This window comes from Epinephelus lanceolatus, chromosome 7 (genome assembly GCF_041903045.1).
Source record: "Epinephelus lanceolatus isolate andai-2023 chromosome 7, ASM4190304v1, whole genome shotgun sequence".
Lineage (NCBI taxonomy): Eukaryota > Metazoa > Chordata > Actinopteri > Perciformes > Serranidae > Epinephelus > Epinephelus lanceolatus.
The window spans coordinates 47039632-47171562 of NC_135740.1; the positions used below are offsets into that span (position 1 = coordinate 47039632).

At 42.9% G+C, this 131931-nt stretch overlaps 5 protein-coding genes across 7 annotated transcripts; 3 read left to right on the forward strand and 2 right to left on the reverse strand.

Annotated features, from left to right (window-relative positions):
• Window positions 1-8021: 8021 nt before the first annotated feature.
• abca1b (ATP-binding cassette, sub-family A (ABC1), member 1B) lies at window positions 8022-51605 on the forward strand. 2 transcript variants are annotated; one of them, XM_078169594.1, is made up of 49 exons: window positions 8022-8109; window positions 10022-10142; window positions 13070-13163; window positions 19473-19614; window positions 20187-20305; window positions 27035-27156; window positions 27366-27569; window positions 30214-30303; window positions 33691-33931; window positions 34064-34203; window positions 34288-34404; window positions 34722-34910; window positions 35212-35417; window positions 35856-36032; window positions 36117-36339; window positions 36531-36752; window positions 36835-37039; window positions 37168-37281; window positions 37457-37631; window positions 37724-37855; window positions 37966-38243; window positions 38325-38545; window positions 38684-38759; window positions 38841-39091; window positions 39950-40001; window positions 40124-40249; window positions 40722-40870; window positions 41005-41129; window positions 41219-41317; window positions 41539-41728; window positions 42187-42281; window positions 42411-42443; window positions 42548-42653; window positions 42765-42839; window positions 42974-43143; window positions 43263-43440; window positions 43541-43656; window positions 43864-44008; window positions 44713-44836; window positions 45092-45221; window positions 45552-45678; window positions 46009-46071; window positions 46197-46303; window positions 47068-47209; window positions 47296-47430; window positions 47865-47968; window positions 49259-49351; window positions 50087-50330; window positions 50606-51605. In XM_078169594.1, the coding sequence occupies exons 2-49, from the start codon at window positions 10077-10079 to the stop codon at window positions 50756-50758; spliced, it is 6885 nt and encodes a 2294-aa protein (XP_078025720.1). In that variant the 5' UTR covers window positions 8022-8109; window positions 10022-10076; the 3' UTR covers window positions 50759-51605. The 2 variants fall into 2 exon arrangements, with proteins under 2 accessions (XP_078025720.1, XP_078025721.1); XM_078169595.1 differs by having other exon boundaries at window positions 38684-38741.
• Window positions 51606-53577: 1972 nt separating this feature from the next.
• Window positions 53578-59152, reverse strand: nipsnap3a (nipsnap homolog 3A (C. elegans)). The gene is made up of 6 exons (XM_033631815.2): window positions 59001-59152; window positions 56597-56804; window positions 56296-56457; window positions 56080-56229; window positions 54694-54780; window positions 53578-54560 (listed from the first exon to the last, which is right to left on the reverse strand). The coding sequence occupies exons 1-6, from the start codon at window positions 59082-59084 to the stop codon at window positions 54484-54486; spliced, it is 768 nt and encodes a 255-aa protein (XP_033487706.2). The 5' UTR covers window positions 59085-59152; the 3' UTR covers window positions 53578-54483.
• Window positions 59153-61970: 2818 nt separating this feature from the next.
• On the forward strand, window positions 61971-69993 carry noa1 (nitric oxide associated 1). Its single transcript, XM_033646827.2, has 9 exons — window positions 61971-62302; window positions 64945-65907; window positions 66066-66230; window positions 66389-66499; window positions 66782-66873; window positions 66981-67112; window positions 67426-67542; window positions 68168-68285; window positions 68509-69993. Exons 1-9 carry the CDS (start codon window positions 62083-62085, stop codon window positions 68748-68750), a joined length of 2160 nt encoding a protein of 719 aa, XP_033502718.2. The 5' UTR covers window positions 61971-62082; the 3' UTR covers window positions 68751-69993.
• Window positions 69994-71736: 1743 nt separating this feature from the next.
• On the reverse strand, window positions 71737-79004 carry rest (RE1-silencing transcription factor). 2 transcript variants are annotated; one of them, XM_033646527.2, is made up of 6 exons: window positions 78865-79004; window positions 76631-76915; window positions 75956-76525; window positions 74438-74598; window positions 74242-74325; window positions 71737-73771 (listed from the first exon to the last, which is right to left on the reverse strand). In XM_033646527.2, the coding sequence occupies exons 2-6, from the start codon at window positions 76876-76878 to the stop codon at window positions 71877-71879; spliced, it is 2958 nt and encodes a 985-aa protein (XP_033502418.1). In that variant the 5' UTR covers window positions 76879-76915; window positions 78865-79004; the 3' UTR covers window positions 71737-71876. The 2 variants fall into 2 exon arrangements, with proteins under 2 accessions (XP_033502418.1, XP_033502590.1); XM_033646699.2 differs by having other exon boundaries at window positions 78748-78885.
• Window positions 79005-84822: 5818 nt separating this feature from the next.
• Window positions 84823-131462, forward strand: b4galt1l (DP-Gal:betaGlcNAc beta 1,4- galactosyltransferase, polypeptide 1, like). Its single transcript, XM_033625812.2, has 6 exons — window positions 84823-85715; window positions 98462-98697; window positions 119800-119987; window positions 125332-125454; window positions 126020-126124; window positions 129150-131462. The coding sequence occupies exons 1-6, from the start codon at window positions 85385-85387 to the stop codon at window positions 129277-129279; spliced, it is 1113 nt and encodes a 370-aa protein (XP_033481703.1). The 5' UTR covers window positions 84823-85384; the 3' UTR covers window positions 129280-131462.
• The last annotated feature ends 469 nt before the right edge of the window (window positions 131463-131931 follow it).

The window sequence follows — 131931 nt, forward strand, 5'->3', positions numbered from 1 at the left end:
ACATGTTCTTAGTTTATGTTCACGTACAGACTGTAATGTGTGTTTAGATCCCGTCTGCATCCAGGCAGGGAAAATGAAAGGCCTGCTAATGTTAGCAATGTAGCTAATGTAGCTAGCGTGCTACCTGATCGCTGACAGGTATAAACAAACAACGATCCACCATCCTTTGAATAATCTAAAAAAAGAACGTGTTCTTGTGGCGTCCTTTGTAAAATGATCAGAGGTGAAAGTTTCCATATTCTGTTGTGATCCAGGAGTTCATAAACAGACAGCGTCAGCTAGCTCGTTTAAAAGTTGTCTTTACTTTTGCATGAAATTATATTATACTGTATGTTAATGTCTCCACAAGTTTTAACCAGGGACAATGAGACAAATCCATGTTTGACAGATGTGAGTTTAACAGTTCCTTATGATGATGAATTATCTTTCAGCACATCAGTTCATGTAACACACACTCCTCTACTGAGCGTCCAGCAGACACTAAATATTCACATTATAATTAACTGCAGACAAAACCTTTTTTGATTGCACGTAGATCATAAACTCATGGATATACAAACTGCAACTGGTTCAGAAATATAAATATTAATGTGCTTTTTACATTTAATTTGGCGCTCACACCAACACCACCACTGTCCCTTTCTGCCACCAATTCAGCTCCGCCCACAAAATACCTCATCACTGTTTACAAACACACACACATATATATATATATATATATATATATATATAGATGTAAGGGAGTGAGTTTATGTTCACCAGCAGAGGGCGGTATTTATGTTTCTGTCCTTTTTGGCCCACTGAAGTTTTGAGTCTTTTTGACCCTCCGCAGCCACCGTAGTTCACAGTTTGTTTTGTGCCTGGTAAGGTAAGGAGGGTTTCCAAACACTGTACTAATGAAACCACTTTATTTAAATCATTAACATAACTGTCTGTTATAATTTTATTAAACACGCCAGTCCCAAGAGTGGATATGTTAAAGATGGGACAATTCCTGTAATTTTTATGTTTAAATGTGTTTATACTGATGCACTAACTGTGTGGAGCTAGTTGTGTTGTAGCTGACTAATCAGTAACTGTAACAAGAGGCAGCTGAAGTTTATTTTATTCTGTATTTGATATTTAGTTTAATTCAAGTGTTAATATGTGCCATGGAAACTGAAGACAGCTTGTTTTGTGTCTGGTAAGGCCAATAAATGAGGGAAGTTTGCTCCGCCTCAACCACCAGTTTGAGTCCTAACTCAACTCAACTCAACTCACATAACACAACGCAGAGACCTCGCTGGGGCTTGCTGCCTGAAAGATAGGGTTACATATATATATATATATATATATATGTCTGTATGTATATGTATAATGAAATAATTTCACAATTTCACACAACACAAATATATATGTTCAGGTCTGAGGCGGAGCGGAGACCCAGCTGATCCTGTCCTCATGTTCTGGATGGATGGACACAGCAGAGGAGGGACAGACTGCGGAGACATGATCTCAGTTTATACACCGACACTGACCTCAACTATGTGTTTATTGACAAATCTGTGTTCAACAGTGGGTCCTGCTGCAACACACAGAACTCCATTTAGAAATCTCTCAATTTAAGGTTTTTCTTGTCAGCATATGTTCACACCTCATACAACAGGATTTTTGGATTTAAATGAAATCATTATTGATCAGTGGTGATTACGGCTTAAAGATAATGTCATCAAGAAACGCTTTGTACCATCAAAGTTAAACTTTATTAATCAGGTCAGCTGTTAATCTATTTCTCCGCCTGCTGAAGAGCTCCGTGATTAACAGCAGCCAGCAGCGGGAATCAGTTCAGAAAAGATCAGATTATTTAGTGATAAAGTTCCGCTGAGTGAACCAGTCACACCCCGAATTACTCAGAAGACTAAACACATTTATAACAGTTATGAGACTTTGTTCTGAAAGTGAAGTCCGTCCAACTAAATTATTTCAAATTCTAAATAGACAAATATTTAAATGGAGCTCAGCACAACCATTATTGATAAGTGTAGTGTTTAATCAAGGATTGGACAGTTTGTTGGAGAAGTGCATGATGTGAGTCTGTCCCTCTGTCCTCAGTCTGTCCCTCTGTCCTCAGTCTGTCCCTCTGTTCTGAATCTGTCCCTCTGTCCTCAGTCTGTCCCTCTGTCCTCAGTCTGTCCCGGCTAAACTTTATGAAACATAATTCTCTCTTTCTTTCAGAAGATAAAGGCCTTCACACAGACAGAGGTGTTTCAGGTCAGAGACAAACACAGGTTAACGTCTCTGTCTGTCCCACACTGCACAGTGAGTAGTTCAGAGATCACTGTTAACACCATGAGCCAAAGGAAAAACTAAAACAGCTGAACAAAGACAGTTACACATGAAGGTTTTACACCAGGGGGAGACAGAGGTCTCTATAAATATATTTAACCCTTTACAGTCTGATGCTTTTTGTGTTTGAGCGTGTTGAATTAAAACAACAGTCTGACCTGTTAAAAACATCAAGTCTTGTTTTTCTACCTGTGAATTTACAGTAATATAATGTGTCGGCTAAACACAATTAAAAATACACATTATGTGATGCTGACTGATGTTTTTATCTAAATGTGTTTGTTTGTTTTGCTTGTTGTTGCTCTTTGTGGACATGCTGATGACACTTTTATTTTTCCAGTGTAGAATAACAATGAAGTTTTGGTCTGATTAAAGTTCTCCTGCTCTCATTAATACAAACATCACTCAGTATTTTACCCTGAAAGATATGATCTGTTATTATATTGATGAGCAACAAGTTTATGACATTTGTTAATGTCTTTATTTATTGGGGGAATTCTTTCTTCATAAACAGAAGTTGTTAGTTTCACAACCCTCCCTCCATCTTGTTTTGATTGAATTTACCTCATTGTTGAACTTTTTATGAACAAACAGAAAAACTGTGAGAATATTACAAAAAAATATTTGATGTAAAATAAACTGTTTCTCTTTTCTTACTTTATTTATTATCTGTTCATCTTTCATCACAATTTGTTTCCGCTCTCGTGTTTGTTTTATACCTGATGTACACCTGTTACTTTATCATGAAACTGAGTTAGCATTTGCACTTTGTTTAGCTAACGTTAGCAGCTTTATCTCTGCTGAGACGTCCAACATTAATCTGAACTGTGAGAGATAGTGAGCAATAATCCTGGTGCAGGTGTAAAGTAACACAGATCTGTGGTGTTGGTGATAACAAAAGTTACAGCCTCTCAAACTTCATCGCTGTCATGATTTATATGTGTGCAGCTAATTAACGTTAGCTAGATAACAAGTGTAAGTCACTGAATCAAACTGAAGGCATAACAGCTCAGGGCCTAATGGGGCAGATATTCAGCAGACTGACAGGTCGTATCATGAAGTCCAGACAGAATAATGATCAGAGCCAGAGGTGTTAATACAGACAGTGCAGGCCCCTGAGCTGGAGGGGCCCACAGAGAGAGAGGGCCCTTGCAAGTGATTCAAATTGCCACCTTGGAAATTTACCTGTGTGCAAACATACATGATAAAAAAAAATAGTTCTTCTAGTTCAGATGTGTTGAGAGCATATACAGCCCTCCCGATCTGAGGTGCCGCCCCCCCCCCAGCCCCCCCCCCCCCCCCCCCCCCCAGTGATGTCCTCCTCATCCTCCATTGTTCAGCAGACGCTCGTCATTCAGCTGCTGATTGATTGATCACTGTAGTTTGCCAAAAAAAAAAACAAGTGTACACAAACATGTAAACAGATGATGTGAAGTTTAAACCTGCAGAGTGTTGATGATGGAAACATGTTGATTCATGCTCTTTTATATTTGTAATAAAACCTGTTGGTGACATGTTGATGATGTTGCTTCATCCTCTGGATCATCTGCTGCTGTGTGACTTGGTTTTGTGGACGTGACTTTTATTGTGAAAGGGGAAATCAGAGCGCTGAGAGGGCAGAAAGTGTTTGTGTGTCAAAGAGCAAAATAACAAAACACCACTTCATGTTTCATCATGGAGACTTTCTTCTTTCAGCCCGCGGCCCTCAGCAACACACACACACACACACAGAGCCCCGATAGGTCTGATTGATTATTGATCCTGTTTGATTCGTCATGACGACATGAAGAAAAGAACAGAACTAAGTTCTCCTGCCAACTGTCACTCCCACTGGACCTTTTCACAAAACAGGAAATGTGTTTTTTTTTTAAGAGTCTGGAACAGTTCATGTTCCTCAAAATCATCAGACAGCCATCAGAGAACCATCAGAGAACCATCAGAGAACCAACAGAGAACCAACAGAGAACCAACAGTCTCAGCAGGAGGACTGATGAAGAGGAAAAAGGCCTGAAGCTGAGACATTAGACTCTGATTAAAAACACATGTTTGTGTTTTACTGGAAGACTCAAGTGTTGTTACGAAATCTGCTTTGTTTATAGAGCTGCTCTCACATCCACACGTCTCATACAAGCATTGTTTTATATGTTTAAATCTCACGACAGTTTTTATACACATCTCTGTAGTTTGTGCTTTGATTTCTGTTTACTATTGCAGTACTATTTCTTTTAGTAAAAACTGTGAAAGTCTTTTCAATAAAATGTATAAAAACAGCTTCAAAGCACAAAGCTCCTCTGTTCCATTCACAACCAGCAGAAGTTCCTCACAGTCTCAGCAGTGCTGACGGTATTCAACAGGATGTAGTTGTAATATTTGTAATATTTGTAATATTTGTCATTCTCATCTGGATTCCTTTAATGTCTCTCGGCTGCTCTCAGATCAGATGAATCACAGTGGAAAGTCTTTTATTATGAAACATCAGCTGGTTGCTCTTTTATTGTGAAACATTAAACCCAGCTGTTCCTTGACCGACAGTAACCCCGCTGTCCTACAACCGCGTTAACTTCCGCTCACTGAGACCGGAAGTGTGGCCAGAGTGTACCTGAAACAATAAAAGCCAGGTCGACAGTGTCGCATACAGTTTGTCAGATGAAATAAATATAAATAAATATACATGTTTTTTTGAATGAAACTCGAGTTTAATCATAAACTGACATATAGGAAATGCTCAGTCACATTTAAACTGAAAAAATCTGTTGTTTCAGTTATTTTAATTTATATAACAGCAGTACAATATTGTGTCAAGTCTGCAGATCTTGCAAAGGTAATTTAAGCTAATTATATGAAAACTGTAGTTATGTGGCTAAATTTTAACATATCTTACTTGACAGCATTGCTACTGTTAGCTATCAACATTAGCTCTGAGGCTAGCTTAGCAATCTAGCTAGCTATCAACATTATCTATGAGGCTAGCTTAGCAATCCAGCTGCTGTTAGCTATCAACATTAGCTATGAGGCTAGCTTAGCAATCCAGCTACTGTTAGCTATCAACATTAGCTATGAGGCTAGCTTAGCAACATAGCTACTGTTAGCTATCTACATTAGCTATGAGGCTAGCTTTTACTATACCTTAGTTAGCGACATAGCTACTGTTAGCTACCAATAGTAGCTATCAGGCTAACTTAGCAATCTTGCTACTGTTAGCTATCAACATTACATTGGTGACATAGATTATTTTTTTCTGTGTTTGCCTTTATTAGACAGGACAGAGTGAAAGGGCGAGCGACGTGGGACAACATACAGCAAAGGGCCGTGGGTTGGAGTTGAACCCATGGCTGCTGTAGCAAGAACAAAGCCTTTTTACAAGAGGAGACCCATCTATTAGGTGAGCTAGTGGGCACCGCTGCTGTTATTATCTCCTCCTTAGCAACATAGCTACCATTAGATATCAACAGTAGCTGTGTGCCTATCTTTTACTTTCTCTTACTTAGTTACAAAGCTACTATAAGCTATCAGGCTAGCTTTTACCATGTCTTACTTAGCAACATAGCTACTGTTAGCTAGTAATGGAAGCTATGTGGGTAGCTTTTACCATGGGTACTTTCAGAATTATTTAGTCTAGAGTAAATTATTATTATTATTATTATTATTATTATTATTATTATTTATTAGAGTGGCTCAGATTGGACCGTTAATGAATTCAGAGCACTGCGCTCTCAAAATGGCAAACACACTCTGGACACTCTGTCTGGGGAGACGGAGCAGCAGAATGCTGAGCAGAATGAATGTGTGATTAACTTTGTTAATTCATGTAATGTAGAAATAGAACGCTCTTTCATTTCCAACAACTGTGCTCTGGTTTGTCAGGTTGGGTTTACAAATGCACCCCATATATTACTTAAAAACAGAGCTATTTAAGCTTTCGACAGTAGCTTCTCTTATGTAGCAACATAGCGACATTAGCTGTCAACAATGGGTTATGCAGTTAGCTTAATTTGTCTTAATTTGTCGCTTACTTAGCGACAAATTAAGTTATCGTAAGCTATCAAGAGTAGTTTATATTATTTTCCATCACACTCTTAGCAACATAGCTGAATAAGCTGACCACAGTAGCTTATGCAGTTAGCTAGTTCCATCTCTTACTTAGCAACATAGCTACTGTTAGCCATCAGTGGCAGCTAAGGGGCTAACCTCTATGTGACCACATAGCTACATAAGCTGTTGACAGTAGTCATGTGGCTAGCTTTTACCATCTCTTACCTAGCTACAAAGCTACCATAAGCTGTCCACAGGAGTGACTGTGTGATTAACTTTGTTAACGTAAAATATCAAGTCTGCAGATCATGAAAAGGTCATTTTAGCTAATGGGTCATTCTATGAAACATTTGATGAGATTCATAAAGCACAAAAATGTGTCAAATTGTATTTCCAAAGTTTAAAGTTATTAATTGAAGTGTTCTTAACCACATAATATATGAGACAGTGCTATTCTAAAAGAATAATACACAATTTTTAATCATTTTTTATTAGTACATGGCCATTTTTGCCATGTCCACAATGGCCAACATGGAATTTGCATGTAAATTATCAACAAAAAAATCGTATTTTTTGATCAAAATTTTATTATTTTTATGATTAAATGCATATCCATGATCCCATAAATTATATTTATACAAAACAGAAATATTATTTTTAGTAAAAAAGTTATGATTTGTGTGTGTCCCTCAATTTGACTTACCACCCCGTCACGAGTTACTACCCCATCACAGTGTAATTTTCTTTAAAAATGATGGAAAGGGAGTGAAATGCTTCATACATTAATGTGCAATAGTGCTCTTATTTTGTTGACTAATTAAATTAGGTCAAATTCATATTTCAAGATTAAGAATCTGAAAATTAAAAAAACTAATTAAATAAAATGGTTTTAATTGGTAGTATCCAAAAAAGGGACATTCTACTGGTAGGAAAACATTAGATTTTTAAAAATGATTTAATGTATTACTACTCATATTGTGTGCATATTGTCCGCGACGGGGTGGTACAAGAATGATTCCCCGGTCTGAATAAAACGTGTAATATTAAAAAATATTTTATGCCTGAGGTGGGAAAATATGTTTACATGGAGGTTTAACATGTCTTTCATATTGTGGATTTCTTAAAAAAAATGTTTGCCCTTTATGAAATTTTTGAAAATTGCAAAGTGGAAATGGCACCCGTTTCATAGAATGAACAGTTGTAACTATTACCATCTCTTAATTAACGACATAGTCACCATAGCCATAAGGCTAGCCTTTTCTATCTCTTACTTAGCGACATAGCTACATGAGCTATTGACAGTAGCTATGTGGGTACTTCTACCATCTCTTAGCTACATATGCTATGTTGCTATCGACAGTAGCTTACGCAGCTAACTTATTCCATCTTGCACTCTTTATTTTTTCCTTAAAGATTGATCTTAAATCAATTTCAAATGGTGAAAGCGATGAATGACGAACCTTTAAGTTTTAAGTTATGTTTATATTTATACAAATCAGATATTATTACAGTGTTACGCATGTACTCTAATAAATTATTCTGCATGATAAGACACAGTCAGACAAGAGAACCCCACAGTGAGATCACTCTCTGTGTCGGAGGGTGTTTTATTTTGAAGTTGAGAGCGGAAGTGGTGTGAAAGCTTGTTGCATTCACTTGACCCCGGTGAGTTTAGGCTTCAGCTGCATCTCGATGAGGAGCAGATGCTCCTGAGTGAGGACGGAGGAGGACCGTCGACACATCAGCGACACGGTATTTCACCTTTAATTCATCTTATTTCACCTTCAGGTCACATTATTAACCTTCACAGATCTCTTTCACACACTTTATTTAAACTTTACTGACTCGGTCTGGACTCTAGTGAAACAAACCTGCAGCTCTGAACTCCTGAAAATCTTTGATGTGAAGTCTGAACATGTTTGATCAGAGGAGAGGAGACACTTCACGCCTTTGTAATTGTCTTCTTCTTCTTCTTGGGATCTAAATGTCTCTGAACAGGCGGCTTCACAAACACAGAAACAGAAGGACGAAACAACTTAAAGCTAAAAGATAAAACTGAAAAACTAAAATAAATCCAGTGAAAAGAATCATAGATGTGTTTCTGTGTCCTCACATCAGATCTGAGCTGCTGCTCTACAGTCACACTCAGCTCTCATCACATCATTCATTTAATCACATATCTGAGGGTGAATATGTTTCTGTGTGTGTGTTTAAAGATCAAATCAAAGTTATAGTTTTATTCATCAGGAGCTGCAGTCTGTGTGTGTGTGTGTGTGTGTGTGTGTGTCTGCAGGGGGCGCTGCAGCAGCTCATCACTGATTTAATCAGTTTATTATTTAAAACACTGAAGAGCTGCAGACAAACTTTATTTAATCCTCATGTAACTGTCTCAGTTTGATCACAGTAAACCTGTAGTAACTGCTGACATCACGAAGGTTACACATTTACAAACTGTTAAGGGATCATTTACTCATTTTCCCTCGGGGATCAATAAAGTATTTCTGATTCTGATAATCTGATCTGTGTGTTTGTATAAAGTGAAAAGGTTAATATTGTCATATTTTTGGTAAGAAAAAAAAGTCAGATTAACTTATGAGAAGCTAAAACAGAATCAGACTTTAAATTGTCCTTGTGAGTCCAGGACAGACGCAGACGTCCGAGCAGCTTCAGTCCTGATTAGAAAAAGAAAATTTAAAGGATTCTGTCTGTGGAGACTTTACATGTGTCTGAGATCAGTCACTCTTTCTGATCAATAATCGATAAATAGACACACAGAGAAACAGAAAAGTCAGATGTGCTCGATAACGTTTGTTCTCTGCTGCTGGTCTCATCTGTTTCTTTTCTTTACAACAAGTTTAATTTAACTTTGTATTTTTGTATTTAAAAAGCACACAGTCAGAATTAACATGAAATCCAACAAAATATGTCCAAGTGTATTCAAACACAAACATGTACATATAAAGAAGACATATTTAAAAATGTATTACACTGTCATTCATCTTTATTGCTACTGTTAATATGTGTGTAAAAAACTTCCTAAAATAATTTAAATGTGATAATGAAGAAAAATCCAAATGAAAAATGAGAAAACAAAGTTCTAAAGTAAAATAATAATCTTAAGGTTTGATTTAACTAAAGTGACTTTTTAAATAAAAAGGATCTGTGTTTGGAGCTGCTGCTGATTGATCAGTCATTGATCAGGAATCAGACCTCAGTACTACGTCACATGGACGTGACACGTGTGTGTGTGTGTGTATGTGTGTGTGTGTGTGTGTAAATGCTCTGGCATCATTATTCAGTGTTTCCTGTGAATGAATGAGGAGCTGCAGCTCAAAGAGTGTAAATGAGTTGGGGGGGGGGGGGGGGGGTCGTCTGATGTCTGAGTGCATTTGCAAGTGTGTAAAACCACTCAGCACCCCACCCCCCCCCCCCCCCCCCCCCCCGACTCATGGTCTTCCTCTCAGCCTCATCACACTGATCAATCAGGATGATATTGATCAGAACAGACTCTGAGGAAGAGAGATCAACAGAGTACTGGAGTCATTGTGTGTGTGTGTGTGTGTGTGTGAGCAGGAGTGGGTGGAGTTTGTAACATCTGCTGTGACCTTTGACCTCTGTACCTGTGTGAGGTTTCTTGGCTCATTCATGTGTGTGTTTGCTGCAGAGCGAGCGACTCACACTGATTGAGGCTGAGCGTTGGCTGAGTGACGGCGGGAGACATGTCTGTCTCGACACAGCTGGGACTGTTGCTGTGGAAGAACTTCACCTACAGACGACGACAGACGGTCAGTCACTTATTCACCTTGTTCACTGCTTCACTTATTCACTGCTTCACTTATTCATTTCTTCATGTCAGTATGAAGGAAGTCACAAGAGACTCCCTCAAAACGTGGTCCTGTGTCACAGTGTGTTGTGTGCCTGATGTGTTTTGCTGGAGTCGGCTCGTGTTGAGTCGTCTGGTCACTTTCTGGATACGCTAGAAAAACGGTCACCTAAAGAACTGTTTATTCACCTGATCTCTGTTTTAGCCCCAAAATCAAAGCTACAGAAGACGTCACGCTGAACTGTGACTTCAAACTCAGATGATATTAATCATTATATTAATGTTTGTCATCACTGATTGAGGGAGAAACCTTTTATTTGCCCTTGTTTCTGCTGACACAGCTGTGACCACGACTAACGTTACACTGCAGGTTTCTAACTGACTAATTCTCAAATTAATCATCATGTTGTGACACTGAAAAATATGAACAGCTAAGCAGAGCTGAAATATATCGACATGCAGATAGATTTTATGTCCAACAACAAAAGTCCTCTCAGACAGAGGGGTCTCTGTGCTGTGATATCAGTGTAACACCAGCAGACTGTTAGTGTCCATCTTTACAGCTGTGAGAGAGAAAATACAAATGATATTAAAATACATTAACGGCACATTCTGCATGGTGTCATTTTTGATTATCAGTCAGTCTAGTTCGTCTAATTTTCAACGGTTGAAAGTTAAATCTTGTTCCCAACTTTAACACTCAGTGCAAAACCACCGGAGGAATACCAAGTTTGAGGGAGTGCTGAGGTCGGGGTCCGATTACATGTGGCTCTGGAGCCATGTGTGGCTCTTCAGCTCCTCTCCAGTGGCTCCCTGTGGCTTTTAACATTGCTATTGTTGTAGAGTCAAAGGAATTATTACTTTCTCCAAATGTAAAAATGTGTCGATTTTACACTGATTAAAAAACACTTAAAACCTGCGTCATTCGTCACAGCCCAGTGTTTCCTCGACATTCTGCTGAGCCTCAGTAGTGGTGGCTCGTCTTGAGTCTCACTGGGCTGGCTGTGGATCCTAAACCCCTGAAAAGTAAAAGTCTTGAAGGAAAACAGAGAATTTGGTAATTCCTGAAGAGCCTCTCAAACTCTGCAGTTAAAGAACCAAATAATAACGAGCAGCCTGCTGCAGAGACACAATAAAACATATTGATGAATCCTCACGTGTTGATCGGCTCATTTATAATTAACAGGTTGTGTTATTTTCATTTAAAGGCTCAAATATGTTTCGTAGCACCAAAACATTTTTTTAAATTATTCTTTTTGGATTAAAATGTCTCTTCGGATCGTAACAGTTGCCGACCCCATCCTTAGGTCAAAGGTCACAGTTTCCTAATAACAGCTTAGTTTCTCTACTGATTTATAATCTTTACAGTTATAATCATGACGGCCATGTTAACCCTGCTACACTGCAGTGTTATAATTCATAATATATGAACACGTGATTGACTTAATAAGTAATGTGATTACATCATGAACCCTGAATTTTCCCCTTCATTACCATCACCACGCTAACGTTAGCATTAGCATAAGTAAGGATATGTAGCCTTCCTGTCACCCTAACATTAACCACATCTCATTTGATACTACATAGCTAGCTAATGGCTAACTTAGCAGTTTCATTGGGACTTTCACTTTCGGACCAAGGAGCAAAGAGGACGGTCGTGCACTGATGTACGGATGGTGGAAGAGTCATGTAGCTGGTGGAGGGCGGGACACTTGCAGCTCCAGCTGCTGTTATATCTACTCAGAGGGTTAACTACTCCGTTAACAACAAGCTTACAAAGCGTACGAGGTAAAAACACTCAGCAGCAACATTCAGCGTCCACTGACCTGCTCCACAGACGGACTCTGTCTCTGTAGAGATGGTTTCATTCAGCTCAGGTCAGTCTGCAGCTGAAGGAGCCGCAGTGATGACATCAGCACCTTTCTGAAAAGTTCAGAGGTTTTCCACTGGAATCAGTCGGTCCATTTATTCGTCAGATGACTGATATAAAATAAAATTTCAGTATAATGAAAACCTTTAATTCAAAGAGGAACTGTAATAATGAACAGAAGACAGGGCATGTTGAGGCGGTGTCTCTATCCAAGATCCTGGTGGCCTGAAGCGCTCGGAGCATTCGCACGAAGAAGCCGGAGCTCTTTGAAGAAAAGACACCGGTGATGAAGACGCCTGAAGACGCCTGAAGACGCTTGAAGATGCCTGAAGACGCCTGAAGACGCTTGAAGATGCCTGAAGACGCTTGAAGATGCCTGAAGACGCCTGAAGACGCTTGAAGATGCCTGAAGACACCTGAAGACGCCTGAAGATGCCTGAAGACACCTGAAGACGCCTGAAGATGCCTGAAGACGCTTGAAGATGCCTGAAGACGCCTGAAGACGCTTGAAGATGCCTGAAGACACCTGAAGACACCTGAAGACGCCTGAAGATGCCTGAAGACACCTGAAGACGCCTGAAGATGCCTGAAGACGCTTGAAGATGCCTGAAGACGCCTGAAGACGCCTGAAGACGCTTGAAGATGCCTGAAGACACCTGAAGACGCCTGAAGATGCCGTGTCCTCACTGGAGACAATTTAAAAAAGACACTGAGACAAATAACGCCATGTGGACACGGTTTAATGTGAAGTTTTTCTGCTGCTCAGAGTCTAAAGACGATCGATCGATGAGTCGTCATTTATTATGAATGACTTCTAATAATAAAGACATGAAGCTGCTGCAGAGTGTGTGTGTGTGTGTGTGTGTGTGTGTGTTGTGGTTAATGGTTTCCTGTCTGTTGTTGCATCTTGCTGACTCATTCAGTTGCTGGTGGAGATTGTGTGTGTTAATGGTGTGTGTGTGTGTGTTTTTGTATTCGTGTGTGTTGCTGATGGTTTCCTGTCACTTCCTGTCTTCCAGCTCCAGCTCCTGGTGGAGATCCTCTGGCCGCTCTTCATCTTCTTCATCCTCATCGCCGTGCGGCTCAACTACCCTCCGTACGAGCAGCATGAGTGTGAGTGTATAAACTTTATTCACACTTTGTATTGAACACAGAAACACTCAGCGTTTGAGTCTGAACAGAAATATGAATATAACAAGATGTAGTTCACACAGCCGTCAGCTGATCGTTGACTCAGTGGGACTGAAAGAGCGCCGTTCACACCTGAGAGTGTGAATCAGTTGTAAAAATGGCCGTCGTCTCAGAGACAGATGAAGAGACAAAACGTCCTTTGATTAAAGTGTGAACGACCGCAGCTCACCTGACGACACGCTCAGCAGGAGCTCCACAGGTCAGCTGTTTTACATCCAGTCTTTCACACACAAAACAATGTGATGAGGTTTTAAATGCAGACACAAAGTGGTCAGATTATTAGGAACCCCTCTGCATTAAACGCACTTGACTACAACACTGCTGTCCTCTGAAACACCAGACTGGAGTTATCATCACGGCTCAGCAGAGGTTCTAATAGAAGTTTTACTTGAACAAAATACAAGTTAGATATTTTTGTTATACCTGTATTCAGCTAGGAAGTCCTTTGAGATTAAATCTCTTCTTTTAGGACGTGGCCAAGATAGCACAACATCACAAGGTTGCAAAAATGTCAGAAACAAAATATTCTAAACAGAGCATGTTAAAGTCTGTCGGGGACAACAGATGCATTAAACAAAAGGAGGTTCTGACCAATCAGGAGCCTCGATACTCGGCCCCCTGCAGAGCAGTGACGGCTGTTATAGCTCTGATCGTTCTGGACTCACATCGTGTCCACTTACTTTTGGCCATGTACCATACTTTGTACCACAGAACAAAAGGCAGATGAATCCTTGTGTCCTCACACTTTTGGCTGAGTTGTTTCTCATGTTTGGTTTTGAAAAGGTGGGTGAGCAGTAGCCAGGTGCATGCTGGGAGTATGGGTGCAGGTAATGAGCTGATTATCAGCAGCATTGTGGGGACCCTTGTACCCGTGAGGACATCAGTGTTCAGATTGATCTGATTGATTCCTGATTATCTGCACTTATTGATGGGTCAGCTGGAGGAAGACTCCGTGCTGAGCGAAGCTGCTGAGTTATTTATCAGAGCAGTTTATGGCGCTTTATCTCAGAGCTGTAACGTTATTATCAAAGCTGTTGAAGGTCACCGAGCTGCGGTCAGGTCGATGGAGTCACGATAGAGTTACACAACCACGACCTGGATATCATCGTCATTTTTCATCTTTTTTATGACACTCAGAACTTTAATACAGCAGCAAACCTCTGTAGTCTCTGCAAAGACATGTCGAGTGATGTCGTCCTGAACAGACAATGAAGTCACCGCCTGTGTGTGTGATGTAATCAGAGCCTCTCTGTGGTTGGTTGTGGTGAGACGACTCGGCTGTGGGTGCAGGTTAAGCCCCGTCTCCTCCAAACCCTTTCAGTGCAGCACCTTTGGAACCAGCAGTAAGCCTTCAGACATGGTACCTAGACCCTCGGTCTGTTCAGACAGTCCTCTTAAATGTGGGCGGGGTTGTTGTCACTCACTGCTCCGTCCAGCACTCGCTGTATTTCCTCATCAGCGGTGACACAGATGGAAGTCTGCACCTGGTTTATCGTCCACAGAACGAGGCTGCACGCCCACATTTTCACAACAAAATAGAACAGGCTGCAGTGAGAGTCTCTCTCCATGGGATATTTAAAAATAGCAGCTTTGTGCATTTAGTCCTTCTCAGGCAAGCTCAGGGGTTTAGTGTTGCTGTAGCCCACAGGAAGTGAGGATTAGAATATATGACCTTCACATAATCCGCTCCAAATTAATCTATATTTTTAAAGTCATTACTAAAAGTGTGTGTCATATAAAAACTAAAGCGATGGTCAAAGTTGTCACAGTGAAATTTAAGGTGTGCTGATGGATTCACGTCATCAACTCATGCATTGAGTAACATTACAAGTTAACGTTCCACCTTAAAAGTTGAAGTGAATGTAGAGAAGTTCTGAATTTCCTTTAGAAGTGTTCACCTCAGCACAAATCTGCAGATTTACAAATAGGTAAAAAAAATTTGCTAAACTGTATTCAGAGTTTGTGACGATGGTGTTTTTATATATTTCATCATATTTTAGTAAAAAGCTCTGAGATTAGACACTGTATGATAAGAACAGGGCTGTACCTCAGAAACTACACAGAGCACCACCAAGAATTTGTTATCTGTGAACTCATAACATCAGAGATATGAACACACACATGCACTGTAAACAAAATGTCTCTTATGGACGACATGTGAGAACATGCCAGTGTTGACTCTCTGTAAAAGTGTTTTCATGTTAAAGTTGTACAGTAAGATACTTTAATGAAGTCTGTGCGCACCAGATTTCAAGATTTCAGATCAAGATACTCAACTTGTCCAGGGGCCGCTGGTGCAAAATGACAGGAGGTCAGGGGCCAGTCAGCGGCCCCGCACATGTACACAGAGGTGTTTCTAGGATTTGAGGACATTAGCCCAGACGTCTGTCAGGTAATGCAGGGAGTTATGAGGCGTTCTCTGCTCTCTGGCATCTGAAGCTGTTCCTCATCGCTGTACGGTAACTGAGAGTCTCGAGTTATTGCAACGAGGGGAAGCGGTTTTAAATGTGGCTGCAGGGGGATGACGCAGTTGCCACCCAGATGAACATGCACAGATTTTGCTGTGACACAGAGTTCACCGTGTTGAACCTCTGGCATTCAGCCGCCTGGCTTTGGACAAACAGAAGAGGGCGGGCATCATGGAAGCAGAAAGGCAACAAGATGATAATGTTGGTGTCTGAACACAGAGTCGTACAGCACAGTGCTTGAGTCTTATAGGACGACCAGAAGACAAACTGGGCCTGTGATCACATTTCCACCAAACTTCAGGTGGTAAATTGTCCAGATATTAAATCTTTGGTCATATCAGTGATTTCTGTCGTCTTGCTGCAGTATGACGGTGTTTACATGGCGCCAAGCCGGCTTACACTTCTGTCAGTGACGTTCACAGACGCACCCGCCGCCATCACAACCTTGGACGCTTTGCTTTTTGGGGAACACTCTTGTGGGGAGACAGCTGTCGAGGTGGTTACAGGAGTGAATCAGTTAATTTTCCCTGTGAATTAAAGATGGTTTGAGAGGCCACGCCCAGATTTGGCCCAGGGGCCGCGCCCCTTTAGACCAATCAGAACAGATGTTGTGGTATTTTTCCTCGTCATACTAAAAAGATTCTTTGGCCACAAGTGAGAGATGACACATTTCTAATTGGACTGTATGATGAATGGCTGACGATGTTGACTTGTTTAACAAAGACGTGATGAAACACTGAGATACGGCGCTCAGGGACCCTTTGAGACCAGCTGCACTTTGAAACTGTCATTATTCTGTGTTCAGTTCAGTTGGAAATAAATTCCTTTCATCTCATCAGGACAGTTTGATATCTGTACATGGAGAGTAATATTGTTATCAAGATATTCAGCAGCTTCATCACATATTTCCTCCCCATCATGTCGCTGTAATTTCCACCCTGACCCCAAGCTGTTAAAAACTGAGACAGAAAACGTTAAATAAAATCAAACAATCAAAAACAACCCAAAGAATGTAACTGCTAAAAAGATGTATAAAGTTCACATAGTTCATGGCTGCAGATAATGATCAGTAGCTGCAGATGAAATAAAGGAGCTTCAGGCGGTGTTTTTTTTCCTGGAGGAACAGAACCTGACGGACCGGAAACACAGAGTTCCAGATTGTTCCAGCTCCTCTGGATCCGTTCAGCGGTCAGGACTCAAACTGAGAGCTCACGCAGGAAGCCGCTCGTCTTCCTGTTTCTCTGAGAAAGCAGAAGCTCTCACAGAGCTTTCAGTTCTTCAGCAGAATATTTGTGCAGTGATTCAGCAGCATGTGAGCTCAGACGTGTTGAAACTCGTCGCTCCGCTGCAGCTCCGAGAGAAAAGTTCACTTCAGACGCTGAGATCAGGTTTTACTCCTGAGCTCCGAGTCTCAAAGTTCAGACTGAAAAAAGACAGATTTTATCTGAAGGCTGTCTTCATGTCTTCATGTCTTCATGTGTTCACGGGAGAGACCTTTGATGTGATTTATAGATAAGTAACATTCAAACTATTCATGTTTTTAATTCACTCTTTTCTTTGGTAAATAACTTTTTATTAACAAACTGAACAAAAATTTAAGCACTTTTGTTCCCATTTTTCACTGGTTTGAGACGAAGGTTTGAGATTTTTTAATTTACTCAGTAGATTTATTTCTTTTTTAAAATCAGTGACAGTGAGCTCCTCTCCTCCTGCACAATGATCCATCCTCCTGACAGGTGTGTGTGATGTCATCAGACGTCACATTTCACTGTGACCATCCAACACACACCTGTGTAGTTATGATGCTGTTTAATCACACACACCTGGCAGGAGGAGGGATCATCTTGGAGAAGGAGAAGAGCTCACCAACTTGATGAAATTTGTCATCAAAATTTAAGGGAAATACATGTATTGAGTGCATAAAGTCTTAGAGCCTGTTTACACCTGTATGAACCTGCACTTTGGTGATCTGAACACCCAAGCAGCTCAAACATCAGTCCACATCAGTCTGCATCTAGTTTGAGAGAGAATGAATAAGTTAGAGATTTATAAAGAGGTATCCACCATAAAGGTCACACTGGCCTCCATGCTGCTGTCCACTGTTTACTCACCTGTTTTCCAGCCTGTCTGTGATGTTGAACGTGACGTACCCAAAAAAAAAACCCAACTCCAACAAATTTAGTGCAGTTTCTCGTGTTTAAAAAACCTGCGTTTATGCACTAATTTAGGTGGAAAGGGAATATCGTACGTCTCCAACTCACACTTGATCTTAGATTTCGTTCCTGCCTGCATCACTTACAGTAGAAGGTCAAAGGGTGTCACACACAGATATTATGTCCACTCTGACGCTCGCGCTTCACGAGCATGCTCGCTGTCACATTAGCGGTTATGTCGGGTGAACGGTCATGCATCACATGATTTAGTTTAGTTTTAGAGCGTTGGTGTGCTGACACCAGAAAACCACCACGTCTGCCACTGATGACGTCACACTAGTGTTTACACAAAAAACAAAAGAGGTTGAATGCGTCCGTCCTCAGTAAGTGGTTTGAGTGATGTGATCACAGTCACAATCTTGGTGGTCGTTTACATGTTTATTTATCACTGTTCACTTATGATCGAATCACCTGAGAGACACGTTACTATCAGCTGAGAACAGGCTCGAAGATCTGAAACTCAGACCTGTTGAAATGGAGCGAAAACAAAGAATTACATTAAAGAAACTGACTGTAAAGGTTGGTTATCATTCATTGTGATTAACTCAAATGATCTGCCAACTACCATCATGACTGACTGATAAATGATAAAGTGAACTTCATAAAACAGTGAAAACATTTTCAGATGACTGCGAGATAAAAACGTGACACACGGACGAGATGCACTGATGAACGACTAATAATGAATCAGTGATTAAAACCGTTTTCTGCTGGTGTAATAACAGATGTAATAACTCATCAGCAGAGTGTTGGTGTGATAAGAGCAGCAGTGAAACATCAGCGGTGAGAGTGAACTGACCCCTGAAGTGAATCTGCCTCTTATCTAATCTGCTGCGATTAAAAAGAGGCCAGTTGGCAGTCTTAAAGGTTCCTCAGTGTCTCTGATAGCAGCGTCTCTTCACTCCGCTGCAGCTTGTCGCGGGGGGTAAAGGTCGCAGCGCCTGCCTCCACCCTCCGCACTGCTGATGCTGCTGCTGCTGCAGATGATAATAAACCAATCACAGGTTATCTACCTGCAGAGTGTCCAGGTGAACTGATGGACGCTTTGTTCCAACGCAGCAGGAAGATAAAACTTCTAAATGTGAGGAGCAGCACGTGTGTCTTCACCAACACCATCGCACGTGGTTATATACACGCTTAAATCACACGTGGTTATCGTAAGTGCTATATCGTAGGCAACTGGACTTGCTTGCGTCCAGTTGCCTACGATATAGCACTTACGATAACCATGACCTGGATGACTGAGAATCTTCACCAACACACGTGTTTATACAGTGTTGAATTACAGATCTTTATTTACAGATGTTAACATTTATTTCTATAATCACGAGGTGTGTAGTCGGAGGATTTTAGACAAACAGCATCACGTGTTTGTGATTTTAAACGTGTATCTGAGCAGTATTCAAAAACTCCATCTCCCATGATCCTCAGCTGCTGCTGGGAGCTGTAGGCATTAAAACCATGACGCGCTCAGATACTGAATGTGTTTCTGTCGTGTTGTTGATTCCTTTACTAAAACAGTCACTTCCTGTTTTGTTTCCTGTCTGCAGGTCATTTTCCAAACAAAGCGATGCCGTCGGCCGGCACGCTGCCCTGGCTTCAGGGGATCCTCTGCAACGCCAACAACCCGTGCTTCAGGAGCCCGACGCCGGGCGAGTCTCCGGGCATCGTAGGCAACTTCAATGACTCCATGTAAGAACACATGTCAGAGACTTTTATTCTGAAACAGTGTCTCATCTTTTATTTAGAAATTTACCTCTCTGGAAATAAGTTAAACAAAATCTGGAAAAATCAGTGACACTACAAACACTTACAGAGCACAGACGTGTCTCCTGCTCTCTGTCTGTTTTTAATTTTTTGTTTTCAGTTTCCTTCAGTGTTTCTGTCTGCAGCTTCTCCCCTCGGTCTTAATTACACACATATTTATCTAACTGGACAGTTTGAAACAGCTCTGGTTCACTCATCATGCTCTCATCACTGTGTACCGTATATATGTATATATGTGCGTTTATATTCATGCAGTATAATTTATATATAAGCCACTTGATTTTGGGTTTTCTAGTGATTTTTGAACAGCTAAGGAGCATTTTTGGCACACCTGATCTTAACATTGAAAACAAAATAGTCACTCGACGCAGTGATGCTGTTTTTAGAGAGTATTTTACAGAGGCTTCAAATGTGGCTCAGCCAATCACAATCAAGAACCAGAACTATCAGTCTTAAAACGGATATTTAACCACAAACTCTCTGATTCTGTGTTTCAGAATTTCTCGCCTGTTTTCGGACGCCAAGAAGATCCTCTTGTACAGTCAGAACGATAAAAACCTGGAGGGGTTCAAGGAACTCTCTCAGGCCCTGCACGTGCTGCAGGAGAGCCAATCAGGTAGGAACCAGGACCACTTAGAACCAGAATCAACCTGAACCAGAACCTGTCAGGACCAGAACCTGTCAGGACCAGAACCTGTCCTACATCAGGCTCAGAAAATTCAAGATAAAGTTGTGACTCCATTAAGTTTATTTTGACTGCAGTTAAACTCACAGTTAGACGTGTACAGAGGCCCATGAGGGTCATATGGAAGGAAAACAGTTTAACAAACAGATGAATATTAACTCTTCATGTCCTGCTGAAGATGTAAACTGTGCAGAGGGAGATTCAGGGGCAGGTTACACAAAACACCTTAAGTTTTTTCCTTAACTATGTCATTTAAGGCTTAATTTATCCTTAGCTGAGAGACTCACACAGCTGCACAGAATCCCTTTAAAGGTTTCCTTAGTTAAGGAAAAACTAATTCACTGCATTAAAAGAGGTTTTACAGCGGTGGAAGTTTCCATGGAGACGGTTTGTTTCATTGGACTCACGCTGTGGCGCCTGTTATCGTCATCTCATAGTTTGATAGTGAAAAAATATCAGAAGAAAAGAAGACAAGAAAACCAAACTGGTCAGAGGAGGAGAGATTAAACTTCTGGAGGAATACAATCAGAGGAAGAACAAACGACAAAGTAAATCTGATCCTTAAATACAGGAAACAGAAAACGACTGTGATGAAAATGAATTCAGTCAAATCTAAAGTGTAAAATCAGAAGTGTCTCCGTCAGGTTCTCCTGCTCTCAGAACACTCTGCTCATTTAGCACCATAAACTCAGTCATGTTGCAGTTAAGATAGATCAGAGGTCCCTTAAGGTTTTTTTCTTTTTGCTTTGGTTGCTAAGGTCTTTTGTGCAACACTTCTTAAGTATAAGACAGATACTAGCAGAAAACCAAAAATACTTAACTGCATTATGAGGAAACCTTAACTAGGACTTTAAGGAAATTCTTAACTTAAGGTATTTTCTGCAGCTTTTAATAGACTCCAAAAACAGTCTGTGTGTACATTAATGTTTATTTTCTACCATCTGAAGACATTATTACTGACAGTGTGATGACAGGATCATTACTGCAGCAGGTCTGAAACAAACAGACAGGAAATAAAGACGAGATGAAACGAACACAACAGAGAAGCTCATTAAAGGGGGATTTTGCAAGAAACTAACTTAGTTTAAGGGACAGGTCGGATCTTTTGACGTGGGGTCGTGTGAGGTTTTTAGGCTTCTCCAAGCTGGAGGGTGCTGACTGACGTCTACTGTAGGACTGTGGATAAACACCTCACACAACTGCACTGTAAAGATTATGATTTATCCCTGAAATAATACTCTTAAATTCTTGAGGTGAAACGTGATCATTTGTCATTATTGTTCGTTTTTTTTGTTCATTACAAACGTAACCATTAAAATAAGAGAGGAACACATAATCAAATGTGTTGAAGTCGTTGAGGTTCTCTTCAGTCAGGACGTTGAATCTTTTCTGCCGCAGTTTGAGCTCCTCAGATTTTCGGTTGTCCTCGTTCTCATGGCAGATTCTTCAGCCTCATTGAACACAAAGAATTTTCCTCCTTTGTGTGTTAATTTGCAGTTTTCTCTCTCTGTGGGGGGCGTTCCTTTCCTCTACCTGCTCCGACCTGCCGCCCCTCCTCCTCCTCCTCCTCCTCCTCCCTCTGATGAAGCTTAATTTCCTTTAATCATGCTGCGATGTGAGCGGGGGCGGGGAGGCGAGCTGCGGCAGGTTTACCTGGTGAAACCTTCTCAGGTGATCTCACTTGGTCAGAGTTCAGTGAAGCCCCGAGCTGCTGCTGCAGAGGAAACACCAGAGTTCAGAGCAGAACCAGAAACCTAAGAGCAGAACCAGAGACGTCAGAGCAGAACCAAAGACCTTAGAGCAGAACCAGAGACGTCAGAGCAGAACCAGAGACCTTAGAGCAGAACCAGAGACATTAGAGCAGAACCAGAGACATTAGAGCAGAACCAGAGACGTCAGAGCAGAACCAGAGACATTAGAGCAGAACCAGAGACATTAGAGCAGAACCAGAGACATTAGAGCAGAACCAGAGACGTCAGAGCAGAACCAGAGACATTAGAGCAGAACCAGAGACGTCAGAGCAGAACCAGAGACATTAGAGCAGAACCAGAGACGTCAGAGCAGAACCAGAGACCTTAGAGCAGAACCAGAGACATTAGAGCAGAACCAGAGACATTAGAGCAGAACCAGAGACGTCAGAGCAGAACCAGAGACATTAGAGCAGAACCAGAGACGTCAGAGCAGAACCAGAGACATTAGAGCAGAACCAGAGACGTCAGAGCAGAACCAGACCTCAGCAGGTGACGGACGCTCAGCGTGTCGTCTCGCTTCACGTAGAGTCTTCACGCTGAGCGTCAGAGTTCAGACGAGTCTCTGTGGATGAAAACAGAGTTTGTTCAGCTGCAGTTTGTCCCACATTCACAGGGTCACAACTTATTAAGGTCTCCTCGTGGAAAAAGTTCATTTGTTCTGTCGGAGGAGTCCTGACCTGTCGATACACGACTGTTCAAACATCCCTCTGAGCAACAGCTGAATGAGAACAGGAGAAATCAGACACTGAAGCTGAGCTGAGTGTGTCGAGATAGAAACAGACACAGGTTCCTGTCCAGTGTGACAGTCTGTCCCTCCAGGACGTCACAGCGTCTCTCAGGACTAAAGTGTCTGCATCACAGCAGCTTTTTACAAAAACAGCGATGCTTGAGATATTTAGAGGTGTTTTTAGCTATGAAACTGTGAGCAGGTGAAATTTGCAAAAATAGTCATTTTTTAAATTAATTCTTAAAGAATGGAGGCGACTTGTTGTGGTCAGAGTAAACCTGAAGATTTATAGTAAACTAATGTTACAGTGCTTTGTGTCACCGACACATTTCAGTCGTTCTGCAGATGTTTGTTTGTGGTTGAAATGTTTCTGTCAGTGAACGTCGTCTGTGTTTCACCACAATAGTGATGAAGAGTTAAACCCTGTGTTAGTGCAGAACATCTGTGGCTTGTCTTCACAGTCTTTAGCAGTTATCTTTGTTGGTAAATGTGAGACGTTTGTGCCGCACACGTCTGCGTCTTCACAACCAGAAACAAGCGGTGAGTTTGGGAACATGAAGAAAGGTCTGCACACTGTGGTTCCTGTGATGTTTGGAGCTGATGCTCCTGATGGATGTTGTTATCCTATTTTAAAGAGACACATCTTCCTCTTCTTCATCATCATCCTCACTCACTATCTGACCTGTTGACAGTAGCTGAGTCATGAGATGATTCTGTGCGTCCCGTTCCTCTGTCTCCTCTCAGCTGTGTCCCGCCGCCACATTTTCTCCACTGATTCAAACGTCTCTAAAGAATCTGACGGAGGTAAAAAACACAGGAAATTGAACCTGTTCTGAAACTTTTATTGACAGGAGAAAGTGTCAGACTCTGTGTGCAACGGCCTTCACACACTGGTGTATATCTAGTGTACATTTATAACATGCATTTGTTTATATTGGTTATAATGTAATTTGCTATTTGTGTGACTATCATGTGACCAGAGCACATGTATCTAAAGATGGCGTCTTTATCTTAACAGCTCAGTCTGAAGAAGAGCGTCGGCTCCAAACTTCACCTGACAATGTGCAAATAAATCACAGTTGAGGGATCGACAGTGTGCAGACCTGTTTCAGGTTTTTTGTTGTCGTCCTGCACCTTAAACAGTTTTTGGATGTTTGTGGTTGCCGTGCTTTTTTATGAATGTTGAAACTAAAAGGAAACGATAAAGATTGGTCAAAAAGAAAAGTCGTGGTGATTGGAGGAAATAGTGAAGTTGAGCAGAACTGACAAGGATTGGTTGAATTTTGGTTCAGTGTTGCAATGGCAGCTTCCTGGATGGTGGAGCAGATGAACAAACTGGAGTTAAGTTCAGCAAAACTCCTCTTCAGACGTCACAGTAGAAACAGAAGGTTAATGGAGGGTTAGCACTGAATCAGTTTAAACCTCTTCAGTCGAACCACCGAGTCGACTGCAGACAGCCTGACAACAAATATTTGATATTTAGAGCCCAGTCACTCTGTTGCTGTTCAGTGATGATCGAAGGTCACCCGGTTCTCTGTCGTGTCCTGAGACACTGTGGAGACGTCGACTCATCGACTCAGCATCAATAAAACATCCGTCTGAATGATTCTGTTTTTATCTGTGTTCAAATCGAAGACAGACGTCGATGTAACAGCTGATTATAAACTCAGACGGTCTCACTGTGACCAAACAGAATGATTTCAGTGACTGTGTGGAAGCAGAGGAGAACATGTGTGTAGTTTAGTCCCGGGCAGGACGGAGCTGACAGCTGATTGGCCGAGAGTCTCCTGGAGTTTAATGAGAAGTAAATTCTCTGAGGAGTTCAGTGATTGAAGCCGACGTGTTGCTCTGTTGGAGCTCTCAGAGGAAACTGTTGCTTATTTGACCAATCACATCAGTCAGAGCTGCTGATGTCAGACAGCTGACCCGTCACTAACACTGTTAGTCTGCTGGGATTGTCCCTGAGAGGCCTCCGTACCTCCAGTCTGTGCTCCAGTCAGTCAGTCTGCACGCTAGTTAATAATTCAGAGATTGCAGTTAATGCGTTTGATAAACATCATTTAATGAAAGACTGTAAGCACAGTTACTGTGAGGAACCAAAGAGACTCTGCAGGTTAAACCTTAACGTTTAAAGACTTTTATTTTTGCTTCCATTTTTCACTGGTTTGAAATAAAGAACTCAAAAGAAATTCTTCTCTTATAAAATCCGTGTCAGTGAGCTCTTCTCCTCCAAGATGATCCATCCACCTGACAGGTGCATCATTGCTACACAGGTGTGTGTAGGATGGTCACAGTAAAATGTGAAGTGTGATCACAGTGACACAGATGGAGGACACACATCCAGCGTCTTCACCTGTGAGACCGTCTGAGACCAGCAGCTGATGCAACAACTGGTTTGAACAACAAGGATTTCTGCACAAACTGTCAAACAAACTTCAGTGGGCACCTGTGTGCTGGCCAGATGGCAGACGGCGTTGATGGCGTCATGCGTGCAAGTCGTTTGCTAATGTCAGCGTTGTCAACAGAGTGTCCCATGGTGGAGGTGGCGTTATGGTACGGCTCTGGAATAGAGATGCATTATATTGATGTCACAGAGGTACAGTGACCAGATCCTGAGACTCTTCGTCGTGCCGTCCATCCACTATCATGACGCCATGTTGCAGCCTGATGATGCACCACGAGGCTCCATGTCACAGGAAGCTGAAACATGCCAGTTGTTTCTCGGCCTGCAGACTCAGCAGACGTCACCCACTGAGCACGTCTGTGACGCTCTGGATGGGCGTGTCCGACAGCGTGTTCCACTTTCTGCCAACATCCAGCAGCTTCACACAGCCTCATGGACTCTGTGTGACGGAGACGTGGCACCCTGCGTGATGTCACAGCAGATACTGACTGATTCAGAGCCTTTCTGTAGAGCTGCTGCTGTCATGTCCTGATAAATGTCTTCACAAGATCAGACGTCACGTTTTACTGAGACCGTCCAACACACACCTGTGTGACATCACACACACCTGTCAGGAGGATGGATCATCTCACTGACACCGATTTTAAAACAGACAAATATCTGTTGAGTCTCAACTCTTTGACTCAAATCAGTAAAAAAGGAAGCAAAAACAAACGTTTACATTTCTGTTCAATGCCTTGAATTGATGTTTTGTTTGATTTAAACACATGAAACTGAGCGTGTTGACTGACGAATACTTTGTCTCAAGTTGCCTGTTTAAACCTGCAGAGGAAGAAGAAAAGACCTGCGGGGGTGATGAGGAGGGGACGGAGGGGGGTTTGTCCAAATGAAATGTGAACAGCCGACATGATGCAGGTTTCTTCCTCTGAGCTCCACCTGAGTGGAAAGTTTGTCCTGCAGACTTGTGACAACACGCAGCTGATGTCTGTTTGTAAAACTTAAACAGAAGCTCTTTACACTGAGATCCTGCTGTAGAGACGCCACGAGGAACATCCATCACACTGCTCAGTGGGGGATTACAGAGAGCATGCAGGCGTTCCAGAATCCAAAGAGGCGTGGCCTGTAACACAACAGCGTCAGCCTCTAGTGTGACATATAACATACGTGTCAGCAGCTCTTTATAAACAATAACAGTGACATAACATGTCAGTAACAATCATTTAGCGTCCCTGTTATATGGCGGCTGATCTCATCCTCTGCTCGGAGGGTAAGGAGCTCCTGGACCTCACTGTTTGAGTTAGCCGCTAACTGCTAACAGCTGCTTTTTAAATCTCCCAGCTGTTTGCCGCACATATACATGTTGTCAAAACGTCACGCTCGTCCTGTCTGTTTGACACAGACGTCAATTCAGTTCTGTTTCTACGTCCACTGTCGGCGTCACGGTGAGACAACTCTGTCGTCCTGTTCCATGATCGTACCTCTTATACAGAACGGTGAGGCGCCATAATGGCGTCACATTTCCACCTTGAGCGGGCAGCGTAAAGGTGAAAAACTTCACTTGCTCATTTATAGATAGATTCGCTCCCAGGATGCCAAATAAGGTCATCACTTCCTCTGACAGTCCCGTAGCGTCAGTTGTGTCTCACGTGTAGCCACAGGTAGGAGGAGAAGCAGGAGGTGAAAGAGGAGCAGGAGGGGGAGTAGTAGTAGGAGAAGCAGGGTGAGGAGGGGGAGGAAGCATCAGGTTTCTGATGTTCTTTGTGTTTTTTGTTTTTCAGGATTCAAGTTGAGGCATTTCCTGCAGGATAACGAGACCCTGTCTACGTTCCTGCAGAGGGACGCCTCACTCTCTGAACACGCCGTCCAACAGATTAAAGATGCCGACGTCAACCTGGAGAAGGTGAGGACACCTTCTGCACGTGCTCAGTGTGAGCACAGAGTCAACATGAGGAAAGCTTGATGCTTCGTGACGACATGAAACAGAAACACTGAGAACATTTAACAGACGTCAGGACGTGAACTCAGACTTCAGAAAAGTTAAACTGAACTTTTATTTTCTAATAATAACTAATGTGACCTTTGACCCTCCTGTCTTGTCGTCTGTTTCAGGTCCTCTTGAAAGGTTTTGGGGTCCACCTGAGGGACATGTGTCCCAGGAAGGCGGGGAGGCGGAGCGTGGAGGACTTTGTGACAATCTCAGACCAACAGGTGTTGACGCAGGTACAGGATGTCATCTGTCAGGCCACGCCCACCTGGCTGAACCACGCTGAGGAGCACTTCCTGAACAACCTGGACTTCCTGAAACCCATCAAGGTAAGAACTCACCTGCTGACGGGCCTCAGGTCACATGACAGAGCTCTGATTGGTGGAGACGTCTGTAAACACAAACAACTCAAGGTCCTCTTACTGGATTCTTCCTGAGCTTTCAGCTGTTTCTGAGTCAGAGTCTGATTCTACTGAAATGTTTTTACTTTCACACATGAAATATTATTATAGAAATTAGAATCATCATAAGATAAACAGGGTCATGGATCTTCCTCCAGTCAGTCAGCCCCCCCCCCCATAAATACAGACCAGTCCCTAAATGAAGGAGACGTGTGTGTGTGTGTGTGTGTGTGTGTGTGTGTGTGCGTGTGTGTGTGTGTATGTGTGTGTAACATTTAAACAAACACTTCAGACACGTTGGAACATCAGTAGTTCTTTTACGTCGTACTTTTTAATTGTATTTGTTGTGTTTAATCTGTTTCTGTAAAAAAACCTGAGCAGTTGTTTGTGTGAAACATTTTCACCTGGTGACACAGTGAAGGTGTGTTAGGTGTGTACTTGGAGTGTGTGTTTTCAGTGTGTGTAGGAGTTGGAGGCGTGTCCCGGCCTGTCTCTCTCTACAGTCTCAGTTTTCGTAGCCCGGAGAAATGTTCTTCTGTCAGGAGGCGTTCAGGGTTTGAAAGCGAGCTGCACGTCAGCGAGGCGTCGTTTCTTTTGTCCGCTGAAATCTACGAGCTGCTGACTGACTGTGTGAAACCAACTCAAACTGTCCTCTGGGTCTCTGTCTCGACTCGGTGTTCCCACGGCAACAGAGAGGGAAATCCTTAAAATCCTCCAGTGGGAGAAAATCCTGCAGTTTGTAGTTTCAGTGAAGTTAAAGGAGGATCAGGTTCAAATGTTCCCAATGTGCCGAGTTTAACCAGCGGTGGAGCCACAGAACAGACTTCAGTGATTATCTGAGTAAAGTGTCTGATAGTTACTGTCCCGAAGAAACAAAAGTTATTTTATGACATTAATTGTAATTAAAAGTAAAAGTAAGTAAATGCTGTTAATAAAAATAATCAGTCAGAATTCTGAAGATTATAAAGTTTATTTAAAATATGGAGCGCACGAGTCACCTGAAGAAACAACAGGTCTTTTCTCTACTTTAAGGATTCAAAGAACAAAATCCTTTTTTCCTTCCCTCCCATTCCTTCATTCATCGGTCCCTCCCTCCTTCCCTCCTTCCCTCCTTCCCTCCTCCCTCTCTCCTTTCCCCCTATTTTATAGGAAGTCACTGATATTTTTATGGTTAATGTGTCAGAGTAAAAGTGAAAGTTAACAGAAAAATATAAACTCAGGTAAAGTACAGAAAATAAAATTCTCAAGCACCATAACAAAGTGTTATTACTTTATTATATTACACCACTCAGAGTAACTGCTGATCGGTAATGATTTATAATATAATATAATATAATATAATATAATATAATTCTACAGTACAATCAGGACTGAACACAAAGTCGTTCACAAACATTAAATCATTTGAATGAATTAAAATAAACTTATGTATGATACAGAACTTACTGAGTACATTCACTCAGGTATTGTGTTTAAATACAAGTTTAAGATACTTTTTCTTGAGTATTTCTATTTTCTGCGACTTTATACTTTAACTCTGAGGCACTGACTTATCAGCTGAACATCGACCGATATTCTCCTTCTCTCAGTGAATAAGGTGACATCACTGATGGAGGTGGACGATGTTTTCTGTGTCTCAGAATAAAAAGCAGGAACCAAAACTAACGTCATCCTGTCGTCCCAGGGACTTTAGAAAACATGTTTAAGACAATCAGAAATCTTCCCTGAGACGCAGTTAACTCACTGTCGATGCATCAGGAGCGCAAAATATTGTTTCCAGGATAATGAAATGTTTGGGATGACAAATCTGTGTTCAGGTCTGCAGCAGGAGAGACAGCGTCGTGTTATGACAGGATTCATCTTTTAAAATAGTTATTTTTTGTAGAGTAGATTTTGTTGTTTCCCTGCCATAAAAGAGGGAATAAATAACAACAAAAACAAAATAAATAATCATATAAACTCATTAGTATTGACCCAGAATTTTAAAATCAATGTGTCCCTACTTTGCACTGCACATTTATCTGACAGATTTATTTGCTTCACAGATTCAGAGTGTTGATACAAAACATGATCAATAATCAATGATGGTGTGTTGTTAGTGATGAAGCTACCCAGCAGGATACAGAGTGGTTAAAATGAGCTCCTTCTTCACAAGCTGCAACATTAAACTGATCAGCACAGTAATGCATCAGTTATTATGATGTAATAATTAAGTTTTTTACTTTTGACACTTTGATGTTTTGTCTTTTGTTCTTTAACTGAAGTGAGATCATGATGCATGACGTACACAGAGTATTTCTGCTTTTAACTTTCTGTTTGACTCCAGTTATGAGACGTCATGTAGTGCAGTCAGGAAATATAAAACATGATGTACAGACGTTGCTCAGATGAGCTGTAATCACGTTCACTTCATCAGGATCAAATGTTTAATCAAGTCTTTGTCAGAGAAATTAAAAATACTTTAAAAATGAAAATAATCTGACTGTGAAATAAAGTGTCTGTTTAATGTTATAGGTCAGTGAATCTTTCACACTGAGGCTGGAAACTAAAAATGTGTCTTTGTGTCTCTCAGAGGGACGTGAGGTCCGACCCCAAGGCTGTCAAACTGGTTGCCATAGCGACCAACAACCTCCTGGACAGCCTGAGTTCACTGGCAGTGGAGGTAAGAAACACACCTTGTCCCCTCTGTGAGGACAGACGTGTCCTGTCTCCAGCAGCAGACTGGGTTCAGTGGGTTTACTTGGCAGGTCCAAGTGTCTCTCAGAGTCTTTGTGTCCAGATAAAAGAGACAGATGAGCTGCAGCTGAACAAAGACTCACAGCAGGTTTTCACTTCACAGTCTGAACAAACAACAAACACTCTGCGTCTCGCTCAGTGTCCTGCTCAGTGTCCCGTTCAGCGTCTCGCTGTCCCGCTCAGTGTCTCACTCAGTGTCCCGCTGAGACGCTGAGGACTGCAGGTGGCTGCTTAGAGCTGATAGCGGCCATGTTGGAGGTCACAGCAACACTGAGGAGACTCGTCATGCTGAACTAAAGCTAGTTCAAGCTAAACCTCAGGTCCTGCAGCTCAACTATTTATAGCTAGTATTTATGTTTGTGTGTTATGTGTATATATATATATGTACATAAACACTTGATACATGGTGTATAGATGAATGGATATATAAAGATATAATTTACACACACATAAATGATCAGCTGAAACATTAAACCACAGATGGCTGAAGTGAAAAACACTAATATTGATCATGTTGTCAGCAGTGTAGAGAATAAAGTAAAGTAAAGTTCAGGCAGAGTGACCCAGTTTGTTCTTTCACCCCAAGGTTATCATGCACACACACACACACCCACACACACACACACACACACACACACACTTTGGGCTAAATTGAAAACATGTGACTGCTGGGTTTTGTTTGGTTTATGTAGATGCTGAGCCAGGAACAGGATGTGTGTGTGTGTGTGTGTGTGTGTGTGTGTGTGTGTGTTATATAAGTTCATAGGCCTTTAATTTACAGGGTGCAGTAACAAACGGTCATATTGGTCTTGAAATCCAAACAGTTTTTTTTTCTTGTCTTTATGAGCTTTATAGTGAAATCCTTGTTTTCATAAAGAAGCGACTGTGACATCTCAGACCTTGTTTGTCCCGCTGAACTGAGTCTCAGGTCAACATGTCAAGTACGAGCTTTTCACATAAACACAGGAACGTAAACACTTTTCATATGATCAGTAATGTTCAATAACACACTGGTAACTGGAGGATGGAGCGCAGAGTGTTCCTGTTTGTTACCTTCATGCAGACTTTGCACATATTTTGGATTTAATAAGTTAATAATTATCATTGTGTGAAAATTTGCACACCGTCACTCTGAGACTGTGACGCCCTCCACCCATCACAGTCAGCATGCATGTCCTAAACACTTCAGCACAGTGATGTCACACTGATGGGAAAACTACACGGTGTGCTCCTTTAAATAAATCACCTTTCCCTCTGATAGGTGACAGTTTCACTTCTGCTGAAGTTTCAGTGTCGACCTACAGTAACCTCGGCCTCTTCCTCTTCCTCCTGAAGCTGACTCATCAGTCTGTGTGAACCTGCACAACCCGTCACTTTTACCCTACTTTGACTTACTGGATATCAGAGGAGCAAAAATACAGAGGTCCCTTACTGCAGGAAAAACACACTGTGGACACACTGTGGACACACTGTGGACACACTGTGGACCAGGAGTCCTGCAGTCAGAAAGTGTCACCAGTTAAATGAAGTTAAAGTTTGGATCATATGACGTGATGGAAAGTCCCCAAATCTGTTAGGATGTTTTACTGTAACGATAAATATGGTAATATTTATTAACTACCTCTTTAATGCAGTGTTACTGGTGACAGTGATACACACAGTGATATACACACAGTGATACACACAGTGATACACACAGTGATACACACAGTGATATACACACAGTGATACACACAGTGATACACACAGTGATATACACAGTGATACACACAGTGATATACACACAGTGATACACACAGTGATATACACACAGTGATACACACAGTACACACACGTGTCTGCTGTTGTATGAAAAACATCTTCTTACAGTTTCAGTTATTCACAGATTCTTGTTTTCTGATAATAAATGTCTCAACACTTGAGAACATGATGAAGAGAAATGAGGTGGAAAAATTCAGTAAACAAAAAGACATGAATTTGTTGAAGTCATCACATTTAAAACAGGAAGTCACGGGAGGCTTCACCTCGCTGTCAGCGGTTATTTAGTCGAGCAGACGTCAGATTTTTTCTAGAATAATGATTCATGTTGATGACAGAGCGTCCTCTTGAAACCGCTGTAAGTTCTTTTCTGTTTGTTCTAACTGTGACATCAGACACTGAACCTGCCGCTGTAAACACTGTAAACACTGTAAACACTGTGAACACTGTGAACACTGTGAACACTGTGAACACTGTAAACACTGTGAACACTGTGAACACTGTGAACACTGTGAACACTGTAAACACTGTGAACACTGTGAACACTGTGAACACTGTAAACACTGTAAACACTGTGAACACTGTGAACACTGTGAACACTGTGAACACTGTAAACACTGTGAACACTGTAAACACTGTGAACACTGTGAACACTGTGAACACTGTGAACACTGTGAACACTGTAAACACTGTGAACACTGTGAACACTGTGAACACTGTGAACACTGTGAACACTGTGAACACTGTGAACACTGTGAACACTGTAAACACTGTAAACACTGTGAACACTGTGAACACTGTGAACACTGTGAACACTGTGAACACTGTGAACACTGTAAACACTGTGAACACTGTGAACACTGTGAACACTGTGAACACTGTGAACACTGTAAACACTGTGAACACTGTGAACACTGTGAACACTGTGAACACTGTAAACACTGTAAACACTGTGAACACTGTGAACACTGTGAACACTGTGAACACTGTGAACACTGTGAACACTGTAAACACTGTGAACACTGTGAACACTGTGAACACTGTAAACACTGTGAACACGAGGTGTTGTCTGGGAGGTGTAGTTACAGTTTGTCACTGAACTGTAACATTGAAAGGAGCTGAGGTGCAAATTAGAGTAAAATCCTCTGGAGGTGTTTGATATTTTAGTCTCATATGTGAAGCTCGTCCTCACCAAAAAGTTCTTTCCCAATCCGAAAGTCCCAGGTGCTCCTCAGGAAACGTCCAGCTGGGAGCGTCAGAGAGCGCCTTTAAGGCATCAATACAGCATCTACCCTAGCAACCACCTGGTAGTGCCTTAGCAACCACCTGGTAGTGCCTTAGCAACCACCTGGTAGTGCCATAGCAACCACCTGGTAGTGCCTTAGCAACCACCTGGTAGTGCCTTAGCAACCACCTGGTAGTGCCATAGCAACCACCTGCCAGTACCCTAGCAACCACCTGGTAGTGCCATAGCAACCACCTGCCAGTACCCTAGCAACCACCTGGTAATGCCATAGCAACCAGTCTAACCGGTGTCACTCTGTGTTCTGTGCAGTTGGCTGGAATGAAGAGCTGGGTCGACCTGAGGAATGAGATCATCTTCCTGACACACAACGCCACGTCGTCACCCAGCACCATGTACCAGGCGGTCTCCAGGATCGTGTGCGGTCACCCTGAAGGCGGCGGCCTGCAGATTAAATCCCTCAACTGGTACGAGGACAGCAACTACAAGGCTCTGTTCGGAAACCACAACAGCAGCGAGGACGAGACCCTGTCGCTCTACGACAACTCCTCCAGTGAGTCCAGCTTCATACTGGGGGTGTTTGTACTGGTGTGATGATGTAACAGGATCTGGAACCAGTGCTGCTGCTGACATCCCATCATAACTTAACGTATCCTCTGTTTCTTTTATCTGTGTGTGTGTTCAGCTCCGTACTGTAACAGCCTGGTGAAGAACATGGACTCGAACCCGATGTCGCGGATGATCTGGCAGGCCCTGAAGCCTCTGCTGATGGGGAAGATCCTGTACACTCCTCACACCCCCGCCACCCAGAGAGTCATCCATGAGGTATGACATCACTTCCTGCCTCCTCACATTCTGCAGGTTTCGCATTCTGCCTCACCTGTATGTCTGTGTCTGTGGTGCGTTCAGATGAACCGGACCTTCCAGGAGCTTGGTGTGTTCAGGGACCTCGGCGGGATGTGGGAGGAGATGAGACCCAAAGTCTGGAACTTCATGGAGAACAGCGAGCAGATGGACCTGATCAGGGTACACGATATTCTTTGGTCTTATTTCTTATTCCTCACTCTTTATTTTGTTCTTCATTCATCTTCACTCTTTAGTCTTCTTTACTTTATTTTTTATATTTATAGTTATAAATAGTTTCATCATGTTGATCAGTGGTCATCTGTCATCTCTATAGTTCATAACATAAACACATAATAATATAAAGTCCATTTCACATCTGTAAATATCTGCAGTGTTAATTTATATTCAGTAGTTTCAGTGTCTCTGAACAATCAAAATGTTTCAGTAACTTTTGTCTTTAGCTGATGAATAAAATCAAATCCTGATCTGTCGTTCAGACTCTGCTGAAGAACAACGTCACTGCCAGCTTCTTCCACGCTCAGCTGGCCGACACCGACTGGACTGTGGCTGACGTCTCCAACTTCCTGTCCAAAAAGGCGGGACAAGCCCGGGACGGCGCCCTTACCTGGAGGGAGGTGTTCAACGAGACTGACCAAGCCATCATGAGTATCTCCCGCTTCATGGAGGTCAGTGTCCACAGCTACAACACAGCTGCAGACATTTTGTTTTATTCATGCACAAAGGTTTGGGTTTGTTTCAGTACTTGTGAGGACACAGACCTGACAGCTCACTACACTGTGGGGACCGTATACGTGCTCCTGTACAGGCAGATTTTTACCTGCTGCTGCTGTAGATTACTTTGATTTAAATGTAATGATGGCTGCGTTATCAGCACCACTGATCAGATGGGCTGTGTGGACCCTGCAGTGACCTGCTGTGACCTGACATCAGTGTGTGTGTGTGTGTGTGTGTGTGTGTGTGTTTTAGTGTGTGAACCTGGACAAACTGGAGCCGGTCTCCACTGAGGAGCGATTGGTCAACCAGTCCATGGTGCTGCTGGAGGACAGGAAGTTCTGGGCAGGGATCGTTTTCCCAGACGTCGACCCCAACTCCACCGAGCTGCCGGCCAAACTCAACTACAAGATCCGCATGGACATCGACAACGTGGAGCGGACCAATAAGATCAAAGACGCGTAAGAACACACACACGCACACAGATGAAAGTGTTCCTGTTCCTGAACGGTGTGAACGTCCTCAGTGGCCCTGAAATTACTCCAATAAAAACAACACACAGTGTGAGAGGTGTGTTTGTTTACAGTCATTGTGGGGACTCATCTCCCATTTAAGGACAAACAACAGGTCCCCACAACGTAGACTGGGTAATTTGAAAAGAACGTATGGTCAACTTTTCAGTAAATCCTCCTCTTCTCTTTCTCTGTACGCTGAATATGAAGCCACAGGCAGAAGCTGGCTGTCTTAGCTTAGCATAAAGACTGGAAACAGGAGGGAAACAGCTAGCGTTGCTCCGTCCAAAAAGGATTTCCCCAGATGTCGTTCCTTTTAAGCTTAAGTACTTTTTTTTGAGCTGCCGGTAATCCCCCTTAACCTTCATCCATCTGTTGTCTCTTCAGGTACTGGGACCCCGGTCCTCGTGCTGACCCCTTTGAGGACATGCGGTACATCTGGGGTGGGTTCACATACCTGCAGGATGTTATTGAGCATGGCATCATCCGAGCCATGACGGGCACCAAGGAGAAGACGGGCGTCTACATCCAGCAGATGCCGTATCCCTGCTACGTAGACGACATGTAAGAATGTTGACGACATGTCGCAGCTCTGCTGGTGTCACCGCTCTGTCTCCTAACATGTCCTCCATATCTGTCCTGTCTCAGCTTCCTGCGTGTGATGAGCCGCTCCATGCCTCTCTTCATGACTCTGGCCTGGATGTACTCGGTGGCGATCATCCTGAAGAGCGTGGTGTATGAGAAGGAGGCGCGGCTGAAGGAGACCATGAGGATTATGGGATTGAATAACGGCATCTTGTGGTTCAGCTGGTTCATCAGCAGCCTGATTCCTCTGCTGGTCAGCGCCGGGCTGCTGGTGCTGCTGCTCAAGGTGACCACGACACACGTCAACACATAATGACATAACATCACTTTCATTTGTCCCAAAGTGGAGCTGCAACACTTTGTCATCATGTTATTTGTCTTCTGTGTTGAACTCTGTGATGTCACAGCTTCCTGTCAGCTGACCTCTGTTATTAATCTAATGTGACTTTGTTCTGAACTCGCTGTGTCCGCCTACAGAAGGGGAACCTGCTGCCCTACAGTGACCCCGGTGTGGTCTTCCTCTTCCTGGGGTCCTTCGCCGTGGTAACCATCATGCAGTGCTTCCTCCTCAGCACTGCGTTCGCCCGTGCTAACCTGGCCGCCGCCTGTGGAGGAATCATCTACTTCACCCTCTACCTGCCCTACGTGCTCTGCGTCGCCTGGCAGGACTACATCGGCTTCGGAGCCAAAGTCTTTGCAGTAAGGCCGCCGCACTGAGACAAGTTTGTTGTTGCTGTGTTGTTACTGGACAGAGTGAGTCACATGTCCTCCCTCTCTGCAGAGCTTCCTGTCCCCCGTGGCGTTCGGGTTCGGCTGTGAGTACTTCGCCTTGTTCGAGGAGCAGGGAGTCGGCATCCAGTGGAAGAACCTGGTGTCGAGTCCTCTGGAGGAGGACGACTTCAGCCTCCGCACCGCCATCATCATGATGTACTTTGACTCCTTCCTGTACGGAGTCCTCACCTGGTACATCGAGGCCGTGTTTCCAGGTGAGAGCTAACACGAGAAGCAGAAGGTGTCTCGCTAAAGCAGCAAGTCTCTTTGATTCAGCCTCTTTTCTCATCAGACAGAGATTACATTTTTAGTTTTACTGAGGTTTGTTCACCGTGTGTCTCAGGTCAGTACGGGATCCCTCGGCCCTGGTATTTCCCCTTCACCAAGTCCTACTGGTTTGGAGAGAAAGACAGGAAGTCCAGCAAAGTCCCTCTGAGCCGGAGAGGAAACTCAGAAGGTGAGACTTCCATAACTGAGAGTAACCACTTGGTGGCGATAGAGCTGCTGTAACAGAAATATTTATATCTGTAATCAGAATGGAAAAAAACAAAATATATATTCTAAATATGATCTACAAGACTTTTACTCTGAAAGAGACTTCCTCAACAGAGAGGTGATGTGTGTTTTTCCAGCTGTGTGTATCGAGGAGGAGCCAACTCACCTGGAGCCTGGCGTCTACATCGAGAACCTGGTGAAGGTTTATCGTCACGGGAAGAAGCTGGCGGTGGACGGACTGACGCTCGGCTTCTATGAGGGACAAATCACGTCCTTCCTGGGACACAACGGAGCCGGAAAAACCACCACCATGTGAGTCAAAGACCAGATCAACCAGGACAGGGACAGGGGTGGGGACTGTTAGTGATACAGGTACAGATTCAGTATGTTTATCTCCCCTGCAGGTCCATCCTGACGGGTCTGTTCCCTCCGACCTCTGGTACCGCCTACATCCTGGGCCGAGACATTCGGACCGAGCTGAGCACCATCAGACAGAGTCTGGGAGTCTGTCCTCAACACAACGTCCTCTTCAGCATGTGAGTCCTCCATCATGACGCTGGACTGTCAGCGGTCTGTCGGTGTGTGTTCGGGCTGGAGGTTTCACCGTGTTTAATGTAATTGTCCCTGTGTTTGGCGCCCCCTGCAGGCTGACGGTGGAGGAGCACATCTGGTTCTACGGCCGGCTCAAAGGTCTGTCAGAGCAGCAGGTCAAAGGTGAGATCGAGCAGATCCTGCAGGACACCGGGCTGCCGCACAAACGCACCTCCAGGACCAGCGCGCTGTCCGGCGGCATGCAGAGGAAACTGTCTGTGGCTCTGGCCTTTGTCGGGGGCTCAAAGGTTGTGATCCTTGACGAGCCCACGGCCGGCGTCGACCCCTACGCCCGCAGAGGGATCTGGGATCTGCTGCTGAAGTACCGACAGGGTGAGTGGTCTTGATTGGTCGGTTTAATCACTGATGTTAAGGTACAGCCAGGCTGTGATTTAACTTCCTGTCTCCTGTCAGGCCGGACCATCATCCTGTCCACACACCACATGGACGAGGCGGACATCCTGGGCGACCGGATCGCCATCATCTCCCATGGGAAGTTGTGCTGCGTGGGCTCGTCTCTGTACCTGAAGAACCAGCTGGGGACCGGCTACTACCTGACACTGGTGAAGAAGGAGCCGGAGCCGTCGCTCAGCTCCTGCAGGAACTCGTCCAGCACCGTGTCCTTCACCAAGAAGGTCTGCGCCTCACAAACACAAAGTTTACATCACTGGACAGTGTCTCACTGTCTCAGTGTCTCAATACAGAGTGACAGAAGATACCAGGTTATCTGCAGCCAGTATCAGTACTCTGAATGTTTGTGCACTGTGTTTCAGGAGGAGGAGTGCGCCTCGGTCAGCAGCAGTGACGCAGGACTCGGCAGCGATCATGAAAGTGAGGCCGCTACCATCGGTGAGCTCTCTGTTCCTGCAGAGCGTTTGATTTGTTCACCTTCAGGTGGATCTGATCTGTGTCTCACGTCTCCGTCCTCAGAGAACGGCCCCGCAGCATCCATCTGCGACGTCCCCTTCGTGCCCCCCGATGTCTCCTTGGTCTCAAGTCTGATCCTGTGTCACGTCCCAGCCGCCCGCCTGGTGGAGGACCTCGGACACGAGCTGACCTACGTCCTGCCGTACAGTGCCGCCAAGGACGGAGCCTTCGTGGAGCTCTTCAAAGACCTGGACCAGAAGCTGCCCGACCTCGGCATCTCCAGCTACGGAGTGTCCGACACCACGCTGGAGGAGGTGACGTGACTCCATCAAACAAACATTATAACCAAGAGAACACAAACACGTTCAGCTGATGATTGTTAACAAATATTAATGATATTAATGAGAAGCAGCTGTTTGTTTGTGACTGTGTCATTATTCTAACATCTGCTTTTATAGGAGAATTAACAGTCAATACATTTTTAATTTATAAGGTAAAACATTTATTTCATTGTGAGTCATTGAAGGTTCAATCAGTAGAGACCAGAGACTGACCTCTAGTGGTGGGAGCTGTGAACTACAAACAATGAGTTCAATACAAAGAGCAGCGTCTGGATTCATGACGGGATTGAAAATCATACCGTTGCGATTTCTAAAAACCCTCACACTGTAATACTGTGATACCGCCCGGGCCTAACTTTCAATATTCACCCTACAGTGGTGGATGGAAAAGTGCATACATCTTCTTTTGCTTTTTTCCCTGAAAATTCAGTTAAATGTTCTCAACATTTTGATGAAAACCAAACTAATATCTGATATCCAAGATACACGATGTTCTGTACAGAAGATAAAAGATAACTCCCATAAAAACATGCTGTGGAGGAATAAACTAGACAATATCCGAACAAATGTCGACCACACATTTCACAAAGAGATAAAAAATACAGGCGTGATTAAATACAGTCGAACAAACAGTCATAAACAAGACAATGTAAATAAAGATTGATAAAATCAATAATACAACATCATATCATTAGTGTATTATGTATGATATATAATATAAAGAAACTGCAGTCGACAGAACTGCAACAAATAAACATCTGAGGGGGAAAATAAACATTAAATAGATCATAAAACAGGTTAATAAAATAATCTGAATGTTTTGTGTTGTAGATTTTCCTGAAGGTGGCTGAAGATAACGGAGTCGACACTGAAGTGCCCTCAGGTGAGTGGTGACCTCTGACCTCTGACTGGTGTCTTTTCAAAATAAGTCGTCTTCACTGCACCATGACGTGTTAAAGATAATGTGAAATGTGTGTGTGTGTGTGTGTGTGTGTGTGTGTTCAGATGGAACGCTTCCTGTGCAGAGGAGGAGGAGGACTCACGCCTTCGGTGGAGGAGACCATCAGAGCTGCCTGAGACCTTTAACAGAGGACGACAACAACGACTGCAACGAGTCTGACGGAGATCCTGGTAAGGACACACACACACACACACACACACACACACACACACACACACACAGGAGGAGACCTCTGTGCTGATGGTGTCAGAGCCGTGGACTATGATTATTCTGAGCAGCACACATGAGAATAAAATACAATATATTTCTCATTATTTTTCCCTGATGGTCCGAAAAGTCGCTAAATCAACTGAGTCAGTTGCCAACTTTACAACACTGGTGCCCGTGTGCAAGCCAAAAATGATGTAATCGTATATTTTTGTAAAGGCTCCGCAAGCTGTCAATCATCATCTCACACACTTAGATAAGCAGCTGTGATTGGCCCGACAGGTCAGCTGGTCTGAACCAGACTCACCTGCAGAGCAAATAAAACATGAGCTGCAGGTTCGTCTGGATCTCAGGGTCCAGTCGATCACACACTCCACATCAGCAACATTTTGATGGTTTATCATGTGACCTGTGTGACATCATGTGACCTCTCAGAGTGCCGGGAGACGGACTGGTTGAACTGTACCGACGGTAAAGGATCGTATCAGGTGAGCGGCTGGACTCTGAAGAGGCAGCAGTTTGTGGCTCTGATGTGGAAACGATTTCTGTACGCTCGACGCTCCAGGAAGGGCTTCTTTGCTCAGGTACGCCGACACCTGCTCAAATATCTCATATACATGGTTATGATTTCATATATCTGTTGGTGTTTCCTATTATTGTTTAGGCTATAATTGTTTTCATCATTATGAACTTCCTGTTGACACCGTTTTTTCTGCAGATCGTTCTTCCTGCCGTGTTCGTGTGCATCGCTCTGGTCTTCAGTCTCATCGTCCCTCCGTTTGGAAAGTATCCCAGTCTGGAGCTGCAGCCGTGGATGTACGAGGACCAGGTCACCTTCGTCAGGTACACACACTGTTACACGCTGCACTAAACCAAGATGTTAATGTGAGTAAATACACAGAGTGTAATGTTAAATGTTGTTTGTGTGTCAGTGACGACGCCCCCGGAGACACCAACATGCAGAAGTTATTGAACTCTCTACTGGACGCTCCGGGCTTTGGGACGCGCTGCATGGACGGACATCCCATCCCGTAAGATTTTGATCTTTTAAAATGTGTTTTTATTCTTGTTAATCATGTTGTGACTCGTTGGAGGGTCCCGACCCTCAGGTTGGGAACCACTGCTCTGTAACTGATCCTGTCAATAATCAATAATAATCTATAAACTGTATTTCATCCGTTGGCTGTGTCAAAGTGATGTTTGATGTATCTCAGTCACATGTGGTCACAGACTCCTCCCTGTGTGTCCTCAGAGAGGCTCCGTGTACGATGGGCGATGAAGAGTGGAAAACTCCTGAGGTCCCTGAAAGCGTCCTGCAGCTGTTCAGCTCGGCTAACTGGACCATGGAGGATCCGTCTCCGGCCTGTTTCTGCAGCTGCGACGGGAAGAAGAAGATGCTGCCGGACTGTCCTGCTGGAGCCGGAGGTCTGCCCCCACCTGAGGTCAGCTCACCTGAACCTGAACGCATCATCAGGCCTGAAGTCACGGCCTCTGTTTGTTAACCACGTCACAAAGATGTTTATGATATTAATACAGACACTGATCAGAGAACAGTCTCCTCATGGAGCTTTTTGTTGCGTCACATGATCTTCATCAGCAGACAGACGGTGTTTCTGAGCACTTTAAGAACTTCTCGTCCATGTTGGGTTTTTAAAACAACATCGACCTTCAGTGTCCAAATTTCAGGAATCATCTAAAAACATTTCAGATTAAAAACTTTTGTTCTTTCTTTCAACAACGTCTGATTCTTTCAGACAGGAACAGTTTTTTGAAGTGAAACTGTGAAAAGTGAAAAACTTGGTTCATTTTTCCTCCTGAGGTGACGTCACTGCAGCCTGTGAAGTTCACTACATATCAAATCATGTTTTAAAGAAATAACTGTGATGTTTTTGTTGCTCAGATGAAGCTGAGCGCCACCGACTCTCTGCAGAACCTGACAGGAAGAAACATCTCAGACTACCTGGTGAAAACGTACGCTCAGATCATCGGAAAGAGGTGACGCACCTGAACAAAATACTGCCGTACATTTACACACAAATACACACAGATACTGCTCACACACAGAAATACACATTAACATACAGAGTAAATACTCTGTGACTAAAAGCTTTTGTTTGTTCACAGTTTGAAGAACAAAGTCTGGGTGAATGAATTCAGGTCAGTCTCTTTTATTCTGCTGTTCTGTTTTAATTTTGAGAATCACAAACTCTCAGTCATCGTTTCCTGTTTGTCTCATGTTGATCTGGTTTTCCTCTCGTCAGGTACGGAGGCTTCTCATTGGGCGCCCGGAGCACTCAGGTCCTCCCAGCAGCCAACGAGGTTGATGACGCCATCGAAAGAGTCAGAAAGATCTTTGAGTTAGAGAAGGTCAGTGAAGGCAACAAAATGTTTATTAAAGATGTCACACGCCTCCTAATTTAGTTATTGATGAACTGATTAAAAGACAAGTTCTGATGAATGAAGTGACGTTTGTTTCAGGGAGCTGCTGCAGATCGATTCCTCGACAGTTTGTCAGGTTTCATCAACGGTTTGGACACAAAGAACAACGTCAAGGTGAGAAACAGCTGATCAGACTCTGTGATGTGTTTAAAGCTCCGGGAAAACACAGACTTCCCTTTATTACGAATCAAAGACAACAGGTTAAGAATGTACAATAATTGATAACGACTTGTGATCCGTCCTCTCAGATCTGGTTCAATAACAAAGGCTGGCACAGCATCGGCGCCTTCGTCAACGTGATGAATAACGGCATCCTGAGAGCGAACCTACCTGAAGGGAAAGACCCGAGCAAGTTCGGCATCAGCGCCTTCAACCATCCTCTGAACCTGACCAAGGAGCAGCTGTCACAGGTGGCACTGTGAGTACACACCTGACAGGAAGTTTACAAACTGGCGTCCCCATCCTCCGTTACCGAGGTCCAGTCTTTTGTTGATCAGGACTCATGTTTAAACTTGTCCTCTTCCCGTCGGTCTCCAGGGTAACAACCTCTGTGGACGTCCTGGTGTCCATCTGCGTGATCTTCGCCATGTCCTTCGTCCCGGCCAGTTTCGTGGTCTTCCTCATCCAGGAGCGCGTCAGTAAAGCCAAACACATGCAGTTCATCAGCGGAGTGCAGCCGCTGCTCTACTGGGTCGCCAACTTCATCTGGGACATGGTGAGACACAAAACAAACGCACCCTCTCTGTATCAGAGTGTGTGTGTGTGTGTGTGTGTGTGTGTCAGTGTTGTTTATGTTGTTGTTTGTGTCTCTGCAGTGTAACTACGTCGTCCCGGCAACACTGGTCGTCCTCATCTTCATCTGCTTCCAGCAAAAAGCCTACGTGTCGTCCACCAACCTGCCGGTCCTCGCGCTGCTGCTGCTGCTCTATGGGTCAGAGACACACTTCTACTACACACTACTACACAATACTACACACTACTACACACTACTAATGCTGCTACCACTTTCTATTTCCAGTCTGACCCTGAGGTCCATTTAGTGCTTCTGTTCTGGAGCTTTCGGTCGTGTCTTCGTGGTGAGGTTGTTTGTTCTCAGAAACACTTTGTAAATAACCCTGTTGTGTTGTTTTGTCCTCAGCTGGTCGATCACTCCTCTGATGTACCCGGCCTCCTTCTTCTTTAAGATCCCCAGCACAGCGTACGTCGTCCTCACCAGCGTCAACATCCTCATCGGCATCAATGGCAGCATCTCAACCTTTGTCATGGAGCTGTTCGGAAACAACGTGAGTCACTGAGGAGACACGCTGCGGCTCTGATGTGAAGATTAGAGACAAACTAAACTGCAGAGTAGAATCAGTTTGTGATGGTGGTTGATCACCAACGATCAGCTGTTGGAAGCAGCGATGACAGACCGCTTCTGTAAGCCGCTCTCTCTGCCTGGTTAGCATGAGCTAACATAGCACAGCGTGACCTCATCACTACTCGTCATATTTTGCTGAAACCTCGCCGCCGCGTTTAGCATCCGACCCTGAGCCATTATCTCTTCGCACAAAATGTCTCTGTCATTAAACCTGTTAATAACCGATGGGTAACCTTAGCAGTGTGATGCTAACAGTTAGCGCTGTCACTGTGTGTGAGTCTGTCCCCGTCACAGACTCACACACAGTGACAGCGCTGTTAGCAGTGTGATGCTAACAGTTAGCGCTGTCACTGTGTGTGAGTCTGTCCCCGTCACAGAGCGCCGTCCTGCAGCCGTCTCATGATAAATAGAGAGAGAATTGTTACGCTGCACGCAGCTCTACAATGAAACAAGATTTTATCTGTCAAATTTGCAGTGATTAAACAAAATTGCAGGGTCACGCAGAATCCAATGGGATTGGCTGAATTTGTGTTAAATGTTTCGATGACATCACAACATCCTGGACGGGCTGATTCATCTGCAGCTGTAATCAAAACACGAGGTTTAACTTCCTGTTGTTGTTTTTAGGAGATCGGAGGAATTAATGACATCCTGAAGAACGTCCTCCTCATCTTCCCTCACTTCTGTCTCGGGCGGGGACTCATCGACATGGTGAAGAACCAGGCGATGGCCGACGCCCTCGAGAGATTTGGTAACACTCACACACACACACACATACACACTCACACACAGTAGATTGCTTTTAAAGATGTCGTCCTGTCGTTTTTCTCTCCTTTAAATCAGATGTTTCCCAACATGTGGGTCTGAACCTGTTAATCACATGTGTTGTTTTATTGTGATAAGTTTGTCCATCTCTTCCTGTGACTTCCTGCCGTGTTCCTGGCAGCTGATTGGTCGCTCAGACAGTGGAGGTGTGGTCTGATGGATGTGTGGACGTGTGTTTCAGGTGAGAACAGGTTCCGTTCTCCTCTGGAGTGGGACATGGTGGGAAAGAACCTGTTCGCCATGGCTGTGGAGGGAGTGGTGTTCTTCATCATCACCGTCCTCATCCAGTACAGATTCTGCATCAAACCCAGGTACACACACACACACACACACACACACACACACACACACACACACACACACACATAAACACACACACAGAAACTCTTCACCCTCCTGTTAAATCTCACCTGTTGGAGGGTTTAAAGCTGCTGTGATGTGTGTGTGTGTCCACTTGGGGGCAGCAGAGTAAACCGTGATTTCACCCTCTGTTAAAACATAAAATATAATGTAACTTTCAAAATAAAAGCCTCAGTCTGATCCAGCCAGGTTTTAAAGGTGTTTTTCTTATTTTTTCATACACAATACTGCACATACACACTCACGCTACATGAGCTCACTGTGTGTCCGTCTGTCTGCAGGTCAACCAGTGCACTCACCAAACTGGGACCACTGGGAGAGGAGGACGAGGACGTGGCCCGAGAGAGACAGAGGATCGTTCACGGTCTCGGACACGGAGACATCCTGGAGCTGCGACAGCTCACCAAGGTACACACACTGCATACACACTGTACACACACTACATACACACTGTACACACACTACATACACTGGGGATGTCAGTGACGAACGCACTTTGACACGTGGTGATGAAGCTCACTGAGTCACTGGAGCGTCAGACTTAAAGTAAAGGCATCATTTTGTTTTTTCTTAAAACTAATGAACTGGATAGTTTTAACAGTTAACGTGTGTGTGAGGAAATCAAAAGCAGAATGAACAAACACTGACGTCCCTAATAAACACATTTCTACACACACACACACACACACACACACATGATGTGTTGTTTTCACTGACCTGTGTGAATGTGTCCTACAGGTGTTTAAGAGGAAACAGAAACCAGCAGTGGATCGACTGTGTGTCGGGATCCCACCTGGAGAGGTTAGACTCATCACACTCATCACACTCATCACACTCATCACTCATCACACTCATCACACTCACTGGACCTGTCACTAATAAACATTGTATTTGTGTGTGTGTGTGTGTGTGTGTGTGTGTCTCAGTGTTTCGGGCTGCTCGGTGTGAATGGAGCTGGAAAGACGACAACCTTTAAGATGCTGACAGGAGACACGTTGGTGACCAGCGGAGAGGCCTTCCTGGCAGGGAAGAGGTGAGGTCAGAGGTCACAGAGTCTGAGTCAGAGTTCAGGACCTGAATCTGACCTCAGATCTGTTGTTGTTGTTGTTGCTGCAGCTGAAAACAGCAGATTTACTCTGAGGATTAACACACACATTTTATTTCTTATAGAAACTCTTCACCTGTTTTTCTGTGCATGTTTCTAAAGGCAGGACTAATTATTTGCTGCAGAAACACTGAAACCTTCAGTGAATATATTCTAAAATAATCATTTCAGTTTGAGTTGTTTGAGCTGACTTATCAGACTTTATTTAGCTGCACTTCTTTACTTAGTCGAGTGACATGTAGTCTGATACAATAATAATTAGAATATTGATAAAAACAACACATATATTAAATGTTTATTAATGATAAACAGTAAATATGACATTAAATATATGATGATGATAATCAGAGTGCAGTGAGTGTAAACAAACTGACCTGACCTGTAAACTAAAGACTGTGACCTCAGCAGCAGGTTTGTTCCTCGTTAATCTCATTAATTAAAATACAGTGAAGTGTTGCTCCATCTGTAAGCTCATGGTGGTTCTCAACCTGTGGCTCGGGGACCCTGCAGGTCCTGCACACACACAGGAAGGGTCACGTGTTAACATCTGAGGTTTTACATTCACACAGGTCATAATGTTCATGTGCTTCAATGGAATGACCTAACTGGGAGAACTGGGAGCTTCCCACAGTGTTCAGTATTAAAGGCTAATGTGTGTGTGTGTGTGTGTGTGTGTGTGTGTGTGTGAGCAGCATCCTGAGGGAGATCGACGAGGTCCATCAGAACATGGGATACTGTCCTCAGTTTGACTCCATCAACGAGCTGCTGACAGGAAGAGAACACCTGGAGCTGTACGCCGTCCTCAGAGGCGTCCCCGAGAAGGAAGTGTGCGACGTGAGTCTGAGCACACAGTGATGATGATGATGGGCATGATAGTCGTGATGATGATGATGATGATGATGATGATGTGTGACTGACAGGTGGCAGAGTGGGGCATCAGGAAGTTGGGTCTGGTGAAGTACGCTGATAAAGCAGCAGGAAGTTACAGTGGAGGAAACATGAGGAAACTGTCCACAGCCATGGCTCTGATCGGAGCGCCGCCCGTCGTCTTCTTGGTAACACACACACACACACACACACACACACACACACACACACACGTCAGATACTGAAGTTTAAAAAGGCAGAGAGTGCAGAATGAATTCAAGTCAGTGGTGAGCATGAACATCTTCAGGCTGTTTCTAAGATCACGTGATCAATAAAAGCTGATCACATTGATCAGATTTGGTTGTTAGTTTTTTACAGTGCAGCTGAGCAGGATTTAGGGAGGTGGGGGGGGGGTGTAACAGAGGGAGGATTATAAAGGAACAGCAGCTGTTTACTGAGCAGAGAAGAAGAAAGACAGAGCAGGTTAGAACTACAAACAGAGAAGAAGAGGCAGCAGTGATGACCCTCCTCCTCCTCCTCCTCCTCCTCCTCCTCACCTTCACTCTCTGCTTCCTGTTCCACCTGTGGGCCAACCTCAACCTGGCTGTCCTCCTCGTTACAGGACGAGCCCACCACTGGCATGGACCCCAAAGCTCGCCGCGCCCTCTGGAACTGCATCCACAGCGTCATCAAGGAGGGACGCTCCATCGTCCTCACCTCACACAGGTAAGAGACACACACTCTGTCCTCACCTCACACAGGTAAGAGACACACACTCTGTCCTCACCTCACACAGGTAAGAGACACACACTCTGGAAAATAATTCATTGTCTCAAGAAATGATAAAAACACACGTTTGCTAAACACGAATTGGTCTTATTGTCCCTAGTTATTACTTCCTCATGTAGTATGATTTAATGTGGAGGTAGTGAACGTATCAAATAGCTTCAAATAGCTAACATGCTAGTTAGCTAACTCTGTTTATTATGAACTCCTTGATCATATCAGAATATAGAAACTGTCATCACTGATCATTTTGCAAAGGACGCCACAAGAACACATGTTCTTTGTTGAGATATTTGTGTCCAGCTGCCAGCTACTATAGCTAGCATGCTAATGTTAGCAAGCCTTCACTTTCCCTTTGTCCTGTTTCTCAAGCACAACACATTTGTCTTGTTTTCTGTGCTTAACACTTGTGGAGACGTCCCTATAGAATAAAATGTCATTTCATTTAAGGACGCCACAAGACAACCTGTTCCTCCTCCAAATGTAACGTGTGTTCAGACTGGTTCTGTCTGCCAGCAGGCGCCATCCTGGGAAAATGAAGGCTCGCTAACATTAGCACACTAGCTACATTAGCTATTGCTAGAGAGCAGAAACACACACTTATGACCCACTGTCTGATAATCTGAACATGTTTTCTTGTGGCGTCCTCTGTTAAATGATCAGTGGTCAAAGTTTCTATATTCTGTTATGGTGAAGGAGTTAATAAGCAGACAGCATTAGCTAGCTAGCATGCTATCTACACAGTTGTCTATGGAGCGCCCCAGTGATGATGTTTCTCTGTAGAAGTTGGCGTCTCTGTAGTTCTCTACAACTTGTGTTAATCACAAACCTTTTTTCAGACATTTAATCTAAAACCCACCGACTGTGAGACAAGTGAACTGGGAGTGCTAACATGCTAACTGTCAGTGTAACACACACTGGGAGCGTATCTATGTTTCCAGGGTTCTATGTTTCCCGCTCAGCCAAGCGGGAAACATAGAACCCTTTTTGCAGGGTTAAGTGGGGAACATAGAACCCTGGAAACATAGGGATGACCCCCACACACTCCTCTACTGAGTGAGATTAGACACTAAATATTCACATTATAATTAACTGGAGACTAAACTTTATTTTTCTGCTACATGTTGATCATAAACCCATGAATGTAAAAACATGTGTCCCAGTTTTTGTTCCTTCACTTCATGTCTCCTGTGTGTATATTAACTGTATGTGTGTGTGTGTGTGTCTCAGTATGGAGGAGTGTGAGGCTCTGTGTACCAGGATGGCCATCATGGTGAACGGCAGGTTCAGATGTCTGGGCAGCGTCCAACACCTGAAGAACAGGTAACACTGACACACAACAGAGATTTAAAAAATAAAACATCTTTCGTCCTCTGACGGGTGAGTCAGCAGTGGTTTTATTAAATAAAAAACGTACAGATTGAATTTCTGAATTCATTGATCAGTTAAAATACAATTCAATAAATAAGCTTCTCCTTAAAATCAGTGAAGAAATGTGATTGTGTATGTTTCTGCTGCGACCACCAGAGGGCGACAGATATGATCCAGTTCTAAGCAGAGTGACATTAAAGGTTCTGTAAGAGACATTCAGAGGATTCAGCTCTAGCTCTCATGCTAACTCATCACTGCTGCTCTGCTCCGCCCTCACACAGCGGTTAACACTGATATCAGGACGGTGTTGATGCTGCAGTGTAGCTCTCGTCCTCCAGTTCCCCTGGTTAACACCGTTAGCTCTGTCAGCACTGTTATCGTTCTTTAACACTGTTTATGGAGTTAGCATTGTTAGCTGCTAGCTGCAGGCTCAGCCTCCATGTTGAGAACCATATACACACAACTCATAGAGCGCCTGTAAACCATTTAAAGGTACAACTTATTTTTTTCAGGATACAAATTACAACAAAATGTTTATTAATGTGAATTATTTATGTAGATAAGAATAAATCCAAATATTTACTGTTCTGAGACCTGAAACTGAAACATCCTGCAGCTGATCGAGTTTATTGATCAGTTTATTGATCAGTTCTATGTGTGTAATAAACATATGATTCTGTCCGTCAGGTTTGGGGACGGGTACACCATCATCCTGCGGGTGGGCGGTCCTGACGCAGACCTGGTGCCTGTGATGAAGTTCATCGAGAGCGAGCTGAGCGGCAGCACGCTGAAGGAGAAACACCGCAACATGCTGCAGTATCAGCTGCCATCTTCTCTCACCTCACTCACACACATCTTCTCCATCCTGGCCAAAAATAAAGAGACGCTGAGGATCGAGGATTACTCCGTCACTCAGACCACACTGGACCAGGTACGCTGTCTGTTCTCAGCTGTTTGTGTCAGACTCTTATCTGTCAGTGTAAAGAGGAGACAGGAAGCTGACGGGGCTGATGGGAAATGTGGTCTTTTATGATGTTCTTTTGTCCTTCAGCTGCCTCAACGACGAAACTTGAAAATGTTTCTTTATGAACTTTTTTCAGGGTTAAAACTACTTTTCAAACTGTGACTCAGACTCAATTTCGTCTGTCTCCAGTTTTCTCTGATCGTCTTCCTGTTGGTTAAACCTGACGGCGTTTGTTGTTTCAGGTGTTTGTGAACTTTGCGAAGGACCAGAGTGACGACTATCACTCCAAAGACAACTCTGTGAGGCGGAGAGACGTCGCCATCGAGGTTCCCACGCTGAGCTGCAGCCTATCAGCCACTGAGGGCGGGGCCACGCTGGGGGAGAGCGTTTTGTGATCACGGGACCACGTGATCGTGTTTAGGACTTACCTCCACAGCAGAGAGGATGGCCTCTCTTCCTCTCGTGATGTCACACTGGGCGGAGTCTCCTGCCGCCTTATGCCAGTCAATGCAAATGATTTCCTGCGGAGGCGCCGAGCCGCCCGCCGCCAGACTGAGTGTTAAAGAAACTTGAAAAAGTGCCTCCAGACTTCCTGCTGAGAGTCGTCTCCTCCTCCTGTGATTGATCCGGTGCCTCCAGTAAACTCTTCAGGGTCTGTTTGTGTTTCCGAACCAACGATGAAGAATCCAAATCATTTCCAACGGCCGAGGGCTCGACTGCAAAAATCAGATTTATAGAAAACGTTTGATTCCGTTTTTACTGTGTCAGTTTTATTTATATGTGTAGCTGTGACAGAGAGAGTAATCTGTGTCTTATTTTAGCAGTGACATCACTGTTTCCTGTAGTGTGTAACAGCCAATCAAAGTGCTCGATGCAAAGTGATGCACAAAGAAGACAAAGACTGATTTTATAGGTTTTTTAAGAAAAGACGATAAAAAGAGCAGATTTGTTGTGTGTTTGGGTGTGAAGCAGTGAAATACCTCGTCAGCTCCTGACAGCACACTACAGTATTGATCAGCTGATCGATCAGTTATCAGATTTAGAATCTGAGCTGTTGTTGAATCAGACTGAAGGAGCGTCACCTCCTCAGCAGCACTTTACGTGTTCACACCATCAGTTTGTCTTTGCACTGAAACCTGTTTGTCTCTGATCATCATGTTGTTTATTTAATGTGACAGAAAAGGCTGATGGGAAGACGAACTGTTACCGACCCTGAACCACACAATAAATGAAACAAATCCACGTCTCTGCTCTCGTTACTCTTCATCCAAAGGTCTTCATCACCACACTGTCTGATGCAGCGCTACAGTCAGTCAGCTGAGTTGAACTCCAGTCAACTAAATCCTGTCATTTCATCTTATAGTTTGTTCTTTCTGCTGCAGTTTATCAGCTCAGTGTCAAATCAGACTTTTATTGTGAAGGTGGAGATAAAGTCACATGACCAGGGGTCAGACTGACATCACAGCGCTGTCTACAAATGATTTTTATACGCAACAGGAAACAGTTTGAATGCAACAAAATGTAACCTGGACCACGTTTCCCGTGAACATGATGATGAAATGTTGTTAAAGGGGACCTGTTCTGCTTGCCATACTTTTGTCATATATACGTAAATAATTTTAGAGTTTCAGATGTTCATATTTAACGAAGCCAAAGATTCAAATAATGAGCTGAACACATGTAACCATCATCCCTGTGAGTAAAAACCTTCAGACTGCTCTGAAAACTGTTTCCAACGAGACAAGCTGATGTCAGCTGGTGACAGATTTCTTTTTATGGCCATCTGCTCCAGGCAGGCTGCTTTACATACGCTGCTACATGTAGCTACATGCTAACGTCAGGGAAACATGTACTCTTGGGTCCCCTTGTTGTAAATTTCTGCCCAATTTTGGATCATATTCCTGCTGGAACATGTCTTGTGGTGAAGATTTTGGTTTAGAAGTTTTTATTGGTTTTCTCTGTATCAGTCATCCCTTGGCTGCAAGTGCACTGCTACATGTAGCCACATGCTAATGTCAGGTCACATGTCAGTGTCAGTGTTGTTGATTGAACATGTTTGGTTGTGTTTAGAAGATTTTATTGGTGATTTTTCAGAGTTGAAAGTGCCGCTATTCTCTTGTACAGTCATTCCTCGGCTGCAAGTACACTGCTACATGTAGCTACATGCTAACATAAAGAAAACGTATCATGGCTGTCAGTGTTGTTGGATCCTGTTCCTGCTGGAACATGTATGGTGGTTAAGATTTTGGTTTAGAAGCTTTTATTGTTGATTTCTCACATAAGAAAGTGTCTCTTTTTTTTCCACTTGATCCCTGACTGCAGGGGTACTGCTACATCTAGCTACATGCTAACATCAGGGATACGTGTAATCTGGGTCCCCTTTTTGTAAATTTCTCCCAAATTTCAAAACAGATAACTGCTGGAACATGTCTGGTGGTGTTTAAAAGATTTTATTGGTGATTTTTCACAGTAAAATTGCAGTTTTTCTTTGATGCTGTGATTCTCCAGCTGCAAGTGCACTGCTACATGTAGCTGCATGCTAATGTCAAGGTAATATGTAATCTGGGTTGCTGTTCTTAATTTCTCCCTGGTTTCGGATCATCTGGTTTTTGGGAGGGGGTCTTAAAGAGACAGGAACTAGAAGAGGCCAAACAGGAACTGTACTGAGCTTTAAAGCAAATTTTCATAGAGGCCAAACAGCTGTTACTCCGTCACCTGATACCAAAAAGACGTTTTAAGCGTAGCACATAGTGTGCCTTGCACAGATGACCATATAAGGACATCGGAACACTTTGACATCACGTCATAAAGCAGGAGTAGAAAGAAACTGTTGGAAACAGTGTTCAGAACGATCTGACACATTGACCTCTGTATGACCTCTGTATGACCTCTGCGCTCATCTTTACACATTTTAAAATGTTTGGTGTTTCAACTCAGCTCCGAGTCGGACTTCTTATTTTAGCTGCCAGGAAATCAAAACAGAGAGAAAATGATACCCGTCAAACTGTACAAATGTGCAGAGTTAAATATTGTTTTGTTTTTATAACATAAACTGATAAAACAAGAGAAATTTAAACTATAATTGTTTATTAACATGTGAAGTGACTCAAACTGTTTTTCATTCAAAGTCTGTAAATAATTCAAAAACATGATGCAAACATATAAATGATATATTATATAGACATGATTAACAGACAGACAAAGAAGACAAATATTCACATCTCAGTTTATTATTTTTTCATTCATAAGTTCACAGCTCAGATTTAACGTTCTGTCAGTTATGTTTAAATCATCAAGAAGCCCCGCCCACTGACTCACAGGATTGGACGCTGCTGTCACTCACACACACTCGCACTGACTGATGGGTTTGTTAATGACCAAATAAGTACTGAATTATTAATGTTAATTTAATGTTAATTATCGCTGAATGTTTCTTCTGATGTTTAATGTTAATTTATATTTTATTTTTCTTCACTGTGTTTATAACGTTCAGCAGGAAGAGCTCAGGTCAGACGCCATGATGACGTCACTCGGGGAAGTTAAAAAATACTTTTCATTAAAAAACTTTATTAACCATGTGATGGTCTCAGAGGCAAAATAACAGGTGAACTCAGTGGCGTGTTGTCTGTGAGAGACTTCACATGATGATGTCACAGTGATGATAAAGGCACGTTTGATTCTGTGTTGGATGAGAATCTGTAATTTGTTGCGACATGTTGTCGACCTGAGTGACATCATGACCTTCACACTGAGTGACATCATGACCTTCACACTGAGTGACATCATGACCTTCACACTGAGTGTGTTTTTATTCTGAGAGACTCCTTCCTGTCTGCACAATAAGAGGTCGACCTTGTTAATGTACTCAAGTAACAGACACACATACACACACACACACACACGCACACACACGCACACACACACAAACAAACACACACATTTATCTGACTGCTGTGACGATGAGAGGATCTGAAGGACGTGTGACCGACAGTGTTAGTTTGGAGTTTTTAATGTGTCCATGCACCACATGCGCAGTGCTGATGGACTCTCTGGTATCAGAACAGTTGTACAGGAAGTAACAGTGTTTGTCTCTGTTGCCATGGAGACACAGGACAGGAAGTTACTTCATCGGAGAGAAGGAGCAGGGAAACATGAGTTTGTTCTCCTGAGAGTCCAGGTGAGCGACACTGTTTCTGACTGAGAGACAGAGACACACTCCTGTTACTGCAGAGTCGATACTGCGTGAATATATCATATATGTATATATGTACAAGGTCAGATGATGTCATCGTGTGTGGTGTCAGATGATGTATTGTGGGTGGAGTCTCACCTGCAGCGACCACTCTGGCGTCAGTGTGAGCTTTGTGTCGAGCTTCAGCCCGCTGGTCGGCGCTCTTGAACCACCAGAGGACGTGAACTGATGAGACACAACACATGACATCATCAACACACACACACACACACACACGGTCTGTGACATCACAGCAGACAGGTGAGCAGCATGTTTTCGGTCACTTCCTGTTGCCTTGTTTCCACTGCATGGTTCAGCTGGGCGGATCCTCAGCTGATCGTCATAGCAACACCACATGAAACTGCTGTGACATCATCTATGTGACACTTGCTGAATCCTTTCATCAGCAACAGAACAGACAGACGTGTGCGCTCCATCAAACATACACCGCAGTGTTGTTGTGCTGTGTGTAGTGTACACAGTGTGTGTGGGGTAGAGTGTGTAATGTACGGTGTCGCTTTGTGAGCTGCCATTTTATCAAATCTGGGTCCAGCAAATAAAACTAGAATCACCACCCCGTGGTTGTATGACTCCGCCCACCAGTCAAGTTTCTCAGACAGTTTCCATCCATGTCTGTGAAAACACGGACGCTTCACACACGTTTGTGCCAAATTTCAATAAATTCCCTCTGGTCACGGCTATCGTCGGCACGGAGACAAAAAAATTCAGTCAATATTGGAAAATACTCGTTTAGGGAGCGATCACACCGAGATGAAACGCTAGAAATGCGACGCCAGTAAAACCATTGTTTTCGTATGATACGGCGCGTCTGACCAGTGTTCAAGCGTCTTTTTAGACAGGCGTTTGAGACGCATGTAGACGCTGAAAAGTTAAAATATTTTCAACTTTTTGAGGGTCAGACGCCAGTAGCTAGCACGCATTGAATAAGCGCTTTCAGTGTTTCAAGCGTCTTTGAAGCGTCTGCGTCTCTAGCATCTCATTTCTGTGTGATCGCCCCCTTAGCCTCTGGGTTCCATAAATACTTGACGAACAGGAAACAGGTCCCAACGGCAAATGAGGCCAGGTCATTGCTCCTGGTGGTCAATAAAGGGGTTCCACAGGGGTCTGTACTGGGCCCTTTATTATTTACTGTTCACAAGGTGCTTGTGACGAGTCTCTCTGACCAATCAGTGGTCTGCAGTGTTTTAACTCCGCCCTCTGATACCGGCTCAGCGCTTGTAGAACCTCAACCAAGGAAGTACCTAAAAGAGGAACCAGGTATTGTCCAAAACTTCTGACAATGGAAAACTGAAACAGAGCGAGTCGGGTCCAGTGAGCAGTGCGGCACCACGGAGCGGAAACAAGGCATCAGTGTCACCTGTTAAAAACCTGACGGACAGGAAGTCAAAGATCAGACAGCAACTGCTTTAACTCATATATAGTTTTACAGTGTACAGTTTGATCAGTGTATTTTTTAAAGCGTACCTCTGTTCATGCGGCCAAACTCGTTGTGGAACGCTCCCACCAGGTTGCCATACCCCGGTGCATCATGGGCGGTGATGGCAGCCTGGAAGGCATGGCCCCAAACCGCCGGACCTCCGGGACGCATCTGATAGGACACCAGCTCGTACACACCTGAAACACACCTGAGGTCAGTGTTTATTCACACAGCTGTTCTTACTGTGAGGGGGCGGGGCTTACCTCCCTCCTGTGGCGGGCTCTGCAGGCGGCTCCAGGGAACCAGGTACGTGACCTCGTTGTCCTGAGACGTCAACATTGGCATCGCCTTGGAGATGTACTCCGAGATCCAGGAGGGGTCCTGAGCCAGGGCTGCCCGAACACCTGTCCGCTGAGAGTAACTGTCTGAAGAGGAGGAGGAGGAGGAGGAGGAGGAGGAGGAGGAGGAGGAGGAGGAGGGGGGAATAGGGGATTTCAGTTACAGTTTGAAACCTCTCTTTCGAAGAAGAAGAAGGTGTGACCAGATGAAGAAGAATGATCTCACCATATTTCCATATATGGAAGACTTTGTTCAGGCCACCGTACTCGACGCTCCAGTAGCCAATCAGCTCGGAGTGGGCAGTGCGCAGGTGGATCTTCTCAGTGGTCAGTTTGAGGAAGGCGGCGTTCTGGTCAGGACGGATGTTGTAGGTACGGAACTCATAGAAGGTCAGGTGTGCCTGTTGGGGGCCGGTGGCGAGGTGCACACGAGGCTGAGCAGAGGAGGGAGATGTTGAGAACCATGTGCAGACAACTCCTGTGTTCTGAGTATCACACAGAGCCTGTTTAAAGCTGGTGAGGCAGAGATTTGAAAACACACCCTCCACTCCTTTCTCTGTTTATCAGACGCCGCTGTGGACTGTTTCACCAGGAGGAGAGCACGGAGCAGCTCAGACACAGACCTTTAGTTGGTGTCCAGCAGCAGTATCAGGTCTAACCTGTGTAACAGCAGCAACAGAAAGTTTGCTGATCAGGCGGTAAGGTGGGGCAGTCTGGCCCCTGAGCTGGGGTTTGATCTGTCTGGATTCAGGATGCTGCAGTCACTGACTGGAGGTCAGTCTCTGGAGCTGCTGCCTGCTCTCCTCCTGGTGAGGTGGTCTGTGGCGGCGGGGAGTGAGGCGGAGGACACTGTGATTTGAGGCTTTAGCTAACGTTAGCTACATAAAGATGAAGCTGCAGCAGCTGTTACCCCTTAGCTCCTGTTAGCAGAAGGCTAAACTGTTGAAATATTCTCTGTTCGTCTCTGAAACTCTTCACTGATACTGACGTGTTTTATTTAGTTTATAGTCAGACTCTGTTTATTAAGGTCTCGCTCTCACAGAAAGCGTTTAAGAAGCTGGAGGCGCCATTTTTTTTAACTTGTGGCATTCGATTAGAAAAGGCAGTGTGGTGCGCATCGTATTTTGTAACCTGCAAAGCACTTCCTGTGTGACTGGGGCCTCAGTCCGTCTTCCTTTGTTGGGTGTCTTTCAGTGTAGTTGTCAACATTTAAACTTTCCCTGCAGGATTCTCCTCCACTGAATCAGACTGTCACCATCTGAAGGGACGTGCACGCTCATCTGTAGAACAACCAATAGGAACGCCACCTCTCTGAAACGTCCTGTGATTGGACAAAATCTCCTGAAAACCAGGTGAGGTGCAGGAGTCCTGTTCTCTCTGAGGACACCTGAATCCCAGTTTGATCTGTACATGACTTCATCAGGTGAATGAACGTCTGTCAATAAGGTTAAAGTTACTTCCTGTCAGCCTTTACTTTGGTGGCCCCCTTTTCCTTTTGATCCTATAGGGCTTCGGTGACATCAAGCTCTTGAAGAACGGAAACAAGGTATTGCGTCATTTAATGTTTCATGATGTTTGTGTGGTGATGTGTGTTTGAATCGACTTGACAGGAAGCGAGTGTTTAAATTTAAATGTATCGCTGTCACAGCAGTCATCAGTGACATCACAGTGATACTGGCTTTACACGTAAATATACATATATACAGTATATACACACACACACACACACACATATATATGTGTGTGTGTGTGTGTATATCTGATATGTATTTATTTACATTTATGAGCTGATTTAATGCATCAGTGTGCTCTGTAGTTCTGACGGTGTTTCGGAGTGAAAAAGTTAACGATGCTGTTCAAATAATTTGGATGAACACAATTAGACTTAAAAACATCAGAGAGTTTCACCATCGTCTGGCCTGGAGGTCTCTACATGATCAAAGGTTATTATGGGATTTTTACCCAATGACACCAAACTAAAACTGCCTACCCCAGCTTTAAACTGAACCATTATCTCTTCACTGATAAACAGGTTAAAGTCTGCAGAGAATTCTGCTTCATGCTGCCACCTGCTGGTCAAAATACATCACTACAGGTGAGTAACAGGGGAAGACATTTTATTTTACATTTTCTATGGAACTAAACACCTAAATAATACTTTAACACTGATAACATCAGTTCTTCAGTAGAAAAAAACAAAGTAAACTAAACTCTGTGTTTAATGTCAGTAACGTTCAGAGGTCATCAGGTGAACCTGACGTTTGTTTTCTCTGCAGCTGCTGGTTAATTTTGAACTTCAGCTTTTGACCTTTTGTCTGACATCAGATCAGATCAGTCCAAAGATCAACGACAACCAGCAAACTTCACAAAATTCAGCAACTTCAGTAACTTCAGCAACTACAAATCTGTGAAGCACAGATCAGACACACACACACACACACACACACACACACACTCAGCTGACTGATCAGAGATCAGCCTGATTGATCCTGGAGGATCCGTCCTGGTGACTTTCAGGCCTGTCACAGTCTGCAGCTGGACTCAGAGCTCTGGTTACATCCGGTTATTGTCTCAGGCGTAGGTGAGGTGTAGTTTAGGTGTAGTTCAGGTGTAGCTGAGGTTAAACTCACCTGAGCAGCAGCAGCAGCAGCAGCAGCTGCAGGTGAGAGCAGTGCCGCAGCTGATCTCAGAGACAAGCTCCTTAATTTCAACATGGTGAAACTGTAGTGACAGGAAGAGAGAGGTGAGCGTAGAGGAAGTTATCAGACAGACAGAGATCCTCTGTGACAGAGAGGTCTCACTACACACAGGAAAAAAAAAGTCCAGCCCAGAATGTGTACAGTGTTACCATAGCAACTGATGTTAAACAGAACTATAAAATAAATTTCAGTAAATTAATTTCCTGTTTTTACAGTTTCTGGCTGATAAATGATGTAATTTAGGCAATTAATAAAACATGCCTTTTTATTTTATTTTTATTCTTTCTTTTTTACTTACTTTATTTTTCTTTATTTTGGACCGCATGTTTTCTATTTTTCTTTTTTCTGTATTTTTTGTCTTTTTCTTTTTTTTCTTGTTGTTTTTTATTTTCCTTTTATTCCTTTTTTAATTTTTGTATTATTTTTTTCCTTTTTCTCTTATTTTCTTTATTTTGGAAGGTGTGTTTTTGTTGCACGTGATGTGTCAAAAATGGACCGTTGGAAATCAAATGATAATTTTCTGTTCTTAAAGTTTTCTTTACAATTCAGTGGTGAAATAAAAACAAAATCTATAATAACAGTTAAAATGTTGAGCTGAGCCAAATAAAAAACAGAAGTCCCTCCCCAGTGCTTTAAGACATTATCTGACACGCCTCCTCCTCCTCCTCCTCGCTCCCCTGTCAAAGGCCAACACACTCATAAAACATAAAAATACTTTCACATTATAAAAGAACTGTTGGTTTACTGAATACTAAGCATGTGACCTCAGTGATGATGAATGAATGAATGAATGAATGAATGAATGAATGGTGTTGGTGGTGGTGATGGTGTTATGGATGTTGAGTCTCTGCAGGTTGTCTGGTGAGAACAGGACAGATGTTGATGGTGATAAATCCAGTTCACACATTTTGTCTCCTGAATAGTTCTGCTGCAGCCTTTGTTTGATTTTATATAATATTTAATTTTGTTTTATTTGTACCAGGTTTATCTTTTGTTAATTATATTCTGTCTTTTAAATCTTTCTAAATACATGTTTGTGTGTGTGTGTGTGTGTGTGTGTGTGTGTGTGTGTGTGTATGCAGCGATCAGCCAAAACATTAACCCACTGACAGGTGAAGTGAACAACATCGATCATCTTGTTACAGTCCAAAGTTCTGTTGGGAAACATTTGGTCCTGGTGTTCATGTAGATGCTACCTGATGTGCTCCACCCACCTGAACACCAGTGCAGACAAAATAAACCAAAATAAACCCCCTCATGGCAGCAGCACTTACTGATGTCAGCACCAGCACGTCCCACAGATCTTTGATCAGATCAGGATTTGGGGACTGTGGAGGTCAGGTCGACACCTTGAGGTCTCGCCACGTTCCTCGGACCATTCCTGAGCAGTTTTTGTGGTGTAGCATGGAGCATTGTCCTGCTGGGGGCCACAGCTCCTGGGGAGTGCTGCTGCCATGATCAGGTGGGTGGAGCCTGTCAGGTGGCGTCCACATGAATGAACATTGGACTGTAACAAGATGATGAGTGTTGTTCACTTCACCTGTCAGTGGTTTAATGTTTTGGCTGATCGCTGTATGTGTGTATGCATTTATATATATATATGTGTTTATTTGTTCCTGTATTTATATTTACACTAAAGGTAATACATAAATGTGCCTTGAAGAGGCCTCAGTCACACAGTAGGTGCACTGTATTCATCCTGTGCAGGTGACTGAAGCTGAGGTGTGATCACAGAGATACTGAGAACCTGTTGTGTGACTGTACTTTGTTTACTCATTATTATTATTATCATTATTATTATTATTGGTAATAGTAATTTTTATTTTTTACTTTTAGTTTATTTTATGTTTATGAATAATGTGTTCTGTAATGAACTTCTTGTGATGTGTCATTATATGTACAGGTGTGTTCAGGTGTGTTCAGGTGTGTACAGGTGTGTTCAGGTGTGGGTCCGTTTTTATCTTTCGTTCTCAAGGAAACAATAAAAACATACTGGTAATTAAAACCCCAGAAGAATCATGACAGATGAAGAGATGAGGAGAATATTTCCCTCATTACTGAAGGAGAGTGTCAACAAGGAGTAAACTGTTGATGATGTAACACTGTTGCTGTGGACTCAGAGGGCTGAGGAGGTGCAGGAGGCTCCCTCAGTGTTCACTGACTAATGAACAGGAATGACGTCACCAGGGTTCACACACACACAATGGTCACAAACAGCATCACCATATAGTGTGACGTCAAACTACCACGAGGCCAGAGCGCTGTCATTACACACGTGACACACGGCAACACCAGCTGTTATAATAATATGATACTGAAATAACACTCACACTGTCATGGAGACATGACGTCACAGGCCAGGTGGATATAACCAGGTGAGACAGAGTCCAGGGACACACAGGAGAGACAGGTGTCCTTCAGGTAAAGACAGGTGTCCTCTGATGCTGCTCAGTTTCACAGACTGATGGAGGAGGCTGTGATTGGTGCAGCAGGTAAATTAACTCTGACACGACCTGTGCACGTGAGCAGAGAGTGAACAGCTGACAGATGAATGTTTCAGACTGTTAGAGACAGGAGGAGCCTCTGAACACACACACACACACACACACACACACACACACCTGTATAGATTATCTTCATGTGTCTGTTTATTTCATCGCAGTAAATCTTTATAAACAGTTTTTGTAGTTTTGTTTTCTGAAGCAGCCGCAGAGTGAGACCTCATGACGTCATCACCTCCTCAGACGGCTTAAACTTTGCGACGTCACGATGTTTAAATTAATTTATTTAATAACTGATCGTGTGTGACCTTCTGACGTCACTTGCGTGTTTGAGACATTTGTTTTAATTGTGAAAATATATTTTTTTAACGGATGTTAAATAAACTACGAGTTTACGTCACATCCGTTCAGGAAGTTGTGTGGCAGCAGCGCATGGAGTGTCAGAGCGGTCTCGTGCGTGTGGAGCTCCAAGGTGAGCGCGGTGTGTTCAGGTGCAGTCGGAGGTGTTAGACATGTGGACGGTGTTCCGGGTCGGTGTCCTCCGGGCCGGGAGGACCGGATGGACCGGATGGACCGGATGGACCGGGCTCCGTCCTCCGGCCCGCCGTGTCCCCGCCGCAGTGTCCGCTCGGTGTCTGACCCGGCAGCTGAGCAGCAGAGCCGGGAGGAGGGAGCCGAGCTGCACCGTGGACCCTCAGCTGGAGGAGAGGTTCGTGTTCGTGGAGTGTACAGGTGAGACACCGGAACTCAGGACAGCTGCAGGGACTACAAATACCACATTGTTTATTAACAACAGTGATGGGTGATTGATTGATCGGCCTTTGATCACTGACAGGAAGCTGACACACTGACCCATCAGTTACAGCTGCTGGTCACACAATAACAATAATTAGTCCACTGAGTGCACAGCTGCCCACGTGCAGTTTCACATGGTGTGTGTTTGGGATACAGGTCATAGAAACTGCAGATTAAATATGAACCCATTAAGAAGAGCAATGTATTCAGACAGAGTGTTTGTGAAGTTGATAGTACGATTGCTTTATTGAAAGTACAGTAGTACCATTGCCAATAGTGGGATAGTTAGTGGGCTAAAACTGTACATTAGTAGTTGAGGCAGCACGTTGAAAGGCAGATAGTTAAAGTGTTTACATGTTGTATTGACTTAAAAGTGGGGCGCACTGGTAGTTCACATGGGAAAGGTGCAGCTAGCCCTTGTTGCAGCAGCATACCATACCATGACTTAGTCATACCAAACATTAGAAAACAACACCAACATTGGTCCACAGGGGGAGCCACAGCGATCGGTCGCATTTTAGCCATTTTGAAGCATTTTTCTGTTGTTATAGCGCCACCCAGTTGCCAATTAGAGTTAAATTTCTCCAGTCACCTTGAGGCGTCCTGTTCTACATATCTACCAAGTTTAGTAAAAATCCATATGGCGGTTAGGCCTAGATAAGAAATGAGCTCTCTAGCGCCCCCATTTTGTTTGATGGGGTCAATAATGGAGGGGTCCCCTCAGATTATGTGTGGTCATATGCCTACAAAGTTGCGTGGTGATGGGTGAAACCCTTGAGATGTTATACACCTTTATGTGATGAGCCACGCCCTCCGCAATATTCATTGCCTTATAGAAGCTCAGTTTTAGTAAGTTTTCCAACTTTTGCCAAGAGGGAACTTTAGATATTGGTCCCTAGATTATGTTCACCCAGTTTCATGCAGATCGCTCAAACTTCCTAGGAAGAGATCCATTTGAAGTGTTTTTCAAAAAATTCAAAATGGTGGAAAATCTATATAAGCGGAAGTTATGGGTTCTTGAGGCAAATGTGTTCCTCATGAGGAGAGGCATCTCTGTGCAAAGTTTCATGTCTCTACGACATACGGGGCATGAGATATGCACATTCACAGTTTGACATTTCAATGGGTTGCTATAGCGCCCCCCTTTGGCCAATTGATGTAATATTGCTTCATTGGCATCCTCCCATGACCCTCTACCACTGTGCCAAATTTCACATGGATTGACCAAGTCAGTGAGGAGAAAAACGTGGAACACACACACAGAGTGTTTGTCATTATACAGTCAGATGATTGTTTCTTTGTTTTGGAGGCAACACGTTGTTCATGCTAAATTGAAAAACTTAAAAAAAAAAAAAAAAGTATATATATATATATATATATATATATATATATATATACTTTAAAAAATCCTGTTTTGACCTTTATTCAGTGTCACACAGTTCAAATACAGGATCTTAATGTTTTAACTGATATTTCACTATATTGTTTATTTTGTAAACACATTAATTCTACAACATGTTATGATCACGTTGAGACAGGAGCAACAAAAGACAGTGAAACACCTGTTTGGAAGATTCTACAGGTGAACTGGTAACTGGTTCACACAGTGTGAGATGTTCATGGTTTAACTGTCTCACAGAATATCACATGATTTATATTGTTATTAGAAATATTGTTGGTTGAACAAATGTTTTATTGCTGAAACTGAAACTTGAAACATTTTGTTAATAAAGTTTGTGTAAAAAGTCAAAACTTAGAAAATAACTCAAATAATTTAAAGGAGCGACTCAACGTCCAGCTGCATTTTTTGTTTCCAGTATCGTACACAAGCAGATGTGAAACCGTCAACTTTCATATCTCAGTACATTAAAACCCGTGTGTCGCTGCAGCTGTCGAGCTGAGTGTTGACTGTGATGATGAGTCGTAGACGTCAGCTGTGTCTCAGTTCAGGCGCCGCAGCCTCTGAAGGTCGCGACCTTCATGGTCGACATCGGCCACGTCCTCTGAAGACGCATCAGCCAAACTGAACAGTGTTTGAAATGTGACAGTCTGGTCAGCGGAGGATTTCCTGGTTGTGTCACCAGTTGTTCTCACCCCGACCCGCTGGCGTTCCTGTTACCTAGCAACCAGCTGTGCTTGATGAAAGAAGGAGTCAGTCAGTCGGTCAGTTAGCCCTGAGTCATGGACCCACAGACTGGTGTTATATATATTTATAATTTAATTCTTGATGTCTGATGTATTTCAGGCTGATGGAGCGTTTTCACGTGAACCTATTAAATTCAGATTAGCTAAGCTGTGTGCTTTGAGCTAATGTTAACAACAGCTAGCCGTTAGCTAGTTAACTTAATATTTAATAATCACCAGAGTGCAGTTCATCCTCCAGATTCTGGGACAGAAGGCTGCATTTCTCTGCTGCACCTGAAGGAGCCTTAGACGTGAGGCGGCCGTGGTCTCGCTGATGTGACGCCGCCTTCAACATCTGCAGCTCTGAACTGAGACTCAGCTGTTCGTCCACCTCTCAGAGGAAGTCTTCTTCTTCTGTGGTTCTGATTCTTCTTCTTCTCTCCTGCTGCGCTCAGATCCAGAGGAGGACCACCATCAGGAGGAGAAAGACTTCCTCCATCAGCTGAGCCTCTCCTCCTCCTCTGCTCCTCCTCCTGGTCCTCCCGCTGCTCCTCCTCCTCCTCAGAGAAACCTGAGGTCTCTGGAGCGGCAGCTGCAGGTGTTGAAGGGCGTGTCCCAGCGGGAGGCGGAGCCTGACTCTCTCATCCAGTTTCACGACGTGGACTTCCCGCTGGACGAGAGTGTAGTCGTAGCAAAGAAGAAGAAGAAGAAGAAGAAGGCGGCAGGTAAAGGTGAGCATAAAGTCTACGGCACCCCGGATGTTGATGAGCCAGTGAGTGACACCTGCTGCTCCGGCTGCGGCGCCATCCTGCACTGCACCGACGCCGCCGTCCCTGGATACCTGCCCAGTGAGAAGTACAAGGTGCTGCTGCAGGAGGAGCGTCTGAGCAGTGCCACGTGTCAGCGCTGCCACCTGCTGACGCACCACCACAAGGCCCTGAACCTCCAGATGTCCTCTGAGCAGTACCGCGCCGTGGTGAAGCAGCTCTGCCCCCTCAAGGCTCTGGTGCTGCTCATTGTCGATCTGCTGGACGTCCCCGACTCCATCGTCCCCGACCTGCCCGAGCTGGTGGGGACCAACAAACACATCGTTGTCCTCGGCAACAAGATCGACCTCCTGCCCGGAGACTCGCCCAACTACCTGCAGCGAATCAAACGCCAGCTCTCCCAGTACTGCCAGGACGCCGGCTTCGGTAGTCAGGTGACCGACGTCCACCTGATCAGCGCCAAGACCGGGTATGGCGTCGAGTATCTGATCTCCAGCCTGCAGCGCTCCTGGAAGTACAAAGGTGACGTGTACCTGGTGGGCAGCGCCAACGCTGGCAAGTCGACGCTCTTCAACACGCTGCTGGAGTCCGACTACTGCAAGTCCAAAGCCTCTGATGTCATCCACAAGGCCACCATATCGCCGTGGCCCGGTGAACACACACACACACACACACGCCATTTATTTCCCATCATGCTCTGGGAGCATGATGGGAAATAAAGTCTGTACACACAGTTATGTAATCATGATGTTTCCTCTTTGGGTCACCTGAACGCCTCTCTGTGGTTTCTCCTGCTGCGGTGCGTTCAGGGACGACTCTGAACCTGCTGAAGTTTCCCATCATCAACCCGACTCCGTACAGGATGTTCAAGAGGCAGGAGCGCCTGAACGCCACGTCGAGACAGACGGAGAGCGAGCTGTCAGAGGACGAGCGGAAGACACTGAGACACTTCAGCAAGCAGGGATACCTCGTGGGTGAGATGGGGGAGACGAAGGGGCGGTTTGATGACATTAATTTGAAACCATCAATGAATCTTAACCTCACCTGTCTCTCTGTCCATCTGTCCATCTGTTCATCTGTCCATCTGTCCACCTGTCCATCTGTTCATCTGTCCATCTGTCCACCTGTCCAGGTCGTGTTGGCAGGACGTTCCGGTCTGACATCAGATCCAGAGACGATGAGATCGAGTTTGATCCCGACAGTTTGGCTTTTGGAGAAAATGATGACGGAGACATGACGACAGGTGAGGACACTGAGAGGGACATCTGATTGGATGAATGATCTCTGATGTCATCAGGGAGATGAGGCTCATTAGCATATTTTTAATTTATTGCTTAAAATATATTTTTATTAGGAAGTTTTTTCTCTTAAAGGGACAGTTCAGATTTATTTGTCCACAGTCAGTGTGTTACAGACAGCAGGTGTTAGTCAGCAGGAAAGAGTCTGACATGGAGCTCAGCGATGTCCTGTTAATGTTTCTGTCTTTGACCTCTGTGTGACCTTTGACCTCTGTGTGACCTTCCAGCTCCTGGCAGGTCAGCTGATGAGTTCACCTTCAACGAGCTGAAAGACGCTCACTGGCTGTTCGACACTCCGGGAATCATCAAGGAACACGATGTGAGACTCTGAGACTGTTACTGTGATGATGTCAGACCACCTCAACGGCCAATCAACTGTCAGCTCTCATGTTTGTCCCTCCCCCCGTCTCTCTGTCTGTCTCTCAGATCCTCGGCCTGTTGACAGAACAGGAAGTGATGTCAGTGGTTCCCTCTCAGGCCGTGGTCCCCCGGACGTTTGTGTTGAAGCCCAGTATGAGTCTGTTTGTGGGAGCTCTGGCCAGGATCGACTTCCTGCAGGTCACTACACTAATGACAACAACAACATAATAATAATAATCATAATACATAATAATACATTATTTATGTTATTTCCTCTTTGTGTTTCTAATCTGTGTCCCAGTGTTTGTCGTCAGCTGTTGTGTCTTTACGACGTATTTAAAATTTATTGTTTTATTATTTAATATTATTTATTAATTTATTTCCAGGCTGAAAAAATTAATGTAATTTTTTATTTATTTAATATTAATATAAATGTAAGTTTGTTTTCTTAAAACACAGCTGTTACTGATCAGCTGTTATTGATCGGTTATCATTGATCTGGTGTCCACAGGGGGGGAAGTCGTGCTGGTTCTCGGTGGTGGCCTCCAGTCGTGTCCCAGTTCACATCACCAGTTTGGAGAAAGCCGACAGCATCTATGAGAAACATGCGGGACACGTCCTGTTGGGGGTGAGACACACCTGTCCTGAGGACGTTTAAAGTTTTACCATCACACTTTAGATGAAACCACGCCCACTTTGCTGAGTGGGCAGGGAGTCAGGATGTTGGTCCGACCACTGAAGGTCCGTCTCTAGGAAAATAACAATACGGATAGTTAAAGGGAAACTTTGCTGATTGTTAACAGCTCTGTGTCGTCACAGTGTGTGCGGGGAAAGTCCTGAGGACGCTCGCCGCGCCTTTCGTCTGCACACACTGCAGTGACGGAGCTGGTTGAAAACTCGAGTTCAACCAGCGACTGTTTGAAACAACAGATAAACAGAGAGGCGTCGAAACCCAAAGTCCTGCCTGTGAGGACGAGAGGGGGGAGAGTTCCTCGGGTTAAAAGCCTCTGATGAGCTCAACCTGCGTCGTTTCACAGAGCGCCAAGTGAGCCAGGTGACCGTTGGGCCTCAACATGTGGCAGCCTGCTTTTGTCATACGGCAGTGGGCGTGGTTTCATCTAAAGTGGGCTGGAGAAACGACAGACAAATCCTGAGGTCACCTGATGACAGTCAGCTGTCTCTATGACATCATGCTGATGTGTGTGTGTGTGTGTGTGTGTGTGTGTGTGTGTGTGTGTGTGTGCTGCGTTCAGGTTCCTCAGGGAGGGTCGGAGCGTATGAAGCAGTTCCCAGCGTTGGTTCCTCAGGAGTTCAGATTGGAGGGTCGAGGTTACCTGGAGGCCGCCGCTGACGTCAAGCTGTCGTCTGCAGGTAAACAACACCTGACATGTATCAGCTGAGTGTCACCGTGACAACAGATGATGTTGCAGAGCTGATGATGCAAACATGACATCACTCATCACAGAATTCTGATGAAACTTCGCATCAATATTTTTATAAACAAACATTATAAATACATAAATAACACAGTCGTCCTGGAACTAACAGGAGCTGCTGTCTGTCTCTCTGTTTCTGTCTGTCTGTCTGTCCTCAGGTTGGGTGGCGGTGACGGCGCCAGCAGATGATCAGGTGGTGTTGAGGGTTCACGGCCCAGCGGCGGCAGGTTTCAGTCTGAGGACGCCGCCTCTTCTTCCTCACATCGTGTCCCTGAAAGGAGAACGCATCAAAAAGTCCGCCGCCTACAAACCCATGAAACCTGAGGGGCTGGTGGACGGAGGACTGTCAGCCCGCAGCGCAGAGAGGCTGCAGGTAAAGAAGAAAAAGAAGAAGAAATGAACTCCAGCACCTGCAGACTGAGGGACGCTGTGGTTTCCATGGTGATGATTGTTCACACTGCAGAGGACGTTCTTCTGCGCTGGAGAAACTTTTAGGGTGCGTTTGGAAATACTCGCCCTGAGTACTGGAGCTTTTTCTGGCTCAAATGGGAGCGTTGTTGGGAGTGTCCTGTTCAGTTATTCAGAGCACCACACACTCAGAGCAGCAGAGCGCCGAGCAGAGTGAACGTGTGATTCATTAATTCACGTAGAAATAAAACGCTCAGTTTCTTCAAACATCAGCGCTCTCATTTCAGCATCAGACTGGATTTATGAACTCAGTCTGCGGCAAAGGACTTAATGGATGTAATAATCGTGATGTCACTCTTGAGGGGTTGTCACTTCCTGTGTTCTGGATCTTTGACTCAGTCGGATCATGATGTCAATAATATTTGGATTGTTTGTGCAGCGCTTCATTATAAATGTGTTTTAGTTTCTTTTGTAAAGACTGGTTTATATGTTTGTACGCTGTGCCACAAGGGGGCAGTACACATCCTGCTGAGAAAACTAATGTGCATGTTTTTGTGCACGTCTACGTCTTCTGTGGTTATATATCAGTCTCTGCTTGTGTTTGTTGTTTTTTAAATTTGAGTTCTGGATTTTTTCAATAACACAGAAACAAAAACAACCTCACTGAGTTTAAAAATCTTTATTTAAAAAAAAGCAGATAAAATATGATGAAGATTAAACTGAATGTGTCGATGAATCAAACCTCAGAGTTAAACAGACAGTTACATTATGAACAGTTATTAATATGAGAGATTCTTATTAATGTTTCCATCAGTTCAGTCAGAGGAAGAATTTTCTCATCCTGTTAATATCGACAACAGGAAGTCTTTTATTCAGCTTATAGGATAAAGATGGTGTTATTTTATCTTCATTAATAACTGACAGCTCCTGTTGTGGAGTTTTAATGTTTATGGAGAGATGATATTTGTTAAATTCAAAGTTGGTTTCGGAGCTGAAATAGTTTGACATGATCAGTAAACTTCGGGATGTTTGAGAACATGATGAATCAATTAATCTTTAACATGATGGATGGATGAGTGAGAATAATGTGATGACAGGAAGTTAACACCAGTTTATCCTTTAATGTGACGGCCATTTACAGAAACATGAATATACAGTTTGATATCACACACAGAGGACAGAGGGCGGCCGCCTCCACGTGTCACTGTGATGAGAATAAAACATTTACAACTGAAGAAGTCTCGTCACGTTAAACTTCATCAGGATCTGAACTAACAATGTTTGTTTCCGTCATTTCAAACTTTCACGTGTTAGAAACAGATCAGAGATCAGTGACGACAGGAAGTTAAACATGTACAGAAGAGCTCGGCGTTGACTTTGGCTTCTCGACTAAAGGAATATTGCACTGAGTTATTTACAGGGGAGCGTCTCTTCAGAGCAGGTTCAGGTGAAGTTCAGACTCAGGATGTTTCTACACGTGGAACACACAACATATAATAATCTCTGATATACGACAATAAGCGGTGTGATTTTCTTTAACCAATCAGAGCTCAGTTTAGTTCAGTGTCCCTGTTTCATAAAAAGATGACAAATATTCACAAGTTAAAGAAAAAACAGTGTGTGGTGAGAAAAAAATCAGACTTGAACCGTCCGTCTAAAAACAGAATACAAAGAAGAAGAAAAGTTCAAAGTGACTGTACAGAGTTGATTGTCAAAGGCACTCCATGTTTTTAAAAATGAAAAAATCCACTTTATCATAGACACAAAACTCAGCTACATACAGAATATTACAGCGAGCCCAGCGGTGTGTAACAGACAGATGTTACCATGGCAACTGTCATCCCAACATCAATCACTGAAAGACAAAAGTCTGATTTCTGAAATGATCCAAACTCATTTGTAGAGACGATGGAAACTAGTGAAGCTGCTGCAGATGAAACATGATCTGATGTCATTAAGAAAATCCTCCACCTCAGGGACTGTTCTTTATTTATGAGGTGAAGGTGCAGTGGTGCAAAAAAAGGGGGCGTGTCAAAGAATTTCAAATAATAATAATAATAATAATAAAAAAAAAACACTGGGGATGGACTTGTTTTAATTTTTGGCTTGGGAGGGGCATCAGCTTTACATGTCTGTATTTTCATTTATTTTTATGATTTTTAAAGAAAACTTGCAAAAAAATGTCTTTCAAAATAAATACAAATAAAGATAAAAAAGAAAAATAAGGAAATAAAACAAAACAGAAAATATGGAAAATATATATATAAAAAAAGAACAATAAGAAAACATGAAAAAATAAAACATGCCTTTCAAAATCTAAAAATAAAAGAAACAAGCATGTTTTCTTTAAAAATCACCAAAATTCCAACATTTATCAGCCAGAAGCCGTTAAAACAGAAATTATTATTGGATTTTTTTGGTCCGAAAATAACCAAACCAAATCTGATCTTAAAATTTTGACGGTTCATCAAAATCCCGTTAGGCTGCGTCTCATTTAAAATTTGGCCAAAAATAAACTGTTTACACAAGAGTGAAAAACTGAGGCCTTTTTTTTTTTAAACTCCTTTTTAACTCATTCATGTTGGAGGCAGCTTCAGGGAGGGTCACACTGCAGTCACACCCCTCTTCTGACAAATACAGAACAGTCCCTAAGCTTAAACAAATACAATGTGTGTAGAATCAAAGTTCATCTTGACATTTAGTGACTCCTCTCTGAGCTCTAATGTCTGTCAGGCGGTACGCAGGGCTCCAATCCCCCGACATGACCCTGCACCGACCTGAGGCCTCTGTGCGAACCGTTCTCTGGATGGACACCAGGTGGCAGCGTGACGACAGACAGTTTTTAAATGTAAAATAGAACTCACCAGAATGTCTCATCAGAGGAGGGTTGACCATGTTAAACAGAGCGCGGCTGCGTAGACTCCTCCCACCAGACCTACAGTGAGTTTATATGAGCAGTCTGTGTGTTAATATTTATAACCATGTGACAAAGGGTTAATAACGTCCAGCTAACTGGGACAAACTGGTGTTTCCTGTCCGCTCAGTTTTGTTTCAGAGCACCAGAATCCAAAGTTTCAAATGATGACACGTCTACGCCTGTTGCCATGGATGCAGAGTCTCACTTATGTGCTTTGGCAATGTTGTCCATGTAATAGACGTTGACGAGGTGGCGGTTCAGGTGGCGCCGGTATTCCACCTCCAGAGGGAACGTACGGTCGCAGAAGATGCACAGGTGACTCTTCAGCTCTGTCGGTGTTGGGATCTCGTCAGTGGGTGTTTCGGGGTCATTGGCCATCTTGCCCGAGCCAGCGCCGTTGCCATTGAGGCCAGAGTCATCGCTGCCCTCAGAGGCGCTGTCGCTGATGTCACTTCCTCCTTCGTGGCTGCTGTGGATGCCCTCATCGTCCTCTGGATCAGCAGATTTGCTTCGCTGGCCTGGGAGCACCAGAGGCGGCGGTGATGTCGGTTTGAGGAACGTCGGAGCGGGGCGGTCTGCGGCTGGAGAGGGCGTTTCCTCACCTGAGCTGCAGGAGGGTGAAACCTCCATCTTCTCTGAGGGTTTGTCCAAAGTCTTGTCTGTTTGAGTGGTTTCATCAGCAGAGGCTTTGCTCGCTGCAAAGCTGTTTCCTGTCGGGTGGTCGTCAGATGGCGTGGTTGGTGTCGTGGTGTCTGGCTGAGCGGATGCTTCCAGAGCATCTGTGGTCGGACAGACGACTGAAGTCTGCTTGTCTTTCTCAGGTTCCACAGTCTGCTGAAGGCCTGAAGCTTTCTTACTGGTGCTCCTGTTCTTCTTCTGCCTCACTGGAGTCGTCCTGTTGGACCTCTGTGGAGTAGGAGGGGCTTCATTAGTCTTCTTCGTGCCTTCTACAACAGGCTTCTCCTGCAGCTTCTCGGCAGCACTGGATTTCAGCCGTCTGGCTTTGGGCGGAGTCTCAGATGAGGACTTTTTGGACAGATCGAGAGCCTCCACAGCTTTCCTCTTCGCAGCCTTTTCTCTGACCACCTTCTCCTTCTGAGTCTTCTCGGGACTGTCCACCTTCTGCGGAGCATCTTTGACATGTTCTGTTGTTTTCTCAGATTTCTTTGACGGGGACCTCTTTGGCTTGTTGAGACTTTTGTTCTCCTTCACACTGCCTTCATTCTTCTGATCTTCTTTCTCCTTGTCAACCTTTAACTTTTCTCCTACCTTCTCCACTTCCTGTCTCACAACTCTCTCCTCCTCAGGTCTCTGATCAGACTTGTCTGTCCTCGTTTGGGATTTTTCTGAGTTCGTCACTGCCTCCTGGTTCTGGGCTGTTTTTTCTGCTGGCAGTTTCCTGACTCGTCTCTTCATCTTGTTGTCTGTGTTTACAGCGACTGTTGTTGGCTCCTTCTCTGGAGGACTCTCATTGACCTTCTCGCTCCTCCTCTGCCTGCTTGTGACCTTTTTCTCTGGCTCCGCCTTCTCCTTTGTTTTTTGTACTTTCTCTTTCTCTGCAGTGATGGTGGATTTCTTCTGCGTCTTGTCAGGTGCTTCACTCTGCACTGGTTGGGCGGCATCAGGCTGGCTGCTCTCTCTGATTGACAGATTGATGGGACTCGAGTTCGCACCCTCATCCTCGTCCGCAGCATCCTCGTCCATGTCAAATTCCTCCTCCATGCTGGATGAGTTGTCAAACTTGGTTGCTCTGGGGTCTGTGTTTTCCTCTGTGCCATCGAGACCGGGCTTCTTGATGCGCAGTTTGACCTTGGAGATGTCCACGGGGACGTTGCAGCCGGCGTGCCTGGACTTGAGGTGGTACTGCAGGTTGCATTTCTTGGAGGCGGCGTACTTGCAGAGAGGGCAGAGAAACTGGCGAGGATTGAGGTGGAGTTCGACATGCTTCTTGAAGTTGCTGCGGTCGGCAGTCTTGTACTCGCAGTAGGGGCAGGACAGAGGTTTGGGGCCATTGTGGACCTGCCGGGCGTGGCGGGTCACCTCATGCTGATTGGCTGCCAGGTAGTTACAACTCTCACACTTGAAGGGGCGCTCACCTGCACACACGAAGGACAGAGTCAATACTGCAGCAATGACAGATGAGACAGGTAAGATGGGTTTCATGCAGCAGGTGGTCTCTTATCAAACAGGACAGGTCATGCAGGAAATTTCACGCCCGCACTGGAACAGATCAGCCTGGAAACACTTCCTGTGTCAAACAGCGTTCACACACTTTGTGTTTCCAGACGGAGCTGCTTCAGTGTCAGACGGGTACAACACAACACAGGAGGGCACATCACAGCTTGTACTTCTACTGCACATCACTTTACCATGTTGATCCGACATCGATGGCTTCAGTGAGAACAAACACAAACATGTTGACAGTCAGAGACACGAGAAGAATAAATCCTGTTTCTACAGACAGTAAAAATACTCTGCTGCTAGTTTACTGTCTGTTGTATCTCCGAGTATCTCAAGTTTTCCTCTGCTAACAGACGTGTGACAGAGTTCAGAGTGGACGACTGACCTGAGTGAGTTCTCATGTGTCGGGTCAGGTGGGTCTTCTGAGAGCTGGAGTAGTCACAGTACGGACACTGGAAAGGACGGACACCTGTACAACATAGGGAACATTATGTAGGTGTCATCATCTGGATCAAGACTTTAAACCCTGTCTAGTTTTAGATTTTTATCGACAGACAGACACAGATTGAAGTTTGTCCCACCTGTGTGTGTCCTGATGTGTTGGATGTAGTTGCTCTTGCGGTCAGAGAAGTAGGAGCACTCGTTGCAAGTGTGCAGTTTGCTGGGGAAGTGATTCCTCAGGTGTTTCCTCCAGTGGTACTGACTGACGGTGGTGTACGGACACAGAGTGCACTTAAACACCCTGCAGAGACACAAAGCAGATCCATCAGGTTACTTCAAACTTTCTCATTGTCATTTTCAGTTTGAAGGACAGGGTCATATAAATTCCATCATAATCTACTATAAACTATCGCTCTAATTTTCAGTTTTTAACGATAATAATAAATATTTAACAGCACTTTATTTTCCTTTTTTTAAATAACTAACATACAGAAGAAGCGTATAGAGATTTTGGCAGGAGTATAGTGCTTTTTGTTTGAGTAACGTGACATATGTGCACACTGAACTTTGACCACGAAATTCAAATTGTTTATTCTTCAGTCCAAGTGAACATTTTTGCCAAATTTGAAGAATTTCCCTCAAGCTGTTCTTGAGATATTGTGATCTCGAGAATAAGATGGACACAAGGTCAAAGCAACGTTGACCTTGTGTCCATCAAAATATAATCAGTTCATCCTCGAGTCCAAGTGAACATTTGTGCCAAATTTGAAGAAATTCCTTCGATGTCTTATTGAGATATCGTAATCACAGGCACGGGATGGAGGACGTACAGATGGATGGACAACCTGAAACGAATGCCTCTGGTCACAGCTGTCGACGGCGCGGAGGCATAAAAATTCAGTCAATAACCCAAAACACTTGTTTAGCCTCTGGGTTCCATAATTACTTGAGGAACAGGAAACGGGTTGTAACGGCATGTGAGATGAGGTCACCCTTCCTGGTGATCAATAAAGGGGTTCCACAGGGGTCTGTACTGGGCCCTTTGTTATTTACTGTTGATAAAAATGATGACGCCAGGAAAATATAAAACTAATGTTAATTTCTATACTGATGACACAATTCTTTACTCCTCAGAACATACGAACAGACATTTTATATTTACAGGATGCTTTTGACATCATGCACAGATCACTGAGCAATACAACTAAGGCGGGAGTTATACTTCTGCATCAAATCGCCGTACATCAGGCTACACTGTAGGCTCTATGTCGACACAGAGCCTATGGCGTAGCCTGACGTGCAGCTCCCCTGCACTTCACAGAAACCTCCGCTACCTACTAGTGTTTGGAGGTGTTACTGCAGGCTGACTCAGACACACCACCACACAAGTATAAATGCTCATAAGTTAGGTGATGATTAATCTTTCACGGCAAGTTACAAATTTGGCCACAAGATTAAACTCAATATTGTCTCCCTTCATAAAAATAAGTCCCGCCTCTCTGTGGACGGCAGGAAGAGGACTGTGCCGACTACGTCACTGATGACATACTTCATACTGCACACCTGTATCGTACAGTTGGTTTTGTCTGGGTTTACAGAGGACACAGCATTATTAACACAGAAAGCTTTACCTGCAGGTTCACCTGTGTGTTTCTCACCTGTGGTCGCTGCCCTCCCTGCTGTGGTGCTTCAGGTGAGCGATGTAATGGTCGTATCTGTTGGTGTTGTAGCCGCACCGTTCACACCTGATCAGCCCTTTGATGTCACCCGTTGCCACTGCTGTGCCTGCGTCCCCACCATTCTCCGCCTCCCCACCTGACGGTGCCTGGGACTCGGTTGTCTCAGCCTCCTTGGCCCTGGTCCTGCTCCTGGCCTCCACCCGGTGCACCACCATCATTTTACTGACGCCATGAGTGCCGAGGTGTTCAACAAACTCCTGCTCGTTCTGAGCCTGGAATTGACATGGCTTACAGTAGAAGGGTTTCTTCTTCTTGGAGCTCTCCAGCACGGCTGCTGGGGCAGGGGCGTGTTTGCGTTGGACCTCCTCCACAGGTGTTTTGGTGGCGGCTGGGGGGCAGGGCTGGAGACAGAGCTCAAGACCTGTCCTATTGCACTCTTCTTCCTCCTGCAGGTGGTTCCCTACGATCACGGCCTGGATGGGCGGGCCGGGCGACTCAGGATACTCGATGATACACACCTCTCTGTGGTTCTGGTTATCATAGCTGTACCTGAACACACACACACAGGTGAGTTAACACACACGTAACACCTTCATTGTAACTGGGAGCAGACTAACTCCTGACCTGACGACTGGGAGCAGACTAACTCCTGACCTGATGATGTTTTCCTCCTCGCTGTCCGAGTAGGTGCATCCCACAGTCTTCAGCTCCATCATCTCCTTCTCGTCTGCAGCGCTGCCGTCTCCGCCGCCGCCCTCTGCTGCTGTAACTGCCGCCACGTTGGCCAGCATCACCAGCTGGGGGGCGGGGAGTGTGTTTCCAGGCATGTCACCCTGTACGTCTTCCATCACAGACACACCGACAGGATACATCCCCACTGAGAACACCGTCTGAGCGGCCATGTTGAGTTCAGCTCTTCACCTCCGCGGGGATGAGAAGCTGAGGATGATCACAGAATAAAAAGGCGATGTAGTGGCAAACGTCTGATTTTAAGTCCTGACATAGTCGTCCAGTCAGTCTGAGGTTTGACCCAGAGAAAACTGTAGTCGTACATATTAAAACATATTAAAATATACCATTATAAACTCTGTGGATCAATGTAAATTCAGGGCTCACACAGAGACGTGCACATCTCTGCTTCTACACATGATATTTTAATGTGACTTGAGCCTAAACATCAGTGTTCTAGGATTTTCTTTCACATATAACCATCAGATATTATCTGTTCTGAGTGTACACGTGCAGTTAGGGGGTTCCTAATCTGGTTGTGTTTTTTTCTGATGGAAACTCATGAAGGTCCAAAGACCAAAATCTGAAATCCAATAATAATTTCTGTTTTTACAGTTTATGGCTGTAATACAGTAAAACACACGTTTTCATTATTTTTTGCATGTTTTTTTCCTTCTTTATTTGATTTATTTGTCTTTATTTTGGAGAGCATGTTTTCTTTATTTATTTTGCACGTTATCTTTTTTTATTTTTCATCATTTCTTCTTTTTTTGCATGTTTTCTATTTTATTTTATGTTTATTTTCTTTGTATCTGTATTCACTTTTAGTTATTTTGGAGGGCATGTTTTCTTCAGTTTTTTTTTTTTTGCATGTTTCTCTTTTATATTCAAAGTAAAACATGCTTTCCAAACCTGGCTGCATGTTTTCTTTAAAAATCTAAAATAATTACAAATTACAACCATCTAAAGTTGCATGCCCCTCCCCTGAGCCAAAAAACCTCCCCAGTGCTTAAAAACTTATTTGACATGCCTCCCTCCTTTTGCACCACGCCCTACCCCCTCATAAATTACGAACAGTCCCTAAACACTCGAGTACAAGTGCATTAAAATTGTACTAAAGTACCTTGTATATGTGTGTGTATGTGTGTGTGTGTAAGTATGTGACAGGACACAGTTTTCAGTGAATGTGTCTGTCGGCCATTTTGAAACAGCACCACAGCTCAGTCGACAGCGCCATAAGGAGGAAAAAAACACGTTCAAAACCTCCTTTGAAAAACACGAGATTTAACTCACTGCGCTGAGGAGGCTGTCAGCGGTCTGACAAAGATTTGTAGTTTTACAGTGGAAACAAAAAGATATGATGATAGTTTCTAAAAGTCAAAAGACACAAAAAGGGACCTGATGTTTCACTGAGAATATAACAAGGTACAAAACCCTCACAGGAGCCAGATCACAACAGCCTATGTGATTAAATCTTAAATATAGTGGAAGTTGAATGGACTTTGGTACGAGGAGACTAAAAGTTAAGATATTGAAAAATAAAGTTGTTTAAATATCTTTTTTAAAAATCCGCTTTATCTCGGAGCAGGTGTTAAAACTTTGAGACTCTTTAAATCTGATGTCAGTTGAAGATTAAAAAGTGAAAGTCTGATAATGAACACGTGGTTTAAAAAAGGATTAAAACATCACTCCGGGACATTTTACTTATAAACTCTGACTCACGGTGACACAGCTGCAGAAACACGTGTTCACATACTCAGAGTTAAATATGTAAATGTAAGTGTGGCTGATAAAGTCTGTATGTGATTTACAGCGACCATTTCAGGCTCAGAAAACTTAGTTTGCGGAAGCGCAGAGCTCCATTTACAAACAGCGACATTTTGATTTAGATATTTAAAGTTAATATAAAGTGTTGGAGGAGTTTTTGAGGCGGTGAAGTTAAAGTAAAGTGAAGGATTGATGTGTTTGGAGACTATCGGCGGTGTCGGAGTGTTAGCCATGGTCCTGATCAGCCCCGGACAGCGCCTTCTTCACCGACTCACCGCCTCCATTTTCCTCCAAACTGCCAACAACTTTCCAGCTGCTCCGCTCCGACTAACCGCCGCCCAGCAGCTCCTCTGCCGGGCCGACACCGAGCACCGAGCAGCGGGGAAACTCACCGGCTCCTCGGGTCCAAACTTTGCGCTACTTTTCTTCACTTGTTTCCAGTTTTTGCGGGTTTTTCTTCGACGATCGGCGCAGAAAGAAAAGTGAACAAGAAGTTTCCGCACATTCCTCCACACTGACGTACAGCTGTGACGTCAGCACGTCGCTCTGGCGGTGAGCTGGAGGTTGAGCAGTGAAATACGTCACCTGGTACATCTGGTCTGTAGAGACTAATACAGCTGTTATTGATATGAATACAGCACTTATTATCACTTTTATTTAAATCATATCTGTTCTAAAGACTATTACAGCTGCTACTGATATTATCACATCACTTATTTAGATTATTATAATGAATGACATCTGTTTACAGCTGCTATTATGACTATATCATTTATTTAGACTTATGCTTAAATTACTTCTGTTATAGAGACTATAACAACTGTTATTAATATCACTACATAATTGATCAAGGTTATACAGACGTATATGTACACATACATCATACATCAATTTCAGTTCAATTTTATTTATAAAGCCCAATATCACAAATCACAATTTGCCTCACAGGGCTTTACAGCATACGACATCCCTCTGTCCTTATGACCCTCACAGCGGATCAGGAAAAACTCCCCAAAAAAACCCTTTAACGGGGAAAAAAACAGTAGAAACCTCAGGAAGAGCAACTGAGGAGGGATCCCTCTTCCAGGACGGACAGACGTGCAATAGATGTCGTACAGAACAGATCAACATAATAAATTAACAGTAATCCATATGACACAATGAGACAGAGAGAGAGAGACAGAGAGAGAGAGAGAGAGAGAGAGATGCAGGTAATGACAGTAGCTTACAACAACATTAATGAAAGTAATAATATTATAGTTATAGTTCTGGCTACTGTGGTACAATATGTTGAAAGTATGTATTAATATCTGACAGTATACATGTGTGACAATAGTCATATGTGTATAATAACAGTAGAAGTATGACTAATGACTAATGACGGCAGCAGCAGCAGGAGGCATCTGGCAGGACCACGGCAGCAGCACAACCACACACGTCACGCTGTCCAGGCACCGCTGTGATATGAGTTAATCTGAGAGACAGTGGAGCATTGACAGTGTAAGGATTCAGACTCTATTTCTTTCATTTTAGATTTAAAAGCAGTCAAAGTAATAAGATTATGAAGTTTTAACACATTCTGCAGTATATATATATCATATATAGAGTAAATAGGATTGGTCCGAGCACAGAACCTTGCGGAACTCCAAAACAAACTTTAGTACGTAAGGATGATTCATTATGAACGTCAACAAACTGAAAACGATCAGATAAATAAGATTTAAACCAGCTTAGTGCTGAACCTTTTAGGCCAATTAAGTGATCCAGTCTCTGCAGTAGAATTTGATGGTCAATTGTGTCAAACGCCGCACTAAGATCTAATAAAACAAGTACAGAGACGAGTCCTTTGTCTGAAGCAATCAGAAGGTCATTTGTAATTTTAACTAGTGCTGTCTCAGTGCTATGATGCACTCTAAATCCTGACTGAAATTCCTCAAATAAATTATTATCATGGAGAAAATCACACAGCTGGTCTGCGACTACTTTCTCAAGGATCTTTGACATAAAGGGAAGATTAGATATTGGTCTATAGTTAACATTAAACATCTGTTTTAAGATTAATACTTATACTTGAATTACATCATCTGTTATTAAGATTATTTCTGTACGAATAATTTAAAGTTTGTCCGTGACTGTTCGTTGTGATCAGTGATGTTTCTTGTGACTGACACTGTTGAAGGAAACTGGTCCAAACAAACAACCAGACTCGTGACAGCTGAAAGACTGATGGCAATTATATGTAAGAACACAGATCTGTTAAGAGAGGAACTTCAGACACTCCTGGAGACGATCTCCATCTAATGACTCTGACGCTTATAATAAGGAACAGCTGTAGGTCACACTGAACACAGTTAGTTAGTTAAATACCTTCCACAGAATCTGGAGACAGACACCTGAAGCAATGTCAGGTCCATGTTTTTGTCCCTACTCTGGTGGATAGATGGTTTAAACTGCACTTTATTTATCCTCATCTCACTATGCTACATGATCCCTTTGTTAAAGTTTATTTTAATTTTTTGTACCTTCCTTTTGGCCCTGTTCCCCTCCTGTAGGAGTCTTTACTGGTTTAAGAGTTACACATGTTTCTGTTTTCTGTCTGTTGAGAAAAGTGATCACATCTGTGTCGGCACCACTTTATGATTTATGAGGACATTTCATTCAATAATTTGACCCATCGATTCATCCTTTCATAAAACATGAAACTAACTTTATCTCCAGTCTCTGACGTGTGACAGACTCAGGCTCCAGTAAACATCAGCTGCGGTCAGACGGGACTGATATAAACTGCTCTCCAGTTTACATCAGAGATCAGAGTGAGATTATCAAACAGGCCTGACAGGCACAGGGGCCCAAAGTATCAGGGCCCCGTGGCCCTCACCTATAAAATGTCACTCAAATAAACAAGTAAGCTGCTGACCAAGAGGCGACTCAAGAGAATCAGAATCAGAATCAGAAATACTTTATTGATCCCAGAGGGGAAATTATTTGCGTTACAGGTGCTCCTTGCAAGAGAGGAAAGATAAGTGAAAATATAAGAAATCTAAAAGGATTATTTACAAATATATAGTTCAAATAAACAGGATTATTAACAGAAAATAAATAAATATATATAGAGGAGACACAAGGAGACACGAGATGATGAGGAAACTACAAAAAAAAAAAAGACTACAAAACGTCAAAGTCTGTGTGTGTTGCTTTTGGGGCCCTCTGCACATTTGTGTCCAGGGGCCCATTGTCTCATAATCTGCACATGCTGACGTGTATGTGTGTGTGTGTGTGTGTGTGTGTGTGTGTGTGTGTTGCATATTTATATATAAGAGTGTTGAGACACAAAACAACCACACCAGATGCAAAATGAATGAAACATACATAAACCTACATAAAACTGTATAAACTCATCAATCTCAGTGGAAACACCACAGACACAGACTGGTTTGGGGGTTGTTTTTGCACTGGGTGGAGCTCACACACACACACACACACACACAATAGAATACAGGTTACTGAAGGTCAAACATGTGACGACACACTTTATTATCTGTGAGATGTTGATCACGGTCGCCCGTGACAACCAGACTTCACCTTGACTTCCTATCATGAACCCTCTGATGCAGAGCAGCTACACACACACCACCAGCTTTACAACAGACAATAAGTTAATGTGTCTCTGAATTAATCAACACCAGATACAAAGTCTTCATCAGAGTCTGATCAGCTCATCTGTCTCATGTCAGCGTCTCCAAACTGCTGAAGACAAAAAAGTTGACGCCTCAGAAACAACAGAACTAAATAAAACAAGAATAAACAGATTAAAGAAATAATAGGAATTAAAACAAACAAACAAAAACGGAAGTTATGAAAAGATGAAAGAAGTTTGTCAGCTGGTTGTAATTACATCTTTATTTTATTTAACCACATGGGGGCGTCTCTGCTTCACTACAGCATCGCCACGCGCGCGCGTGTGTGTGTGTGTGTGTGTGTGTGTGTGTGTGTGTGTGTTTTTCTGACTAACTTTGAGGTTTATCTATTTATTTATTTCTAATACAAAGTTTATTGGCTTTTTTTGTTCATTTTGAATAAAGAGAACAAACACTCCCCAACAACACAACAAACAACTTAATAAACATCAGAGCAATAAAAACTCAAAAAGAAGGAAAGAGAAAGAAAGAAATCACACACAGGCAGAAACATTTCAACAGAGAGAGAGTAATAATAATAATAATAATGATAATAATAACAATAATAATAATGATAATGAGTTTTAATCATCAGAGTGTGACTATGATCCGACCTGATCACAGTACTGTAAGTTTATATTACTTATTCTTACTCCTACTGTACATATTGTGTTGTACATTGCAGCGTTATATACACGTTTTTATATTCATAACTTTACATGCTAGTTTTATACATTATAATGTAAAATAAGGCAGATTTTTATATTTTTTACACATTTTATTCAACACATTACATATTTTATATTTCTAAATAATTTACATACTACTGTTAACAACATTATGACATACTGCAGATATTTTATTTTTACATACTTAGTACTTTATACTACTCTCCATAATTCTCTACATTTTACTGTAGAGGTACTGTTACACTTGATAGAAATCAATGTCATATTTCTGATTTTAATTTATTTATTTTGATTTAATTAAATGTATCTATTTTTAATTTACCTAATTTAATTCAATTTGATTTCATTTTAAATTTTATTTTATTTTATTTTTTGTTGTATTCATTCTTACATTTATTTAACTTATTTTTGAGCCCTATCAGGAGTGACCTGTTGACCTGTGGAAAATCAGAGATGAATAAATGATTAACAAACACTGATCGATGATTCATGAACTTTATGATGTTTGTCGTCACAGATTGACACATGAAGCAGCCACGCCCCTTCCTCGTGCCACTCGAAGCTGTTTCAAACTCACCTTCAAATTGTACGGAAATACACCGGAAGTGCGGTGCGTCTGCCTACAAAATAAAAGCACAGTGAAGCCACAGGACTGTAAGTGAAGAACATTAAAAGGAAGAAGCAGAACTCATCAGATTCAATATGAAGTTATGTGTTTATACTTTCTTTTCGCTGCTACATGCAAAAAACTTTAACTGTTTCACTTCATTTTATTTCATGTTGCTGCACATCACCGTCTCAGTTTAGATTAAATCAACAATTTATAAAAAGAAGAAGTAAAGGAAGGTCAGAATCCAAATTAAAGTTATTAAACTCAATATTCTCATCAATGAAACATGTTTCTTATATTACAGATAAACAGTTTTCTTTTTACAAAAGAATTGGATTTTGTTTCTGAACATTTTATTTGATCTGAAGTGAAACAGATTAATAAAACATGACGCAGCTGTTTGACTGATAATATTGTATAAATATATTCAGGTTCAAGCTCATCGTTGGCCAACAGGAGGAAACAATGATTCTTCTTGTATTTTTAAAGATACCAACTGTAAAACATAGTTTATTATTACTGAAAATTTAAGATTCAAAAACTGTAAATTGTCAAAAACTTTTAGGTCATCGAGACGTTTCACTTTTATTCCATCTGTTTAAACCCTGAAGGTTGTAATGGTTTGTAATGTTTCTCTCTTTCCCCCCACATTTTACTTATTTGTTGTGAAATGTTTGGGGTTTTTTACATTATTTTTATATTATCAAATATGTTTTCTTCAACTTTTATAATGAAAATCTGGAATGTTAAACATACAACAAACAACAAACTGAGCACAACAGCTGCTCAAATAAATTCCTAAAAGAAGCCAAATGGTTTGTTTCTAATAATGTGCAATATGGCCTACCTAAAAAGGTGTAAAAAAAAAAAGTATATAATATGAAGAGTATATACAAAGCATCATATATACATATATATACATACATATATATATATATATATATATATATATATATATATAATGAGGGTGGAAGTTGATCTAACTATTGGACCTACAAATGAAACTCTGCAACTGATTTATGCAGATCTTACAACTTTATATTCAGTTAGGTAAATCCTTGTGTGTGTGTGTGTGTGTGTGTGTGTTTATACTTGTGTCTTTTTTATGTATTTATTTTTTATTTATCATTTTATTATTATTAATAATAATAATAATAATAATAATTGTTTTTTTATGTTGAAGTTTGTGCTTACTTGTCACATCATTTTCATTTATAGTGTATGATCATTACTTTGTGTGCAAACTGAATGAACCACCAGATACACGGTGTGAAACTGTTGGTACAATATAATAAAATAAATAGAAACAAATAAATAAATAAACTCAGCGATCACAGGTTTTATTTTGAAAAGGCACAGCGGAAGTGCACCGGTTGATTTCCTGAGCTCGACACTGTCGGTGTCCTCAGTGGAGTCTCGACTTTCTCGTCCCGTTACTTCTTAACATCTGAGTCAGAAACCAGCAGCGCTCATTAGTTTTAGTTAAAACTTAGTTTATAAGTTATTTTATTTTATCTGGAGACCTTTAATCTTTTAGCAGCCGGTGTTTTACAGACCCAGGTAACGGAGACACGAAGTTCCTGCGCTGCTAACTCCCGGTAGCAGTTAGCGTTAACAGTTAACGTCACTTTAAAAGTGAAGGCACGGAAAGCTAATTGAAGCTAACTGCTATCTGACGGTGACCGAGCTCAGACCGTTAACGTCGCGTTGTTTCGTTATTCGGCTTTTGTTTTAAAGAAACTTCCGGCTGTAGTTTAACGGAATCGCGGTGTTTAAAAGTTTGAAAGTTTCCGGTGAAGTTGAGTGAAAATGGAGCCCGAGAGCTAACAGTCAGTCCGCGGGGAACCAGGACCCGGGGCCGCAGCCTCTCTCTTCCGCCTTCTTCCTCATAGTTTGACACATCATTAATCTCCCGTCGGCGGAGCCGTGAGTCAGGATGGCCGCAGACTCCACCGGGAACTTCTCCCTCCTCCACCGGACCTGTAAGCTGGTGGTCCTGCTCTGTTTCCTCCACATCTCCGTCACTCTCGTCTTCTACGTCCGCTCCCTGGACATCCGGTTCGCCTTCGTCCAGAACCAGCAGTCCCGTAACGGCACCGCGCAGATAACCCAGGTCATAAACCCAGAGCTCAACCACGGACTCGATCTTAAGGAGGCCCAGACCCAGAAGCAGGTGACCGCGGAGGAGAAAGACGAGGCCAAACCCGACGAGCATCCACCGGAGGAGAAGAAGCTGGAGAGGTGCCCGGAGACGTCACCTCTGCTCGGTAAGACCTGCTCAGACCTCCCGCTGCTGCCTGTGGGTCATGAGTCATGTGTCAGAGTCCAACAGAGCCACAACACACTGTGATCTTTCTTTATCAATATGAGTCTAAGTGTTTTCTACAAGAACAATATAAAAGCCAAAAACTAACCAGCTCAGAGCAACAAACAGGAAGTCAGAGGCAACAGGTAAATCACAGGTGAGCTCAGGTTCAGGAAGCTCTCTGTGAAACAATGGCAGAAGAATCAGGTCCAGAATAATTCAGATAAAACCGTCGAGTCAACTTTACTGATGCAACACTTTAAACACAGAGTGCCCTGACAGCTCACAGGAAGTGAAGAACCGAAAGGAAAGAGAGAAACACAAAAGTCTGAGTGATAACGTGTTATTATACAGTTATTATCACACCTGTAGTGAGGTGTTTATTTACACAGCGTGACAGTCACATATGTGCAGTTAAAGCCTACAGAGTAAAAACATGTTTTAAGATGATTCATGAAAGTCTCATTGGTCGGGGAGAATCAGACGGCGGGAGGAAGAGTGGTCCAGAGTTTTGGGGCGGTGAAAGAGAACATCCTGTCCCCGTCACCCTTAGTGCTGGACCTGGGGACAGACAAAACCAGACTTTGTAAACCTGATCTACTGTGTAACGTGTTGGTGTTTTTGCGGATGTGTTTCTTATCTGCAGTATATTTTGTAAGTTTATATTTTCTGTATTTGTGGAAGGTGTTTTGTATCTTTATTGATTACACACCAACACACAGACTGTTCAACTCGATTAAATTTTATTTATAAAGCCCAATATCACAGATCACAGTTTGGCTCTTACAGCACAGGACATCCCTCTGTCTTTGGACCCTCACAGCTGGTCAGGAAAAACTCCCCAAAAAACCTTTAATGGGAAAAATGTCAGAAACCTCAGAGAGACAGTGAGGAGGGATCAGTCGTTCACACAGATGATACTGACACAAGTGTGTCTCCGTACAGATTTAAGGTGTCGTCAGTCTGAGGTGTCGCAGCGAAGCAGCCACATCTGAACTGTGTCCTTTTATAAGTTTGACACTGAGGGCAGAGACACAAATAACATGCGATGACATCATCATCAGGTGTTCACTTCCTGTGTCACAGGTAGCTTTTCCTGGTTGTTCACATACAGCAGAGACCCTCGATCACACGGACAGCAGTGATGAGCTGTCCTGTCTCTGTGGCTATTAAAACCAACCTGATTGGCTCTCAGCTGGTCACATGATGTCAGAGGAAACAGTTTCCAGTTTATTTCCACGGAGACGGCATCCACTGAGAAACAATAGAGTGTTGAGGAGCTGTTATCAGGTGTCACCTGAACACGACAGGTGTACCTGTCCTGTCTGACAACGCTCCCACAGTCAGTCTGTGCTGGAGGAAAACCAGTAAGAGTCACTGGTCTGAGTCAAAGCAGCTGTGGGAGTTTATTCATTTTTTTATTCTTTCCCAAAGTCTGTTTACTGAGATGATTCAAACAGAACAGATAGACAACAGTAATATTTGGTCAGTGCACAGATTCCACCTGAGGAGCACCAAATGTCTGTGTTATTGATCATTAATGTTATTGATGATGTCACAGGGTGAACGATGGAAACATCAATGCTGATCACACACTGACAGAAACAAGCTGTTAGCTGATTGATCATCACAACACTTGTTATTTATTATTAAAACACTTATACTGATGAACAGTCGTCAGTCTGAGGTGATCAGCAGGTCTCAGGACTCTGAGTTTCAGCAGATTTTATGAATCTAGCTACTGCTTGTTAAACTTGTAAAGAATGTGGTCAGTGTCCCCTCCACGTCCTCGTGCATGTGTGTGACAGTCATGTAATCATTTTGCATTAAAATCATACTTAGTGGTGTCGTGACAGGAAATGTCAGAAATCAGATTTACTGGACTATTTGTTCATTAACTCTTTTTATCCCCTTAAATTTACTTTAGTTATTTTCTTATTGTTATTTTATCTCATGTATTTAGTTCTTCTTGTTCTTTATCTCCTCTGTCACTCAAGGCAGTGTGATTTGTACCCATGAGGACATTTGGGACGGTGAGAGGCTGATTTCAGGGTGATTGGTTTCTATCACTGTCAGACGTGTGTTTTGCAGTGAGAACCTGCACTATCTCTTACTTGCTGTGAAGTCAGTTTAATAAACATGCGTGAAAGCAAAAAAATAAATCAGATTTACTGTAAACAGTTAATCTGTTAATGCGTCACATGTCCCACAGTATGTTGGTCGACCCTTCCAACAAATTTTTACTTTTTTAAAAGCTATTTATGATTAATCAAATCTCTGATTCAAAGTTTCTCTTAAAATCTACTATGTCGTTCTTTTAGCTGCCTGAGGTGATTTTAATCTGTCAGCTGGCGGCAGCAAACACGTGACTGTCAGCTGACAAAAGTGTTGGTCTACAGGACAAACTTCATGGTACCTTTACCAGATGACAGATTATTTCCTACGTTCACAGTGTGATTTTCTATAAGCCTGAGTGACATCATCAGCTCTCTGTCTCACCAGTCCTCTCTGACCTGTCTGTGATTGTCAGAGCGGTGTGGTCATGGTGACATGTACACCGCTATCCCTACTGAAATCTAGTGATGGATCTGTCAGGCCTGGTTACAGACTCCACCTACTCGGCGCACCGCAGGTGTATGCCGCCGTGCTAATGGTACGGACCAAGTGTCTAGATATCTGGAGCAATCAGAGCCTCCTCCATCTTTGTCATGGTTTCTGTCAGTGCTGCGCTCTCTGTCATCGCCATCAAGCTCAAATATGTAGACACTGCATTGACAGCATCGGCTTGTTGCTGCAATGTGTCAACATGGCCGCCATGTTGCTCCAGGCAGGACTGTAAACAAATGACAGTAAAAACAGGAGCTGCAGTTTTTCTGGATAAAAAGCAACATAATGTTTATATTTCAAATTGATCTCAGTGAGTTGTTTTTATATTCGTGGGTTTATGATCTATGTGTGGTAGAAAAAAGTTTTGTCTCCAGTTAATAACCCTGTAACACAGAGATCGGCGTTGTGGAAGCAAAAGATGCGTGGCCATGGATGTCATAAGAGACATGGATACAGTGTTGGTCTTCTGCATCATTGGGTCAATAGAGCAGGTGCAGTGTGACTGCTGCCGGCCGCTGACTTGTACGGGGATGAAATGATTCAATCTTCTTGGCTTTCCAAATAGTATCAGACCGAATGGATCAAATCCTGACAGTGGGACGAGTCATATCATGGAGGCTTGAGACGCTCAAAATTTCTCCACTGATTTTCAGACGTCTCTTTCACAATATAAATCATCATTACTTTAAGATAGAAGTCTGACACAGATTATTTTGTACTGAAGCAGCTGATCGACAGTATTTGGTACGATGTTCAGTGTCTTTAAATTTGAACACAAATATTCCTTGTTTGTTTTTCCAGAGAGCTGCATCCTGTACGAGGTGAAAAGCCTCCGAGGCAGCATTTTACATAAAATATCTACTCACTGTTTAACCTGCTCCTGAAACCTGACTCCTCTCAGCCTTCAGTGCATCAATATCAGGTGTGTGCAGAGTCGTGGGCCGGTTGTGTTGTGGCCCACAGGCCGTATGTTTGACACCCCTGATCTAGTGTAACATCTAACATACGTGTCAGCAGGGCTTTATAAAATATGACATCACAGTCGTTTACCGTCTCTGTTAAATGGTGACTGATCTCGTCCTTTTCACCCACTGTCCTCCTTCTTTGAGTTAGCTGCTGACTGCTAACTAGAGCTGTCCCCCTGACTGAGACTGTTCCTAGTGGACCAGCAGTCCTCATCAGGGTCCATCAGTGGACCAACAGTCCTCATCAGGGTCCATCAGTGGACCAGCAGTCCTCATCAGGGTCCATCAGTGGACTGACGGTCCTCATCAGGGTCCATCAGTGGACCAACAGTCCTCATCAGGGTCCATCAGTGGACTAGTCTCCTGCATGTTTCTGATATGAATGTAATGATTAAATGATATATTTTGGTGGTTTGAGTTGAAGGTGTGAGAAAGAATAGTATCAGTAACATTGTTAACACTGTGCTACATTACAGAGAAATACAAACCGTACTAATGAACCTTCATTAATATAGGCCTATATTTTATCTCCAAGTGCACGTCACACACTGAGCGAGCCGCCTGTTAATGACGCTGTGGGCTAATGGGCATGTAGCTACTTCCATGTTTCACATGATACGTCATGTTTGTAGTCGACCAATGAAGATGAGTTTACATATCACCTTGGGTTCGTCCTTCACCTTCTCAAAATGATCCCACACTTTGGATTTCCTGCCCGACATGTTATTAACTAGCCTGTGGAATAACTGCAGGTACCAGCCCTGGAAATTAACCTGACTCCTTAGCGTGGACACTTCCTGTGTCTGTCCTTTCAAAGTAAAGTCACATGTGGTCCAGTCATATAGGTTTGGATTTATTTTGACAAGGTGCAGCTCCTGATAGAGTTTCAGGTTTGTTTTATTCTGTTTGTTTTTTTGTTCTGTGACTAAGCGACCAATGAAATCTTTCTGAATAATGACCTCTCTGGTTGAGTGTGTGTTAGACTGACAGGAACTGAATCACTGTCATGAGGAAAACTGGATTTGTTTTCTGTTCCTTGATTAATACTTATGCACCCTGTACAATATGATCCAATGCTGGAGTCGCCAACTTTCCAGCTGGCTCGTGCACAGACTGGTTGAATAGTTTTGTACTTCCACCTCAGTAATAATGCAGGAGAACCACTGCTCCACCCAACTGAGTCTTGGCACGGAGACATCAGTAGGTCTAAACTGGTTTGGACAGTTTGCACTTTAATAGTAATAAAACAATGATACACTGTGCTGTGCAGTGCCAACTGTTAAGAGTTAAAGCAACTGCAGACACAAGTTTTCCTTTGCACTCCCAGAAGATCACAGACCCATGAATATAAAAACCACTCATTGTGACAGTGCCTGTTGCTTCAATATGGCGGCAGAGTTGAGGTCTGATCAGCAGCCAGCGAGGCCTCTACACTTCTGTATGCTCCTCATCCTCTCATCAGAGTGTGAAGGGTTAATTAATGCTGCAGCCTGAGAGCAGCTGTTGGTGTGAGGAGTCTGTTGGGAGACAGACTGTAGGAAACCAGATGTTTCTGTCAGTGAGACGGTCACATGACTTTAGTAAACCGTCAGTACATATTTGTACAGCGCTGTGTGCAGTTTGTTAAACATATAGACATTTACATCATCGTCAGCTTCATCTCTTCATGTAAACACACAGTTGTAAATGATTTTCTTTCTCTTTTTTTTGAACTTCTTTTTATTTCTTTTTAACAGTTAGTCGTACAACACATAAGCACAGAAGCATGTTACATGACAAGGACATCAATGTCTTTAAGGAGCAGTCCGTGAGTTTTGGCATCCCCTCAATGTCCATACATTGTTTTAATGAGTAGGAGTGAATAGTCCTTTTTGTCCATGCACCCAGAGACAAGAGAAGAAAACAAAACAAAAAAAATAAACAGAAAAAATAGAAAATAATAATAAGTAAATGATTTTCAAACAGTTTCATTATTTATGAAAAGACGACATCAGTCATCAGAGTTCATGTTTTATTTAATACTCACAGATTCACTTTATTATGACGGAAAAAACTTTAAGTTTTACTTGAAATAATTCTTAAATATTTAATTGATATTTCTGTTGATTGATTAATAAAGTGATAGTTGCAGCTCTACAGACATGATGAAAAACAGCAGCGTGCACACACAAACTGTGTAGGTCCAGGGAGGTGATGAACGCCTGCACTCACAGGTTAATCTACTTATTTACTGTAGACTGAATAAACAGGGATGGCAAATAGATCATCAGCTGAGGTTTAAATCAACAGTCAGGACGAAGACATGATGACGTGTGTGATGTGTGAAGAATGAACCAGCGGCCTCTCCCAGGTGTGAGGAGTGTCAGGGGCGGGGATGACGGGTTGATGGTGGGTTGATGGTGGGTTGATGGGGTACAGGTCACCGATGTGTCAGGCCTTGGGTATGATAGTTTATGAAGGATTCAAATTTCAAATAAGTCATCAACCATCTATATGCACTCATCGTTTAATGCCACTGGTATTTTTAAATTAACAATGAGTGAATCCCATAAAAGACACTAAACGAATGGTAAATTCATTCAAATTGAACAAATTATTTATTGAATTCAAAATGTCTGGAAGAAGCAGAGCAGAAAAGAGGAGAGGAGAGAGGGGAGTATTTCTCTTGTCAACACAAATGTGTGCATTAACCCTACACAATTTAAATGTGTACATCTGACACAATTATTATATTATATTTTTGCTTTAAATTGTGTGGAATTAATGTTCATCTTTTAATCATGTTAATCCAAAGACTTCTTTTCCCCCAGTGTGGACATGTCCAGGGTACAAAATAAATACAGGCCTAGACATTTTGGATTAAAGATGCGGTCTGTACTATATGGACTAAATGGACTTGGCTATACAATGAATTTCATTTCTGCTGCTGAGCTACTGTATTTTTGCCTGTATCAAAAGATACAGAAAAAGAATTTGGATAGACAAGACACAGAAAATAATGATGATGAAATATATTAATATAACTAGTAGGGATGCACCGAATATCCGGTAACTGAATATATTCGGCCGAATATTGCAAAAAACACACATTCGGTATTCGGGGGAATAAGTTAAAAGCAAGGCCAAATAATAGCAGTGCGGTTTTGATAACGCAATCAAACAGCGTACCGTGACGGGCGGATTAAAATGTCGGAAGTGTGGCGATCCATCTGTCACCGCACTCGCATTTGCGACTAAAAATAGTTTTGAGCGAGCAAAATAGGCTTAAATCATTCAGCACGCTGTGCGAGCAGCCTACAGATTTCAACCAGCAGCAGAAACGAAAGGCGAATCCCACCGATTGTGGGTTGAACGGGGGTCACAGACACAGACAGTAATGTATTCCTGTCAAATACGGCGGCCATCGGCGGAGAAGTCGGCTCCAATAATATCCTCTTCTTGCCCAGAAGTACCTGAACAGCCGAGCCAGCCGAACACAGGTATGTGACGTGTCAGAGGAGAAACGAGCCGTTCACGGTCCACAAACCTCACCGCACTTTAGGGACTGTTCTTTACTTATGAAGGGACTGTTCTTTACTTGTCAGGGGAGGAGGGTGGCTGGTTGATTCTTATTTTATTTATTTTATTTTATTTATTTTATTTTGATCCCCCCTACGTTAATCACTCATTGGTGCTGTTTTTGAAGTATGAATAAGTCAATAAATAATTTATTCCATTGAAATATCATTGATGTATTATAGAAAAGTGATTTATCTTTTCATAAATGACAAAAGGCACATCTGCCTCATTTTTGCTGTGGTATCGTGATACTACTCAGAACCATGATATTTTCATTGGTATCGTACAGTGGGTCCCAATTTTGGTACAGTGACAACACTAATCTGGAGGGTTCATCTGCAAAAACTCATGAAAAACTAAACAACGATATTCGGTATTCGGTACTCGGTATTCGGCCAAGCGCTTAATATTATTCGGCTTAGGCTTCAGCCACGAATTTTCATTAATTTGAATTTGTGAGGGTTTCATTGCCACAAACATTTTATCTGATCGGATTAATCTGTCTGTTAATTTATTGTCTTGTTAAACTGAGTCGAACTTTGCAGCATCAAAGTCCATATTTCTGACCATAAATCTTTGAAACCTGCCCCTGAACCTCTCAGTGTCTCTTTATACTGTAAGATGAGATTTGATTTCATGAGGACGTGTCCAGTAGATCGTCTTGTTTTTCTCTGTTCATTATTTTGCATCCACGTAATTTAATGTTAACTACATTCATATATTGTTTACATATTTTAGAGTTATGATTAAGTGTGGCAGAGTGATACATGTGTATATATAAGATGTGAGATGCTTCTGTTGTCCTACTTAATTTTTCTGACATTAAAGTGGATCATGTCCCACAGAGAGGCTGTCCCTGTGCTCTCACCTCACCCACTGCCCTCTGATAGTTGATTCAGTAACTAGTAAGTTTACAGGTGAGACATGAGAGAGAAACCTGCCTCCCAACACTCATAATGTAACTGACCTGTGGGCAAAATATAAATGAACCTGACTCATTCTAATAAATATATTCTTACATAAAACCACATATACACTACTGACCGTTGTACTCACCTGCACTGCTTTAATAATGATGATGATAATAACAGTGAACTTTATTTTGTAGTTCTTTTCAAAAACAAAACACAAAGTGTGATTACAAGATGAGAGTTAGTTCAGTGCAGCTGAAAATGGAAACAAATAAAGGAGACAATGACTAAAATAAATAAAAGCATAAAACAAAGAAACACACACACTAAAACAAAAACCCTTTTATCAAAAGCCAGTTTATAAAAACTTAACTTTGTTTAAGAATGATCCTATAAATGGTTGTAAAAAGCAAATTAAATTTAAGTGTCTGATACCTGGAGACAACCTGGAGTGTGTCAACACACCTGTCAGTATTCTCTCATGAACATATATAACATTAGTAGTATTACATTCATTTATACGTATATGAAGGAGTGTAAGAAAATAAACATATCAAGGTGAACGAAAGGACAAACACGTTGGGCTGCTTTTAATCGTACCACTGCGCAGGTGATGGATGTCTGGAGGCATAATGTTTTTGGGTCGTCCGTCCTATTCTCATGAACACAATATAACTCTGCAGCACCGAGGGGGATAAACCAAAATTCACCAAACAAAATAAATATATAAATAAAAGATCACTTCAAAGTCAAATAAGATTTTTCCAATATTTTTGACAATTTTAGTGACATGTCTGAGAGAAACAGTCAGTTGTTTCTTGTCACACATTTCCAAACTATTTCCATCCATCCAGAGGTTGTTGGAGACTCTTCACTCCGCCATTTCCTGGTTATGGTTGGACTTGTAATAAATATCTGTCCTGCTTTGTTTGCCCAGTTGGCACATTTCCCAGACACATTTCACTGACGTTAACAACCAGCTCCAAACTAATTATTGATCTGATCTCTGTAACCACATCTAATCAGTAAGAAGACATTTTTGGACACTGCCAAAAGATATGAAGATGACCAGCAGACATGTTGCCACACATTCTCCAACACTGACCATGTATATGTTGTACTCATTTTAAATAGTAACAAAAAAATATATATAAAAGTCATGTCACAGGTTGAATGAATACTGACGTCCAAATATTTCTCAAGTACTCGTGCCCAATCCTAGCGTACATTTTAAATGTCTTCCAGTAGCCCTGTGCTAGCTGGTGATCAGATCGTGTGCCAATGATTGTTTATTTTCTGTGCGCTGATGTGAAGGTGATTTTTGGCTGAGTTACTGTCAGAACTAAGATGTAATAAGAATAATGTGTGGGATCATTGAGAGATGTTTGTGGTGGAGCAACATGTCCGCCTGCTCGGCTTGTTAATCAGCCTCCACATGTCCGCTCTTCATTTGCCTGCTCACCAACACTTTGCTCTGCGCTCCATCAGAGGAGTTAACGGTACGGAAATTACTTTGATTGTGATAATGATGCTAACTGGCACAGGATGCTGCAGGCACAGACACACAGACTTTATAAAGGGACCTGCTGTATGAATAGAACACACATTGAGATTAAATAGATTTTTTAATGATAAAATAATTTAAGTAAAATGTTCGTTCTCTTTTAAAAATGTTAATTTACATAAACTTTACTGTATTTCTTACAGAAAGCTTCAATGTTTGATTATTTAAAAGCTCCATCGCACACTGAGGCACTCTCTAGGAGATTATTAAAAATCTTTAATCCAAATTAAATTCTAACGTCAAAAATGCTCTAAAAAAGCAAAGAGAGAATAAATCATTTAAAACTGCAGTAGGCAGTTTTATTTTGTGTCTGTGCCTGCGCGGTCAGAGGAAGTATGTTTTCATATTGTCTGTCTTATTCTCTTGAACACAGTATCTCAAGACCGCCTCAATATAATTTCTTTAAATTTGGCACAAACGTCCACTTGGACCGAAGAACAAACTGATTAGAATTTTGTGGTCAAAGGTCAGCTTGACTGTGACATCATCATGTTTTAACGTCATATCTCAGGAACAGAAGGGGAGACATTTGGTCAGATACTGAACTGGTGACTCTAATCTTGAAACTGTGCTGATTGTATAGATCTTCTGTGTGTGAAGCATCCATGTTTTAGTGTTTGTAGTTTCTCTGCAGTGACATTTATATTTGAAGCTTTTTCTGCCTTCATGGCTTCATGTCAGTGTGGACAGACAGGGACAGAAAACTTTAACAGCAACTTGACCCGTTCGCAGATTCATACAACTGCAAGGTAATAACTCTAGTTTTGGTGTTGTAGGACAAAAATCCCATAATAACCTTAGATCAAGTGTTGTCAAGAGATAAAACTAGACTCCTGTTCCTCGTCTGGTTTTCAGGAGATTTTGTCCAATCACAGGTCATTTCAGAGAGAGCGAGCGTTCCTATTGGCCATTCTACAGATGCAGAGAAATGAGAGAAAATGATGCTAATGTTGCTAATATTTTAGCCATCTGCTAACTGGCGCTAAAGGCTCATGGCTGCAGGTTTATGTTTCTGTAGCTAACGTTAGCTGAAGCCTTGAATCACAGCGTGTCCTCCGCCTCACTCCCCGCCGCGACGCACCACCTCACAGGGAGGAGAGCTGCAGCAGCTCCAGAGACTGACCCCCAGTCAGCAGCTGCAGCATCCTGAATCCAGACAGATCAAACCTCAGCTCAGGGGCCGGAGGGCCCCGACTCCCCGCTGGATCAAAACACTTTCAGTTTACTGAATTGATTTCTAAACACTCTGGTATTTTGTTACACTGTGATACCGTCCAGCCTGTCACCTGTAAACAACTCAAAATAATCACATAACAAGTAACTTTAGTACTCACTCTTAGAAGACTCAGTTAAAATGGACGACTGCACATTTAAATGGAGAGATCAGTGCTTAAAAATAAAGTGCTTCAATTCCAAATATGTAATTTCCCCCAAGCCCCTCCCACTTCCTTTGCCTCCTGGCAGCTCCTGTCTTATAATATGATTTTAACTCATTTACACTTCACTAATGAACACTGCTCTCCTCCTCACTGAGCGTGTTTGATTTGTGTCTTCGTGTTATTATCGTACCATATTCAGAGGTGGGAGGATGTGAAGACACTGAAATCAGAATAATATAAAGTCTTGAGCTGCTCTGATGAAACACTGCCAGACGACTCTCAGCTCCTGTTTTCTGTCCGTCATAAAACAATCAGACTGATGACTGAAGGATTTCAGAGTCAGACTCATCCAGTGTGAGATCGGACTGACCTGAAGGCACCACGTGTTCATAAACATGAGCCAAGCTCAGTTTGGTCACAGAGAGCAGATCTGACCTGACAGCAGTTTGTAACTGTGTCAGGGTGGAAAAGTACCAGCTGCAGTAAACCCCTGTGTCTGTGTTAAACTCTGCAGGAACATATTTTTCTGATGACACACTGTTTAAGTCTCAGTCTCAATATAAAACTCACTGTGAACTCAGTATCTGTGGTCGGGGTTCTGTCCTAATGTTCTGCAAAGTTTTACAGAACCAGATAAATGCTCATTTTCATCCTCTGTTGTTACGTGATTATCAGGAGTTGGTTCATTGAGACAAGCAGTAGGTGGCGCAAGTCCTTGATCAGTATACCGCTGCAGAAGATGGAGTGAAACAAAGGAAAATATGAATGTATAATAATAGCGAAGAGCACAGAGACAGTTTGAGCAGCCAGTACTGAAGCTGGTGCAAACTTAAGCTGTTAAAAGCCTCTTGAGACGACGCAGCGACTGTTCGTCAAGTCTGCGTCATTGTTTATTAACTGAAGTTGTTTCAGTTGCTCTCAGGCACATTAACCTTTTATCAGTACACCAACTTTTTTTTTTTTTTTTAAGATTTTTTTTTAGCTCTTCGCCCTTAATAACAGCACAGCGTCTCTTCCTCTGCTTAGTAACGTGCTGAAATTCATCAGGCTGTCTCGTCTGATCTTAGGTCGTAGTCAGTGGGGTTGGTGGCGTGGCTCTCGCTGAGAGGGGGCGAGAAGCACCAACTTGTACACCTACCCTAAGCATAAAAACTCTGTGATATTTCACTATTTTTTCCAAATTCTTTTCTGAGTTTTCCACTCGGGTCAAATAAAATCCAAAATTCAGTTTTCTCATCTAAAATATTTTCAGATATTTATTTGTATTTTATGTACTGTTTAGTTGTGATTGGAGATCGTTTGTCACCAGCCAGCCACCATATTGTTTTCAAACGAGCCAAATCCAACTCACATTACGTCATCCATCAGCAGGAGTGTGAATTGGTCCGGTCTGGTGCAGTGCATTCTGGTACTTGTAGGTTTTCTACCTTTTGAGCAACACAGCTCATTTCCTGTGTTTTTCCTGCTCATGTAGCGCCGGTTTCAAAAGTATTTGTTGTTCTGCTGCAGAGATAGAGCAGTGTAATGAAAAGACTGACCTCTCTGCAGTCAAATATTTCTTTAACTAAGATATTTTCACCTGAGGAGAAGTTCATCTGAAGAAGCTTCTAAAGCTCTTGTCTCCGCTTTGTCTCTCTGCAGTCAGATATAAAGTTGTTGTTGTGATGTCAAAGCGTCCTGCTGGCCGTCTGAAGCTCACAGATGTCTGGTGTTTGTGTCCTCAGTGGGTCCGCTGCGGGTGGAGTTCAACACTCCAGTGAACTTGGAGCAGATAAAAAAAGACAACCCCAACCTGCAGCTGGGCGGACGCTTCAAACCCAAAGACTGTGTGTCACAGCAGAAGGTCGCCATCATCATCCCCTTCCGCAAACGAGACGAACACCTCAAGTACTGGCTGTACTACCTGCACCCCATCCTGCAGAGGCAGCAGCTCGACTACGGAGTCTACGTCATCAACCAGGTACCACACACAGCTCGCACAAACACACCACAACATACACACCTGAACATGTTCATCAGCTGTAGAGGAGCTGGAAGGTTGTTCCCTTCAGACAGAGCCAGGCTAACTGTTTGCCTTTGTTTCCAGTCTTTATGCTAAGCTAACTGTTTCCCTTTGTTTCCAGTCTTTATGCTAAGCTAACTGTTTGCCTTTGTTTCCAGTCTTTATGCTAAGCTAACTACTTGCCTTTGTTTCCAGTCTTTATGCTAAGCTAAGCTAACCAGTAGGACCATTCTGAACATCAGACTCTCTCTGTTTAAATGTTGGAACTGTTCCTTTAAAGCACTGTTTATATTTCATGGGCGTAACTATAACGATCAGTTTGTGACATAATGATTGTGTCAACATATTGATCACTGATTTATAGAAACAAACATGGATGCCTGGTGTTAGCTCAGTGAAGGTAAATAAATCCAGATGAATGTATGTGGTGTTCTGACCCTGATGTCACTGGCTGGTCCTCACAGGTGTGTGTGGAGTCAGGTGTCACTGGAGGCTCAGAGTGAAAACATTAGCTCAGGGCGTGTTGCTGAAAAGATCCTGCAAATGTCTTTTGTAGCAGTGAAATATGAATATCTGTTTAAACACACACACACAGGAAGTGTGCGTATGCGCTTGCCATGCGTGTGTGTGTGTGTGTGTATCAGTGGTTAGATTATTGTACAGGTTCATAAGGGGCTGGCCCAGGGGCCCGACAGGTCAGGTGGCTCCTGACTTTGAATCTGTTAGTCTTTCTCTTGTGTCAAAGGGGTGGGGGAATGTCACATCATATATATCCATGCTGACTGGAGATGCAGAGAATATTTTTGACTGCTTACACATGAGAGTTAATAATGCTACTCCTCAGTTTAGTTGTATGAGCCAGACGTGTGGACTCGTGTCACATAACTTGGACTTGAGTCAGACTTGATCTAAATGACTCTATCACGGACTGACACACAGAGACAGACAACCATTCACACCAATTAACCTGCGTGTCTTTGGACTGTGGGAGGAAGCTGGAGCACCTGGAGGAAACCCACGCTGACACAGGGAGAACATGTGGGAGCACCTGGAGGAAACCCACGCTGACACAGGGAGAACATGTGGGAGCATCTAGAGGAAACCCACACTGACACAGGGAGAACATGTCAGAGCACCTGGAGGAAACCCACACTGACACAGGGAGAACATGTGGGAGCACCTGGAGGAAACCCACACTGACACAGGGAGAACATATCAGAGCACCTGGAGGAAACCCACGCTGACACAGGGAGAACATGTCAGAGCACCTGGAGGAAACCCACGCTGACACAGGGAGAACATGTCAGAGCACCTGGAGGAAACCCACGCTGACACAGGGAGAACATGTCAGAGCACCTGGAGGAAACCCACACTGACACAGGGAGAACATATCAGAGCACCTGGAGGAAACCCACACTGACACAGGGAGAACATGTGGGAGCACCTGGAGGAAACCCACACTGACACAGGGAGAACATGTCAGAGCACCTGGAGGAAACCCACGCTGACACAGGGAGAACATGTCAGAGCGGCGCTAAATATTACTGAGTCATTAGAGCGCCGGACTCGAAGGAAAAGCTTCTTGTTTTTCATGTTATTTTGTGTTTTTTCTTAAGAATGAATGGGTAAGTTAGTGGTTATTGTGTGTTGGGTTATCAGAAACAAAAGTAACTGAAACTGACATCCCTGAAACTTCCCACAGAGGAAGAGATGCAAAATGACTGAAACCATAAACCCACCACAGAAACAGATTCAAAGAGATGAAAAACCGTCTGCAGTTGTTTAGTACCTTTGACTCTATCTCTTGTGTAGAGGCATGGCCTCTTCCCTGTCTGTGCCCATGTTGTTAATGTCACATCATCCCTTAATGCTGATGTCTTATCAGAACTTTTACAGTCTGACTGGAAACTAGTGCAAACAGTGGAGCTCACAGGAATGTAATGATTAACTCCTCACAAACATCACAGATCTCTCAGCTTCCTCATTGTGTGTTCAACATGGACGCTCTGATCCTGTCACACTACTATCATCACAACTACTACTGCAGATGTTTGACATTAAAACCAAAACTCCAGAAAAGGAAATGAACTCTGCCTGTCGAGCTGCTGGAAGACTTTTAATGTGAAACATCTGTAAATGAGGAACATCTGTCTGTTTATTGGCAGCAGCTTAAAAAACACTCAAACATACATGTACACAGTTTTAATCCAGTGTCCTCGTGTTAACTCATCATTTCTCGTTATTTTCAAAATAAATGTAAAACAAAACCATCATCAGGGTATTTTTATATGTAAATCTCTCTGTCTCTTTTCTCTGTTAAACAGTTTGAAATGTTTGATGACTCATCCTGGACTCGGGCATTTATACAAGTTTACAAAATGAGACTGCAGGTTTACATGTAGGAACTGAATGTGTAAACATTTTGTATCTTTTAGCGGCAGATACCGCTTGTATCCAAGACTTATCTTGTCTTATCTCATCTTCTCTCGTCTCGTCTAGTCTCGTCTTGTCTGGCCTCGCCTGGTCACAGTGGTGATATAAAACCACACTTGTCTGTTTGTGGGTCACAGCAGCCGACAGAGCGACATGGAGAGAGATAGGAAGTGGTGTATGTTTGATATCGGAGGGCAAAACCTTTTTTCAAAGTCAAGGATGCTTCCTGTGTAGGGTGGGTCCTTCCAAGTTGGGTCCTACAGAGACTAGGCAAGACTCCTTACTAGGAGTCAGTGAACACACACTAGGTACGTTCAAGATGAGCCAATCCTGCGCAGATTCGATCACCGGCGATCGGCGCACAATGCATGCCGGTTAGTTTTGTGTCCGACTTCATCCCGACTTGCTCTGACGTATTACAAAAGTGGACGGCGATAAAATCGCGAGAGCGAGGTGGCCGCAGTTTTTAGAGCCAGGCGCTGCAGTTGCTCTCCACCGACTGCACCGCCTGGCTCTCACCTGATCTAACAGCTCATTGGTTCAGATGTCGACTCAACAAGATGACGTTTTAGATAAACTACTCATTTTTGTTGTATTTTAGATATTAAGATTGTATTTGTCTGATCTGAAGGTTTATTTTGTGAACAGAAAACATGTTGTGTGACTCATGGTGAAAACAAACTGATAAATGGGTCTGATCACTTTTTTAATGAATTGACATCATTCCAGACAGGATGTTAGTGTGTCTGTGACTTCCTGTACGGACTGAAGGCTGCTGGAAACTGTCGGGAAACTGTCCGACTTCACCGCAGCTTTTTGTCACCGCCCCCCGCTGTGGCCGCCTGCTCTCATCTACTTTTCAGGCGAGGCGCAGTTCATCTCGAACGAGCCTATTGGTACAGGTTAGCGTCCCAGGTGTGTGTCATTGAAGAGGCCCCGCCTTCAATTCAGGCACATCATGCACAAAGAACTGTGGATACTTCATTCCCACCAAGGATACACACATGATCCTTGAAAACTGTCTGAAGGAAGCAGAGTTAATTCTTACAGGTATTTTAGATATAGTCTGAGTCTTGAGATGAAAATGTTAATTAGTTTCAGTTGATGAAAATTCAAAACTGTTTCTGTTTTTTCTCTCTTTAAACTGATCCAGTGAGGTTAACTCATGGATCATAAATCAGACTCAAGGTGACAGGTTGTATAAGATAATGTGTGTGTCACGTCTCCAGCAGTGTGTGACAGGTTTAAGGGCTGATTTACGAGCACACACTCACTGATCATCATCTGAAAAGCTCAACATCTCTCTATTTATGCTCTCAACAAATAACTAATGTGAGCCAACTAGGATTTGTCCCCAGGTTCATTGTAAACTCTGACTTATCCATGTGACTGTTAAGAAGCAGAAACATAACTTGTTTCTTCATGTGCAACATGTTAGTCTGGAGGTTTAAACTGGTGTCCTCTCACAGAGTTGGTGATTCAAACTAAACTTTCATCTCTGTCAGAGAAAACTGATCTGAGTTCGCTCAGCAAAGCTTTAACTCTTCCAGCCTCCATGACTCAGTTTACTTTCTGTCATCAGTTCATCAGAACAGATAAATGTTTGTTCTTCATGATTAAAATATCAACACATTAGAACAAAGATCAGCTTTGTTAGCTTTCAGCAGCTTCAGAGCGTCTGTGTCTGACAACTGATGAAATAAAGGTCTGCACTGGGTTAAAGTGAGGAGCTGATCCCATTCTGAGGCTGAACTGACTGATCACACAGCCACACAGAGACAAGCAGACACATGTTTTGACTGAATGTAAATGAGCTGCTGGCATGAAGTCACCTGTCTTTCCTACCTGTGTGTGAGTCAGGCTCAGTTCACGCCTACCACTAAATGCCTCACACTGATATCAGAACATTCAGTTGTTTTAGCGACTGATTAATGGTGTCAGAGATGATGATGATGATGATGAAGATGAATATCTTTAGGTTTCAGACTGTCAGTCGTCAGCGAGGCCTCGGAGGTTTCACTGCTATTTAACATCTTATAAACTAATCTGTTTATCTAAGAGGGAGAAGAAGAATAAAAATAATGGTTAGCTGCAGGTTGTAGTTCAACACCGCCTGATGAGACACTGCAGCCACTTCTGTCCTGACATCTATTCCACATATACCTGTCCATATACTGTATATACCGTATATACCTGTCCATATACTGTATATACTAGGGCTGTCATGATACTAAAATTTCAAACTCGATATCGATGCCCAGGAAAATATTCAATACTCGATACCATTTTCGATACAGCAGCAAAAAATTAAGAGGCATGTCATTTTTTAAATAAAGATCGGAACAGTAACATCAGTGATAACAACAAAAAATCCCCCCAAAATAAATAACAACCAGAAACAAGATCTGTCCATACAAATGTATTTATCTACAGCCCTGTTTATTTTCTGTGCTTCTGGTGAATTGGCACCATATTTTCGTTGCTGATCAAATAGAGTTGGTAGTTTAGGCTCAGGATGCTCCTGTTTCTACCTCACTGTGTGATCAGAGAACCAGGGGTTACGGGAGAAACCAAAAGTTTTTTCAGCTTCAGTCTGTGACTTTACAGTTAACATAACCTGTACATTGTCTATTAATGTTACAGACGGGCATGACTGATAAAGTTTTCTGCTTAGCTCCCACATTAACGTTAGAAGTTATATTTTAGTTTGATGCTGGCGACACCAGCTGCTCAGCTGCTAGTGAGGGGAGGGGCTGTACCTGCCGTCTGCAGCGTGCTGTGTTCACTTCACGAAATATTTCCAAAGAGCGCTTTTTCCTTTATCATTTTTGACCCAAACTGGCTGCTCTGATCCTCCTGCAGCCGCACTGGCCATATTACAGCAACAGAAATGTGTGCATGCATGCACAGCGACGACAACAAGCCGGGTTGCAGCGAGGGCTCTGTGCCTGCCAGACGCTGCCTGCACAGCGCGTGTCCGTCAGACCCGTCGCGCGCACCCAACAGGCGCTGAGGTGGCGTGCACTGTTAGTATTGATACTTTTGTAAATTAGTATTGTATCCGGATACAGTGTTTGAGTATCGATACTTTTCAGAGTATCAATACTTTGACAACCCTAGTATATACCACATATACCTGTCCATACACTGTAGTAGGTGGTGTCCACACTGAAGCTGAGCTCAGACTGATTTAACATCCTGACTGATTTATAAAAATGAAGCAGCATCATCATGAGAAACTTCACTGATGTTCTTCTGTCTAATCTCAAACATGCACACACCACAAGATTTGAAAACACTGGCTCATCACACTCTACAGGATGTTATTAAGATGATTGTACCTGAGGGAGCCTGAATGCATCACCTGTCTTTATCTCATGGGGATGCAAATGTAAACAAAGCAGAGAGTGAATGACCTGCTGTAAAGTTAACACTGCTTTGCATTTAGATCAACAACAGCACAGGTCTGGATGAGGAGGTGGTGAACACAGCTCGTCTGCTCTTCAGGTGTTAAATGTCACTTTGAATCTTTGTCCAGGGAAAAAGTTTTTTGGGATTAACAGAATGTACAAAATATACATGATTTTGGCTACTGTTCAAATCTGTTCCCAACACATGTCCAATGTTACATTAAACCACTTCCTTGTACTACTGATCTAAAATATAGTCCTGCACTGTTGAAACCGTCACAGGATGACATGTCACGAACAGCAGAAATAATCAACAGACAGACAGACAGACCCACAGAACCTGCTGCTGAGGACAGAGGGGACATTTTGTCCACTGGCAACTTTGGTAAAATATTTTTCTGCTTCTGCACCAGCGGTAGCTGCTGCCAGAAGTATTATGTTTCCAGGTTGTCTTTCTGAGGTTTTTTTTTCTAATTTGGCACGACTGTCCACTTGGACTTAACAACAAACTGATACGATTTTAGTGGTCATATGTCAAAGGTCAAGGTCACTGTGACCTTGTCTGTCTCATTCTCATGAACATGATATCTCAAGAACAACTATAGGAAATTTCTTCACATTTGGTTCACACGTCCACTTGAAGTCAACAATAAACTGATTAAATTTTAGGGATCAAAGGTGAAGGTCACTGTGACCTTGAGTTCATTTCATTATTGTGAATGTGATATCTCAGACATTTGAAAGAAATGTCCTCTTGGACCTAGGTGAACTGATGAGAATTTGGTGGTCGAAGATAAAAGGTCAGTGTGACCTCACAAAACATGTTTTTGTCCATAACTGAAGAATTCATTCACTGATTCTGACCAAACTTGACACAAATGTCTAACAGGATAAAATAAGGTCAAAGGTCAGCTTGACTGTGACATCATCATGTTTTAATGTCATATCTCAGGAACAGAAGGGGAGACATTTGGTCAGATACTGAATTGGTGACTCTAATCTTGAAACTGTGCTGATTGTATAGATCTTCTGTGTGTGAAGCATCCATGTTTTCACTGACATGGATGGAGACTGTCAGAGACATTGGACTGGTGGGCGGAGTCATACAACCACAGGGTGGACTGGTGGGTGGAGTCATACAACCACAGGGAGGACTGGTGGGCGGAGTCATACAACCACAGGGTGGACTGGTGGGCGGAATCATATAACCACAGGGAGGACTGGTGGGCGGAGTCATACAACCACAGGGTGGACTGGTGGGCGGAGTCATACAACCACAGGGTGGACTGGTGGGCGGAGTCATACAACCACAGGGAGGACTGGTGGGAGGAGTCATACAACCATTAATTTATTATGCTGATCTGTTCTGTACGACATCTATTGCACGTCTGTCCGTCCTGGAAGAGGGATCCCTCCTCAGTTGCTCTTCCTGAGGTTTCTACCGTTTTTTTTTTCCCCGTTAAAGGGTTTTTTTTTGGGGAGTTTTTCCTTATCCGCTGTGAGGGTCTTAAGGACAGAGGGATGTCGTATGCTGTAAAGCCCTGTGAGGCAAATTGTGATTTGTGATATTGGGCTTTATAAATAAAATTGAAAATTGAAATTGAACCACAGGGTGGACTGGTGGGCGGAGTCATACAGCCACAGGGTGGACTGGTGGGCGGAGTCATACAACCACAGGGTGGACTGGTGGGTGGAGTCATACAACCACAGGGTGGACTGGTGGGTGGAGTCATACAACCACAGGGTGGGGATTATAGTTTTATTATAAAAATAAGGAACATTTCAAACACTTGTGTGTCACGCTGTATCACACAGAAAAACAGGCTGTGAAACAAACACAGGAACCATCACAGATCTGTTAATCAGAGTTGTTGATGGTGCACGTTAATGAATCTGTGTTTGTGTATGTGTGTGTGTGTTTTAACTGCATGGGGCTCTGTGATTTCTAACAGGAGATAAAGCACATTTTAAACTCTGTTTCTATAAAGTCTTCTGCTCACTGCTCTTTGTTTGTGACTCACAGTTGTTCTTCTCTCTCCTGTCTGTCCTTCCTCCTCCTCCTCCTCCTCCTCCTCTTCCTCCTCCTCCTTTACTGTAGTTTCCTCCTCACTCTGCCTCCCTTGCTCACACTGCCTCCCCCTTCCTCCCCCCTCCCTCTGCATGTCAGGCGTTTCTGACCAATGGCTGTGGCTGCTGGAGATGTTGAGACCCGCCCCCTGCTCGGTCTCGGCCAATAGCAGTCTGCTCTGGTAATTCGGGCTTCTCTTTTTTCTACCTGCTTCTACTCTTCTCTTTGTTTCTGGCAGCAGAGCAGGAACCAGACGTCATGTACAGACCACATCAGCGTACATGTACAAAACCCAAAACCAGTGAAGTTGGCACGTTATGTAAATCGTAGATAAAAACAGAATACAATGATTTGCAAATCCTTTTCAACTTATATTCAATTGAATACACTGCAAAGACAAGATGTTTAATGTTCAAACTGAGAAACTTTAACTTTTTTTTTTGCAAATAATCATTAACTTAGAATTTAAAGGCAGCAACACATTGCAAAAAAGTTGGCACAGGGGCCTTTTTACCACTGTGTTACATCGCCTTTCCTTTTAACGACACTCAGTAAACGTTTGGGAACTGAGGAGACCAATTTTTGAAGCTTTTCAGGTGGAACTCTTTCCCATTCTTGCTTGATGTACAGCTTAAGTTGTTCAACAGTCCGGGGTCTCCGTTGTCGTATTTTACGCTTCATAATGCGCCACACATTTTCAATGGGAGACAGATCTGGACTACAGGCAGGCCAGTCTAGTACCCGCACTCTTTTACTATGGAGCCATGCTGTTGTAACACGTGCAGAATGTGGCTTGGCATTGTCTTGCTGAAATAAGCAGGGGCGTCCATGAAAAAGACGTTGCTTGGATGGCAACATATGTTGCTCCAAAACCTGTATGTACCTTTCAGCATTAATGGTGCCTTCACATATGTGTAAGTTGCCCATGCCTTGGGCACTAATACACCCCCATACCATCACAGATGCTGGCTTTTGAACTTTGCGCCTGTAACAGTCCGGATGGTTCTTTTCCTCTTTGGTCCGGAGGACACGACGTCCACAGTTTCCAAAAACAATTTGAAATGTGGACTCGTCAGACCAAAGAACACTTTTCCACTTTGCATCAGTCCATCTTAGATGAGCTCGGGCCCAGCGAAGCCGGCGGCGTTTCTGGGTGCTGTTGATGAATGGCTTTCGCTTTGCATTGTAGAGTTTTAACTTGCACTTGCAGATGTAGCGACGAACTGTAGTTACTGACAGTGGTTTTCTGAAGTGTTCCTGAGCCCATGTGGTGATGTCCTTTACACACTGATGTCGGTTTTTGATGCAGTACCGCCTGAGGGATCGAAGGTCACGGGCATTCAATGTTGGTTTTCGGCCTTGTCGCTTACGTGCAGTGATTTCTCCAGATTCTCTGAACCTTTTGACGATATTACGGACCGTAGATGATGAAATCCCTAAATTTCTTGCAATAGCTCATTGAGGAATGTTGTTCTTAAACTGTTCGACAATCAGCTCACGCATTTGTTCACTAAGTGGTGACCCTCGCCCCATCCTTGTTTGTGAATGACTGAGCATTTCAGGGAAGCTGCTTTTATACCCAATCATGGCACCCACCTGTTCCCAATTAGCCCGTTCACCTGTGGGATGTTCCAAATAAGTGTTTGATGAGCATTCCTCAACTTTCTCAGTCTTTTTTGCCACTTGTGCCAGCTTTTTTGAAACATGTTGCAGGCATCAAATTCCAAATGAGCTAATATTTGCAAAAAATTACAAAGTTTACCTGTTCGAACATTAAGTAACTTGTCTTTGCAGTGTATTCAATTGAATATAGGTTGAAAAGGATTTGCAAATCATTGTATTCTGTTTTTATTTATGGTTTACACAACGTGCCAACTTCACTGGTTTTGGGTTTTGTAGAACATCTGTTAAACATGCTGCAGTGTGAACTGAACGTTCTGTGTCTTTACTAACCTCTGAGGACACGTCCTCTTTTTCCTCCTCCTACGTCTCTGCACAGTCACACACATTAATGTACAGCACCATTATACTGTCTCATATTTTATATACCTGATTACAGTTAGTGTACCGGGGCTGGTACAGTGTTTCCTGATCTGACACCATCATGATACCTAATTCTTCACAGCTGGGATTTTAAATACTGCATTCGATAATGTGTTTTTTTTCAGTTTTCCTTTAGTGTTTTTAACACTACACCACAGGAGAAAGTTGAATCATACACTTCCAGAGACTGTTTATCATAAGACATGTTTTCAGTCTTTGTGATGTTTATTTCAGCAGCATTGTACACAGCAGAGAGAAGTGCCGAACAAACTAAACAGTTCTTACGTCTCCACACCGGTGAAAGATGAGATCAAGGGCTTTGTGTTGTCAGGTTGTCTGTCTGACCATCCGTCTCATTCTCATTAATGAAATATATTTAAAAAGGCCTTGAGGAAATTTCTTTAGATTTGGCACAAACATCCACTTCGACTCGATGATGAACTGATCAGAATTTGGTGGTTAGAGGTCACTCTGACCTCGTTTGTCCTACTCTTGTCATTACAATATCTTAAGAATACTTTGAGGGATTGTTGTTGTTGTTGTTTTTTCAAATTTGGCACAAACATCTACTTTGACTCAAGGATGTACTGGTCAGATTTCGGAAATAAAAGGTTGAGGTCATCGTGACATTGCATCTGTCTCATTCTCATGAACACAAAATCTCAGAACACACTCAGGAAATTTCTTCAAATTTGGCACAAACGTCCACTTGACCTGAAGAATAAACTGATTGAAATTTGGTTGTTAAAGGTCAAAGGTCACTGTGACCTTGTTAGTCATATTATTGTTTTTGCAATATCTTAAAACCACCTTGAGGGAATCTTTTTCAAATTTGGTACAAACATTCACTTTCACTCAGTGATGAGCTGATTAGAGTTTGGTGGCTAAAGGTCAACATCATTGTGACGGTACATCTGTCTTATTCTCGTGGATGCAATATGTCAAGAATTTCCTGGAGGGATTTCTTCAAATTTGGCACAAACATCTACTTGGACTGAAGAATACACTGATTAGAACAGTGAGGCGTCAGGTGTGATGTTACTCTGTCTAAAACAAGAGAAGAAGAACACAGTGAGGCGTCAGGTGTGATGTCACTCTGTCTTAAACAAGAGAAGAAGAACACAGTGAGGCGTCAGGTGTGATGTTACTCTGTCTTAAACAAGAGAAGAAGAACACAGTGAGGCGTCAGGTGTGATGTCACTCTGTCTTAAACAAGAGAACAAGAACACTGTGCTGCGTCTCTGAGTTAAACGTGTTGAGGCGGCGCTCTGTCGGTCCTACAGGTAGTAAACAACACCTGAGAGCTCACCGCAGGTGTTGGTTGCTTAGCAAACTGCAGTCTGTTTACTGCAGTGTGCTGTCATAGTAATCTGAGGAGGAGGAATTATTATCACTTCCTCATATCACAGCGTCAGGTTCTTTATATGAATCAGTGAGGGTTCACCTGATCAGGTGTGTGTGTGTGACCTCATTCTGTCAGTGTCCACATAAAGACCTGTTCTTAACCTGTGGGGAATTCAGGGACTCTTCAAACAGCAACCTCAAATAAATCCACTCATATTTACCAACCACAGTGTTTCAACACAGTGTGACACACACACACACACACACACACACATACACACACACACAGTCTTCTCTCCTGGTACTTCACCTCAACATGTGTGCGTACAGATCTGTTTCTAAATTACATCAAAGGGTGACTTTGGTATTTTTCAACCTGGACCTCAGTTTTCCATGTTTTTGTGTCTGATGTGAGCAATGATGTTTGAAACTGGTCCAGTACTGAGTGTGTGACATCATGATGAAAGGATCCCTACAGAGATAGAGCTTTGTGTTAAAGAGTCAGATCCTGAAATCACCGTCACCAAACCCACCAGACTGCATTTAGATCCACAGTCATGTTAGTGTGTGTAGAGGCAGCATGTCGTCACATCTAACTGGTGCATTAAGGGTTAATTTAAACCAAACCAGAGCTGGTGATTGTTGGAACAGTGGGAAGATGAACCAAGATGGTTTCTGTGAGTTTGATTTTGTTTCTGTTGACTCTGAGTGAAGTGTGTTTAATGATGACAGAATGAGTGTTTATGTAAATGCAGTCTGGTGGGTTTGGTGACGGTGAGTTCAGGGCTGTTTCTGGATCTGACTCTTTAACACAAAGCTCTATCTCTGTAGGGATCCTTTCATAGTGATGTCACACACTCAGAATAACAGTCTGATCCTGTCAGTGACAAACATAAACGCTGTTAGCAGACAGACATCGACAGTGTGAACATGCTGAGTGCTGCGCTCTCTCTCAGTACTGAACTTATTTAAAGTTAGATATGAAACAGGTGAAAACAGAGTCCAGGTTAAAAAAATACAGAATTGATTCTTTAAAAAATCGAGGAGAGTTCAGGTCTTCAGTTACTGCAGTTTTACAGTGAATACTATAAATATATATTTGTCTACTGCAGTTCTGATGGTTTATTACAGTAGTTATGACAATATATTTATTACTGATTTAAGTGACATTGTATGTAATATTTTAAATAGTACTAGGATCAACTGATTAAATTTTGGTAGGCAAAAGTCAAGGTCACTGCGACCTTTCCTGTGTCATTCTCGTGAATGTGATATCTTAAGAATGCCGCAAAGGGATTATTTCGAATTTGACACAAATTTTCACTTGGACTTAACAATGAATTGATCAGATTTTGGTGCTTATCAATCAGTCAGTCAATCTTTATTTAAAGAGCACTTTTCATACGATAAAATGTAGCACAAAGTGCTTTACATGTTAAAAGAAGAGCCTCCCCCATCCTCAATAGATCCCCCACACACCCCTTCACCTCCCTCACCCCCCATCCAGGTGCAATAAAAGAAGAAGAGAAATATAGGAAAAATAGAAAGAAAAAATAAGGCGGAGCACGGACCAGAGATCACAACCTGGCAACCCAGCTGCTGCTTATAGGTCAAAGGTCAAGGTCACTGTGACCTTGTGTCTATCTGATTCTTGTAAACACAATATCTCAAGAACGCTCAGGGAAATTTCTTCAAATGAGGCACAAACGTCTACTGGGACTCAACGTGAACCTATTAGAATTGGTGGTGGTGGTCAAAGGTCAAGGTCACTGTGACCTTGCATCCATTTCATATCTCAAGAACACTTTGAGAAAATTTCTTCAAATTTGGCATGAACATCCACTATGAGTCAAGGATGAACTTATTTGAATTTGGGGTCAAAGGTTAAAGTTCAAGGTCACTCTGACTTTGTCGCATTCTCATGAGCACATTTTCTCAAGAATGCCTGGAGGGAATTTGTTCAAACTTGGCACAAACATTCCCTCAGTTTCAGGAAGTCTCAGGAAGTTCCTCAAATTTGGAACAAACATCCACTTGGACTCAACAATGAGCTGACTAGAATTTTGTTGGTCGAAGGTCAAAGGTCAGTGTGACCTCACAAAACATGTTTTTGTCCATAACTGAAGAATTCATTCACTAATTCTGACCAAACTTGACACAAATGTCTAACAGGATAAAATAATGAAGGTCAAAAGGTCAAAGGTCAGCTTGACTGTGACATCATCATGTTTTAACGTCATATCTCAGGAACAGAAGGGGAGACATTTGGTCAGATACTGAATTGGTGACTCTAATCTTGAAACTGTGCTGATTGTATAGATCTTCTGTGTGTGAAGCATCCATGTTTTCACTGACATGGATGCAGACTGGAAGTACAGTTTAATGGGTTGGCGGAGGCGTACAACCACGTGGCGGTAATTCTAGTTTCGTAATGTCAGCAGATCACAGTAAATTAATTACTAATATTGATATTTAATTTATTTTCTCTCTGAATAAAAGGTGACGTCCTTCATCAAAAATTAAATTCATTTTTCCTGAATTGTGTCTTTGGTTCATCAGATAATGAAAATAAACTGTGAATGGTTGAATATATTTTCTGCTGCTGTAAATCTCTGGATGTGATGATGTCACATCAGCTGATTACATTCAGTCAGATACAGGAAGTAAATGGGGCGATAAATAGACTGACATTAATTTATAGTCTAGAATATTAAAAGACAGCAGTCTCGATCCTCAGAGGAAAACTCCCCGTGGTGAGGAAACACATACCAACAGTCATGAGAGCTGATAGTTACACAATGAAGTTATATCAGATGGACCAGTAGAACCAGTCTGGACCAGTACAATCACACAGCCAAAGAACCTCTGCTGAACCAGTTAGTGTGAAATAAACAAAGACAGTGAAGAGGAAGAAGAAGAGTGACGTCATTAAAGAGTTAAACAGAGACAAACATGAAGACATTAGTCTCTACAGCTCAGAGTCACATCTGTAAATAGTTCTTCTTCTTTCTGTTAAAGAGTTCTTCTCTCTGTGTTGTTCTCATCCTCCTCTGAGTTCTTCTCTCTGTGTTGTTCTCATCCTCCTCTGAGTTCTTCTCTCTGTGTTGTTCTCATCCTCCTCTGAGTTCTTCTTTCTGTGTTGTTCTCATCCTCCTCTGAGTTCTTCTCTCTGTGTTGTTCTCATCCTCCTCTGAGTTCTTCTCTCTGTGTTGTTCTCATCCTCCTCTGAGTTCTTCTCTCTGTGTTGTTCTCATCCTCCTCTGAGTTCTTCTCTCTGTGTTGTTCTCATCCTCCTCTGAGTTCTTCTCTCTGTGTTGTTCTCATCCTCCTCTGAGTTCTTCTCTTTGTGTTGTTCTCATCCTCCTCTGAGTTCTTCTCTCTGTGTTGTTCTCATCTTCCTCTGAGTTCTTCTCTTTGTGTTGTTCTCATCTTCCTCTGAGTTCTTCTCTCTGTGTTGTTCTCATCCTCCTCTGAGTTCTTCTCTTTGTGTTGTTCTCATCCTCCTCTGAGTTCTTCTCTCTGTGTTGTTCTCATCTTCCTCTGAGTTCTTCTCTCTGTGTTGTTCTCATCCTCCTCTGAGTTCTTCTCTTTGTGTTGTTCTCATCTTCCTCTGAGTTCTTCTCTCTGTGTTGTTCTCATCCTCCTCTGAGTTCTTCTCTTTGTGTTGTTCTCATCCTCCTCTGAGTTCTTCTCTCTGTGTTGTTCTCATCTTCCTCTGAGTTCTTCTCTCTGTGTTGTTCTCATCCTCCTCTGAGTTCTTCTCTCTGTGTTGTTCTCATCCTCCTCTGAGTTCTTCTCTCTGTGTTGTTCTCATCTTCCTCTGAGTTCTTCTCTCTGTGTTGTTCTCATCTTCCTCTGAGTTCTTCTCTCTGTGTTGTTCTCATCCTCCTCTGAGTTCTTCTCTCTGTGTTGTTCTCATCCTCCTCTGAGTTCTTCTCTTTGTGTTGTTCTCATCCTCCTCTGAGTTCTTCTCTCTGTGTTGTTCTCATCCTCCTCTGAGTTCTTCTCTCTGTGTTGTTCTCATCCTCCTCTGAGTTCTTCTCTTTGTGTTGTTCTCATCCTCCTCTGAGTTCTTCTCTTTGTGTTGTTCTCATCCTCCTCTGAGTTCTTCTCTCTGTGTTGTTCTCATCCTCCTCTGAGTTCTTCTCTCTGTGTTGTTCTCATCTTCCTCTGAGTTCTTCTCTCTGTGTTGTTCTCATCCTTCTCTGAGTTCTTCTCTTTGTGTTGTTCTCATCCTCCTCTGAGTTCTTCTCTCTGTGTTGTTCTCATCTTCCTCTGAGTTCTTCTCTTTGTGTTGTTCTCATCTTCCTCTGAGTTCTTCTCTTTGTGTTGTTCTCATCTTCCTCTGAGTTCTTCTCTCTGTGTTGTTCTCATCATCCTCTGAGTTCTTCTCTCTGTGTTGTTCTCATCTTCCTCTGAGTTCTTCTCTCTGTGTTGTTCTCATCCTCCTCTGAGTTCTTCTCTTTGTGTTGTTCTCATCTTCCTCTGAGTTCTTCTCTCTGTGTTGTTCTCATCTTCCTCTGAGTTCTTCTCTTTGTGTTGTTCTCATCTTCCTCTGAGTTCTTCTCTCTGTGTTGTTCTCATCTTCCTCTGAGTTCTTCTCTCTGTGTTGTTCTCATCTTCCTCTGAGTTCTTCTCTTTGTGTTGTTCTCATCTTCCTCTGAGTTCTTCTCTCTGTGTTGTTCTCATCTTCCTCTGAGTTCTTCTCTTTGTGTTGTTCTCATCTTCCTCTGAGTTCTTCTCTCTGTGTTGTTCTCATCTTCCTCTGAGTTCTTCTCTCTGTGTTGTTCTCATCTTCCTCTGAGTTCTTCTCTCTGTGTTGTTCTCATCTTCCTCTGAGTTCTTCTCTTTGTGTTGTTCTCATCTTCCTCTGAGTTCTTCTCTCTGTGTTGTTCTCATCCTCCTCTGAGTTCTTCTCTTTGTGTTGTTCTCATCTTCCTCTGAGTTCTTCTCTCTGTGTTGTTCTCATCCTCCTCTGAGTTCTTCTCTCTGTGTTGTTCTCATCTTCCTCTGAGTTCTTCTCTCTGTGTTGTTCTCATCCTCCTCTGAGTTCTTCTCTCTGTGTTGTTCTCATCCTCCTCTGAGTTCTTCTCTCTGTGTTGTTCTCATCCTCCTCTGAGTTCTTCTCTCTGTGTTGTTCTCATCCTCCTCTGAGTTCTTCTCTTTGTGTTGTTCTCATCTTCCTCTGAGTTCTTCTCTCTGTGTTGTTCTCATCTTCCTCTGAGTTCTTCTCTCTGTGTTGTTCTCATCTTCCTCTGAGTTCTTCTCTTTGTGTTGTTCTCATCTTCCTCTGAGTTCTTCTCTCTGTGTTGTTCTCATCTTCCTCTGAGTTCTTCTCTCTGTGTTGTTCTCATCTTCCTCTGAGTTCTTCTCTCTGTGTTGTTCTCATCCTCCTCTGAGTTCTTCTCTTTGTGTTGTTCTCATCCTCCTCTGAGTTCTTCTCTCTGTGTTGTTCTCATCTTCCTCTGAGTTCTTCTCTTTGTGTTGTTCTCATCTTCCTCTGAGTTCTTCTCTCTGTGTTGTTCTCATCTTCCTCTGAGTTCTTCTCTTTGTGTTGTTCTCATCTTCCTCTGAGTTCTTCTCTCTGTGTTGTTCTCATCCTCCTCTGAGTTCTTCTCTCTGTGTTGTTCTCATCTTCCTCTGAGTTCTTCTCTTTGTGTTGTTCTCATCCTCCTCTGAGTTCTTCTCTCTGTGTTGTTCTCATCTTCCTCTGAGTTCTTCTCTCTGTGTTGTTCTCATCTTCCTCTGAGTTCTTCTCTCTGTGTTGTTCTCATCTTCCTCTGAGTTCTTCTCTCTGTGTTGTTCTCATCTTCCTCTGAGTTCTTCTCTCTGTGTTGTTCTCATCATCCTCTGAGTTCTTCTCTCTGTGTTGTTCTCATCTTCCTCTGAGTTCTTCTCTCTGTGTTGTTCTCATCTTCCTCTGAGTTCTTCTCTCTGTGTTGTTCTCATCATCCTCTGAGTTCTTCTCTCTGTGTTGTTCTCATCTTCCTCTGAGTTCTTCTCTCTGTGTTGTTCTCATCTTCCTCTGAGTTCTTCTCTTTGTGTTGTTCTCATCTTCCTCTGAGTTCTTCTCTCTGTGTTGTTCTCATCTTCCTCTGAGTTCTTCTCTTTGTGTTGTTCTCATCCTCCTCTGAGTTCTTCTCTTTGTGTTGTTCTCATCTTCCTCTGAGTTCTTCTCTTTGTGTTGTTCTCATCCTCCTCTGAGTTCTTCTCTCTGTGTTGTTCTCATCCTCCTCTGAGTTCTTCTCTTTGTGTTGTTCTCATCCTCCTCTGAGTTCTTCTCTTTGTGTTGTTCTCATCCTCCTCTGAGTTCTTCTCTTTGTGTTGTTCTCATCTTCCTCTGAGTTCTTCTCTCTGTGTTGTTCTCATCTTCCTCTGAGTTCTTCTCTCTGTGTTGTTCTCATCTTCCTCTGAGTTCTTCTCTCTGTGTTGTTCTCATCTTCCTCTGAGTTCTTCTCTCTGTGTTGTTCTCATCCTCCTCTGAGTTCTTCTCTCTGTGTTGTTCTCATCCTCCTCTGAGTTCTTCTCTTTGTGTTGTTCTCATCCTCCTCTGAGTTCTTCTCTTTGTGTTGTTCTCATCTTCCTCTGAGTTCTTCTCTCTGTGTTGTTCTCATCCTCCTCTGAGTTCTTCTCTTTGTGTTGTTCTCATCCTCCTCTGAGTTCTTCTCTCTGTGTTGTTCTCATCTTCCTCTGAGTTCTTCTCTTTGTGTTGTTCTCATCTTCCTCTGAGTTCTTCTCTCTGTGTTGTTCTCATCCTCCTCTGAGTTCTTCTCTCTGTGTTGTTCTCATCTTCCTCTGAGTTCTTCTCTTTGTGTTGTTCTCATCTTCCTCTGAGTTCTTCTCTCTGTGTTGTTCTCATCATCCTCTGAGTTCTTCTCTCTGTGTTGTTCTCATCTTCCTCTGAGTTCTTCTCTCTGTGTTGTTCTCATCTTCCTCTGAGTTCTTCTCTCTGTGTTGTTCTCATCCTCCTCTGAGTTCTTCTCTTTGTGTTGTTCTCATCCTCCTCTGAGTTCTTCTCTTTGTGTTGTTCTCATCCTCCTCTGAGTTCTTCTCTTTGTGTTGTTCTCATCCTCCTCTGAGTTCTTCTCTTTGTGTTGTTCTCATCTTCCTCTGAGTTCTTCTCTCTGTGTTGTTCTCATCTTCCTCTGAGTTCTTCTCTCTGTGTTGTTCTCATCCTCCTCTGAGTTCTTCTCTTTGTGTTGTTCTCATCCTCCTCTGAGTTCTTCTCTTTGTGTTGTTCTCATCCTCCTCTGAGTTCTTCTCTTTGTGTTGTTCTCATCTTCCTCTGAGTTCTTCTCTCTGTGTTGTTCTCATCCTCCTCTGAGTTCTTCTCTCTGTGTTGTTCTCATCCTCCTCTGAGTTCTTCTCTCTGTGTTGTTCTCATCCTCCTCTGAGTTCTTCTCTCTGTGTTGTTCTCATCTTCCTCTGAGTTCTTCTCTTTGTGTTGTTCTCATCTTCCTCTGAGTTCTTCTCTCTGTGTTGTTCTCATCCTCCTCTGAGTTCTTCTCTTTGTGTTGTTCTCATCCTCCTCTGAGTTCTTCTCTTTGTGTTGTTCTCATCTTCCTCTGAGTTCTTCTCTCTGTGTTGTTCTCATCTTCCTCTGAGTTCTTCTCTTTGTGTTGTTCTCATCTTCCTCTGAGTTCTTCTCTCTGTGTTGTTCTCATCCTCCTCTGAGTTCTTCTCTCTGTGTTGTTCTCATCTTCCTCTGAGTTCTTCTCTCTGTGTTGTTCTCATCCTCCTCTGAGTTCTTCTCTTTGTGTTGTTCTCATCTTCCTCTGAGTTCTTCTCTCTGTGTTGTTCTCATCCTCCTCTGAGTTCTTCTCTCTGTGTTGTTCTCATCTTCCTCTGAGTTCTTCTCTCTGTGTTGTTCTCATCCTCCTCTGAGTTCTTCTCTTTGTGTTGTTCTCATCCTCCTCTGAGTTCTTCTCTTTGTGTTGTTCTCATCTTCCTCTGAGTTCTTCTCTCTGTGTTGTTCTCATCCTCCTCTGAGTTCTTCTCTCTGTGTTGTTCTCATCCTCCTCTGAGTTCTTCTCTTTGTGTTGTTCTCATCTTCCTCTGAGTTCTTCTCTCTGTGTTGTTCTCATCCTCCTCTGAGTTCTTCTCTCTGTGTTGTTCTCATCCTCCTCTGAGTTCTTCTCTCTGTGTTGTTCTCATCAGAGAATCATCAGATCTCGTGTGCAGAGCCAGACCAACGACTCCTCTGATCACTGATTTTATCTGCTGATGATAGGATTAATCACTTCAATCTCTCAAACACCAGAAAGCAGTAAAAAAGCTTTTCACAGCTTCACGTCTTTAATTTAAAGTTTTAATTTATAATTTTAAAACTGATCTGACAGACAGTCAAACCAACAAAAATAAATAAAGACAAGCAGCACATTTTGATGCCAACTCTTAAACCGTGTGTCCACCAGGCTGTCTGGTTTAGTTCAGTCATGAGAACATCATTTTTGGGTTTGTCTAAAGTTCTGAACACTTATTTGTCTCCATGTATTTTTGGTCCTGTTCTTGTCTCTGTGCTGCATCATGTGAATGTTCCACAATAAGGAGGCGCTGGGTTTATGACCGTACGGGTTACGTACAGTTCTGAGGTTAGTGACTCAGCTGAAGAGATCGTCGTGATTTTTCTGAACAACATTGAAATTAAAATGTGGTTGTTCTTTACTGTTTTGGGGTTGTTTATTTTTACTCTTTAGTTATGCTGAAAAATATATTTTAAAAGACCAAGGTCTTAACTGTTCAGCCACATAATGGGCCTAATTATTTCTTGAATATCGTACATGATGGATGTCAGAGGTCAAATCTGACAGAGTTTATAAAGAAGACTCAGAATCCAAAATACTTCATTGATCCCTGAGGGGAAACTGTGATCCATTACAGCAGCTGTAACAGGCTGCATGCACGGTCGGCACTAAGATCTACAAAGATCACTGAGATCTAAAAGTTCTATATTTATTAATTTGACAGCAGTCTCAGTGAGGAGACATTTTGCTTTTGAAGTTCTTTAAGTTCTCATAATGCTGATCAAAATACTAAGTTTCAAACCATAGTGCTTCTTTAGTTTGGATTTAGAGGAGGTACAGAGTCGACCTGATAGTTTAGACACAGCTGATAGAAATATTATTTAATGAATTTATCATAAAATAAAAATCTGACCTGACCCTGTGCAGCATTCCCACCTTTATGGAAACCAGGAAGTGAGACAGGAAGTCCTTGTGATGTGGTTAACTCCTTTTATACCTGATTAAATTAGAAATCTGACAGAGCTGACAAAAATCTGAGACACATCTTTAAAATGAAAAATATATGCTTAAATAAAATACTTAAAAACAAAAATGATTATAACATTTCATTTTGACTCTGATTATATTTTAAAGGCTTTAACATGTTTATAATAGTTTGAAGTTGTGATGAGTCTGTTTTCTTCCACAGGGCAAGTTTAAAGTTTAAAATATGACAGTAGATTAAAATATCTTATGAATCAGATTTATTTAATACATATAAATCCTTTCCAAATAATGTGTCACTCCAGTAATGACATTAGTGTGTTGATAAGTTACCATTTTAAGTTTTTTTTGTCCCATTTCATAAGAATAGGTTTCAACACAGCAAACAAACTGATAAACGTCAGTCATCGTTTTTTTTTTGACAAACAGAAATCTCTTCAACATCTCTGAGTTTAAAGATCAGGTTTAAAGATGTGAATGTTTCAGGAGGGTGCGTTTGTGTGGGTTTAACCCAGTGTGTGTCTGTGTGGGTCAGGATGGAGACGAGACCTTTAACCGAGCCAAGCTGCTGAACGTGGGCTACGTGGAGGCTCTGAAGGAGTACGACTACGAGTGCTTTGTCTTCAGCGATGTGGATCTGATTCCCATGGACGACCGCAACACCTACAAGTGCTTCAGTCAGCCTCGACACCTGTCCGTGTCCATGGACAAGTTCGGCTTCAGGTGAGACCACACCTGTGCAATGATACGTCACTGTTACGGGCCAGTGGAAGTTTTCAGTGTGAAGCTTCAGTTTGTTTGTTTTAGTGGTGACGACTGATGTTTGTGTTCTGCTGCTGCTCAGACTGATCTTTGTCTCTGTGTCAACTATCGTCACTGTGTGTGTGTGTGTGTGTGTGTGTGTGTTTTGGAGGAAACTGCTGAGCTGTGGCTTTGCATGTTCTGGCAGTGACACCACAGAGGAAGAGATCAGCTCTCAAACTCCGCCATCTGTCAGGCTCCTCACTTCCTGTTTCCTGTAGACACATACAAACTCAGGATAATCTGATTAAATTTGACGAATGTCTTTTCACTTCCTGTTGTTGTTAAAATGTGACAGTGGGACACATTAAGCTCCAGAGTGTTGGATTTGAAGTGAGTCTAATAGTTGTGTTCTGGTTCCCTCAGAATGAGCTGTGTATATCTACACAGGGAGCAGGTCCTCATCTACAGAGATCAGCATGTTGCTCCGCCATGTTTCTACGGTAACCCAGAACGGACAAACCAAACACTGACTGTAGATAGAGACATTCATGTTGTCACTGTAGTTAACAGCCTCTCTACACTGAGTCTCATTTATAAACACTGTGTGCACACAAACTGAGGCCTGAAGGAGGCGTCAACACTTATCAAGTTGTGATCTATAAAAACAGACTTGATGGGAGAAAAAGACTGACCGTAGGAACTGTTGAATGTTTTTAGTATGACTCTGAGCCTTCTGTCTCCAAGTCCTGAAGACAAACTTCTGTCTCAGTGTCCTGAAGACAAACTTCTGTCTCCAAGTCCTGAAGACAAACTTCTGTCTCAGTGTCCTGAAGACAAACTTGTGTCTCAAAGTCCTGAAGACAAACTTCTGTCTTAAAGTCCTGAAGACAAACTTCTGTCTCAAAGCCCTGGAGACAAACTTGTGTCTCAAAGTCCTGGAGACAAACTTGTGTCACAAAGTCCTGAAGACAAACTTGTGTCTTAAAGTCCCGAAGACAAACTTATGTCTCAAAGTCCTGAAGACAAACTTCTGTCTCAAAGCCCTGGAGACAAACTTGTGTCTCAAAGTCCTGAAGACAAACTTGTGTCACAAAGTCCTGAAGACAAACTTGTGTCTCAAAGTCCTGAAGACAAACTTGTGTCACAAAGTCCTGAAGACAAACTTGTGTCTCAAAGCCCTGGAGACAAATTTGTGTCTCAAAGTCCTGAAGACAAACTTGTGTCACAAAGTCCTGAAGACAAACTTGTGTCTTAAAGTCCCGAAGACAAACTTATGTCTCAAAGTCCTGAAGACAAACTTGTGTCTTAAAGTCCTGAAGACAAACTTGTGTCTCAAAGTCCTGAAGACAAACTTGTGTCTCAGAGCCCTGAAGACAAACTTGTGTCTCAAAGCCCTGGAAACAAACTTGTGTCTCAAAGTCCTGAAGACAAACTTGTGTCTCAAAGCCCTGAAGACAAACTTGTGTCTCAAAGTCCTGAAGACAAACTTGTGTCTCAAAGTCCTGGAGACAAACTTGTGTCTCAGAGTCCTGAAGACAAACTTGTGTCTTAAAGCCCTGGAGACAAACTTGTGTCTCAAAGCCCTGAAGACAAACTTGTGTCTCAAAGTCCTGAAGACAAACTTCTGTCTTCAAGTCCTGAAGACAAACTTATGTCTTAAAGCCCTGGAGACAAACTTGTGTCTCAGAGTCCTGAAGACAAACTTGTGTCTTAAAGCCCTGGAGACAAACTTGTGTCTCAAAGTCCTGAAGTCAAACTTGTGTCTCAAAGTCCTGAAGACAAACTTGTGTCTTAAAGTCCTGAAGACAAACTTGTGTCTCAAAGTCCTGAAGACAAACTTGTGTCTTAAAGTCCTGAAGACAAACTTGTGCCTCAAAGCCCTGGAGACAAACTTGTGTCTCAAAGTCCTGAAGACAAACTTGTGTCTCAAAGTCCTGAAGACAAACTTGTGTCTTAAAGTCCTGAAGACAAACTTGTGTCTCAAAGTCCTGAAGACAAACTTATGTCTTAAAGTCCTGAAGACAAACTTGTGTCTCAAAGTCCTGAAGACAAACTTCTGTCTCAGTGTCCTGAAGACAAACTTGTGTATCAAAGCCCTGAAGACAAACTTGTGTCTTAAAGCCCTGGAGACAAACTTCTGTCTCAAAGTCCTGAAGACAAACTTGTGTCTCAAAGTCCTGAAGACAAACTTGTGTCTCAAAGCCCTGGAGACAAACTTGTGTCTCAGAGTCCTGAAGACAAACTTGTGTCTTAAAGCCCTGGAGACAAACTTGTGTCTCAAAGTCCTGAAGACAAACTTGTGTCTCAAAGTCCTGAAGACAAACTTGTGTCTTAAAGCCCTGGAGACAAACTTGTGTCTCAGAGTCCTGAAGACAAACTTGTGTCTTAAAGCCCTGGAGACAAACTTGTGTCTCAAAGTCCTGAAGACAAACTTGTGTCTCAAAGCCCTGGAGACAAACTTGTGTCTCAGAGTCCTGAAGACAAACTTGTGTCTCAAAGTCCTGAAGACAAACTTCTGTCTCAGTGTCCTGAAGACAAACTTCTGTCTCAGTGTCCTGAAGACAAACTTGTGTCTTAAAGTCCTGAAGACAAACTTCTGTCTCAAAGTCCTGGAGACAAACTTGTGTCTCAAAGTCCTGAAGACAAACTTGTGTCTTAAAGTCCTGAAGACAAACTTGTGTCTCAAAGTCCTGAAGACAAACTTCTGTCTCAGAGTCCTGAAGACAAACTTCTGTCTCAGTGTCCTGAAGACAAACTTGTGTCTTAAAGTCCTGAAGACAAACTTCTGTCTCAAAGTCCTGGAGACAAACTTCTGTCTCAAAGTCCTGAAGACAAACTTGTGTCTCAAAGTCCTGAAGACAAACTTGTGTCTTAAAGTCCTGAAGACAAACTTATGTCTGAAAGTCCTGAAGACAAACTTGTGTCTTAAAGTCCTGAAGACAAACTTCTGTCTCAGTGTCCTGAAGACAAACTTGTGTCTTAAAGTCCTGAAGACAAACTTGTGTCTCAAAGCCCTGAAGACAAACTTGTGTCTCAAAGTCCTGGAGACAAACTTGTGTCTCAAAGTCCTGAAGACAAACTTGTGTCTTAAAGCCCTGGAGACAAACTTGTGTCTCAAAGTCCTGAAGACAAACTTGTGTCTTAAAGCCCTGGAGACAAACTTGTGTCTCAAAGTCCTGAAGACAAACTTGTGTCTTAAAGTCCTGAAGACAAACTTGTGTCTCAAAGTCCTGAAGACAAACTTGTGTCTTAAAGCCCTGGAGACAAACTTGTGTCTCAAAGTCCTGAAGACAAACTTGTGTCTTAAAGCCCTGGAGACAAACTTGTGTCTTAAAGTCCTGAAGACAAACTTGTGTCTCAAAGCACTGGAGACAAACTTGTGTCTCAAAGTCCTGAAGACAAACTTGTGTCTAAAAGTCCTGAAGACAAACTTGTGTCTCAAAGCCCTGGAGACAAACTTGTGTCTTAAAGTCCTGAAGACAAACTTCTGTCTCAAAGTCCTGAAGACAAACTTGTGTCTCAAAGTCCTGAAGACAAACTTCTGTCTCAAAGTCCTGAAGACAAACTTGTGTCTCAAAGTCCTGAAGACAAACTTGTGTCTTAAAGCCCTGGAGACAAACTTGTGTCTCAAAGTCCTGAAGACAAACTTGTGTCTCAAAGTCCTGAAGACAAACTTATGTCTTAAAGTCCTGAAGACAAACTTGTGTCTTAAAGTCCTGAAGACAAACTTGTGTCTTAAAGTCCTGAGGACAAACTTGTGTCTTAAAGTCCTGAAGACAACTTATGTCTTAAAGTCCTGAAGACAAACTTGTGTCTTAAAGTCCTGAAGACAACTTCTGTCTTAAAGTCCTGAAGACAACTTCTGTCTTAAAGTCCTGAGGACAAATGTCTCCAAACAGCCATAAGACAACATCATTTAACAGCAGTGTCAGATCCAGCTCAGTAACAACCGTCAGGTTTCACAGACAAACTGTTGCTTCTTTATTAGCATTAGCATGTTTACATTGTATAAATTAGCCTAGCAGCTAGCAGAGCTTGTTCCTCTGTTTAACAAATGACATGTAACCTTATACTTTTCCTTCTAACTGTTGGTTTAAGTCTCTGCGTCTCCTGACAGAACAGCTCAGCTCATATTTGTCGTCCTAACATTGTTGAAACAGCAGCTGATGTTTCTGTTGTGAGACGTTAGCGGAGTGAGATGGTGACATCAGTTTCCTGTATTTTGACCTGTATTTTCAAAATCAAATATTTCCACACTGCTGATTTATTCCCAAGTGACGTTATCCTCATCATCCTCCTCTTGCCTGCTGCAGTTTGACAGTGACACAGATGTTTTCACTTTGCATTGATGATATTGGATCATTGATCATTGACCTCATATATCGATTCAGATCGATGGATCGTTACAGGTCAGTGTCTGACAGTGTTGGTGACTGTGAAACAGACAGACAGTAATATCTGCTGTGTTGGGGTTATGGTCGACAGTGGAAGGAAGCTCCAGAGTTTACATCCGAAAAACTGTCTGAACTTTGACCCTGTTAATACAGTTAGTTTTACTCACTCAGTCTGTTTCCATGGTAACAGTGAAGTGAAGCTCCAGTTCCAGCTGGATGAGGACATCTAACTGGCCTACTGTCCTTGTCCCAGTATACAAGCACGGGAGGGGAATCCATTTATTGAGCCAAGTATGTGCGACTCCTCTACGATAGGTGGAGATATGCCCCCTTTCAGCTTGTTAGTATTGGACCTTTTTCCTGTTGACCTATTACGTCACAGACCAAACAATGGACAAACAAGTTAGCTACGGTTAGCTAGCAGCTAACTGCTACCATGGTGGACAACTTTACAGCTCTGTACATTTGGTCCGTCCAAAAAGTCACGGCTCTGGATGTAGATTTCTCCATGTTGTTACCGGCTTCTTCTTCTCTTACACATTTAATGCTATTGGACTTCCGGGTCAAAGCCCGGGGCGGAAACTGTGGAGCATGCTCAGAGCGCCTCAGCCAGTTTGGGTCTGATTGACTGTATACATGCAGGAGTCACATGATCTGGGTGTGTTAGTTCCACTGTGACACATTCACTGCAGGACCATTTCACTCACACTGACATGTTTACAGGGATTTTAAAAGTCTGACACAATAAATCCATTTCCTGTGTGTGTTCATATGAAGGTTCAGTCTCTCAGGTTTTACTGGATCTTCTTCAGGACCTCAGATCAGAGTTTTACTGACTGTGTGTTTCTGAAAGGTTTCAACTTTTTGTACAGGTTTTCTGTTGTAGTCAAAAGTGTGACAGTCTGTCTGTCTGTCTGTCTGTCCTGCAGGTTACCATATAATCAGTATTTTGGAGGCGTGTCCTCGATGAGTAAAGACCAGTACCTGAAGATCAACGGCTTCCCCAACAACTACTGGGGCTGGGGCGGAGAGGACGACGACATCTACAACAGGTAACACACAGAAAATATACACAATATAATCTGTCCACTTTGTGACAAATAAATCTGTCACCACATGGGTGATTGAGAATGAACGAATACTTTGTACATGTATTTCCACACAGGTGTGTAGGAGAGGGAAAAATACTAATGAATAATTTGTTTACATGGCAAGAATCGTTTTAAAGAAACAGAACAGAGAATAAATACACAGGTCACACATCATGAGTTTAATTTGTTATCACAGTGTTGTTGATTAATGTTTCTGTTGAACATGTCTGGTTGTGAGTTATTGATCGATTAGTTCATGAAATCAATCAGATAAAAGTGTTGTGTTTGTTCACAGTTGTTTGTCCTCATATTAACATATATCATGTCTCATATCTTCCTCGGACACAGAGTGAGGTCCGATGTCTTCCTCAGTTGTTGAGAGTTTGTCTCGCAGCTGTGTGACCGAGACACAGTTCATGTTTGTGTTCGTCTCCTGCTGTGGTTTGATCCTCTGTTGTTCTCTGTTTCTGCTCTGACCTTTGACCTCAGCACTGTTTGTCTGAACTGGACCATGTTCTGTTTTCAGGTTGGCCTCTAAAGGCATGTCCATCTCCAGACCCAGCGGCGAGACGGGGAAGTGTCGGATGATCCGCCACGAGAGAGACCAAAAGAACGAGCCCAATCCTCAGAGGTAAAACACCTGAAATAATCTGAGTCACATCTGGAGTCACCTGATCAGTGACTCCTCTTTCAGCCTGACACTCATTTGTTTTTCATAACTGGTCTTAAAATATCTCAATCTTTAAAAAAGTCTTAAAATGCTCAGACGGGAAGTCGGATGTAATTTCATTTGTTTAATTTTTTATTTTTTTTTTATATTTCATTGTGTAATACTGTGACAACTGAAGACGAGTGCAGGGACAGATAGACAGATAAAAGAGATGATATAAAATAAGACAGAGACAAGACAAATTAAATTATTGAGGAAACCGAAGAAAGAAGAAGAAAAAATGAGGAACACAACTCGTGTTTAAACTGTTCGTGTACAGAAAAAGAAATGATGTCGTGGGAAACATGAGTTTATTGTTTTTTCTGACTAATAATTGACGAATAATTGGTATCATCAATTTTTCAATAATAATGTAGTGAATGCCTCTCACATTAACGTCACACCAACCAACAACACTCAGGTTTAGTTTCAGCTCAGTTCAGAGGATCCACTGTGAGTTAACTGTTCATGGACGACATGTGGAGCTTTGTGCATTCAACCAAGACTGACTGTTTCACCAAGATTTCGCGGCACAGCTGAAACCAGTACGAGGCGATGTATGAGCGATGAATCTCAGTGTGTTTGATCTTAAAAGTTTTTCTAACTCTCGATGGGAATCAAAGCAGCAGAATCCAACATGCAGACTGAGAAACATAAAACCACCAAGAAAACTTTACAGTAAAAATTAAGGCAAAATTTTAATTGATGTTTTTTTTTTGTTATTGTAAAATTCGTCTCAAATTTTCCTCTGAGTGGCATTTAAAAAAAAGTCTTTAAAAAAAGTCTTAAGACTAAGTTAAGCTGTAGAAACTCTGAACCGTAACAGGACAAAACGTCTCTTTCCTCTCTCACACTGTGACATCACGTCTCTCCGACCTTCAGTGTGACTGCGGCTGATAACCTCTCAGGATTTGGAAATGTTCTCAGCTCTGAAGAAGGAAACAGGAAATGCTGCTGTCAGCTCGTGACCATGTTTATTCTGGCATGTTTCCGACCAGCCTGAACGCCTCCATCACTACACGTGCTGATGGTGCCCCCTGCTGTTCACATGATGTACAGGTTCTTACAGGAGAGACAAAGGCAATATAGAAGATTTTTTAAGTTTCTGTCTTTGGGTCTTTGAAGGACAGATCATGTGGACGTGGCAGAGGCAGCGAACTGTCCAACACAGAGGAAGATTAAAACAAACAAAACAATAAACAAAGAAAAGAAAGAATAAAACAAAAACTCACTGAAACAACAGAAGTTATGATCAGCATACAGGAAATGGAGAAATAAAAACACCATGGCAACATAGAAGTCACAATATGGAGACATGACGCACCATGGATGGATCACGGACCGGGTCACCTAACGTCAGGAGATATGAGTCAGTTCACTGCTGCTGGGTCGTTGTTGAGAAAAAGTTTCCAGATTTTCAAGAAGTTTTCCTTGTTGGAACGTTTACATCAGAGGCCTTCAACATGAATCACAGTGTCAGGCTCCCTCAGCCAAAGGTCAAAGGTTTTACTGTCCTTAACTCAGCAGCACCTTCTTAAACAGATTTCCAAAAGAAGTCTAAAGACAGACTCTCTCCGTCTGCATCAGAATAACCTGAACTCAGATCATTATCTGGAGGCAAAACACAAATCAAACTGTACCAAGAATATAAACTGACTGAAAGTTAAATATTCAGTCACATCCATTAAGAACAGTTCAGGTCTGTGCAGGTCTCAGTGTCTGCAGCTTCGTAACAAGAAAAGAAACCTGCATGTCGACATCTTCAGGCTCAAGAGACGAGCGCAGGCACGTCACTACATTTCCTGCAGTGTTGAAGACACTCTTTGAACCTGATGTCTGAATGAACAAGAACTTTTTTTTTTGCTGGTTTTGAGAGTTTTGGGTTCGACGGTCTGGAGTTCATCCTCCAGTCCAGCAGGTCGTCCTCACTGTCAGAGCTGCCTCAGGGCCCGTACACGTGCTGCGTCTTTAACCAACTGGAAAGCACAAGGTCGGACGCCGGGTGATACTTTTGTGACTCCTCTGTGCCAACTTTCAGGGTCGGGGAGACAGGTTGTTTCTGAGGTTGCTAAGCAACAATAACCAGCACCGCATCACAGCCTACTTAAATGAGATCCTGAGGTCAGAGCTGATCTACTTCCTGAGTGTCTGTGGGACAGACGTGACGCTCTGACAGCTCTGCACTAACACGATCATCTCCTCCTCCATATTGATCACACACTGATATTTACTGAAGAAGGAAAGATATCCGTCAGCTGTGATTGGTCGGTCCTCGTCACATGACGTGGTGACTGCTGCTGTTGTCATGCACTGAAAAATGTGCGTTTGGGCAAATGTGCTGCGTGCCTACAATAAAAACAATAAATTTGAGGGTGCATGACGCGGCGTGTGAACGACCTCTCGCTACAGGTCAGAGGCTGTAGCTGCTTGATCCTGGTCGGTCTGAATGTGGATCTCTCAGCATCTTGAAAGAGACGATTTTCCTACGAGAGCTGCACAATATATCCAAATGTAACTCTCATCATGACCTCAACATGTGCGATAACAGTCTCAAAAAAGACGTCTTGAACTGAGATTAACAGTAATTTACATGTGTCGCACAGTCACACGTTACATGTCAGTATATGTGACCGATCAGACGGAGCCTCACTGCCCCAGATGCAGGATATAGATGCAAGGGAGTGACTGTGGACCAATCAGTGTTGAAACTGTGGCGTCAGGTGACTTTATTAGTTGTAAGTTTTTCTCATGAGAGTCAGACTTGTGTTCTGGATGTTATCTTCATGCTGTATGAGATGTGTCTCTGCACAGATCTGACACCTGTCCACACACCTGTTCTTGTCCTCACCTCTGTGAAGCTCAGTGTGTCGCCTTTTCCTGGTAAAGATGGCGAAGGATAGTTTTAAGAACACCTCAGTCACCTGTGTCCCTTTGTTTTGTCTGTCAGGTTCAACCGGATCGCTCACACCAGAGAGACGATGCACAGAGACGGGATCAACTCGTTGTCCTACAAAGTGGTGAAGATAGAGAAGTTTGACCTGTTCACTAAAATCACAGTGGACGTGGGAAAACCATGACGACGAGCCACAGAGGTCAGCTGACAGGAAGAGGAGAGCTGGACTGATGCAGTCGAACCAAATGGTGCCTTCAGGTTTCAGGATCAGACATGCTGGACTCAGATCAGCTGTTTCTGCTGTTTCTTTGATTCTTCTTCTTTTTTGCACAAACAGACTGAAGCTTTGTGTTGTTGTTGTTTTTATTTGTCTCTGCCGGGCCTCCGGGACTCGTCTCTGATTGGTCACTGAAGGTAGCCAATCGGCTGCCTCCGTCAGTCTGTCAGATGCTGCTGCAACACATCCTGAACGAGCCTTTTATTTTGAAAATCAATCAGGGCTGCTGGGCCACACAGTGCGGGCTTAATTGGTGGAGGATTATGGGTAATAAACAGGGTGGGTTTAGATCTGTCCTGATCCAGGTCCTGGGTCTGATCTAATCTGGATCCTGGAACTGATTCTGATCCAGATCGTTGGTCTGGTTCTTACTTACTTTAACCAGCCTCATGGTCTTCCTCAGAGGGGGACGACTCAGGTGAGATCTGAGTCCACCTGCTGATGAAGACTGTGAGACGAAGGCAGCGAGCGGCCGTTGAGTTCAGGTTCAGTTTTTTATTTAGATAAAAAACAAAATAATCAGAATCATCTGAAACTCGAGGGCCGCTGACTGAACTGAGCTTTAACTAGATCTAAACACACAACCCTGTGTGTGTGTGTGTGTGTGTGTGTGTGTGTGTGTGTGTGTGTGTGTGTGTGTTTTAAAGTCTTTGATAATCAGGTGATTAATTGATGTTTATTTTTGATACAATCAGTGGGTTCTGTGATTCATTTAAAGGTAAACTCTGCAGGAAGTGACAGTTACTGTTTGTCAAAGGGACAGTTTGGATTTATTAAAGTGTGTTTATATGAGGTATTTATCTGTAGACAGTGTGTCGCCTACAGTAGATGTCAGTTCGTCAGTTTGGAGAAACAGACAGTGATTTCCAACAGGAGAATAAAGCTGTTATATCTCTCTCTTCTCAGCCAGACTCCAGTGACTTAACACCAGTGAACACAGGAGCTGCCTCCATCAGTTAGTGTGTTTGTAACACAGTGACTGTGGATAAATGCGTCATACAGCCCCACTTTAATAAATCACAGCCGTCCCTTGCACGTACTCACCAGTCAAAGTGAAATCTGACCCCAGGTTCACTCTTGTTCCTGTATTTTTTGCTCTTTATCCTTCTGTGTCTGCGTTTTTTGTAGCTTCCTCTCGGATGCGTGCTGCTGACGGTCTGGCACCTGGTTGCCACCTTTTTTACAAAGTCCCGACCTCACCTGAGCGCTGTGACCAGGAACGTCCTGAACACGGCAGAACAAGCAGAGAGTAATAAACTCCAGTCAGAGAGCAGAGTCTCTGCAGATAAACTCACCACCACACTGAGAGTGGGTCATTGTGACGACTCTGTGAGTGTATATGTTCATTTTTATGAAAATCCTGCAGAGTTTATCTCTAAAATCTGCATCCTGATCAGCTTTCAGCCAAAACAATCAATACTTTGATCGATTGTATCTCCAAGTGTCCTTATCAGAGCTGTTGGTCCAAAGACTCTAACATGAGGTCACCTGACAGCTGCAGGTGTGTGTCCAGATCAGACTGAGGGACCCGACAGGTGAAACTCGGAATCAAATTGTGTGTGTGTGTGTGTGTGTGTGTGTGTGTGTGTGCGTGCGTGTGTGTTGATTGTATTTGCTACATAGTGGGGACCGAAACTTTTTTTGAACAGAGCAAGGACATTTTGGTAAATGAGGACATTTTTGCCGCTTTGCTCCTCTTTAGCGGCCTGTTAGAGGGCACAGACTTGATTTAAGGTTCAGGTTATAATCAGGTTTAGGTTAAGGTCGGGGACGGGGACGGGGTTTGGTATTTAGCTGTGGTGGTTAAGGTCAGGGTTAGGGTAATGGGCTTAGGAATGCAATATGTGAAGATCCTCACAAAGATAGAAGTATATGAATGTGTGTTTGTGTTGTTGACAGGTTTGTTTGTTTGTTTATCTTCAGACCAAAAATCTTCATTATTTTGTTAATAAATGAATGAATCGCCTTTAATGTGCCTTAAATGAATCCAGTGGAACTGGTTGGACTGGTTTAACTGGCGGAGGGAACCAGTCTGTGTAAATGTAAGAGGACGAAAATGTGATGTAAAAAAATAAAAGCTAAGAACTGAATTGAAGTCTGAGTCATTTCCTCTCCAGCAGCCATCTGATATGTTCACCTTCACTGTCCTCCGGTCCACCTGTCCACATGTCCTCTGGTCCACATGTCCTCTGGTCCACATGTTCTCTGGTCCACATGTCCTCTGGTCCACCTGTCCTCCGGTCCACCTGTCCACATGTTCTCTGGTCCACCTGTCCTCCGGTCCACCTGTCCACATGTCCTCTGGTCCACCTGTCCTCCGGTCCACCTGTCCACATGTCCTCTGGTCCACCTGTCCTCCAGTCCACCTGTCCACATGTCCTCTCGTCCACCTGTCCACATGTCCTCTCGTCCACCTGTCCTCCGGTCCACATGTCCTCTGGTCCACCTGTCCTCCGGTCCACCTGTCCACATGTCCTCTCGTCCACCTGTCCTCCGGTCCACATGTCCTCCAGTCCACCTGTCCACATGTCCTCTGGTCCACCTGTCCTCTTGTCCACC

Coding starts and splice junctions, on each gene's coding strand:
- abca1b (XM_078169594.1), top strand. CDS start 10,077: ATGTCTGTCTCGACACAGCTGGGACTGTTGCTGTGGAAGAACTTCACC. Junction 37,632..37,723: donor GCCGGAAAAACCACCACCAT/GTGAGTCAAAGA, acceptor TCTCCCCTGCAG/GTCCATCCTGACGGGTCTGT. Junction 38,244..38,324: donor GCTGCTGAAGTACCGACAGG/GTGAGTGGTCTT, acceptor GTCTCCTGTCAG/GCCGGACCATCATCCTGTCC.
- nipsnap3a (XM_033631815.2), bottom strand. CDS start 59,084: ATGTTGAAATTAAGGAGCTTGTCTCTGAGATCAGCTGCGGCACTGCTC. Junction 56,805..59,000: donor CTGCTGCTGCTGCTGCTCAG/GTGAGTTTAACC, acceptor TCCTCTGCTCAG/CCTCGTGTGCACCTCGCCAC. Junction 54,561..54,693: donor CGCCAGAGTGGTCGCTGCAG/GTGAGACTCCAC, acceptor TCTGTCTCTCAG/TCAGAAACAGTGTCGCTCAC.
- noa1 (XM_033646827.2), top strand. CDS start 62,083: ATGTGGACGGTGTTCCGGGTCGGTGTCCTCCGGGCCGGGAGGACCGGA. Junction 66,874..66,980: donor GAATCATCAAGGAACACGAT/GTGAGACTCTGA, acceptor TCTGTCTCTCAG/ATCCTCGGCCTGTTGACAGA. Junction 68,286..68,508: donor CGTCAAGCTGTCGTCTGCAG/GTAAACAACACC, acceptor GTCTGTCCTCAG/GTTGGGTGGCGGTGACGGCG.
- rest (XM_033646527.2), bottom strand. CDS start 76,878: ATGGCCGCTCAGACGGTGTTCTCAGTGGGGATGTATCCTGTCGGTGTG. Junction 76,526..76,630: donor GAGGAGGAAAACATCATCAG/GTCAGGAGTTAG, acceptor GTGTGTGTTCAG/GTACAGCTATGATAACCAGA. Junction 74,326..74,437: donor ACACATCAGGACACACACAG/GTGGGACAAACT, acceptor TATGTTGTACAG/GTGTCCGTCCTTTCCAGTGT.
- b4galt1l (XM_033625812.2), top strand. CDS start 85,385: ATGGCCGCAGACTCCACCGGGAACTTCTCCCTCCTCCACCGGACCTGT. Junction 85,716..98,461: donor GGAGACGTCACCTCTGCTCG/GTAAGACCTGCT, acceptor TTGTGTCCTCAG/TGGGTCCGCTGCGGGTGGAG. Junction 126,125..129,149: donor AACGAGCCCAATCCTCAGAG/GTAAAACACCTG, acceptor TTTGTCTGTCAG/GTTCAACCGGATCGCTCACA.